Consider the following 131,426-nt stretch of genomic DNA (forward strand, 5'->3'; position numbering starts at 1 on the left):
GGGATTTTAGTTCTCCAGCCAGGGATTGAACCTGGCCCTCAGCAGTGAGAGTATGGAGTCCTAACCATTGGACCACCAGGGAATTCCTGCATATATTGACACCTTAAAAAAATGTATCAATAGGATCTAAATACCATGGCAGTTTGATGCCCACCATTATTCATTAAAAAAAAGAAAACAAGGTAAACAAGGTCTTCTTTAAAGTTGGAATTGTATCTTGCATCTTCTCCTTAGACTTTTCCATTGAAAGTGCAAAATCCATTGCACTTCTCCCCATGGAATTTTATCCTGATATAACATATTTTTATCCTTAGAAGTTTTTTAATGATTACTTTATTATTCTTTTCTGCAACAAAAAACCATATGAATTGAAATTAAAAAAAATATATTTCCTGGGCTTCCCTGGTGGCGCAGTGGTTGAGAGTCCGCCTGCCGATGCGTGTCCTGGTCCGGGAGGATTCCACGTGCCGCGGAGTGGATGGGCCCGTGAGCCATGGCCGGTGAGCCTGCGCGTCCGGAACCTGTGCTCCGCAACGGGAGAGGCCACAGCAGTGAGAGGCCCGCGTACCACACACACACACACACACACACACACACACTCTCTCTCTATATATATATTTCCTATGATTATCAGATTATGGATGTTAAATTTCTTCTGGACTCAATTAGCATCATAATTATTATTAGTACATAATTGGTCAGAACAATATAGATGTTATAAATTATGATAAATAATTATTAAACATGAAAAAAGTTCAGTAAAAATGTTTTGCTCAATGAGATGATAGGCCTATGTTTTTATTTGGCCTATGTTTTATTTGGTGGTTAAATATTACATTGTTCACAAAAATAAGTAAATGAGAATGGAAGTTTTCTTTTTCTTTTATTTTATTGAAGTATCATTGATTTAAAAAGTTGTGTTAATTTCTACTGTACAGCAAAGTGATTCAGTTATTTTATATATATATATATATATATATATATATCCGTTTTCATATTCTTTTCCATTATGGTTTATCACAGGATATTGAATATAGTTCCCTGTGCTATACAGTAGGACCTTGTTGTTTATCCATTCTAAATGTAATAGTTTGCATCTACTAATCCCCAACTCCCAAACCATCCCTCCCCTCCCCTCCCTCCTTGGCAACCACAAGTCTGTTCTCTATGTCTGTGAGTCTGTTTCTGTTTCGTAGATAAGTTCATTTGTGTCATATTTTAGATTCCACATATAAGTGATATCATATGGTATTTGTCTTTCTCTTTCTGACTTACTTCACTTAGTATGATAATATCTAGGTCCATCCATGTTGCTGCAAATGACATTGTTTCATTCTTTTTTATGGCTGAGTAGTATTCCATTGTATACATGTACCACATCTTCTTTATCCATTCATTTGTCGATGGACATTTAGGTTGTTTCCATGTCTTAGCTATTGTAAATAGTGCTGCTATGAACATAGGGCTGTGTGTATCTTTTCGAATTATAGTTTTCTCCAGATAAATGCCCAGGACTGGGATTGCTGGATTATATGGCAACTCTATCTCTAGTTTTTTGAGGAGTCTCCATACTGTTTTCCATAGTGGCTGTACCAATTTACATCCCCACCAGCAGTGTAGGAGAGTTCTCTTTTCTCTACGCCTCTCCGGCATTTGTTATTTGGAGGCGTTTTAATGATGGTGGCCATTCTGACTGGTGAAGGTGGTATATCATTGTGGTTTTTTTTTTTTCTTTTTTTTTTTTTGCAGTACGCGGGCCTCTCACTGCTATGGCCTCTCCCGTCGTGGAGCACAGGCTCCGGACGCGCAGGCTCAGCAGCCATGGCTCACGGGCCCAGCCGCTCTGCAGCATGTGGGATCCTCCTGGACCGGGGCATGAACCTGTGTCCCCTGCATCGGCAGGCAGACTCTCAAGTACTGCGCCACCAGGGAAGCCCTGATTGTGGTTTTGATTTGCATTTCTCTAATAATTAGCGATGTTGAGTATCTTTTCATGTGCCTGTTGGCCATCTGTATGTCTTTTTTGGAAAATGTCTATTTAGGACTTCTGCCCATTTTTTGATTGGGTTATTTTTTTGTTATTGAGTTGTATGAGCTGTTTGTATATTTTGGAGATTAAGCCCTTGTTTGTCGCATCATTTGCAAATATATTCTCCTATTCCATAGGTTTTCATTTTGTTTATGGTTAACTTTGCTGTGCAAAAGCTTGTAAGTTTGATTAGGTCCCATTTGTTTATTTTTGTTTTTATTCCTATTGCCTTGGGGGACTGACCTAAGAAAACATTGGTCCGATTTATGTCAGAGAAAGTTTTGCCTATGTTCTGAGAGTTTTATGGTGTCATGTCTTATATTTAAGTCTTTAAGCCATTTTGAGCTTATTTTTGTGTATGGTGTGAGGGTGTGTTATAATTTCATTGATGTGACTGTCCAACTTTCCCAACACCACTTGCTGAAGAGACTGTCTTTTCTCTATTGTATATCCTTGCCTCCTTTGTTGAAGACTAATTGACCATAGGTGTGTGGGGTAAGGAGTTTTGATATTGTAGACTTTCTCAATTATTTGAGCCCCTTCTGAATTAAATGCCAAAAATCACATAGCAATCTTTTAACAAAAATTATTTTTAATAATCTATCGGTTGACACCTCAATTTTCAGTTTTGTTGAAAGCAAAAGAGTTGGAAACTACCTAACTTTCAAAAGGACTGTTACCCGGTTAGAATCACTCACTTTTCAATTTCTGGGAAGCATACCAGAAAGGCTTTACCAAGACTTAACAAATTAATATTACGTATATATTTTATTCTTTCAGATGGAAAGAATTCTTATTTAACCCAATACACTCAGAAAGAACTGGGAACATAAAAAATGAATTTTAATGTGCCTTGCCCATTCAGCTCACCCTTAAACATCATGACTTTGTGTGGGTCCACTTATATGCAGGTTTTTTCAATAAATATATTGGAAAAATTTTTTGAGATCTGTGAAATTTGAAAAAATTCTCAGACAAACCACATGGCCTAGAAATATTGAAACATTTTTTTAAAAGTTAGGTATGTCATGAATGCATAAAATATATGTACATACTAGTCTATTTTACCATTTACTACCATAAAATTTATACAGATCTATTATAAAAAATTAAAATTTATCAAAACTTAGGTACACAAACACTTACAGATCATACATGGTGCCATTCGCAGGCCAGAGAAGTGTAAACAAACATAAAGATGCAGTATTAAATCATAGTTGCATAAAATTGACTGTAGTACTAACTGTACGACTCTAATAATTTTGTAGCCACATCCTGTTGCTGTTGCAGTAAGGTCAAGTGTTGTGAGTATCTGCTTAAAAGGCTTTGTGAGGCTAATCATCTCCACATGAGCAGCTACTAACTGCTCTCTCCAGTAAGAAACATATCACAGTAAAATGTGATCTCTCATGGTTCTCACGGATTTTCCATTGTGTTTAAGGCAATATACACCTTGAGTAACATCCTAGGACCCATACGAAGTTCTATCAGTGATGCCGGAAGTACTCCCAAGAAGCAGAGAAAAGTCATGACATTACAAGAAAAAGTTGAATTGCTTGATACTTACCGTAAATTGAGGTCTGCAGATGTGGTTGTCCACCATTTCAAGACAAATGAATCCAGCGTACGGACCACTGCAAAAAAAGAAAAAGGAATTCTTGAAGCCCATTGCTGCAGCTACTCTAGCAGGAGTGAAAACCTTGCACTTTTTGCGAAATGCCTTTTTATCTCGTATTGAAAATGCAGCTTTTATGTGGGGGCAGGATTGCTATAAGAAAGGCATACCTGTAAACTCAAATGTGATTCAAGAAAAAGTGGTCATTACATGACAACTTAAAGCAAAAGGAAGATGAAGGATCCAAGGCTGGAGAATGTAATGCCAGCAAAGGATTGTTTGATCATTTTAGAAAGAGGTTTCGCTTAAAAAATGTCAAGACAACAGGAGAAACAGCTTCTGCTGACCAGAGGCAGCAGACAGGTTTCCAGAAGCCATTAAGAAAATCATTGAAGAGAAAGGATATCCATGTGAACAAATTTTTAATGCAGCTGAAAGTGCCCTATTCTGAAAAAAAAAAAAAAAAAGCCATAAAGGACATTTATTAGTAAGGAACAGAAGTGAGCAGCAGAATTTAAGGCAGGCAGGGGTAGGTTAACTCTACTGTTTTGCACAAATGCAGTGGGGTTTGTGACCAGGACTGCCCTTACCTACAGAGCTGCTAAACCCTGAGTCTTGAAGAGAAAAGATAAACACCAGCTGCCAGTCTTTTGTTTGTACGACAAGAAAGTCTGGATGAGAACCCTTTTTCTGGATTGGTTCCATGGGTACTCTGTCCCTGAAGTCAGGAAATACCTTGCCAGTAAGAGACTGCCTTTTATATTCTTTCGATATGGGACAATGCCCCTGGCCACCCAGAACCCTATGAGTTCAACACTGAAGGCGTCAGTGTGGTCTACTCACCCCCAAACACAGCGTCTCTAATTCAGCCTCTGGATCAAGGGGTCATAAGGACCTTTAAGGCTCATTACACATGGTACTGTATGGAAAGGATTGTCAACTCTATGGAAGAGGACCCTGCTAGAGAAAACATCATGACAGTCTGGAAATGTTACACCATTGAAGATGCCATTATTGTTATAGAAAAAGCTGGGAAAGCCGTCAGTCCCCAAACAATAAATTCCTGCTGGAGAAAACTGTGTCCAGATGTTGTGCTTGACTTCATGGGATTTACTACAGAGCCTGTCAAGGAAATCACGAAGGACATTGTGGATGTGGCAAAAAAGGTGGACTAATAGACACCACACCGGAGGCGTTCACAGAAGATGACTTGATGGAGGTGAGTGCTTCTGAACCAGTGTCATACGAGGAGGAAGAAGACACAGAAGAAGCAGTGCCAGGAAACAACCTGACGTTAGACAATCTGGCAGAAGCGTTCTGATTAATTAAGACTGCTTTTGACTTCTTTTACAACATAGACCCTTCTGTGATACGGGCACTGAAACTAAAGCAAATGGTGGAAGAAGGATTGGTACCACACATTTTTAGAGAAACGAAAAAGCAAATACGTCAGACAAATTATGTTGTGTTTCCATAAAGTTACACCGAGTGTGCCTGCCTCTCCTGCCTCTGCCACCCCTGAGACAGCAAGACCAACCCCTCTTCTTTCTCCTCCACTCAGCCTGCTCAATGCGAAGATGACAAGGATGAAGACCTTTATGATGATCCACTTCCACCTAATGTACAGTAAATAATCATCATGTGGTACAGTTAATAAACTTATCTGTTGTACATGTTTGTGTCTTTGTATGAAAGTCTAATACCTGCACAGCAAGACCCGTATGAGATATTTTTGTGTCAGCATCAGCATCTCCTAAGTATTCGTCTTGTAGAACATCGTGTGCAAAACTGGTATTGAAGAGGATACCCTATCCTTACGTAGGCATAAGGTGAGTGATACTTAATATAAAATTAATAATGTGTTAGTTTTCTTACTGTTTTATAACTTTGCTTTCAAAGACTTACTTTACTGTACAGTATGCCTCTCTGATAATTGGAGAAACCAGGTATCAGCCTATCATCACAGGTAAGTTGTTTTTAAAAAAATGTAACAGTGTTTCCAATACTATATTATGAATATGACTATAATACTATATGCTATAAAAATTTTATAATGATTCATTAGTGTATGGGCTAGGCTACCGTGAAGCAGTTGTATCAATTATACTAGGCTACCGTAAAGCAATCATATTGCTGCTTCTTCATTATCAATGCATGAATACCTGTAAATAAAAATTTCTTTTTTACATTATCTTTTCATTTTTCATGTCTGTTATTAGTGATACTTATAACACCTACAGTGGTTTGTATCATATAAGACAATACTCATGAAGGTGCTGACAGATGATTCATCCTGTAAACAGAGGATGTAAGTTCATGGTATTGATAAATAAAGTAAAATACTGTAATTGTATTTTCTCTTCCTTATGATATCTTTTTTTAAAAATTAATTAATTAATTTGGCTGCATTGGGTCTTAGTTGCTGCACACAGGATCTTCATTGAGGCATGCGGGATCTTTTATTGCGGCATGCAGCCTCTTCGTTGCAGTATGTGGGCTTCTCTCTAGTTGTGGCACTCAGGCTCCAGACTGCGTGGGCTCAGTAGTTGCGGTGCACTGGTTCTCTAGTTGTGGCATGCGGGCTCTAGAGCGTGCGGGCTCAGTGGTTGCAGTGCACAGGTTTAGTTGCCCCGTGGCATGTGGCATCTTAGTTCCCCGACCAGGGATTGAACCTGCGTCCCCTGCATTGGAAGGTGGATTCTTAACCACTGGACCATCAGGGACGTCCCTTGTGATTTCTTAAATAACATTTTCTTTTCTCTAGCTTACTTTATTGTAAGAATACAGTATATAATACATATAACATATAGAATATGTGTTAATCGACCATTTATATTATAGGTGAGGCTTCCGGCCAACAGTAGGCTATGAGTAGTTAAGTTTTGGGGGAGTCACAAGTATATAATGTGATTTTTGACTCTGCGGCTGGGGCGGGTGCTGGCACACCCAACCCTCACACTGTTCAACTATATAGTTTTTAAAAATAATATGTGTATATAGGGTCAACTATATAATTTTTTAAAAATAAAATGTGTTATTTTTTCTTATTATGGGCTGTACCTATAATTTGTTAAAAGCTTGGAGCTGCAGATTTGGTGCATTCAATTTAAGGGAAATGTCTGTCATATAAAAATATTGGCAACCCCAGATATTATCAAATTAATCATCCCATTAGTCTTCATTTCTCAATTTCAATAAACATGTGTTTCCCTATGGCACACATATCTCATCTGAATTCTAGCTCCAAACGAACGGCTAGATAAGGCGGAGATCCTTGTCCTGAGCGTGCTTCCCTCTACTCCTCCCTACTCTTACGGATTCACCTGAGATCTTACCACCAGAATCTTCACCACTTGTGAAATCTCCACCTTCCAGTTCTCCAGCTCACTTGTTCTAGTCACTTGATGCTGTGGTGGGCAGAACAGAGGTCCCCCAAAGATGTCCACATTCTAAACCCAGGAACCTGTGACTATACTACCTTACATGGCAAAATGGACTTTGCAGATATAAAAAAGCTACAAAGTTTAAGATAGCTAGGTTATCCTGGATTGTCTAGGTGGGCCCAGCCTAATCACATGAAGCCTTAAAAGCAGAGAACTTTCTCTGGCTGGAATCAGAGAAATGCAACAAAGACGTAAAGCAGAAGAGATGTGGCAAAAGGGGCAGAGTCAGAGATATCTGAAGTGTGAGGAGGACTCCATGTGCTGTTGCTGGTTGGAGGATAGAAGAGACAACATAACAAGGAATGCAGGAGCTTCAAGAAGTTATGGAGGACTTCCCTGGTGGTCCAGTGGCTAAGACTCTGTGCTCCCAATGCAGGGGGCTCCGGTTTGATCCCTGGTCAGGGAACTAGATCCCTCATGCTGCAACTAAGAGTTCGCATGCCACAAATAAAGGTCCCACATGCCACAACTAAAAAAAAAAGATCCCTCATGCTGCAACTAAAAAAACAAAGATCCTGCATGCTGCAACAACGATCCTGCGTGCTGTAACTAAGACCTGGTGCAGCCAAATAAATAAATATTTTTAAAAAATAAAGAGCTGATGCTAGAAATTAAAAAGAAAAAAAGAAGTTATAGAGACTCCTGGTTGACAGCCAGAAAGGAAATGGGGACCTGAGCCCTACAACCACAAGGAACTGAGTTCTTTTTTTTTAAAGTGAAGTATAATTGACTTACAATATAATTGACTTACAATACTATATCAGCTTCAGGTGTACAACATAGTGATTCGATATTTTTATACATTACAAAATGATCACCAAGATAAGTCTAGTTACCATCTGTCAGTATACAAAGTTATTAAAATATTATTGACTATATTCATGCTGAGCATTACATCCCAATGACTTATGTATCTTATAACTGGAAATCTGTGCCTCTTAATCTTCCTCACCTATTTCACACATCTACCCCTCCCCCACCCCACCACTGGCAACCACCAATTTCTTCTCTTGTATCTATGAGTCTGATTCATGTTTATTCCTTTGTTTCATCGTTTGGATTCCACATATAACTGAAATCATATGGTATTTGTCTTTCTCTATCTGAGATTTCACTTAGCACAATACCCTCTACGTCCCAAATGGGAAGGTTTAATTCTTTTTTATGTTTTATTTAAAAAACTAATTAATTAATTATTTATTTTTGTCTGCGTTGGGTCTTCGTCGCTGCCCATGGGCTTTCTCTAGTTGCATTTAGCGGGGGCTACTCTTCGTTGCGGTGCACGGGCTTCTCTTGTTGCGGAGCACAAGTTCTAGGCACGCGGGCTTCAGTAGTTGTGGTATGCGGGCTCAGTAGTTGTGGCGCATGGGCTTAGTTGCTCCACGGCATGTGGGATCTTTGCGGACCAGGGATTGAACCCGTGTCCCCTGCATTGGCAGGTGGATTCTTAACCACTGCGCCACCAGGGAAGTCCCTCATTCTTTTTTATGGTTGGGTGTATATATATATATATTTTTTACATCTTATCTATCCATTTATCTATCAATTGGCACTTAAGTTGCTTCCATTATGTTGGCTATTGCAAATAATGCTGCAGTGAACATAGGGGTGCATATGTCTTTTCAAATTAGTGTTTTTGGTTTCTTTGAAAAAATACCCAGAAATGGAATTGCTGTATTGTATGGTAGTTCCATTTTTAATTTTTTGAGGTAATGTCATACTGTTTTTCATAGGGCTGCACCAATTTATATTCCTACCAACAGTGTACAAGTGTTCCCTTTCCTCAATATCCTCAACAGCACTTATTATTTGTTGTCTTTTTTTTTTTTTTTTTTTTTTTGCTATACGCGGGCCTCTCACTGTTGTGGTCTCTCCTGTCGCGGAGCAACAGGCTCCGGACGCGCAGGCTCAGCGGCCATGGCTCACGGGCGCAGCCGCTCCGCGGCATGTGGAATCCTCCCGGACCGGGGCACGAACCCATGTCCCCTGCATCGGCAGGCGGACTCTCAACCACTGCGCCACCAGGGAAGCCCTATTTGTTGTCTTTTTGACAACAGCCATTCTGACAGGTGTGAAGTGATATCTCATGGTTTTGGTTTTGATTTCCCTGATGATTAGAGATATTTAGCATCTTTACATGTGTCTGTTACCCATCTGTATGTCTTCTCTGGGGAAATGTTCAGGCCCTCTGCCTATTTTTTTAAAAATTAAATTAAATTAATTAATTAATTAATTATTTTCTGCGTTGGGTCTTCGTTGCTGTGCGCGGGCTTTCTCTAGTTGCGGCGAGCGGGGGCTACTCTTTGTTGCGGTGCACAGGCTTCTCATTGCAGTGGCTTCTCTTGTTGCAGAGCACGGGCTCTAGGCATGTGGGCTTCAGTAACTGTGGCACATGGGCTCAGTAGTTGTGGCTCATGGGCTCTAGAGCACAGTCTCAGTAGTTGTGGCTCACGGTCATAGTTGCTCCACGGCATGTGGGATCTTCTCGGACCAGGGCTTAAACCCGTGTCCCCTGCATTGGCAGGCATATTGTTAACCACTGCACCACCAGGGAAGTCCCTCTGACCATTAAAAAAATTTTTTTTTAATATATTGAGCTGCAGGAGTTCTTTGTATATTTTGGATATTAACCCCTTATAGGATATATCATTTGCAAGTATCTTTTCCCATTCAAGAGTCTGTCTTTTTATTTTTAAAATTTATTTATTTTTTGGCTGTGCCACGTGGTTTTTGGGATATTAGTTCTCTGACCAGGGATTGAACCCAGGCCCACAGCTGTGAAAGCACGGAGTCCTAACCACTGGACTGCCAGGGAATTCTCTCTGTCTTTTCATTTTGTTGGTAGTTTCTGTCACTGTGCACAAGCTTTTTAGTTTGATGTAGTCTCATTTGTTTATTTTTGCTCTTGTTTCCCTTGCCAGAGGAGATATATCCAAAAAAATATTGCTATGGTTTATATCAAACAATTTATTGGCTATGTTTTCTTCTCAGAGTTTTATAAAAGTTTCAGTTCTTACATTTAAGTCTTTAGTTCATTTTGAATTTATATTTGTGCATTGTGTGAGAGAATAGTCCAGTTTGAAACTATTCTTTTCTTTTTTAACATTTATTTATTTACTTTTGGCTGGGTATTAGTTGCAGCATGCATGTGGGATATAGTTCCCCAACCAGGGATCAAACCTGGGGCCCCTGCATTGGGAGTGCTGAGTCTTACCCACTGGACCACCAGGGAAGTCCCTAGTTTGATACTTTTGCATGTAGCTGTCCAGTTTTCCCAGCACCACTTATTGAAGAGACTGTCTTTCCCCCATTGTATATTCTTGCCTCCTTTGTTGTAGATTAATTGCCCATATAAGTGTGGGTTTATCTCTGGGCTGTCTATTCTGTTCCATTGATCTATGTGTCTGTTTTTGTGCCAGTACCATACTGCTTTGATGACTGTAGCTTTGCAGTATAGCTTGAAACCAGGGAGAGTGATACCTCCAGCTTTGTTCTTCTTTCTCAAGATTGTTTTGGCTCTTTGGAATCTTTTGTGTTTCCATGCAAATTTTGGAATTATTTGTTCTAGTTCTGTGAAAAATGCCATTGGTATTTTGATTGGGATTGCATTAAATCTGTAGATTGCCTTAGGGAGTATGGTCATTTTAATAATATTAATTCTTCCAATCCATGAGCATGGTATATCTTTCTATTTGTTTGTGTCATCTTTGATTTCTTTCATCAATGTCTTATAGTTTTCCAAGTATAGATCTTTCACCTCCATGGTTAGATTTATTTCTAGGTATTTTATTCTTTTTGATGCAATTGTAAATGGGATTATTTTATTAATTTCTCTTTCTTGTATTTTGTTGTTAGTGTAAAGAAATGTAACAGATTTCTGTATATTAATTTTGTATCCTGCTATTTTACTGAATTCACTTATTAGTTCTAATAGTTTTTTGGTGGTGTCTAGCATTTTCTATATATAGTATTATGTCATCTGCAAATGGTGACAGTTTCCTTATTGATTTTCTGTCTAGATAATCTGTCCATTGATGTAAGTGGTGTGTTTGTCTCCTACTGTTATTGTGTTAGTGTCAAAATTTCCCTTTATTCTTGTTGATATTTGCTCTATGTATATGTGGCTCCTATGTTGGGCACATACATATTTACAATGGTTATGTCTTCTTCCTGAATCTATCCCTTTATCATAATGTAATGTCCTTCTTTGTCTCTTGTTACAGTCTTTGTTTTTTTTTTTTTTCAATATTTATTTATTTATTTGGTTGCGCCGGGTCTTAGCTGTGGCACGTGGGCTCCTACAGATGCAGCAGGCAGGCTCCTTAGTTGCGACTTGAGAGCTGCTTAGTTGCGGCTCACCAGCTCCTTAGTTGTGGCACCAGTCTTTGTTTTAAAGTCTATTTTGTCTGATAGAAGTATTGCTACCCTAGCTTTTTTTAAAATGAATTTATTTATTTTATTTATATATTTTTGGCTGTGTTGGGTCTGTGTTGCTGCGTGCGGGGTTTCTCTAGTTGCAGTGAGTGGGGGCTACTCTTTGTTGCAGTGCATGGGCTTCTCATTGTAGTGGCTTCTCTTGTTGCGGAACATGGGCTCTAGGCATGTGGGCTTCAGTAGTTGTGGCATGCAGGCTTAGTAGTTGTGGCTCATGGGCTCTAGAGTGCAGGCTCAGTAGTTGTGGCGCGTGGGCTTAGTTGCTCTGTGGCATGTGGGATCTTCCCAGACCAGGGCTCGAACCCGTGTCCCCTGCATTGGCAGGCAGGGAAGCCCCAACCCTAGCTTTTGTTTGTTTTTTTGTTTGCATTTTCATGGAATACCTTTAAGCAATCATCTCACTTTCTGTCTGTGTCTTTTTTTTTTTGCGGTACGCGGGCCTCTCACTGTTGTGGCCTCTCCCGTTGCAGAGCACAGGCTCCGGATGCACAGGCTCAGCGACCATGGCTCACGGGCCCAGCCGCTCCACGGCATGTGGGATCTTCCCGGTCTGGGGCACGAACCCATGTCCCCTGCATCGGCAGGCGGACTCTCAACCACTGCGCCACCAGGGAAGCCCTGTCTGTGTCTTTAGATCCAAAGTGAGTTTCTTGTAGGCAGTATGTTTATGGGTCTTGTGTTTTTATCCAATTAGCCACTCTATATCTTTTGATTGGAGCATATAGTCTATTTACATTTAAAGTAATTATTGATAGGTATGTACTTATTGACATTTTGTTAATTGTTTTCTGATTGTTTTTGTAGTTCTTTTTTTTTTTTTTTTCCTTTCTTCTTGCTTTGCTTTCTTCCCTTCTGATTTGATGACTATCTTTAGTGTTATGTTTGGATTCCGGTCTCCTTTTTGTGTGTGTATCTATTATAGGTTCTTGATTTGTGGTTACCATGAGGTTCATATATAACAACCTATAAATATAGGTGATTATTTTAAGTTGTTAATCTAAGTTTGAACACATTCTAACAACTCTACATTTTTACACCCCCCCCATGTTTAATGTTTTTGACATCATATTTTACATCATTTTGTTTTTTGTATCCTTTAATTACTTATTGTAGATATAGGTGATTTTACTACTTTTGTCTTTTTTTTTTTTTTTTTTTTTTTGCAGTACACGGGCCTCTCACTGTTGTGGCCTCTCCCATTGTGGAGCACAGGCTCCGGACGTGCAGGCTCAGCAGCCATGGCTCACGGGCCCAGCCGCTCCGCAGCATGTGGGATCCTCCTGGACCGGGGCACGAACCTGTGTCCCCTGCATCGGCAGGCAGACTCTCAACCACTGTGCCACCAGGGAAGCCCCTACTTTTGTCTTTTAACCTTCCTACTAGCCTTGTAAATGGTTGATCTGCTACCTTTACTGTATCATTACCATTACCAATGAGATTTTTCCTTTTGTAATTTTCATAATTCTTGTTGTGATCTATTCTTTTCTGCTTAGAGAAGTCCCTTTTATATTTCTTGTAAAGCCAGTTTAGTGCTGTTTAACTCTTTTAGCTTTTGCTTTTCTGTAAAATTCTTTATCTCTCATGAAAATCTGAATGATGGCCTTGCCAGGTAGTGTATTCTTTGCTGTAGTTTTTATCCTTCATCACTTTGAATAAGTCAGGTAGCTCCCTTCAGACCTACAAAGTTTCTACTGAAAAGTCAGCTGATAGCTTTATGGGAGTTCCTCTGTATTTAACTAGTTGCTTTTCTCTTGCTGCTTTTAAGATTCTTTCTTCATCTTTAATTTTTGCCATTTTAATTATAATGTGTCTTGGTGTGAACCTGTTTGGGTTCATCTTGTTTGGGACTCTCTGTGCTTCCTGGACCTGTTTTCTTCCCTAGGTTAGGAAAAATTTCAACTATTATTTCTTCAAATAAGTTCTCTGCCCTCTGTCTCTTTCTTCTCCTTTTGGGACCCCTAAATGCAAATGTTGGTACACTTGATGTTGTCTCAGAGGTCTTTTTTTTTTTTTTAAAGATTTTTTGATGTGGACCATTTTTTAAAGTCTTTATTTAATTGGTTACAATATTGCTTCTGTTTTATGTTTTGGTTTTTTGGCCTCAAGTCATGTGGGATCTTAGCTCCCTGACCAGGAATCGAACCTGCACCTGCTGCATTGGAAGGCAAAGTCTTAACCACTGGACCACCAGGAAAGTCCCCTCAGAGGTCTCTTAAACTATCCTCATTTTTAAAAAAATTATTTATTTATTTATTTTTGGCTGCGTTGGGTCCTCTTTGCTGCGTGCGGCCTTTCTGTAGTTGTGGCGAGTGGGGGCTACTCTTCGTTGTGGTGCATGGGCTTCTCATTGCAGTGGCTTCTCTTGTCGAGGAGCACAGGCTTCTCATTGCAGTGGCTTCTCTTGTTGAGGAGCATGGGCTCTAGGCATGCGAGCTTCAGTAGTTGTGGCATGCATGCTCAGTAGTTGTGGCACGCAGTCCCAGTTGCTCTGCGGCATGTGGGATCTTTCCAGACCAGGGCTCGAACCTGTGTCCCCTGCATTGGCAGGCAGATTCTTAACCACTGCGCCACCAGGGAAGCCCTATCCTCATCTTTAAAAATTCTTTTTTTGGGACTTCCCTGGTGGTGCAGTGGTTAAGAATCCACCTGTGGGGCTGGTGCCGGCCTGCTGATTGGGGAGCCAGGACCTGGTGGGGCAGACTGTGTGGCCCGGGGGTCCCAGGACTGGTGCTGGTGAGTGGGTAAGTTCACAGGCTAATAAGCTAGAGGCAGTACTCCAAAAAGTCACTTGCCAGAACCAGTGTCCTCATGGTAGAAAAAGCTCCCAAAATTGGTTGTGGCCAGCATCTGTGCCCCAGGGAGTCCCAGTTGCCTCCTGCCTCTCCAGGAGGCTCTCCAAGGTCAGCAAGTGGATCTGACCCAAGATCCTTTAAAATTACTGCCTCTGCTCTGGGACTTGAAGCATATGACATTTTGCATGTGCCCTTTGAGAGCAGAGTCTCTCTTTCCTACAGTCCTCTGGCTCTCTGCACACAAGCCCTGCTGGCCTTCAAGGCCAGATGTTCTGGGGGCTCATCTTCCTGGTGCAGGACCCCTGAGCTGGGAGCCTGATGTGTGGCTCGGACCTTTCACTCCTTAGGGAGAACCTCTGCAATTGTGATGAGCCTCCCGTTTGTAGGTCACCTCCCTGAGGGTGTGGGTCTTGACTATACTGTGTCTCCATTTCTCCTACCCATCTCATTGTAGTTCCTTCTTTCTATCTTTAGTGGTGGAAAATCTTTTCTGCTGATCTTCAGATCGTTCTCATAGATAGTTGCTCAGTAAATGGTCGTGTGCTTGTGGGAGGAGGTGAGTTTAAGGTTTTCCGAGTTCGCCATCCACACCTCCTACCTCAAGGAAATAAAGTTAGTTAGCAACCTATATTATCTCAGGAGATTTCTCCTTAGAATCTCCTGAGAGGAATACAGTCCAACCAACACTTTGATTTCAGCTTTTATGAGACTCTGAGCAGAGAACCCAGTTGAGCCATGTTGTACCTGTACTTCTGACCTACAGAACTATGAGATAATCAGTGGGTATTGTTTCAATCAATTTAGTTTGTAGTAATTTGGCAGTAATATTAATAGAAAGTGAATATGCTGTACTACAATTATTTACATTATAATCTTTTTAAAAATTTATTTCATTTATTTATTTTTGGCTGTGTTGGGTCTTCGTTGCCACGCGGGCTTTCTCTAGTTGCGGTGAGTGGGGGCTACTCTCCATTGTGGTGCGCGGGCTTCTCATTGCGGTGGCTTCTCTTGTTGTGGAGCATAGGCTCTAGGTGTGCGGGCTTCAGTAGTTGTGGCACGTGGGCTCAGTAGTTGTGGCTCGTGGGCTCAGTAGTTGTGGCTCGCGGGCTCTAGAACGCAGGCTCAGTAGTTGTGGCGCGCGGGCTTAGTTGCTCCGCAGCATGTGGGATCTTCCCAGACCAGGGATCAAACCCGTGTCCCCTGCATTGGCAGGCGGATTTTTAACCACTGTACCACCAGGGAAGTCCCAATTCACATTATATTCTAAGCTATTGATCCCCACCACTTTATCACTATTGGTCAGTCCCTCAGGCCTTTATTTCCTTTAGACTCTCTAGTCTGTCATTATAATTATTTCCTTATAAGCACCCTCAGGTCTCTTGTTCTTTCCCTTTATTGCAGTGCTGCTCAAACTTGACTGGGCTTAGCATAAGCCTCACCTGAAGGGCTTGTTAAAACGCAGATTGCTGGGCCCTACCTGCTGAGTTTCTGATTCAGGACATATGGAATGAGGCCTGAGACTTTACATTTCTTACCAGTTTTCAGTGATTCTGATGCTGCTGGTCTGGAGACCACACGGTGAGAACCACTGCTTTGCTACAATCACCCTGATTCAACTCAACTCCGTCTTTTCTGCACGTGCAACCAAGTAGCTGGATGTTGCCCAAGAGAAATCACCAACTGGGCTGACTGCTTTTGTTTAAATTTGTGATTACAGACTCCAAATGGGCCCTCAACAACTGCCTAGCTGTCCTCTCACGTTTCCCTAGTAAGGTTTCTAACTTTTCTCTCTTCTCAAACCTCCAATATCCTGCTCACCCTTAGTTTCAGCAGATAACCTCACCTCCCACGCTTCATTCAGGAAGTCGAAGCCAGGAGATGGGAACTCCCTCATCTTCCCACCTACGTACGAGGCTCTAACTCGGCTGGAGGCTACTCCTTCTTCCCTCCCATCACCAGCCAACCTCTGCTTCTACGCTCTGCATCCCACTGCTCTCACCTCTCCAAGAACTCTGCTTCTTTAATCCCCTCCTTTCTCCTATGCTACTGATTGTGTCAATCTGGTTAGGCCTTGTATCCCCATTTTTAACCCTCCCTTGATTCTATTTACTCTCCCGGCCACCATCCCATCTCTCCACTCCCATTCACAGCAAAAATTCTTGAGAAGGTTGTCGACTTACTGTGTTTCTACCTCCTCACTTCCCATTCCCTCTTTTAAAAGATGCACGGGAGGTGTGTTTGTTTATTGACTAAATATTACATTGAATACTCTGTATCTGTTGAGCATTGTTCTGTGGTCCCCACTATCATGAGTTGGTGGACAAACCCCAAAATATGGTATTTAGAGCGAGTGACAAGTGCTACGCAGAAAACAGAAGAAAGTGGTGGTTTTCATGATTCATAGGGCATTCAAGAAATATATACTGAGCACCTACAATACACCAGGAATAGTTTTAGGCCCTGAGAATGCATCAGTGAAAAAGCAAAGGTTTCTGTCCATATGGAGTTTACATTGTATTGGAGAATATACAAAATAAACAATGATAACAAAAACTTAAAAGTACATGTTCGTGTTATGTGGTATAAGGAAAAATAAAGCAGAGAGAGTTAGGGAGTGTATGCAGGGGGACTGTAATTTTAAATAACGTGGTCAGCTAAGGCCTCACTGAGGTGACTTGAGTAAAGACCTGAGGAAGCTAGAGGAGTTAGCTGGGCAAATACCCGGGGGAAGAAAGTGCAAGAGCAAAGGCCTCAGGGCATGAGCATGCCTGGCTGGTTAGTGTAACTGCAAGAAACTGCAAGGAATGACAGGAGGAGTTGGCCTGGAGCTAGGGGAGCAAAGGGAATGACCAAGAGTCATAGAGGAGCCAGACCGAGAAGGGCAGAGTTTGGTAAACTTCTCTGTAAAGCGCCAGATAGTAAATGTTTTAAGGTTTGCAGGCCACACATGGTCTGTCACATATTCTTCCTTTAAAATTTTTAAACAACTTTAAAAAAGTGTAATAGTCTTCTTTCCTGGGCAGTACAAGGGTCTGGCCCTCTGGCCCTAGCTTGCCACCCTCTGAGACCCTGTAGGCCGTTGTAAAGATTTTGCTTTTACCCTGAGTGAGATGAGAGGCACTGGAGGATTCTGAGCAGAGGAGTGACAGGACCTCGTTTAGATTTGAAAGGATCTCTCCCACCGTTGTGTGGAGAACAGACTGAAGGGGCGGGGAGGGGAGTTGTGTGAAGGAGGAAGCAGGGACACTAGAGTTTATGTTATATGTGGGGCAAAATAAACCACCCCATAACTTAGAGGCTGAAACAACAAACTTTTATTGTTACTCATGGTGCTGTGGGTCAGGAATTCGGACAAAGCACAGCAGGGCTAGCAATTTCAGGGGGCCTGGAATGTCCTATATGGCTCCTTTGCTCACATGTGTTCACACACAGTCGGGGTCTGGCTGCAGCAGCAACACCGGGGTCACAGTTCTGACAGTTTAGTTCTTGCTGTTGGCTGGATTCCTTGGTTCACCTCCAGATGGTCTTATAGCTTCTCCCTCTTCAAGTGGCCTCTCTAACAGGGTAGCCAGACTTTGTTTTTTTTCCCCCCTTGGCCATGCCGTGTGGCTTGCGGGATCTTAGTTCCCCGACCAGGGATCGAACCCGCGTCCCCTGCAGTGGAAGCGTGGAGTCTTAACCACTGGACCGCCAGGGAAGTCCTATAGCCAGACTTCTTACATGACAGTGCAGGGCTTCCAGAGTGTAAAATTAAAAGCTGGCACGCCTTCTAAAGACTTAGGCTCAGCACTGGCAAGCATCAGTTCTGCCACATTCTCTTTTTTTTTTTTTTTTGCGGTACGCGGGCCTCTCACCGTTGTGGCCTCTCCTGTTGCGGAGCACAGGCTCCGGACGCGCAGGCTCAGCGGCCATGGCTCACGGGCCTAGCCGCTCCGCAGCATGTGGGATCTTCCCGGACCGTGGCATGAGCCTGTGTCCCCTGCATCGGCAGGCGGACTCTCAACCACTGCGCCACCAGGGAAGCCCCACATTCTCTTATTTAAAGCGGGTACAGGGCCACCTTGGTTTTGAGGGGAGGAACCATTCAAGGACATGAATACAGGAGCTGTAGTTCACTGGGGGCACCAAAGTGATAGTCCAGCACCACTGAAAGCTATTTTAATAATTGAGGCAAGATGTGATGGTGGTTTGGACCAAGGCGTTAGCAATGGAGATGGTAAGAATTCACAGGTTTCTGGATATGTTTTGAAGGTAGAGTTGAGAGGATTTGCTGATGGCATTGTATGCAGGTGTGAGACAGAGAGTCCAGGGTAACTCTGAGGTTTTCAGGTTGAGCACCTGGAAGAATGCCATTTACTGAGAAGCAAAAGACTGGGGGAGGGGCAGGGTTAGGGGGCTGTCAGGAGTTCCAGCTTGTAATTTTAAGTTTGAGATTTCTATTGTGGATACTCAAGTGAGATATGAAGGAACAGTTGAATATGCAGGTTTGGAGAGGTCTGTTGTAGATATATAATTTTCAAGTTGTCAGTGTATAGATGGTATTTTAAGACCATGAGACAGGATGATATCACCAAGGCAGATTAAAAGCAAGAAAGGGAAATTTCCGGGAGGCAGAAACCAAAAAGGAGCCCAAAGCTAGTATGATGAGCAGAATTAGAAGCTGGGACAAGGTAGGTCTCAGTCACTAAGGATGGGATTTAATGTTGTTACAGCAACAGGAGATGAGGCTTTGGACTTGGTAAGACTTGGAGCTGGAATGAAGGTCCCATCATAAAGTATGAAAGGGTCCATTAAAAGTCTAGCAGGGTGATTAAAAATCCGTACTCCATGGAAAAATTTCAGAACAGTGTGGACAGGAGGTGTTCCTAAAACCTTTCAGAGAGAAAGAACTGTTTTCTACAAAGCCTCAAAGATCAGAAGGCATCTGAATTCTCACCTTTCTTATGGAAAGCTAGGAGGCAATGGAAAAATGCCTTCAAAATACTGATAAAAAATAATTTTCAGCTTAGAATTCAAACCCTACCAAACTATCAAGTATTTTCAGACATGCAAAATCTCAAAAAATGTTACTTCCTATGCACTTTTGGGACACAACAGGAGAATTTGCTCCAGTAAAGCAAGGGGTTAAACCAAAAGGGAGAAAGAATGGGAAATAGAGGACCAGGTCTTCATCATGAGAGAGAGGTGAAGGAAATCCCCAAAATGATGGTGAATGGAGAATCCAAGATGACGATGATGCTGCTAGCTTAGAGAACAACCAGCTTCCACTGGAACAAGTCAGAAGGCTCCAGAAGAGATTTCAAGGAGATGGGATAGATAGCGTGCCTAAAGGGAAGAAGTATACTTGAGAAGAGATATACACAGCTGATGGAACATTTGAAGATACATTAGGATAAGGACATAGAAAACTAAGCAAACAAAAATCTAGACTTAAAAAAATTTTTTTAAATTAGTTAATTTATTTTTGGCTGCACTGGGTCTTCGTTGCTGCACGCAGGCTTTCTCTAGTTGTGGTGAGCGGGGGATACTCTTCATTGTGATGCGCTGGCTTCTCATTGCGGTGGCTTCTCTTTGTTGCAGAGCACGGGCTCTAGGCGCGCGGGCTTCAGTAGTTGCAGCACGTGGGCTTAGTAGTTGTGGCTCGCGGGATCTAGAGAGCAGGCTCAGTAGTTGTGGTGCACGGGCTTAGTTGCTCCACGACATGTAGGATCTTCCCGGGCCTGGGCTCGAACCCATGTCCCCTGCATTGGTAGGTGGATTCTTAACCACTGCGCCACCAGGGAAGCCCTAGACTTATTTTTAAAAAGGGGAAACAAAACTAAAACTAAAAGTTGCCAATTGATTGTAATATGTGTCATGATTTCAGAGATGTTAAGATGTGAACAAATGTACATGTTAGAATCAAAACTCAGTTGTTCATTAGGAAGGGCCTGTGAGTGGTAAGAATTTCTTAATTTTTATATGCTGAGATTCACCTCCTCTAATACTCTTGAATAATAATTTGGCAGAGTATAAATTTCTTTCATTCCTAAGGCTTTTCCTTCAATTCTGGAAAAAAACATTCTCAGTACTTTTCAAATATTTCTTTCTCTGCCATTTCTTTCAATTCTCTGGAACTCCTATTATATAAATATTTAAACCTTTTAATCTGTTCTCCATATTTTAACTACTGTTTCTTTCTGTTTAGCTCATGTTATATTGTGAGTGAGTTCCTGAGTTCTCTCTTCCAATTCTCTAATTCACTCTCCGAGTGTGTTCAACCTACAATTTCTCCCGTTATGGCCTTTTTTTATTTTTTATTTTTGGCTACCCTGTGTGGCTTGCAGGATCTTAGTTCCTTGACCAGGCATTGAACCCGGCCCTCCGCAGTGAAAGCGTGGAGTCCTAACCACTGGACCTCCAGGGAATTCCCCTGTTACGGCCTTTTAGATTTCAATTAGGGTATTTTTCATTTCAAGGATTTCTAATTGGTTATTGTTCATATTGTTTCATTTCAGTCTATTTTTGCTTCATAATTTCCTTTTGAAATGGAAGGTGTGCATTCATCTCTGAACATTTTCAACATCCTATTTTAAAGTCTTTCTATACTCTTTTACAAATTTCCAGTGGAAATTTGAGAAAATTTCTGATCTGATGGTTAATTTCAAAGGCCATCTTTCTCACCAAGTAGCTTCTTTCATATGTTTTGGAATTATGGTTCGAGTGAGAAAAGATTTGTTTTTGTTTGATTTCTCTCTCTTTCTGACTTTCCTCTCATCCCTTCTCAGGATGCCACCATCTGGCCCTCTGGAGCTCAACCTAGAGCCAGGGCTTTGGATTATGATCCGTCAGCCCCAGATATTAGGGAAATGGCATATCTAGTCAAGTCCAGTAGACAACTTGACAATCCCTGGTAGCAAGGTGTCCTCACCTCCCCAGGCTCTAATAAAGCCAGAGTTCCTAGATTGACAGCTGTTTTCTTCAACTTCTTTTCCCAAGCAGTGGAACCCACATCAGCCTCTGCTGTCAAGCCGTGAGTTTCAGTCCTTCACATTGAGGGGAGCACTTTACCCCCACAGGAGCTGAACGCCCACCCAGCTGCCAAAGTCCAGCTTCCAGACTTGGAGCCCACGAGCCTGAGACATGGGCCCCACTGATCTTACTGTGTTTCTATTTCATTTCTGGCTCATGGAGATATGTGAGGGTCCAGCTATATCTTTTTATTTATTTATTTATTTTTGGCTGTGTTGGGTCTTCTAGTTACGTCAAGCGGGGACTACTCTTTGTTGCGGTGCGCGGGCTTCCCATTCGGTGGCTTCTCTTGTTGCAGAGCACGGGCTCTAGGCGCGCGGGCTTCAGTTGTGGCATGCGGGCTCAGTAGTTGTGGCTCGCGGGCTCTAGAGCGCAGGCTCAGTAGTTGTGGCTCCTGGGCTTAGTTGTTCTGCAGCATGTGGGATCTTCCCAGACCAGGGCTCGAACCCTTGTCCCCTGCACTGGCAGGTGGATTCGTAACCACTGTGCCACCAGGGAAGTCCCAGCTCTATCTTTTTTTAAAATCATTTTTATAATTTTAAATGTCATGGCTTGCTATGTGTTTGAAGTAAAGGGGTTTTGGGAGATAAAAACTCACTTCCTTGTGTTGACTTCAATCTCCTCACACCTGCTTTCTGTCCCCCACCCCTCTACTGAAACCACTAAGTCAAAGCCACTGATGCTGTTCAAGTTGCCAAATCCAATGCATGTTTCTCTATCCTTATCGTACTTGACTATTTGGCAGCTTTTGTCATAACTTCGTTCTTAAAACATCACTCTCGGGCTTCCCTGGTGGCGCAGTGGTTGAGAGTCCGCCTGCCGATGCAGGGGACGCGGGTTCGTGCCCCGGTCCGGGAAGATCCCACATGCCGCGGGGCGGCTGGGCCCGTGAGCCATGGCCGCTGAGCCTGCGCGTCTGGAGCCTGTGCTCCGCAACGGGAGAGGCCACAACAGTGAGAGGCCTGCGTACCGCCCCCCCCCCAAAAAAAAAAAAATCACTCTCTGTCTGGCTACCCAACAGTCTCATGATTCTCATTCTCTTTGTCCTTTGCAGCTCAGTAGATCAGCTATTTTAAGATATTCCTTTGTCTTCTGCCATTTATTTTTGCTCACGATGGTCTGCTAAAGCCTGTTCATCTTTTGTAGGTAGTCTGTCTTTTTCCATAGGTTGCTTTTAAGATTTTCGTTTCTTATATTTGATGGTCTCCAGTTTTACCATGATGTCTAGGTAGGCATTTATTTGTATTTTGCTCAATATTTTGTGACCTGCACCTGATGGATAATGTGAATTCCGGTCCCACATTGGTGCAGAACAGGCTTGGGGTTCTAATTTATCATCGATGATTCCTTCTCCGCCTGTCGCCCAGGCCAATGGCAGACTTTATTGCTCCTTCCCCAGGCTGGTAAGCAGAGTTTTTCTATCCTCCTGTGGGGAGTAGATAGGACTTTTATTCTAATTCCAGGCCTTGCCAGGGCTCAAGGCCTCATCTTCTGCTGCCACAGCAACATTAAAATCCCATCCCTAATGCCTAAGACCTATCCCGTCTCAGCTTCGCATCCTGCTTACCATGCTAGCTTTGGGTTCCCTTTTGATTTCTGGCACCTGGAAATTTCCCTTTGTGGTTTTCAGTCTCAGATACATCTTAAGAAAAAATTATCCAGCATTTTCTTTGTGTGAGCAGTGAGTCCTGCTTCAGTTCCGTCAGCTTGTCTTGGTTTCAAGACACCGTTTTGGAACTCGGAGCCAAAAATTTGACTCTTTCTCCTCACTGGGTTCTTTTGAGTCTTCTTTCCTGTGTCAGTAAACCTCATCTACAAGATCTAGTACAACTAAGCTGGCGAAAATTGAGTTTCGGTCAATTGAAACCAGTGTTTAATACAGTGGGGTTTGGGAATTTCTGACCTTCAGCGTAAAGTTCAAGTTCCCCAAACATTCTGATCCTATATATGTTCCTAACTCTATTTCCTGTTATGCTCTCTTATACACCCAACGCTTTTTTTAATATAAGTTTATTTATTTCCTTTATTTATTATTTTTGGCTACGTTGGGTGTTCGTTGCTGCGTGCAGGCTTTCTCTAGTTGCGGCGAGCGGGGGCTACTCTTCCTTGCGGTGTGCGGGCTTCTCATTGCAGTGGCTTCTCTTGTTGTGGAGCATGGGCTTTAGGCACGTGAGCTTCAGTAGTTGTGGCTCGCGGGCTCTAGAGTACAGGCTCTGTAGCTGTGGCGCACGGGCTTAGTTGCTCCGTGCCATGTGGGATCTTCCTGGACCAGGGCTTGAACCTGTGTCCCCTGCATTGGCAGGCGGATTCTTAACCACTGCGACACCAGGGAAGCCCACACCCAATGCTTTTGACACACCCAAGTACCTGTTATTCTCCATATGCCCCTGAGATTTCTCACATCCATGACCTTGCATATTACCCTTTACCCAGAATACTTTTGCCATCACTTCAGGCCAAATCCAACCTGTCTTTCAAAGTCCAGTTCAACTGGTGCTCCTGCAAAGACTGGCTAATCTTATTTGCGTTTCCTCTGGATTTCTGTCACTGAGGGAGGCAGCTATGGTATAAATGACTGAATCTGTGAATTGATATCAGGACCTGGTTCTGCTACTCCTTAGCTATCTCTTATTACCTCTCTGAGCCTCAATTTTCCTTATATAAAATAGAGATAGAAATATCTACCACATGGAGTTAAAATTTCTTTTGGCTCTTTTGATTTTGAGTGACAACAAAACCCAACCCAAACTGGCTTCCGATGAAACAGCATTTATTGATTTATATAGGTGAAAAGTCTAGGGGCAGAGATGGCTTCAGGCATGGGTGAAGTCAAATTTCAAATGATATAATCAAGCCTCTGTATCTTTCCTTCTTTCAGTTCTGCCTTTCACTCTGTCACCTTCAGGCTCAGGTTCAAAGAGTGGCAAGCATTTCCAGAACCCACAGTCTTCATGCTTCAAGTCCAGCAGACAAACTTGAGAATCTCTTTCTCAGAAGTCCCAACTAGGGAATTCCCTGGCAGGCCCAGTGGTTAGGACTCCGCGCTTTCACTTTCACTGCCGAGGGCCCGAGTTGGATCCCTGGTCGAGGGAATTAAGATCCTGCAATCTGTGCAGTGTGGCCAAAAAAAAAAAAAAAAGAAGTACCAACTGTATTTTCATTGCTCTCGGTGGGTCACGTTTCCATCCCTGAGGTGGTCACTATGGCCAGGAGAACTTGACGCTTGGGTTGGCTGTGGCCCAGGAGACGTGTTCTGCCTCAGACCCTGGGTGCAGCCCTGGCAGCAGCACACAGGATCAGAGTGGTTGGGTGGAGATTCTTCACTGAGAAGTTAGGGTACACTTACCAGAGGGGGAAAGGATGCTGAATGAGAATAACGGCAGATGTCCATCACAAGTATGTCGAGGATCAAATGAGATAATATAAGGAAACTGTCCTCAGAAAGTCCCATTCAAATATAAATGATGATTATTCTTTGGTTCTCTCTCTTGTGGCATGAAGCACTCTCTTCCTTTGATTACAGCATCAAGGAAGCATCAAGTTCATGCTGCATCTCCCCTACTGCACCCTGAGCAGTTAGGGAGCAGGATTTGTGTCCTAGTCATCTCTGGGTCATTTCACCACTTCTAACTCAGCACCCAGAAAATAGGAAGTACTCAAAAATTGATTACGGAGTAACTGAAAGAGCCTAAAATCCCAAGCGTTCCCCAGAATGGTGCTAATCCCTAGGCCAAACTCTTGAAGGCCTGGGAGAAGTTTACACTTTCATTGCAGTCATAGGTAAGTCAGCTCTAGCTTTTTTCATAGTGGGTTGGGGTTAGGGTGAGAAATAATTTCAGGAAGGTGTGTCCTTGCATTGATTTGTTGACATGGCCAACCAAAGGCTATTCAGAGAAAAGAAAAGTCCTTCTGGTTTAATTGTTGACTTATTTGATTTCTGGTTTTATTTTTCTCTTCCTGCCCTCACTGTTAGCAGGGTGAGCTTCAGGAAAGTACAGACTGAATGAAAGAATTTCCCAAAGGCACAGACCAGCAGGACAGGTTTGGGGTTCCCTCCTGCTTCTTGAGGCCTGAGCGTCCAGGAAGTTTTGAGTTTAATTAAGGGAACTGGATATCAGATCTAGTTGAGCAGTTGGAAGACCAGCCCAGTGAATCTGTTCTGTGTCTCTGCAGTTGTATTCATTTCCTTAGATTTCCTGTCTGAACACAGAGACTGGAGCTACTGGGGCCATACTGGAGTTTAGGAAATGAACTGTTAAGAGAGAGGATGAAGGACCCAAATCACCTCTTGAAATAGTCTACAGCTGACTGCTGCTCCAAAGTTGGCCTGGACCTGCTTTTTTGGATGATTTTGCAATAAAAACACTAACTCTTCAGCCACAAGTGTTAAGTAGGAAAGGCGATATGGTTTAACATATAAATATATGGAGGCTGTAGGGACCCACTAATTTTCAACCTGCCCTCTCTTTTGTGGTAGCAATAATCCTAATCCAGAAACCTGGGCCCTAACAGGGCAGAAACAACAGGGACAGTCTTTTTTTTTTGCGCGGTACGCGGACCTCTCACTGTTGTGGCCTCTCCCGTTGCCGAGCACAGGATCCGGACGCGCAGGCTCAGCGGCCATGGCTCACTGGGCCCAGCCGCTCTGCGGCATGTGGGATCCTCCCAGTCCGGGACACGAACCCGTGTCCCCTGCATCGGCAGGCGGACTCTCAATCACTGCGCCACCAGGGAAGCCCGGGACAGTTTTTTAGAGAAGGAAAATTACATGATTATAGGTATTGTGAACGTGGACATAAGCACTTGACTAAGTTGCAGAGTCATTGTTGGAAACTGTTTTAGCTCCTGTATATCAAAGAAAATTGCTGATGGGCGGGGGAGTGGGAATGAGAATTGTCCAAGGGCACTGTTAGCAGGTCAGGAGTCGCCAAAGGAAAATCCGATCTGGGCGGGTCAGCAGCACCCAGCCTGCTGCTTGGTGGGCTTGAGAACACAGGCTGGGTGTTGCTTAAAAGGAACTCCCTATTCTCTATCTTCATTTCCTGGACTGTCCAAGTCAGTGCAGATTCATTTCTGGAAGGATATCCCTTGACCTTACCTCCCCTCGTGTCTCTGTCACTTCCCCAGTTGGCATTTTATCTCTCTTCCTGACACTGGCTTCCTCTTCGGGCCTCAGCAGTGTTCTCACAACTTTTTTGCGTAACACTCTCCTTGCCTGAACCTGCTGTTTGGTCTCTCTTCCCCACAGGTAGCCACAGGTGTTCTGCCCAGGCACCTGCAGCAGCACAGCCTTAGAGAAAGGGCCTGGACTTGGAAGCTACACAGAGGTGAGTTCTAATCCTAGTTCTGCCATTTATTAACAGGATGAACTTGAGCAAGTTATTTCATTTCTCTGAGGTTTCAGTGTCCTCATCTATAAAATGGGGATAATCTTTCTTACTGGGTTTCTATGAGGATGTGATAAGATAAAGGACCTAGGACAGTGAGCAGTTTGACCCTTTGTAAATGGCAGCTCTTGTTAAGAGTGAAGAGAGGGCTGGCGAGGACACATTGTACAAATGCCCCCTTCCCACCTCACCAGTGATAGCATCTGACCAACAGAATCAGGCGTTTACCCTGGCGGAAAACTCCTGCATAGATGGGAGCCTCCACTTCCTCATTTGTAATGTGCTGTAATATTTCACAGTCGGTTAGTCAGGAAATTGTTCTTAATATCTAGCCTAAGTTCCTCCTGCTACCATGTGTCACATCACAATTTTTAAAAAATGACACACAAACAGACCCATGAAAATGAGCAGATTTTTCTGTGAGTCAGAGGCACTCACAGGCCTTGGGGTTTACTCTTATCTTCGAGAAACCAGGGAATATTTGTTGTGTGACCCCTGCGGACCAGAAACTTGTGCTGGGCTTTGCTGGGAAGCTCCGGAGAGGTGTGACGAGACTCTCTTGGGACTCATGTCTCGTTTGGACCAGTGGTCTCAGTCTCTCTCCCTCTCTTTTAATTTTTGGGTTACAGATGAATGACTAATCCTAATTTAGAAAGCCTGGGAAGACAGCAAAGCAATTTAGTAGGACTGATCATGCTGGTAGGTAATCACAAATAGCAACTTGGCTCTGACAAGGACTGAAATAAAAATTGTCTTTGTCTTTGAGATTTAAGCAGAAGATACCAACCAGCCCCATGCAGCAGATTATTTTGTTTAACTATGCGTGTGCATTTTGCAGCTAATCCTTCTTACTGAGCTGTTACTATGAATCACGTCTTTTCAGCTATGTAGCCCCAGATCTCAGTGTCTGAGAAGCTCCTGTGGGAAGAAAATGTTTGCAGACTTTCACATGTGTCTACCCTATGGATGTACCCTAAAGCTGTGGGCTGAGCTGCAAACTGGCCGCCTGTGGACCACAGACAGCCCGTAGATGTGTGCTGTTTGGCCCCGCAGTGTTTTGTTTTTGTTCTTTTAGTTGAATTGGTTGCCCTAATCTAAAACTCCACAAGATTCACGTGATCCAGTTTTTTGGCTTCTCTTGAAAAAGGGAAGATCTGGCAACACTGAAGCTGCATTTCCTCACAGTAGCATCACCTGGGCCTGAGCAGAGATGCTCCCTGTAGACGGGATCACCGTTTCCTACTGCTTCATTCCCACTCATTTTCCTTCATGTATAGATCCTGCCTGGGCCTTGAAGGCATTTAAACTGGGGGCTCCTGGCCTGTGAAGTCCCCTTTGGTCACTGATAGCACAGCTGCTAGTGATCTGTTCCTTTGGACACTCTAACCTCTCTTCCTACACCAGAAACCAGTGTTTGTAATTTCTACAGATATCAGCAGAAATCAGTTGTGATCCCAGCATAAGTCAGTGTTTGTAATTCTTGCAGCTATGTCTTCCCTGAGTTTATAATAAATGCCACAGTTGAAGACACGTGTCATGTTACCAGTAGGTTCTCATGTGAGGATCAATGGCAGGAACCCCTGTTTGAAATTTGCCTCACCACACTGTTTCTAGGTTGTTCAAAGTCCAGGGGGCTTCTGTCTGGGCAGAGGAACATTCTCTACAACTTCCGGTATAACTGATGCTCAATTTATCCAATTTATATGCCTAATAAACAAACAAAACTAATAAATTTGGGGGGGAGGGTTTCATTTTACTTTATTTTTTCTTTAACATCTTTATTGGAGTATAATTGCTTTACAATGGTGTGTTAGTTTCTGCTGTATAACAAAGTGAATCAGCTATACATATACATATATCCCCATGTCTCCTCCCTCTTGCATCTCCCTCCCACCCTCCCTATCCCACCCCTCTAGGTGGTCAAAAAGCATCGAGCTGATCTCCCTGTGCTATGCAGCTGCTTCCCACTAGCTGTCTATTTTACATTTGGTAGTGCATATATGTCCATGCCACGCTCTCACTTTGTCCCAGCTTGCCCTTCCCCCTCCCCGTGTCCTCAAGTCCATTCTCTACATCTGCATCTTTATTCCTGTCCTGCCCCTAGGTTCTTCAGAACTGTTTTTTTTTTTTTTTTTTTTAGATTCCATATACATGTGTTAGCCTAAGGTATTTGTTTTTCTCTTTCTGACTTACTTCACTCTGTATGACAGACTCTAGGTCCATCCACCTCACTACAAATAACTCAATTTTGTTTCTTTTTATGGCTGAGTAATATTCCATTGTATATATATGCCACATCTTCTTTACCCATTCATCTGTCGATGGACACTTAGGTTGCTTCCATGTCCTGGCTACTGTAAATAGAGCTTCAGTGAACATTGTGGTACATGACTCTTTTTGAATTATGGTTTTCTCAGGGTATATCCCCAGTAGTGGGATTGCTGGGTCATATGGTAGTTCTATTTTTAGTTTTCTTAAGGAACCTCCATACTGTTCTCCATAGTGGCGGTATCAATTTACATTCCCACCAACAGTGCAAGAGGGTTCCCTTTTCTCCACACCCTCTCCAGAATTTATTGTTTGTAGATTTTTTGATGATGGCCATTCTGACTGGTGTGAGGTGATACCTCATTGTAGTTTTGATTTGCATTTCTCTAATGATTAGTGATGTTGAGCATCCTTTCATGTGTTTGTTGGCAATCTGTATATCTTCTTTGGAGAAATGTCTATTTAGGTCTTCCGTCCATTTTTGGATTGGGTTGTTTGTTTTTTTGATATTGAGCTGCATGAGTTGCTTGTAAATTTTGGAGATTAATCCTTTGTCAGTTGCTTCATTTGCAAATATTTTCTCCTATTCTGAGTGTTGTCTTTTCATCTTGTTTATGGTTTCCTTTGCTGTACAAAAGCTTTTAAGTTTCATTAGGTCCCATTTGTTTATTTTTAAAACTAATACATTTTTAAAAGTTTCTTAAACTACAGTTTTACATTTAAATCCCATTATAAAATGTTTCTTTTGGGTGAAAATAAAAGAAAGCCCTGACTCAAAATGGCTTAAATGATAAGGAATTGTATTATCTCACATGACATGAAGCTCTGAGGTGGGATAGGCTGTGGGCATGGTGTGCCCAGGCTGCAGCTCCACTCTATTATGATTCTCTTGGTTCTGCCCTTCTCTGTGTCCTGGTAGAAGCCTCAGGCTTGTAGCAGTGTGGCTGCAGCAATGACATTATCATATCCAGACACAACAATTCAGAGAAAGTGGAACTTTTATTTCCCTTTTTTGGGACTGTGGAAACCTCTCTCAGAAGCCTCACATGGACTTTAATTCCCATCTCATTGGCCAGAGTTGTATCACATGCCTGTTCCTAAACCAATCACTGGCAAGGAGAATGGGACTGCCCGTTGGCTTTTATTAATTATCTCAGAGTGGAATGAGCGCTGAGAAGTCCATGATAATGATCACCTCATCACTTGCTCAAATTCCCTTAAACAATCCAAGTTATAATCACAAATCCAATAAGACTGATTTCTCAAACACTGAAACATCCCAACACACCAAACAGCAGACAGAATCACGAAAATAAAATAATCACAAAGGCTATAACCACATTTAAGTCTAACTTCAAAATATTAAAATCGTGGATTTAATTTCTTTTTCATTACTTCTATACTTATTTGTAGACGTAATATTTATTTTGATACTTTTCTATGTTACAGTGATTTTACTAGACCCCAAGTTAAAATAATACCATTTTATACTGGCCACGGTTGTAGGTTATTTACGTAGGTTGGGGTTATTTATAATTGATTCTTGGCTGGAGCAGGGGATTTTGTGGCACCTTCTAAACTTGAGCTGGCATGCATCCGGCTGCCCTCCCCCCTTTTATAACAGCTTTATTGTCATAAAATTTACATACCATACCGTTCATCATTTAAAGTATACAGTTCAATAGCTTTTAGTATACTCACAGAGTTATGCCACCATCACCCAATCAATTTTAGAGCATTTCCATCATTCCAATGGGAAACCCATTAGGAGTCACTCCCCGTTTCCCCGCTCCTCTAAGCCCCAGGCAACCATCAGTCTATTTTCTGTCTCTATGGATTTGCCTATCCTGGACATTTCCTACAAACGGAATCATACACCCTGTGGAGGCTGGGTCCCTTTTAATCATTACACTTTACTTGCTCCATCAGTGACATTTGTCATGCCTATACCTTTCATGGGGGATTTCCTGAAATTATGTATTTTATAGTTTTGCTTAGTTAGTACAGGCATACCTCATTTTATTGTGCTTTGCTTATTGCACTTCACAGATGCTGTGCTTTTTATAAATTGAAGGTTTGTGGCGACCTTATGTTGAACAAGTCTATCGGCACCATTTTCCCCACAGCATTTGCTCACTTGACATCTCTGTGTCACATTTCAATAATTCTCCCAATATTTCAAAACTTTTTCATTCTTATTATATTTTTTATGGTAAGCTGTGGACAGTGATCTTTGATATTACTATTGCATAAAAATTATGACTCACTGAAGGTTCAGGTGATGGTTAGCATTTTTTAGCAATAAAATATTTTGTAATGAAGGCAGGTACATTGGTTTTATAGACTATGCTATTATTGCACGCTTAATAGACTACAATATAGTGTGAACATAACTTTTCTATGCACTGGGAAGCCAGAAAATTCATGTGACTCGCTTTATTGCAGTATATGCTTCATTGTGGCTGGAACTGAACCCGCAGTATCTCTGAAGTATGCTTGTATTATATAATTGGTTGTACTGCCTTTGTTATGTATTTACACAGTTGTTTGGAATGATTGCAAATATAAACATGCCTTATATATTAAGCATTCACTCCCTTCTTTTCTTCCTCCATGCCTTCCTTCCTTTCTTTCTTCCTTCCGAAAATAAGTGTTGAGCATCTTCTCTGTATCAGGTATTGTGCCAGGCACTGGGAGTCCAACAATGAACATGCGGGTAGGCCCATCCCTTCATGACTTAGAATTGGGTGGAGGTCCTGTCCTTTCTGCTGATGACGAGGAGGCCATGCCATGTGGGTGCTGCTGAGCACCGTTCCAGAACTGGTCAGCGTCCTCAGAATAGCTTCCTGCTCCTTTTCATATTTCCAGTCTTCCCCTACCTCTCCTACCATCTAACCTTTGACATACTATCTTCAGGTGTATACTTACCACCATTTATGCAAACTTTTCCATACATGCTTCATTATCTTATTTTCACAATAGCAACTCATGAAAATCAGATTTGCTTTGCTACGAAGTTTTATTTGATGACAACACTAAGCTGTTCATTTGTTTCATATTTATATCTAGATCCTTCCCCCAAAAGGATTAAAATTGAAACAGAACACAGGTCATTTATAAATAGCCAAGGTATAGATGTTAACAGCTAAGAAAATCTTTCTTATAGCTGAGCACTAGATTTATCTTGGACCAGAAAAAGAATGCAAACAAATTTGCATCAATGGAGAGACTTCTGAATGGTGATAGATGATCCAAATAAAGATTATAAAAGAGAAGAGATTATAATCGTAGGTTTGGTGTGGGGTTCAAAATTAAGGAAGCAGAAGGTATATTAAATAACTATATTTTTACATTAGAATAAATAAGAGTTGGATAAAAGTGGAAAGATTTAATGCAAACTGATGTGGACTTAGAAAGAAAGATATTCGTCAGGTTTGTCACCTGGAAACAACTTGACTCACTACCAAACTGATTGGCACACCCAACATCCAGATTTTGGATTCTACTATGCTCCTTAAAAAAAGCCAAGACCTTTAAAAGCATAGTCAATTCCATGTCTTGGAACAGGGAAAGACAAGGAGGAGCCTGTAACATCTGAGAAAAGGATGCTTCCAAAAATATTTAAAATAGTGCTGATTGGACATTGAAGCCAATATAACAGGGCTCTCAGCGGTCGTGTTGTGATTCTTTTGAGCATCAAAAAAGAATAATAATTACAGTTAATTATAACATTTCTAAAGTCCATGGTTCAAAGTGAAAAGTTTTAAAGAGGCATATAAAAAGGTAATTATAACACCAAACGGGACTTCCCTGGTGGCGCAGTGGTTAAGAATCCGCCTGCCAATGCAGGGGACCCAGGTTCAATCCCTGGTCTGGGAAGATCCCACATACCGCGGAGCAACTAAGCCCGTGCACCACAACTACTGAGCCTGCGCCCTAGAGCCTGCGAGCCACAACTACTGAAGCCTGCACGACCTAGAGCCTGCGTGCTGCAACTACTGAACCCGCATGCCACAACTACTGAAGCCCTCGCACATAGAACCCGTGCTCTGCAACAAGAGAAGCCACCACAATGAGAAGCCTGCACACCGCAATGACGAGTAGCCCCCGCTCGCCGCAACTAGAGAAAGCCTGTGCTCAGCAACAAAGACCCAACACAGCCAAAAAACAAAAACAAACAAACAAAGAAAAAACACCAAATGAGGCTAAATGTAATAAAATATATTTAAATATTCTTATTAATTTCCAAAGTAGGTGTTACTATTTTTGACCTCTTTGTTTCTTCTGGTAAATACATTTTGTGTATTTCTGGGGCTCAGGGCAGGCCACCTCAAAATGTGCCTCAATGGCATATAGATTATTTTGAATTAAAGTTACTTAAGAAACGGCCAACATAAGAGGGACACTCTGACCCTCCCCTCGGTCTCCCTGAAAGCAGGAAGTCAGTCTCTCACGTGAAAGGTGCCCTCCCTGCATCTGGAGGTAGAAAGGACCCTTATTACTAGAGGTAAGGAAGTCAGGCCACGAAGCCTGTATAGACAAACCTGTTACTTCTTTAATGTACTCCCTCAAGCCCAACTCTGTTTAGATTCTTCACTAACTGAGCAGCCAACACATAAGTTTCTTTGTCCTGTCACTTCTTCACAAACTTATTGTTTTGTTTTGGTTTTTTGTCTAAAAAGTATAAAAGTTGCCTGCTTTGGCCACTACCTAAGTCTCATTTCTATGGCATCTCCAAGTGCATGAATTAAAATTTGTTTCTTTTTGTCCTGTTAATCTGTTTTGTGTCAGTTTTATTATTAGTCCCACAGGAACTCAAGAGGGGTAAAGGGGAAATTTCCACTTCCCCAACAGTATAAAGTATAAGTATATATTTCCCTCAGTGTAAAGAGGGACGAATGTATACAGGGAACAAAAGTAAGCCAAAGAATTATGTAAAAAGCAGAAATTGTACTAAGAACAGGAAAATAGGATTAACCTGATGGTCACATAATAACCAGGTAAACAGGGGGTCCGATAATGTGTTACAAGATGGGGCATCCATCAAATACCATAAGGAAAGAAAGCTGACTCGAAAGTTTCCATCCTTTGTTTCCTGGGAAGTAAAATCTGCCGATGATTCTACTAATGTATCAAAGGTTAGATGATGGGAGAGATGGGGAAAGATTGGAAATATGAGAAGGAGCAGGAAGCTATTCTGAGGACCCTGAACAGTCCAGGAGTGGTAAACTCAGCGGCACCCACATGGCATGGCCTCCTCAAGTCATCAGCAGAAAGGACGGGACCTCCACCCAACTCTAAGTCCATGAGGGGAAGGGCCAACCTGCATGTTCATTGTTGGACTCCCAGTGCCTGGCACAATACCTGATACAGAGAAGATGCTCAACACTAATTTGTGGAAGGAAGAAAGAAAGAAGAAAAGGAAGGAAGGCACTGAGGAAGAAAGGAAGAGAGTGAAGAATGGAAGATTTTTTTTTTCTTTTTGACATTGCTGATTTTCCCTCCATTTTTATTGAGGTATAATTGACAAAGAAAAATAGTATATGTTTAAGGTATATGACTTGAATTTTTTTTTTATAAATTTATTTTATTTTATTTTTGGCTGCGTTGGGTCTTTGTTGCTGCGTGTGGGCTTTTTCTAGTTGCGGTGAGCGGGGGCTACTCTTTGTTGCGGTGCACGGGATTCTCATTGTGGTGGCTTCTCTTGTTGCGGAGCATGGGCTGTAGGTGCAGAGGTTTCAGTAGTTGTGGCTCAAGCGTTCTAGAGCGCAGGCTCAGTAGTTGTGGCGCACGGGCTTAGTTGCTTCGCGGCATGTGGGATCTTCCCGGACCAGGGCTTGAAACCGTGTCTCCTGCATTGGCAGGCGGATTCTTAACCACTGCACCACCAGGGAAGCCATGACTTGATGTTTTGATATATGTATACATTGTGAAATAATTCCTCCAGTCAAGCTAATTAACATAGCCATCACCTCACATAGTTACCAGTTACCATTTTTTTTTTGGTGGTAAGAACACTTAAGATCTACCCTCTTAGCAAATTTCAAGTATACACTACAGTATTGTTAACTATATTCACATTGCTGTACATCAGATCTCCAGAACTTATTCATCTTGTAAAACTGAAACTTTGTGCCCTTGATCAACATTTCCCTACTTCTCCCTCCCGCCAGCCACTGGCAACTATCATTCTATTCTTTTTTTTTCTTTTTTTTTTTTTTTTTGCAGTAGGTGGGCCTCTCACCATTGCGGCCTCTCCCGCTGCGGAGCACAGGCTCAGCGGCCATGGCTCACGGGCCCAGCCGCTCCGCGGCATGTGGGATCTTCCCCGACCGGGGCACGAACCCGTGTCCCCTGCATCGGCAGGCGGACTCTCAACCACTGCGCCACCAGGGAAGCCCCAAATGTATATTTATTATAAATCACGATATCACATAGCCAAAGCACCATTCTTTTTTTTTTTTTTTTTTTTTGCCTTCATACTTCTGTGCATGCAGCTAGCTACCTCTTTCTTTCTGGAATGTCCTTCCTTCTCTTCTACAGCTATCTGTGAACTTTCACTAATTCTCAAGACTCAATCTCCATGTCTAACAAGGGCTTAATCTCTGAAATATACAAACAGCTCATACAACTCAACAACAAAAAACAAACAACCCAACGGAAAAATGGGCAGAAGACCTTAATAGACATTTCTCCAAAGGAGACATACAGACAGCCAGTAGGCACATGAAAAGATGCTCAACATCATTAATTATCAGAGAAATGAAAATCAAAACTACAATGAGGTATCACCTCACACCAGTCAGAATGGCCATCATTAAAAAGTCTACAAATAACAAATGCTGGAGAGGGTGTGGAGAAAAGGGAATCCTCTTACACTGTTGGTGGGAATGTAAGTTGGTACAGCCACTATGGAAAACACTATGGAGGTTCCTCAGAAAACTAAAAATAAAATTACCATATGATCCAGCAATCCCACTCCTGGGAATATACCCAGACAAAACTGTAATTCAAAAGATACATACACCCCTATGTTCACAGCAGGACTATTCACAATAGCCAAAACAAGGAAACAAGCTAAATGTCCATCAACAGATGAATGGATAAAGAAGATGTGGTACATATATACAATGGAATATTACTCAGCCATAAAAAAGAACGAAATAACGCCATTTGCAACAACATGGATACAACTAGAGATTATCATACTAAGTGAAGTAAGTCAGAAAGAGAAAGACAAATACCATATGATATCACTTATATGTGGAATCTAAAATATGGCACAAATGAACCTATCTACAAAACAGAAATAGACTCACAGACATGGAGAACAGACTTGTGGTTGCCAAGGGGGAGGAAGTAGGGGGGAGGGAGAGGGATGGACTGGGAGTTTGGGGCTGGTAGATGCAAACTATTACATTTAGAATGGATAAACAAGGTCCTATCACATAGCACAGGGAACTATATTCAATATCCTGTAATAGACCATAATGGAAAACAATATAAAAATGAATGTATATATGTGTATAACTGAGTCACTTTGCTGTACAGCAAAGATTGGTACAGCATTGTAAATCAACTATACTTCAATAAAATGAAAAAAAAAGACTCAATCTCCACATCTGAGAAGCTTCTCCTAACTCTACCCTCATCCCTATTCTCAGTGGGTCAGGCTGACATGGAGTTTTCATGCATTCCATGGGGCAGTAGATATGGCCTTGGTCTCAGTGACAGATGATTAAATCAGGATTTTCATTGGAACATGAGGTTCAGCCTAAACTCCAGCTAGTGATGTTGGAGGAGGCTTTCAGAGTTAACCCTGTCACACAATTCTTACAGTTACAAGATCAGATTTTGCTGCTTTTGCACCTTGAGCAAACCACCCAACCCTAAGTCCTCAGAGGGTTTTGTCCTTGTTGGCATCAGAATTCCATTATTCTCCTCCTTCCTGTTTTTCACGACTGCCCCTCCCATTTGGATGGGCTTTAGTGACTATGCCACGCTTTCACAGCTGTTATTTTATTTGATCCTCACAATAACCCCATGAGGCGGAGAGAGCTGTTTTCACCAGTTGAGGAGACTGCAATTTGTCCTGGTTCTGAGAACTTGAATCCTGGCATCGGTTTATGAAACTTCCCATGGAACCAGAAGCTTCCTCTCAGGAAAGCTTTGGGGTAATGGCAGTCACAAAGATGCTATCAGCCCCTGAGTGGCCAGGGGCCGGACACCACTCCCACAACTGCCGGCTTCAGGCACAGTTGCTCAGCATTTCTGCTTCTTGTTGCCAGATTGTGCCCACTGATTACAGGGCATTTCAGTGATGGGATAAAATTCATATTTTATTTAAAAATTTTCTCCGCCTGTTTGGGCCTCTTCCTTCCGCTTTAGTGTGTGTTGTGCATCTGCATTACCCAGACCTCCTTAGGAGAATTTTTTTTTTTAATTTATTTTATTTATTTATTTTTGGCTGCGTTGGGTCTTCGTTGCTGTGCACAGGCTTTCTCTAGTTGTGGTGAGCGGGGACTACTCTTCGTTGTGGTGTGCGGGCTTCTCATTGCGGTGGCTTCTCATTGTGGAGTACGGGCTCTAGGTGCGCAGGCTTCAGTAGTTGTGGCACATGGGCTCAGCAGTTGTGGTTCGCGGGCTCTAGAGTGCAGGCTCAGTAGTTGTGGCGCACGGGCTTAGTTGCTCCGCGGCACGTGAGATCTTCTCAGACCAGAGGTGGAACCCATGTCCCCTGCATAGGCAGGCGGATTCTTAACCACTGCACCACCAGGGAAGCCCTAGGAGAATGTTTTCCTTCTTAATCTTATAAGGGGTCATGATGACCCTCTTCGTATGTGCAGATCTGATTGTGTCCACTGTCAGTATGTCTTTTGGTGTAGAACCCTTTGTCTCAAAAACTTATATACCTGTGCTTTGACCTGTAACAGGCAGAACAGTCCTCAGAGCTTTCTGCGAGACTGCTTCCTGCATTATAATCCTCAGGTTGGCTTGAATAAAATCTTCCATTTCTTTCTTAGATTGACTATCAGTTGATTTTTTTCTTCGACACAGACCTTTGGCCAAGATAAGATGAGAGCTCGATAGAGCTCACTGGCAGGCCTAGTGCTCCTTGTTGGTTACCAGGAGAGACTGGGGATTAGGAAGAATTTTATTTTTGAAACCAGCATATCTTGGCTCCTTTACAGTCCCTCTAGATTCTACTTGAAAATTGAACAATTCAAACTTAGTTCAACTCCCTTTTTGTATTGTGTCTTAGAGAAATAGTAGAAGCCAGTTGGCAATTTCAATGTTATGATTGGAAATCTCCTTAGCCAGATCCACAAGATCATTAAGTATCTTTACTAGTTTTTATTAGATACTCTTCCTAGTTTTTACATTATCTCAGGCAACAGTGTTGCCAAACTTTTTACCAGCTATAACTCTATTAGTTTGCTAGGGGTGCCATGATAACATGCCACAAACTGGTGGCTTAAACAACAGAAATTTATTGTCTCACAGTTTGGAAGCTAGAAATACAAGATCAAGCTACCAGCAGGGTTTGTCCCTTCAAAAAGCTATGAGGAAGAATCTTTTCCATGCCTGTCTCCTAGCTTCTGGTGATTTGCTGGCTATCTCTGGTGTTCCTTGGCTTGTAGACCCATCACCCTGATTTCTGTCTTCATGTTCACATGTCATTCTTCCTGTGTGTTTGTGTCCAAATTTCCTCTTTTTATAAGGATACCAGTCATATTGGATTAGGGCCCACCCTAATGACCTCATTTTAACTGGATTACCTCTGTAAAACTTCATCTGAGACACTGGAGATTAAGACTTAAACATGTGAATTTTGGGGAGAGACAATTCAACTCAAAGCAGCAACTTTCAACAACAATTCCCTCACTGTCTTTCAAACCTTCCCTTGAGATCCTTTTAGCTTCTGCCACCCCCCTGCCCAAAGCCAGTAACACATGCTTTTTGTTAACAGTATCAAACTTCACAAATTTCAGTATCAGTTAGGGGCTGGTCAGGGAAGCAGCACCACTAAGGAATACAGGATTCATCACAGGGATTAAATACAGCACAATTGTAGGAAAAGCTGAGGGAGAAAAAGTCTGGAAGGAGATGGCTGGAGGATCAAAGGAAACTAACCAGGGATCACAAAGGAAAACTGCTGAAGAATTCTGTGGAAGGCTGTAGCCTCTGCATCCAGAAATGGCCTGAAACTGATAGGTCATCAGGGCTAGCAGTCAGGAAGACAGCTTGGATTGAACTGGGGGAGAGTGAGGGCACACTAGGATCCACAAGGACAAACTGGAAGCTATGAGGACAAAACGGAACCCATAGCTGTCTCTCATGCTGCTGATGCAGGTGGTCTGTAGGAGAAGTTGATGCATTTACCATAGAACTACATGTGTGCCTTGCCCCAGGGGCTTGGAGAAGCTGAAATAGGAGATGTGGTGGGAGCTGGAGGAGCTGGGGACCAGTTGCTGCTCTGCACCAACAGTGTGCCAGCAGGTCAGTAACAAGTTTACAATCCGCAGCTGGTACCTGGCATCTTCAGAGCACAAGGGCTGCTGCTTCACTTGCTCCTTTCAAATCTTACACAAATTTCTCTTGTGACCAATCCTATCTTGGAACCAGACTGGGAAGGGAAATTTGGGGAACTGAATTTCAGTTTAGTTAAATTGACACCGCACAGAACTACCACATGAGCCAAATATCAACAGTTGCCTGGTACCAGGATGCTGTGTCTCATATGTGTACTAGTGTCTCATTTAAGCCTCGTCACAGTTTTGCAAGATAAATATTAGCATTTCCACTTTACATATGAAGAAATGAAGCCTCATATTTGCTCATAGGTAAGCAAATGGTGGAGTCTGGATTCTGCCCTACATCCGTGTGGTAGCCAGCTTCCAAGATGGGTCCCAGTGGTTCTTGCCTTCTGATACTCACGCTCTTTTGTATTTCCCCTCCCACCTTAAATAGGTCTGACCTGAGTAATCAGTAGAATATTACAGAAATGATGATAAGTGACTTTTGAGGCAGGATCATAAAAGACATTGCAGCTTCCACCTTTCTCTTTTTTAGACCACCTGCTCTGGGAAAAGCCAGCTGACATGTTGTAAGGACACTCAAGTAGCCTGTAGGTGGACCCATACAGGGAGGAACTGAGGCCTTTTGTGAACAAGTCCATGTGGGTGAGCCATGGTACAAGTAATTTCTACAGCAACAGCCTCCCCTTCAGATGACTACAGTCCCATATCCTGACTGAAACCTCTCAGGAGACCTCAAGCCAGAACTATATGGCCTTTAAATTCTGGACCCACAGAAAATATGAGATAATGTTTATTATTATTTTAAGCTGCTAAATTTTGGGTTAGTTGGTTACACAGCAGTAGATAATTAATATAATGTGTTAGGTTCCAAAGCACAGCTCCTTCCATGACATCATTTTGCTTTAAAATTTGTTCAGATTATGAGAGTGGGGATTGTGGAAGAAGTAGGAATTTTTTTTTTTAATATACATTTATTTATTTATTTATTTATTTATGGCTGCGTTGGGTCTTTGTTGCTGTGCGCGGGCTTTTCTCTAGTTGCGGCGAGCAAGGGCTACTCTTCAATGCGGTGCACAGGTTTCTCATTGTGGTGGCTTCTCTTGTTGCAGAGCACAGGCTCTAGGCACGCGGGCTTCAGTAGTTGTGGCACATGGGCTCAGTAGCTGTGGCTTGCAGGCTCTAGAGTGCAGGCTCTGTAGTTGTGGCACACGGGCTTAGTTGCTCTATGGCATGTGGAATCTTCCCGGACCAGGGCTCGAACCCTTGTCCCCTGCATTGGCAGGCAGATTCTTAACCACTGCTCCACCAGGGAAGTTCAAGAAGTAGGAATTTGAAAGTTCAGAATGTACTGGTCATGTGACCCCCACCCCCCACCACAAAGCTTTGAAATATCTTTTTGGTGCTTCCAGATACAGAGAGAGAAGGAGTGTCATCTAGTGGTTAATCTGAACCTTGAGAATTAGGAGGGTTTCTTTTTTGTCACTACCTAGGGAAAGCTGAGTTGGCATGAAGAAATTAGAGGTTAAATCATGTGTTTCTGTTGACTGGCAGACTTGAGCTGGAGTTGGGGAAGATCATTGATAGAGACTGGATTCTGGCAGAGCAAGAAAAGCCCTGACAAATGGAGAAGTGGGGTCTCTAGGGCCCTCACAGTGAGAGACTGACAGTCCCTCTGCTTTTGCCCCTTCCCTTCAACTGGGCCATCCTTTCCTCTGCCCCACCAAGTTCCGTTTGGCCTGAAGCTCACTGAAGCTGCTCCTTCCTTTTCTGCTCTTTTCCAAATCCCCCTTCCTTTTAATGATGCCCTTTTCCTTTTAATAAAGTTCATATATGTGCATTTAGGAACATAAAAGAGGAAAACAAAACCAAACTTCATCTGAGAACCGTTTCCCTTTGAAAACTCTTGGTATTTGTTTTTCTATCCATTTTGTCCAGATTTGGTCTTGGATTGGAGATGCAAGGCACTGTGCCTGGTGACTTAATCAGACTGGAGTCAGCCAGCAATATTTATTATCTTAGGAGGTGAGCACTAGGAGAACCCTTCCAGAACATCTGGAGCAACCACGCTCATTTCATACGTGGAACATTTGAAGCCCAAAGAGGTCAAGTGATCATTGTTAACAGATATCAAATGAACATCTGCAATGAGGAGGACCCTCTTCCGGGCACAGATAGGTTCTTTTGAATGGTCCAACCATTCTGATTAGTAAGATGGGTGGAGTGATTTGCTGGGGTCCTTCCAGATCTCCTATTATGCAAGCACAGAAATATCAGGAAACAGCAGCATTACCCACATCAAACCCTTCCTAAATTGTGAACTGTCCCTCAACAGCTGAGAGTTAGAAAAGGTTGTCTGACCCTCTGATTTCTAAACCCACCTTAAACCTCAACTCTTTGCCCCCGGAGACCACTACACAGTAGGCATCAAGAGACGTTTGCGAAATGCATGAACCGACTTCCCTCGAGGCCCTTCCCTGCTTCCCCTTCCCCTCCTCTCCCACTAGGTACTGTGCCAGCATTTGAGCCCCTGATCGGGGACTTTTGGGAATCTTGTCTGGCCTCCTCAGACAGTGACCCCGTCCCCGGGTCAGGAGCAGGGCTCCATTTTTCACTGTGGGACGCTGGACTCTCAGGGAGAGGCAGACCACCGGACCCAGAGCTCCAGCTGCACAGCGCGGTTCGCCGCGGGCGCCGAGTGGGCGGGGCCTGGCGGGGGCGGGGTCTGCCGCTGTCAGGTGACAGCGCGGCGGGCGGTGGCGGCAGAGGCCAAGGGGCGTCGGACGCGCCGAGTGGCTGGCGGGACAGTCGCGGCAGCCGGGGTAGCAGGGCCGCGGCCATGGGGGGCTTGAAGGACGAGCTGCTCAAGGCCATCTGGCATGCTTTCACCGCGCTCGACCTGGACCACAGCGGCAAGGTCTCGAAGTCCCAGCTCAAGGTGGGCGCACCCGCCTACCGCGGGCCCGCACTCGCCCCTACCCGGCGCGTGCTCTACTACCACCGGGTGGAAGCGGGCAGGCGGGCGGTGACCATAGGGGATGGCGGACCGGAATGCGGCCGAGCGGCCTGCTCGGGGTGGAGGGAGCCGAGACCGGGATTTGGCATTTTTCGCCTCCCTCTTGCTTTCGGGCCTCGCGGTCGGACCGGTGCGTTAGTTCCCTCAGGGCTCCTGGTGCTCGGGGTGGGGGGAGCCGAGACCGGGATTTGGCATTTTTCGCCTCCCTCTTGCTTTCGGGCCTCGCGCTCGGACCGGTGCGTTAGTTCCCTCAGGGCTCCTGGTGAGCAAGGGACGGCGCGGGTGGGGGGCTCTGAGGGGCGAGCCGGTCTCCCTGTTGGCGCGGGAGGCCCAGAAAGTTTGACTCGGAGAGGGCGGTGGGAAGCTCCCTTAGGAAACCTATCCAAAGTTTCCTCCCTGCTCTGGGAGAGGAAGGGACTTGCCCAAGGTGACTGGTCAGAGCCCTCTAAGGGGCACGCTCTGCACCGGGGCAGTTCTCAAAACGGCCAAATGCCCTCCAGGCAACCAGGCAGTTCCGAGAAGAGAGAAGTGCCCCAGAGCCTGGCCCGCAGCGGCCTCCAATTTTGGGGCGCTTTGGCGGTGGGGTACCCTTTCCGACTAGGGAGGAAGACCTAGCGTCCTCAGGTCTGGAACGAATCGAGGGTGTGCCGTGTGCCGCAGGGACCTTAGTTTCCGGGTGAGAAGCTCTGATCTGGCACTTTGCAAAAGCAAGTGCTTTTGCAGAGTCTTTATTGTGACTGCCAAAGACCCCATCATTAAATGAGCGTATAAGGTATAAATAAAGGAATGCTTGTAAATTGAGTAACCCCAAGCAGGGTAAGTGGCATTTAGCCAGGAGAAATTGGCAGCTTCTTGAAAGTGTAAAATATGGAAACAGACAAGAAGAGCCATTCATAGACATTTAAAAATATACACATTTTGGATCTGAATGTCTGGTTTTCTTAGCCTCTTCTGGGAGTGAATTTCTGAAGATTGAGTTTGCTTTGTATATTTTGTGCAGTAATCAGGAGGTTCTCATGACTAGTGGCTTTTATGCCAGTAGGACTTAGCATTCTGCCTGTTTTCCTTTTACCCTTCTCTTTTTTTTCTCATTCATAAAAACATAGTCTGGAAGGTTTCATAGAGATCATCCATTTAATCTTTATTTGACTTTATTTTTAAAATTTACATAGAGTAAAATTGACTATTTTGGTGGATGGTTCTGAGTTTTAACATATATAGATTTGTATAACTACTACCAAAATCAGGGTTCCATCATCCCCAAAAGTTCCCTCATGCTGCCCCCCTCTTCCTCAACTGCTGGCAATCAATGATCTGTTCTTAATTGCTATAGTTTTGTCTCTTCTACAGTGTCATAAAAATGGAGTCATACAGTATGTAACCTTTTGACAGTGACTTCTTTTGCTCAGCATAATGCCTTAGAGATTCACCTATGTTGTTGTGTATCAATAATTCATTTTATTGCTAAGTAATATTCCATTGTATGGTTGTACCATAGTTAATCCATTCACCCTTGAAGAACATTTGTGTTATTTCCATTTTTTGGTGATTATGAATAGAGTTGCATTTTACTCTTCACTGTTTTTACTTTTAATTTACCTATACCACTATGTTTAAAGTGAGTTTCTTGTAGATGGCATGTAGTTGGGTCTTGTTTTTTTTTTTTAATCCATTCTAACAATCTTTTAATTGGTGTGTTTAGACCAATTACATTTAATTATGATGTTCGATTTAGGGTTACCATTTGACTATTTGGTTTCTGTTTGTTTTCACTATTTTTTCATTTTTTTCTCTTCCAATTGATGGCATTAACGAAATATTTTCTATTACTTTTCTTGTACACCATTCAAAATTGTCTTTGTGGCTGCTTATGGAAAAAGTGTCCAGAGGATTCTTGACTGTGGGCTTGGCAGGAAGTATTAAATCCTAGTGCATAGCTTTTACCCACAGGATGTTGATAATGCAAATGTGTCGTTGTATTTTGTCTCTTTGTCTGCTTAACTGAGAGATTTCGGGATTGATTCAGTTCTGTTCATCTTGCCAGTGTTTCTGGAATTGGAAATATTAAAAAGTTTCTATTTAGTTCTCTCCTTTTTGGAGTTTTGACTCTGAAGTTCGACGTTCATTGATCCATTGGCTAGGAATAGAGTTTTTGCCTTAATTTGCTCATTCATTCATTTGTTCATAAATAACCTTTTGCATATACTTTGTGTAAATTACCATACTAATTTTATAAAAAGATCAGTATTTTTAGGCTCTTAAGAGTTAATATCTCCTTGGAGAAAATATCATACAATTGATTTATTAAATAGCAGACTAAAAATTACATACCCAAAATGAGGTTAAAATTTATTGCTTTGGAAAACTGTATGGGCATTTTAAAATACTTTGGACACTTGTCTTTTTGAATTACCTTCACAGTTTTTGACGTGAGTGGTGACACTTCATGTGTTAGATACTGTGCCTAATTCTAAGGGTGATATGATAGTGAAGGTGGGGGAAAAAGAAACATGAATTTTTGCATTCAAAGAGTTTAAATGTTGGTAGGCAAACTAAAAGAATAGGCAACCGTTAGAGAAGTCTCTCTCTGCCTTTCTGTGTATATATATAGATTATATTACTTAGACAATTACCCTATCCTTAAAAAATGTAAGATCTCGTGGTAGAGATAAGAAGTACAGGAATACTATGGAGAGGAAGATGTTGAATGTGATAGAAGATAAGAGCCCATGATGAATGTGATAGAAGATAAGAGCCCATGAGATTTTAGAGGAAGAGACCAGTACTTTTTTTTTTTTTTTTTTTTTTTGCGGTACGCGGGCCTCTCACTGTTGTGGCCTCTCCCGTCGTGGAGCACAGGCTCCGGACGCGCAGGCTCAGCGGCCGTGGCTCATGGACCCAGCCGCTCCGCGGCATGTGGGATCTTCCCGGACCGGGGCAGGAACCCGTGTCCCCTGCGTCAGCAGGCGGACTCTCAACCACTGCGCCACCAGGGAAGCCCAAGACCAGTACTTTTTACTGGTGGAATTACTTCATGAAAAAGCTTTGAAATTGCCTCTGAAGAAAGCTAGAATGTGATTATGTGGAAATGGGAGGAGGATTAAGCCCATCCTATTCATTCATTCATTCATTCTTTCTTTCTTTCTTTCAATGGGTATTTATTGACTACTTTTAGCTCTAAGGGATCCCTGTGAACAACTGCAGGCCACAGGAATTAATCAGGCATTTATAGGGACTTCTGTGTAACTGATTTTGATTGGAGTGTAGGATATGAGTGTGTTTGTGTGTATGTATAAGAAAGAGTTTTTTTTTTTTTTTCTTTTTTGCGGTATGCGGGCCTCTCACTGTTGTGGCCTCTCCCGTTGCGGAGCACAGGCTCCGGACGCGCAGGCTCAGCGGCCATGGCTCACGGGCCCAGCCGCTCTGCGGCATGTGGAATCTTCCCGGACCAGGGTACGAACCCACGTCCCCTGCATCAGCAGGCAGACCCTCAACCACTGCGCCACCAGGGAAGCCCAAGAAAGAGTTTTTGATGGATGGATATTTACCTGGAGATGATGTCCTTGGGTAAGTGTGGGGCTGTTGGTACAGGATCTTGGTAGTTGAAGCTTGGAAAAAGGAGAGAAGAGGTTCAACAGTGGCCTTGGGGAATGGCTACAGTAGGTGGTGAGAGGAAGAATGGAAGCCAGGGGACCAGAAATGGGATATAAGAACCACTTTGGGGCAACACTGGTGCTGAGGAAGAAGAGATTTTCAAGGAAAACATCGTCTGTTATCTTTGAGAGTTAATTTATTATTATTATGTACATATATTTTGGAGATTGTAAAGTAATGATATTGATTCTTCCCTGCCGTAGCTCATAAACTACAGTATTTCTTCTTTTGTGAAGAGAAGTTGTGAAAAGTTTGGAGTATTGGCATCATCTTGGGAATAAATTTATTTTTGACTTTTAAGGAGATTTCTTTGCAGTACAGTACTCATTTAGATAAATGTGTTTGGGTCACTGCTATAATTAGTAAATATTTTCCTTGAGGGCCCCCAGTTTAGTACAAAAATCTTACTGTTTTTCTTTTGGCTGTGTTGGGTTTTCCTTGCAGTGCGAGGGCTTCTCATTACAGTGGCTTCTCTCGTTGCGGAGCACGGGCTCTAGGTGCACGGGCTTCAGCAGTTGTGGCTTGCGGGCTCTAGAGCGCAGGCTCAGTAGTTTTGGCGCCTGGGCTTAGTTGTTCCAGGGCATGTAGGGTCTTCACGGACCAGGGCTCGAACCCGTGTCCCCTGCATTGGCAGGCGGATTCTTAACCATTGTGCCACCAGGGAAGTCCCCAAAAAGCTTATTTAAAAAAATTTTTTTTTTAATTTTAAAAATTTACTTTATTGAAGTATAGTTGATTTAGAGTGTTGTGTTAATTTCTGCTGTATAGCAGAGTGATTCAGTTATACATATATACATTCTTTTTCATATTTTCTATTATGGTTTATCACAGGATATTAAATATAGTTCCCTGTGCTGTACAGTAGGACCTCGTTGTTTATCCATTCTATATATAATAGTTTGCATCTGCTAATCCCAAACTCCCAAACCATCCCTCTCTCACCTCGCCTTCTGCTTGGCAACCACAAGTCAAAAAGCTTATTTTTTATACCTAAATTTTATTATTAACTAATAGCATTTTTAAAACATCTTTATTGGAGTATAATTGCTTTACAATGGTGTGTTAGTTTCTGCTGTATAACAAAGTGAATCAGCTATACGTATACATATATCCCCATATCTCCTCCCTCTTGCATCTCCCTCCCACCCTCCCTATCCCACCCCTCTAGGTGGTCACAAAGCACCAAGCTGATCTCCCTGTGCTATGCGGCTGCTTCCTACTAGCTATCTGTTTTACATTTGGTAGTGTATATATGTCCATGCCGCTCTCTCACTTCGTCCCAGCTTACCCTTCCCCCTCCCCGTGTCCTCAAGTCCATTCTCTACGTCTGCGTCTTTATTCCTGTCCTGCCCCTAGGTTCTTCAGAACCATTTTTTTTTTTAGATTCCATATATATGTGTTAGCCTAAGGTATTTGTTTTTCTCTTTCTGACTTACTTCACTCTGTATGACAGTCTCTAGGTCCATCCACCTCACTACAAATAACTCAATATCGTTCCTTTTTATGGCTGAGTAATATTCCATTGTATATATGAGCCACATCTTCTTTATCCATTCATCTGTCAATGGACACTTAGGTTGCTTCCATGACCTGGCTATTGTAAATAGAGCTGCAGTGAACACTGTGGTACATGACTCTTTTTGAATTATGGTTTTCTCAGGGTATATCCCCAGTACTGGGATTGCTGGGTCATATGGTAGTTCTATTTTTAGTTTAAGGAACCTCCATACTGTTCTCCATAGTGGCTGTATCAATTTACATTCCCATCAACAGTGCAAGAGGATTTCCTTTTCTCCACACCCTCTCCAGCATTTATTGTTTGTAGATTTTTTGATGATGGCCATTCTGACTGGTATGAGGTGATACCTCATTGTAGTTTTTTTTCTTTTTTTTTTTTCTGTACACGGGCCTCTCCCTGTTGTGGTCTCTCCCATTGCGGAGCACAGGCTCAGCGGCCATGGCTCACGGGCCCAGCCGCTCCGCGGCATGTGGGATTTTCCTGGACCGGGGCACAAACCCGTGTCCCCTGCATCGGCAGGCAGACTCTCAACCACTGCGCCACCAGGGAAGCCCCTCATTGTAGTTTTGATTTGCATTTCTCTAGTGATTAGTGATGTTGAGCATCCTTTCATGTGTTTGTTGGCAATCTGTATATCTTCTTTGGAGAAATGTCTGTTTATGTCTTCCATCCATTTTTGGATTGGGTTGCTTGTTTTTTTGATATTGAGCAGCTCATATTAAAGGAGATTAAGCCTTCATCAGTTGCTTAATTTACAAATATTTTCTCCCATTCTGAGGGTTGTCTTTTCGTCTTGTTTATGGTTTCCTTTACTTTGCAAAAGCTTTTAAGTTTCATTAGGTCCCATTTGTTTATTTTTGTTTTTATTTCCATTTCTCTAGGAGGTGGGTCAAAAAGGATCTTGCTGTGATTTATGTCATAGAGTGTTCTGCCTATGTTTTCCTCTAAGAGTTTTATAGTATCTGGCCTTACATTTAGGTCTTTAATCATTTTGAGTTTATTTTTGTGTATGGTGTTAGGGAGTGTTCTAATTTCATTCTTTTATATGTAGCTGTCCAGTTTTCCCAGGACCACTTATTGAAGAGTAATAGCATATTTTTGAGTAAAACAAAAATTACCATCTGTATAAATTTTGAAACTTAAAATACAAAGAAAAAATTAACATAAGAAAGATATTTGTTGGGACTTCCCTGGTGGTGCAGTGGTTAAGAATCCGCCTGCCAATGCAGGGGACACAGGTTCGATCCCTGGGAAGATCCCGCATGCCATGGAGCAACTAAGCCCGAGAGCCACAACTTCTGAGCCTGTGCTCTAGAGCCCGTGAGCCACAACTACTGAGCCCACGTGCCACAAATACTGAAGCCCGTGCACCTAGAGCCCATGCTCTGCAACAAGAGAAGCCACTGCAATGAGAAGCCTGCACACTGCAACAAAGAGTAGCCCCCGCTTGCCGCAACTAGAGAAAGCCCGTGTGCAGCAATGAAGACCCAACACAGACAAAAAAATTTATTAAAAATAAAAGATATTTGTTGAGGCAAACATAGATTTTCATTAAACTTAACAATAAGATAAAAATACAGAACACAGAATTTAAAAACTACTTGTGACTTACATAAGCTACTATAGAAGCAGATGTTGGGCTGTCCTCTAGTCCAGCAGTCCTCAACCTTTTTGGCAGTAGGGACTGGTTTTGTGGAAGACAGTATTTCCACAGGGCGGCGGCGGGGGATGGTTCAGGTGGTAATGCGAACAGTGGGGAGCGATGGGAATGGCAGATGAAGCTTTGCTTGCGTGCCACTCACTTCCTGCTGTGCGGCCAGTTCCTAACAGGCTGCGGACCGGTACTGGTCTGCAGCCTGGGGGTTGGGGACCCCTGCTCTAGCCACAGTGGCGTTTCTTGTTAAAACAGCTGGGCATGAGATCATTGCAGGTCAATATCTTGATCTTCATTAAAGAACACCCCTTATCACCTCCATGCCCTCCAACAAATAGGGAACCAACTCTGCCTCACTTTCCTTACCTTGATTCTTTCTTCCACATTCCCTGTGATTTCCTTGAGCTTCCTCCTGGCAATTTGTGCACCCTCTCCAGGGGACCTCTGTCTCTTTGGCTCCAGTTGTGGCATTTCTGGCTCCCTACCTGAGTTGTAGCTGTATAGGTCTCCACCCGCACAGTCAGCCTGTGCACCCCCATAGCAGTCATCAGCTATATTAGCTTAATCTGTAATTGGATTTTTAAAAGGCAACTCATTTTTTTTAAATGAATTTATTTATTTTTATTTTTGGCTGTGTTGGGTCTTCATTGCTGCACGTGGGCTTTTCTCTGGTTTCGGCGAGCAGGGGTTACTCTTTGTTGAGGTGCACGGGCTTCTCATTGCGGCGGCCTCTATTATTGTGGAGCACGGGCTCTAGGCGCGTGTGCTTCAGTAGTTGTGGCATGTGGGTTCTAGAGCACAGGCTCAGTAGTTGTGGCACACGGGCTTAGTTGCTTCGTGGCATGTGGGATCTTCCCGGGCCAGGGCTCGAACCCGTGTCCCCTGAATTGGCAGGGGGATTCTTAACCACTGTGCCACCAGGGAAGCCCGCAACTCATTTTTTAAACTGTCATTGATTTGCTGTCACTATTTTTCAGGCTGGAACACAGAGGGATACTAAACTAAGTTATTGTTTCTTCTTGTTTTTTTTTTTTTTTGCGGTACGCGGGCCTCTCACCGTTGTGGCCTCTCCCGTTGCAGAGTACAGGCTCCGGACGTGCAGTCTCAGCGGCCATGGCTCATGGGCCCAGCCGCTCTGCGGCATGTGGGATCTTCCCGGACCGGGGCCCGAACCCGTGTCGCCTGCATTGGCAGGCGGACTCTCAACCACTGCGCCACCAGGGAAGCCCTAAGTTATTGTTTTAAGTTAAGCTTGTTCTAATTGTGTGGAGATCTACTTTTCAGCTGCTGAAGTAGATAGCAATAGGCTTATGGTGGGAGAGAAATCTTCAGAAACACATTCTTTACTTGCTTTTATACTTGTATTCATTAATAGCCCTTCCTTAGAAAAAACTGTAGTTTAAGTCTATGTTCATCTTGAATTCAGTTAAAAACTACTGGGAGAGATTTTGATGGAAACTTTTCTTTATATCTATAGGAAGGTGCTACATATATGTAGGTGGCTGAGTAAACATTATTGAACTTTTTTTCCACCAGTTTTTCCCTTGGTTTTGATGTTTGTGCCCTTCTTTTGTCTTTTTTTTTTTTTAATGAGGGACATTTGTGTGTGGATTCCATATTTTAGTAAACTTTATTAATATGCCATCTGAAACAGACATTGTTACTTTTAGGTATGTAAGTTTACAAAAGTCATAAGGGAAATAGGTATTGGACATATTGTTTGAAGGAGAAGCAACAATTATTTTCTTCTCCATTGGTGTTTATAAATTATCTTCAGATTATTTAGAATTTTGATGGTCTTGCAGAAAGATACTAAATCTCCAGTGTTACTTAGAAATACATGCAATTCCAAGAAGTTGAAGAGATGAAGCCTATCATTTAAACAAATGTACATCAAAAAGAAACTTTTTGAATAGTTCATATATACATATGGTATAAAATTCATAATGTACTAAAGGGCATTTACAAAAGTGAAAAGTAAGTTTCCTCCAACCCCTGGCCCACACTAGTTACCTGCCCCTGAGGTAACCATTGTTACTAGTTTTTTTTTGTATTCCTTCCAGAAATCAAAATGTACCTTAAAATTGAACTCTCCTACACTGTTGATGGGAATGTAAGTTGGTGCAGCCACTTGGAGAACAGTATGGAGGTTCCTTAAAATAAAATTGCCATATGATCCAGCAATCTCACTCCTGGGCACATATCTGGAGAAAACTGTAATTCAAAGAGGTACATGCATCCCAGTGTTCGTTGCAGCACTGTTTACAATGCCTATTGATTGATGAATGAATAAAGAAGATGTAGTATACACACACACACACACACACACACACACACACACACACACACACACACAATGGAATATTACTCAGCCATAAAAAAGAATGAAATAGTGCCATTTGCAGCAACATGGATGGACCTAGAGATTATCATACTAAATGAAGTAAGCCAGACAGAGAAAGACAAATATCCTATATCACTTATATGTGGAATCTTAAAAAAAATACAAATGAACTTATTTACAAAACAGAAACAGACCCACAGACATAGAAAACAAACTTGTGGCTACCGAAAGGGAAAGGAGGAGGGAAGGATAAATTAGGAGGTTGGGATTAACATATGCACACTACTATACATAATATGTATAGTATATTCAATATTTTGTAATAACTTATAAGGGAAAAGAACCTGAAAAAGAATATATATCTGTATATATATAACTGAATTACTTTGTTGTACACCTGAAACTAACAGATCATTGTAAATCAACTATACTTCAATAAAAAAGTACCTTAAAATTAGTACTCTTACTGTTATAGTTAGTGTTGTCTTCTTAAATATAGCAAAATCTAGTGATAGTTTTCCAACGTCTGTTATAATTTTACTTTACAATTATGGTTGCAGTGTGAATTACATGTCAGTGCTGGAAATGTCTTGAATAAGATTATTGGCTCTGCACTCTTATCCTGTTGTTTTTAGAAACGCAGGGTTTTGTTTTGTTTTAAATTGTGCCCTTTTGAAGTAAGAGAGCTCACAACTAGTGAGGATGTAAATGAAAAAAAATTGAGGAACAACATGAGTAGTTTGAATCTTTATTCATTTCTCAATGATAGATTTTCAACTAAATGTTCTTTAATTTTTGCCCTGCGGTTGATTTTCGTATCTTGTGAATAATGTCATGTGTTCTGTTCCCATGTAGGCATTTAGCTTCAAAAATTTTTAATCTTGCTAGTTACAAAAGTAATTGAGCCAGGCCAGTGGTCTGTTGAAAATATAAAGGAAGCAAGTTACAGTAAAGGGCTTTTATTGTGTGAAACACAATGTAAAAGATTTGGTTAATTCTTGTGAATTTGGCATGTATAGTATTCCTTCCCTAATCTTTAGTGTTATGTTTCTGTTAACCCCTGTGGTTAAAGTTGTTTCTGTTCTAAAAATCTAATTAAAAAAAAACCCCATTTAGAGAACCAGAGCATGACTTAGGAGCGAGCCTGTGAAAGTCTTTGTAAATATTTTTTGCATCTCACCAAAATGAAACAGTAAAGACAGCTCTCCAAATAAAGAGCATGTAAGAGACATTCAAACATCTTAAAATGGTAATAATGGATTCTGGATTATTTCCTTTTTCCGTTTCTTACTTGCTAGAAACTTTTCAGTAAGATAGACTGGAAGTTTTTGTTTTTTTGAAACATATGTAAACTTTTGCTTTATTGAGGATAATACGCAATCCACGAGGCACTTTTGTGTGTGTGGCCTTCCATCTTAATAGCCAGTGCATTTCTAATCTTATGACTCAGAGGCTCTTAACCTTCCTGGTCCCCATTTTGTATTTCCTTTGGGGTCTTACTGCAGTCCCAGAGGTACATAGTAACTGGAAGCTAGAGACGGAAGAGGCTTTGAATAACCTTTTCTCACTTATTCAGTTTGCCCTCTCATTCCCCGACCCCCCCACCGCCCCACCCCCCAGGAGGGTTATTGTAATCCCCTCAATGATTATTAACACATTGGAATCCGAATCCTGCAACATAAGTCTAAGTTAGTCTTTGCCTCAGCTTCCTTTGTGTTTCCCAAGGCTTCATTTCATAAATCTATTTTTCTCCTCTTCTGCTTTATTTCCTTCTTCTCATTCTACCTTCAGATTCCTTTTTTTTTTTTAACCCAAAATCTGTGTCTACTTGAAACTGCAGTTTTCAGAAATTAATTTTTAATTGTAGAAAGGTATTTGGGAGTAAATCTGCATATAGCCAAATTTCATATAAGGAGATCTTACAGTTAGGAAGAGATTTCTACAATGTCAGAAAAATTAGTTTTTTCATCTCAAGGTTCTTCTATGCCTTCTTTACCCTTTGCTTCCTTAGGAATATTTAGCTTTACAGCCACAATGGCTTACCAACCAGAAGTGACAGCAGTTAGGATAAAAGTTGTTCTGTCAGATGGACAATGTCGAAGGTATTCTATTTCACTGGGTAGGCACCTCTGGGAGGATGGAGCACCTGCATTACCAGGCAGCACATTTCCATCAGTTCTTTTTTTAATTGAAGTATAGTTGATTTACAGTGTTTTGCCAATCTCTGCTCTACAGCAAAGTGACTCAGTTATACACATACATATATTCTTTTTTTACATTCTTTTCCATTATGGTTTATCACAGGATATTGCTATACATCTGGTATACATTAGGACCTTGTTTATTCATTCTAAATGTAATAGTTTGCATCTACCAACCACAAACCCCCAGTCCATCCCTCATCAGTGCTTTTTGTTCATAGGGTGTTGTATGTCTCAGGCAGATGCTGTTACCTTGGAGTTGAGAGCAGGAGCTGGTAGGCAGCTGACTTAACTCTCAGTGACTTCCTTCAGTGATGATTTGAGAAAATGCTGTTAGATAATGGGACACCAGGCTGTTAGATCGAACTAGGTTGGAATTCTGAAGTTCTTCACCGGGGTGACTTTGGGGAATTTGCTTTGCTTGTTGTATTTAGGACTCTCTGTTAAATGGGAATTATAAGACATTTTAACAATATACTTGCTTGAATAGATGGAGCTCACAACCTCTATGTGTTACAACAGAACATTTACCAGCCAACTGTTTCTTACCAAACACTGATGTTGAAGAAAATTGATCTACAAAACAGTATACAAATTTGAAGGCTTTAATCTATACCTTTTGCTAGGGACTCTGGGGAAGTGAAAAATATACAGCATTGTCCCTTACCTTGAGGAGTGTGCAGTTTAGTAAAGAAGATAATACATGAAATGACTACAACAAGATAAAGTATAAGCAAGTTCTAAAAAGTGTGGGAAATGAGGGCTGTAGGCCGTGCTGTCCAGTACATTAGCCATTAACCACATCTGGCTATTGAGCATTGAAAAGTAGCTAGTCCACGGGACTTCCCTGGTGGCGCGGTGGATAAGACTTTGTGCTCCCAATGCAGGGGGCTTGGGTTCCATCCCTGGTCAGGAAACTAGATCCCACATGCATGCTGCAACTAAGAGTTCGCATGCCGCAACGCCCGCCTGCTGCAACTAAGACCTGGAGCAACCAAATAAATAAATATTTAAAAACAAAAAATGAAAAAGTAGCTAGTCTGAATTGAGATGTGCTGTAAATATAAAATATACACAGGATTTCAGAGACTTAGTACAAGAAAATAACATAAGATATCTCTTTTAAAAATATTGATTACATGTTGTAGTTATAATATTTTGGATACATTAGTAAAATTAATTTTACCTGTTTCTTTTTTTTTTTTTTTTTCTGTATGCAGGCCTCTCACTGTTGTGGCCTCTCTCGTTGCGGAGCACAGGCTCTGGACGCACAGACTCAGCGGCCATGGCTCACGGGCCCAGCCGCTCCACGGCATGTGGGATCTTCCCGGACCAGGGCATGACCTGTGTCCCCTGCATCGGCAGGCGGACTCTCAAACACTGCGCCACCAGGGAAGCCCTCCCTGTTTCTTTTTATGTTTTAAAAATGTGGCTATTAAAATTTTTTAATTCCATATGTAGTTTGCATATTTCTGTCAGATGGAGCTGCTGTAGAAGTTTAAAGGAAATAGAGAAAAAGATGCAGACAGTTTTAGGGGCTTCCCTGGTGGCACAGTGGTTAAGAATCTGCCTGCCAACGCAAGGGACATGGGTTCGAGCCCTGGTCCGGGAAGATCCCCCATGGAGCAACTAAGCCCGTGTGCCACAACTACTGAGCCCACGTGTCACAACTACTGAAGCCCGCGCGCCTAGAGCCTGTGCTCCGCAACAAGAGAAGCCACCACAATGAGAAGCCCGCACACCACAATGAAGAGTAGCCCCCACTTGAGCACCTAGAGAAAGCCCACGCACAGCAACGAAGACGCAACTCAGCCAATAAATAAATAAATAAATAAATAAATAAAATAAATCTGTAAAAAAAAAAGATGCAGACAGTTGTAGACGAGAAACGTTTCATGGAGGCGATGGAATGTCAGCTGCTTCTGGAGGGAATGGGGCAAATCTTGTCCAGTATAGTCACAGAAAGATGACAGGTATGATGGTGGCATTGTGGATAAGAGCAGGAGCTAAAACTTGGAGTATTTGTGAGCAGTAAGGAAATACTCTGGGTGGAGTAGTGTTTGATTTGAGGCATGGTGGAAAATTAGGATTTAAAGGGAGATGGGGTTACATTTTAGATGGTTTCGTTCTTGTACAGAATACATGATTAATATGTATTTGTGGACTATGTTAGAATGAGTAGTTTAGAACTGATCCTGTAAAGAGAGGAAGTTATTAATACTTTTTGGGTAGATATATGACAAAGGTAGAGTTTTGAGATTATTCTAACAATGTGGGTGTGTTGACATGAGGGGAGAGGCTGGAGATGGGGAGACCAAGTGGGGGACTTCTGTGAAAGTTGATGTGTGCTAGACTGGGATGGTGGCAGTGGGAATCAAAACCGATATGCTCCCTACCCTCATGGAGCTTGAAGTCTTGTGAGTGATATAGATCAGCAAACCGACAATTCAAATATGATATAAAGTACACAGCGCTGGGAAACACAGAGGAAGGGAACCTACCTAACCTGTGGTGAGAATTGGAGGAGTTAGGTCAGAGAATGCTTCTAGAGGAACAGTTGTCACTGACCTTAAGAAATGTGTGAAGCTCCTCTATAAGAACAACTGTGATGAAAGATTTGGAAAGTAAATCCCTTGGAGGCACAGCAAAAAGTGTCAGGAGAGAGAACACTGGTTAGGGAGTCAGGAGACTTGTCTCTGCTCTGTTATTTGTGTGACCCTGGAAGGTTTCTTCTCCTTACTGGGCTTCATTTTCCTCATTTGCGAAATGTGGGACAGCAGACAAGATCTTCAAGGCTTAGCCTTCTAATTGAACTTTGTCAGCTTGATATGTTTACCACGGTCTTATCCTGGTGAGTGGTCTTTGTTAGGGCCTCAGAAGGGAGAATGGGAGCTGCTGCTGGGGGCAGGGAGCCCTTGTTTCCCCAGCCCCACATTCTCTGGTTAGCCAACAGGGGAGCTCACTCAGTGGAGAGAGGAATGGCATCTGAATTGGATCCAGAAATAGGACAAACTATAAATTAAAAAAGTACAAGAGTAGGAGAGTCCATAGTTTTGTTGTTAAGGGAATGGTGGTACCAAAGTTAGAATCGGGGTGGGAAACCTGTTTTGGGGAGAAAGGTAATGAACTCTCCTTTGGATGTTTTGGATGTGAGGCAAATTTAGCATAGAAATCTTTCATCTTAGTGATATAAACCAGAGCTCAGTTGATAGGTCAAGACCAGAAAGGGATCTGAGAGTCATTCAGGTGACTTAATGTTTTCAGAATTAAAGCACTTTTTTAAGAACTTGGGGCTCAAAATTGGGCTTTGGGAAATGTCCAGATTGGGAGAATGAAGGGTAAGGGAGGTGACCCCATAAAGGTAGACCAAGGTAGAGTAAGTTCTTTGAGAAATTTAGAAAATAGTATATCATGGGACCAAAAAAAGTCTTGAGAGGATGATCCAGACTGCTCAGTGCCAGAGACTTGGGAGAGTGAATTGTTTAGAAGGTATCTATCCCAGGTTGGGTTCTTCAGGAAACAGATGCTGAGACAGAGTTGGGAGTGCAAAAGGGTTATTGGGAAGAAACGCTTATGGGAAAAAAGAGAGGAAACAGGATTGGGAAAAGGAGCTGTCAAATCATGATACAGACTTAACAAAACCAGGAGCTCTGGAGCAAAGATGGCCTGTTAGAGAATGTCCATCCTGGGGAGAAATGGTGTCACCAGCTTGCTCAGTCATTGGCTGAGGTGGACCCCGAAAGTACTAATAACTAGAGGCTCTCAGCTAACCACAGTCCTTGTAGCAGGGCAGCAGTTCCTTTTTTGAGTGGTGCAGCTCTGTGTCTACCACAGACTCTTTTTGAAAAAGCAATTTCATGCCATTGATAGGGATAGAAAGAAGCCATATTATAGTGACTAGAAGGGGACAGAGTGGTCAGAGGGTGGGGCAGCAGAGAGGTGAACCTCAGATTTGTGATCTTTATCATCACCTTGGGTGTACACTGTGGCTTCAGATTTCCTCTTGGAGAAGAGTGTACTAAATTGAACTACCTAATTTCTCTGTCTTCTGCCATAGACTTCTCTCTCATACACTGTTAATTCCTCTTGAGTCCTTTCCTCAAAAATCTTTAGTGGAATTTTTAGAAACTGGACTGCTTTACTAGATCTCAGGTCAGATGAGTAATGCCTTCTAGTTCTGGTAGTGCTAATAACTAATGGAGGTTTTTTTTACTTCAAAAATGACCTGAATTAGAGATTCCAATTAAACAAAAATTCTTCCTGGAAAGAATATACTGGTAGTATAGTGAAATACATTAAAAGACCCACATCTAGGGCTTCCCTGGTAGCGCAGTGGTTGAGAGTCCGCCTGCCGATGCAGGGGACGCGGGTTCGTGCCCCGGTCTGGGAAGATCCCACATGCCGCAGAGCGGCTGGGCCCGTGAGCCATGGCCGCTGAGCCTGCGCATCCGGAGCCTGTGCTCCGCAATGGGAGAGGCCACAACAGTGAGAGGCCCGCGTACCGCAAAAAAAAAAAAAAAAAAAAAGACCCACATCTAAATAAAGGTGATAGAGAAGCAAACTAAATGAAACTAAACAACAACAACAAAAAAAAACCAAAAAAAGAAAATTCTTAAATGGGACTCATTTAGTAAACATTTGTTGACATCAGGCACTCTCCCTTCGGCACTTTATTAGGTTTTTTTTTTTTTTTTTTTCCGGTATGTGGGCCTCTCACTGCTGTGGCCTCTCCCGTTGCGGAGCACAGGCTCCGGATGCGCAGGCTCAGCGGCCATGGCTCATGGGCCCAGCCGCTCCGCGACATGTGGGATATTCCCAGACCGGGGCACGAACCCGTGTCCCCTGCATCGGCAGGCGGACTCTCAACCACTGCGCCACCAGGGAAGCCCGTTATTAGGTTTTGATATTGCAGGATAGATACAATAAAGATCTTCTCTTTAAGGAGCTTACAGAGTAGTGGGAGAAATAGAAACAGAAGCTTATTGGAGTTAAATCTTCTTACACATGATTTATCTTCCTTTTAAAAAAATGTTTATTTATTTAGGCTGTTCTAGGTCTTTGTTGTGGCATGCAGGATCCTTTTTCTTTTTAATATTTATTTATTTATTTGGTTGCTCTGGGTCTTAGTTGAGGCAGGCAGGCTCCTTAGTTGTGGCATGCATGTGGGATCTAGTTCCCTGGCCAGGGATCGAACCCGGGTCCCCTGCATTGGGAGTGTGGGGTCTTACCCACTGGACCACCAGGAAGTCCCAGACTTATCTTCTTAAAGACATTTGTTTATGCTGTGATCCAGTGGGAGGCTGGAATCTAAGGAGGCTGCCCAGATCAGGAGACTTTGTTGCCCATAGTGTGGCTTCTTCAAGAGGCATGGCAAAGCATAGTTCTTTGTGAATGACTCAAGTGAGTTAATTTCATCAACTTTATAGTCCTACAATGATCTCTTCATATTTTTTAATTTTATTGGTGCTCTCTAGCTGAAACCCCAGATAGAGAGCACTAATACAGTTAATTTTAAAAATTAATTAAAAAATTTTACATAAATATAAAAGCTTCACTTTTTCTGATTATAAAGGTAGAACATAGAATATTCAAACAATACTTTAAGCCAGAGGTCCGCAACCTTTTTGGCACCAGGGACCGGTTTCATGGAAGACAATTTTTCCACGGAATGGCGGCGTTGAGGGGGTATGGTTCAGGCAGTAATGTGAGCGATGGGAAGCTATGGGGAGCAACAGATGAAGCTTTGCTAGCTCCCCTGCTGCTTACCTCCTGCTGTGCAGCCTGGTTTCTAACAGGCTGCGGACTGGTACTGGTCCATGGCCTGGGGGTTAGGGACCCCTGCTTTAAAGTATAGAGACAGGAACTTCCCTGGTGGTCCAGTGGTAAAGAATCCGCCTTACAATGCAGGGGATGTGGGTTTGATCCCTGGTCAGGGAACTATGATCCCACATGCCACAGGGCAACTAAGCCTGTGTGCTACAACTGCTGAGCTCATGTGCCTAAACTAGAGAACCTACGTGCCGCAAACTACAGAGCCCAGGTGCCTTGGAGCCTGCGTGCCACAACTAGAGAAGAGAAAACCCACCGCCACAGCTAGAGAGAAGCCTGGGCACCACAACAAAAGATCCCGCATGCCTCAATGAAGATCCCATGTGCCACAGCTAAGACCCGATGAAGCCAAAAATAAATAAAATAAATAAATATTAAACAAATCTTTAAAAAAAAAATAAAGTATAGAGACAAAGGTAAAAGCACCCGAAATTCTACCACCAAAGGCAGACAGATGCAGTTAACTTTGCAATGATTTTCTAACATCTTGCGCTCACCATCCTTCCTCCCTCTCTCTCCCTCTATCTCCCTTGCCTCCTACATGTATACACATGCATGCACATGTGTGCATATACTCATACATATATATCCTTTTATATAAATAGGATCCTATTTCATATGCTTTTGTAGCCTATTTTCTTAAACAGTGTGTTAGGGTCATGTTTCCATGTCAGTGCACATAGATACAGACACCATCATCCTTTATGACTATGAGCTATTTCATTGTGTTGATGAGTTATGCTTTGTTTAACTACTTTACTATTCAGAGATATTTGAGGTGTTTTGATGTTTTCAGCCAGGGATGCTGCTAAACTTCCTACAATGCATAGGACACCTCCCCCTGCTCCCCAGCAAAGACTTATCTGGCCTAAAATGTCAGCAGTGACAGAGAAAACCTGCTCTATACCTTCTCCAGTGTTGGGTGTTGGCAATTTTTACTCCCCTGTGTCTGCTCAAACACCAGGTGTTGTTTTTCAGGCAAAAAGTAGTAGCTCTTTTAGTTTGCATTATGTTGATCACTAGCGAAGTTAAGCATCTTTTCCTATACTTATTAGTCATTAGCTTCTTTTGTGAATTTTCTATTCGTGTCTGTGGTCCATTTCTGAAATTAGGTGTTCACCTTTCACTTAATAATTTCTAGGAGTAATTTGAATATTGGAGCTATTAGCCTTTTTTGTTTGTTTATGGTGTCTCTTTTTAAAGGGAAATTTAAGAAGTTTTATGTGGTCAAATTTACCAATATTTTCTTTCTGATTTCTGAAGAGGGCTAAGTTAGTGAATTATCCAAAATAACTTATTAAAGGTAGTCTATGTAGAATGTAATCCAGTGGCATATATTGTAGTTCAATGGTATACGTTCTGTGGACACATCACAACAGACGGTTTTGAGTTAGATATCCTTCCTTAATGTGTCCATAAGTGTTATGCTGCCACTGAGTCCTCCCTTAACCCTCTGCTAGCCACCGTAAAGGATATGGAAGAACAACATTAGGCAGGGTTTCCTCCCTTACTGAGCTGCAGTTAGGTATTTGAGATATTACTGGTATGTGAAACAGAATTCACGTTAAGTGCTGAATAGGAGTTCAGTGGACAGAGGGGGCGGTGAAGGTTTCCTAGAGTTTATGAAGAATAACCCAGTCTTGAAGGATGTGACTAGGCAAAAGAGAATGTTTCCAGTACAGGGCATGATTGTGGGACAGGCAGTTAGGAGACCTGCGTTCTTGTTTCTGATTTGTTTCTAATCAGTTTGTGACTTAGGCAAGTCTCAGGCCTCAGTCTTTTTTTTTTTTTTTTTTGAGGTATGTGGGCCTCTCACTGTTGTGGCCTCTCCCGTTGCGGAGCACAGGCTCCGGACGCGCAGGCTCAATGGCTATGGCTCACGGGCCCAGCCTCTCCGCGGCACGTGGGATCTTCCCTGACCGGGGCACGAACCCGTGTCCCCTGCACCGGCAGGTGCACTCTCAACCACTGCGCCACCAGGGAAGCCCAGGCCTCAGTCTTTTTATCAATGAAATAAGGAGATAGCAGTAGGCTATTTCCTAAGAGCATTTTCATTGTTAAAGTATTGTGGTTTTACTGTGAAAAGAGAATTTTTAGAATGAATTTGTTCAGCATTTATTGAAAGCCTTCTTCATTCTGAGTAGCACGTTAAGTGCTGTGGGGATGCAAGGGGAGGTAAGACATGGGCCTTTCAGAAATTTACAGTCTTATGGGAGAGAGAAAATCATGTGTGGTAGTGTAAGATAAGAAATACAGAGTGCTTGGGAAATGCAGAGTGAGGAAGGCCATCTTGATTTTGGGAGGTGGAGGCTTCAGAAAGGGATGGCAGTTATGTTAGGTAGAAATGGAGGTGTAGGGGTGATTAGAGCAGAGGCCTGGATGGGGCAGGGGAGTGATACAGGGTTTGTTTGGGATGCTGTGAGTAAGCTTGTTTGACTAGATTTGTACAGTTGGTGCAGAGGGGTGGGAAAAAATAAGGCTACAAATGTAAAGAGGGGCTGGCTTGCCAAGTGACTTAAATACGGAGCTCGGATACCTCTTTGGTTTTTACTTCTGTAGGCTTTTGATGACTTTCAGACAAGGTGATAATGTGAGGTCAGCAGCCCTTGAAGATTAATTTGGTAAAAGTGTCTAGGATGGTGATTGATGGCATTCAGGGACTGAGTCAGAGATGACTGAGATTTCTGAGGCTGAGTGTGATAAAGATAATTTAAGAGAAAGCAAGCAGGCCTTAAGCAGTGACAAGCAGGATGAAAAGATATTGTCGGGAAAGGGAAAATGAGTCCTTGTGGTAAGGGGCGGGACTTCTATTAAGACAATGCTCTTAAGGCAGGGCATAGCTCTGGTAGGAAGTTGGTCATTCTGTTAGGAAGAGTTTTCTGGTAATTCGCCCTGAGCTTGAAATTTTATAAATCAGACAGGAATTTTCACATTTAAAAAAAAAGGTTGCCCATTATGAATTATAGTTCTGTAATTGTGTCGGTTAAGATAAGCTTGTCGGAATAGAGATCCCTACCCCCCTTTTTTTCAGTGTTGAATTTTGCCCATTACGCACATCCTGTAAAGGGAAACAGTCTGTGACCAGGGGGCTCATTTCAGAGAACCTTTGTAATCTCTCCATCTTTGGGAGGGAGGAGGGTAAGCATTAGGCACTCATGTGTTAAAATACTGTTTAGTCATTCATCATCCCTGATGTCTTTTCAGGATAGTTGGAGCAAAATGCTTAAAAAGGGTAAATGGCAGACCGCTGCAAAGGAACAGACCACACGAGCAGTTAATTAGTCATCTCTCGTCAGCGGAGGCCCTGCAGAGGCATTAGCAGACAGCTAGGAAGGAACTGGAGAGATGAGGGTCTGGCATGGATGTGGATCTTTTATTGTAGTAACAATAGTTTATTCTTCAAATCGGGGCCTGAGAGCAAAGTTGCTTAGCAATTATGTGGGCGTTGAAAGAATGGCCTTTGGAGGAGCAGGCATTTGAAGTAGGATAAATTCAACTTTCTCAAGAAACTTGCAAACACTGATTAGAGTGATTGAGGGGCAGTGCTTTTACAAATCAAGAACTTGTAGTGCTATTTCCTCTTGATTGCTTTTGTCCTCATCTGTTTTCCAGCTTCCGCATCGGCAGAGGAGGCTAGTACCTCTTGGAACAGTTTCCCCCAAAGGCGAGTGCTGAGAGATGAGGGCTTCCAGAGAGAGAGTGGTCCCAGATTTCTAGACGGATGTGTTCTTCACCACTGGATTTAAGTTGGCTCCACTGAATAGCTCCAGCCATGTTGCTGGGTGCTGGAGAACTGACCGGGTGGGCACCAGTCCATCACTGCACCTTAGCAATAACATGCATGCATGGCCACAGCATTCATGTCGCTTTTGTATAGGCAGGGCTCTCTTTTTTTCCAGGAGGAGAGGGAATGTGGCCGGGCAGGGAAAGGGCACCAAAGTATAAGGTTTGGGTTCTAGACCTAGTTTCACAGCACATAAAACTCTGTCATCTGGGGGACATCTCCTTATCTCTCACTCAGCCTCTTCATCTGTAAAGTAGCAATACCATCTACTTTCCAGGGGTGAGACTAAAACCAACTAATGGATGATGTGAGTCTACTCTAAAAAGCATAAACTGCTGTTTAAGCTTCTGGAGATTTTACTTCTTATTATTAGTTTATATTCTGGCCGTCAAGAATTTTTTTTTTAAAATACATTTTACTTTTTACTTTAAAAAAAAACTTGAGATACTGTCTAGGCTTTAAAAAAATTACTGATAAAATTTTTTTAAAGTTTAAAAGATGGCACATTTTTTTTTCTTTTAGTTACAAAACTTTTCCAGTTATCTATTATTCAGTTTGTTATTTTGTTTGAAGAAGACTTCCCAGTTCTAGGCCTTACTAACAATGAAAAAAGCCGAATTTCTGATCTAAATTATAGTTCTTTCTGTTGAGTTCATGAAATGAGTTTGGGTTGATAGTTAAGGATTGAGCTTTTAAAAACATTATTTTTAGAGACAAGTCACCAACTCTTCCTTTTGCAGTGAGGATACTGAGACTAAGCGAGTAAGTAGCAAAATATTCTAATATTTAAAAAGGGTAAATGGCAAACCACTGTACAGGAACAGACCACATGAATAGGGCTGGTACTCAGGTCTCCTCCTCCAGGGTTCTTTAATATAATCTGCCTCCCTCACAGTTTGCTTAACTAAATGAAGGTGGTTGAGAAAGTTATCACTGGATTTAGTTATCCCTGTATTTAATTGTCCAAGGCTGAAGTCTAGAGTTTAAATCTAAATCTTCAATGGGATCACTGGTTGAACTAAAGCAGCTCTGCAAAGATGTTGTTGACTTTAGAAAACTGGAAACATAATGTTCCTTGTTCCTGGAGAGTGTTGGACCAGCAATTACAAAACCTGACTTCTAGTCTCAGTTCTCCTAAGTAACCTAGTCAAGAAAAACAAATTTAATCTCTTTGAGCCAGTACTCACCATCTATAAGATGAGAAGGATGACAATATGGTATCTAAGGCCCCTGCCAGGGCTTTAGTTGGAGGATCTGTGAAACCCAAAGGCAAAGAAAGGGATGGGTGTGAGAGAGATTGGTGTCTGCTTTTTGTACCCTGAGGATTTTGCATTAATCAGTTACTTTTCTCATGTTATTTCTCTGTTGGAAAGCTTTCCAATTGCCCTTTTCCTATCCAAAAGCTCTTTTTATTTTAAGGCCTAGGTTACATTTCACTTAGTCTGTGAAGTCATTGTAGCACACACTATTCTTTCTGAGCTCATTTATTGCCCTTACATCTTATTCATCCATTAGTCATGGTACATTGCTGTGGAATATGTCTTCCTTTTATACCTAATCTCTAGGGAGTAAGTTAACGTAGAAGAAAAAGTGTAGAGTTCGAAGATAAGTAGATTTAGCTGTATGGGCTTAAGCTGGCCATTAAGAAAAGTGCACGCGCGCGCGCATGTGTGTATGTGTGTGTGTGTGTATGTGCGTGTGTGTATATATATATGTGTGTATATATGTGTGTGTGTATGTGTATTGTGTGTGTGTACGTGTATGTGTGTATATATACGTGTGTGTGTGTGTGTTTAATTTTTAAAATAGTTTTTATGTTTTTTGAATAGGGAAAATTTTTTCCTAAACTTAATGAAAAGGGAGATACAGTAAGAAATCTTCTTTTGCTCCTGGTCTGCAGTCATACTAGTTTTCTCCCCATGGTTACTCGTTTCTTATATATCCTTCTAGAGTATCTTATTTTTTCTTCCTTTTCCTTTTACACAAAAGATAACACAGTATATGTAGTCTTAGGTACATTGCTTTTTTCACTTAAGTTATCTTGTAGATCTTTACGTATCACTACTCAGTGAGTTCCTCACTGTTCTTAACCTTCTATGAACGTACCATAGGTTAACCTGTGGTTGGGAATTTTAACTTGAGTAAAGTCCCAAATAATTTAAAAATTTGAATGACCGTTGAGCCTTATATGAGGAGTATGCTCTTTATTTCTCTATATTTCCATGGTATGTTGCAGTTTTTAAGCTCCTTACATTCCTGAAGTTGATCCTCACAACACTTTTTTGGAGGTAGATAATTACTCTGTAGGTTTTACTAGGTAAATAGAGAAAGGAAATGTCTATTTAGGATTTTGCTGACTGTGGTGCAAGATTCAGTAAAAGCTCTACCGTGCCCTTTTCATGTGCTCTACTACTGGCAAATAGAAGTTTTACTTGAGAAAAACAGCCTGCTTTGTAGGGGCTGATAGAAGTCTTCATTACTTCATTTATAACCATTTGTGAGTTTACTTCCTTTACTTTACTTACTTCCTTAAAACCAGTAGAGCATGTAGAAAAGGATCTCCACATAAATGAAGCTTTGAGAAACAAAACAAATGTAGAAAGAAGATATGCAAATGTTTTTTTATAGGTTAATTTTTTTAATCTTAAAAAATTCTAACGAAATATGTGTGTGCAGAAAAAAGTAACTTGCTTTATGGAATTGAAAGTATTCATTGAGATGAATTTGGCTCCTTAAGCGATTAAATGGGTAGGGCTGAGACAAATAGGGAAGATTTTAACCTGGGATTTAACATCTAATAAGATTCTGTGTTAGAGGCAGCATGGCCTTAGCTCTGTAATTTGACCTGTTTAGAATGCACAAATGGAATGGAAGGGATTTAAGTTTTATATTTAGATTTTCATTTAATAAGAAAAAAGAGTAGTACTGAAAGAGCCCAGACTGCTAACTCAGCTACCTGAATGTTAAAGTGTGCACTTCGATTATTGCAAGACCAGGATGCAGATTTTTTTTTTTTTTTTTTTTTTTTTTTGCGGTACGCGGGCTTCTCACTGTTGTGGCCTCTCCCGTTGTGGAGCACAGGCTCCGGATGTGCAGCTCAGCGGCCATGGCTCACGGGCCTAGCCGCTCCGCGGCATGTGGTATCCGCCCGGACTGGGTCATGAACCCGTGTCCCCTGCATCGGCGGGCGGACTCTCAACCACTGCGCCACCAGGGAAGCCCCAGGATGCAGATTTTTGACAGAATATTTTCAACCATTTTGGTGACTCCTGAGATTTTTTTGCTATTGATTTTTCATGTATTTCTAAATCGGGCCCTTGATTTCTTTCTCTTTTTATATTTATACTCTTTTATACTCATCCTGAAAACTTAGCCTAGCATCACAGAATTTTAGAGATGTTTGGATGCCTAGAGTTACTAATTAATAACTAATTAATAACTAATTACTAATTAGTTATTATATTAATAATATATATTATTATTATATTTATTATTATATATATTATTAATATATATTATATATATAATATATTAATTAATAACGAATTAATAACTAATTACTAATTAATAACTGGTATATTTGTATATTAACTTGGCCCTTTATATTGAACAAAGGAGAGAACTGAAGCCCAGAGAGGTTGTGGCTGGGCCCAGGTCAGCCACCTTGTCCAGAACCCCCAGCTGCAGCTGTTCAGAGCCAGGTTCTTTCTCTTACAGCTCTACTTGACGGACTGCTCTACTTAGGAGAAGTTTAATTTTAAACACATTCTCTTGCTCTTTCCCCCCTTTTTCTTTCTAATGTCGGCCAATTAATAAAAGACTACAAGGAGTCTGGTAGTCACAGATCTTGCATGGAGCCTGGCTCATTGTAGGGCATGTAAGAGAGACTTGTTTGAAGTGGACCAGAACTGGGGAGGCAATGAGACACTATGGGTAACAGGTGGGGAGCTGGCAGCCGGCAATTTATTCTTCATCTTTCTCTCCCCAGGACAGGGAGCAGCCAGTTGTGTTCGGACAGTGAAGGTGCCGTGTGCTGGTTAGTGGACGCCTCTAAACTACCCTTTTTCTCCCTTAGGTCCTTTCCCATAACCTGTGCACAGTGCTGAAGGTTCCACATGACCCTGTTGCCCTTGAAGAGCACTTCCGGGATGATGATGAGGGGCCTGTCTCCAATCAGGGCTACATGCCGTATTTAAACAAGTTCATTTTGGAAAAGGTATGACTCTAATCTCTTCCTTCTTACAGCATTGTTCAGATTGTACATTTCAAGTGGGCCCTATAGCCCCTTGTTGGTGAGTTCACTAAGGAGTTTCGGTGTGAAGCATCACGAGATAAATCAGAAAGGAAAGAAAGAATGAGACTGACAGTACTCCTATTTCTCTCTCTTCTCCAGTGTCTTCTAAAACTTTGATATTTTTATGACTTGGCTCTTTTTGGAAATTAAGTATTCTGTATTAATCTGTACCTGTCTTCTCTTAGGGAGCTTTTTTTCTTTTAAATTCTGGTTCCACATGTACTGGCAATGATTGTTAAAGCATGGATATGATGGGGTAAAATGTGATGTCAATTATCTTTATAGATATCATACAGCAAAACTTTCATCCTAGACTTTTTCGGTGCCACTTGGATGTTTCCTCTGGGATATGTTATGAGTAAAGATGCTGTAAAAAATGATTATGCAGGCTCCCCTGGTGGCGCAGTGGTTGAGAGTCCGCCTGCTGATGCAGGGGACACGGGTTCCTGCCCCGGTCCAGGAAGATCCCACATGCCGCGGAGCGGCTGGGCCCGTGAGCCATGGCTGCTGAGCCTGCACGTCCGGAGCCTGTGCTCCGCGACGGGAGAGGCCACAACAGTGAGAGGCCCACGTACCGCAAAAAAAAAAAAAAAAAAAAAAAAAAAAGATTATGTGTTTGGAAGCCATATTGGTATTTTCTGCTGGGTTTGGTTTCTCCCTTGGTTTGGATAATTAAAAATTGACACATTAAAGTTTTGACTTTAATGTTCTTTTATTTTTTTTTAAAGAAAATAATCTAAATTGATGGCACATTTAATTAAAAACATTGGTGATTAAAAAATTACAAAAAGTAGCTTTGTTATTAAATAGTCAATTAATACAAATATATGAAATAAAAAGTAAAACCTCTTTACCCTTTTTAGTCTGACTCCATGGGAGTAACCTCTTTTAACTGTTTGATGAATATCTTTGCTGACCTTTTTATAGACATGCAAATACACACTTATGCAATACATAGTGTTTTGTTTCTATACCAATAGGATTATGCTACATATAGTTCAACTTACTTTTTTAACTGAACAATATATTAGTGTCATCTTTCCATATCATGTACATTTAGTTTAGTATGAAAGTAATCATATATGCACACGAAGGGTTGGGAATTACTGCTTTTGCTTATTTATAACACCAAGCCTGAAATTTTTGGATATATGTCAAAAATGTCTTTCAAAAAGTGACAGTGATAATACTTTTAAATTAAAAATAAAACACATTAAAAAGCCTGTTTTCCAATCACCTAAATACCATAACTATTGACATATATTTTTCTGTTGACTTTTTTGGGATTTTTATAGCTACTTATATGTATAAATTCTTTTTATAGTTAAGTGTCTTTTTTATAAAAGCAAAGTACAGTAATTAAAATTTATAATAATAATTTAAGTTACTGGTATGGAGAATGCCAAAATGTTGGTCAGCATTCTTTTTAAAAATCACGTTATATGTTTTAGAAATTTTGCAGCAAAGATTGTCCAAATTACAGTGTATTCATCTAGGTAGTATTCTTTGTACCTATATCTATTATTCCATATCAGCCTCATAATACAATTTTTTGCTCTTTATTTGTGTGTGTATGTTTTATACATATACTTGGTCATGCTTTAATTAGAAACAACTGCAGAGGGAGAAACCACACCATAATGAAATGAAAGACGATCAGACTCACAAAAGCCGCATATTGTGTGATCCAATTTATGTGAAATGTCCAAAATAGGCAAACACATAGAGATATAGAATAGATTAGTGGTTGCCAGAGGCTGAGGGGAAGTGGGAATGGTGAGTGACTACTGATGGGTTTGGGATTTCTTTTTGGGGTGATGAGAATGTTCTAGAGTTACATAGTGATGATGGTTGCAAAACCTTGTGAATATACTAAAAACTACTAAAATGCACACTTTAAGGGTGAATTTTATGGAATGTGAATTATATCATGATAAAAAAGATTCAAACAAATTATACAGAAACTGATGTGTGAGGTTTCAAAACTTCACAGTATGATGCTGTACTATTTTCTAAAGCTTTTTTGGGCTGTCTTTCTGTTTATTTATCAGGTAGCTCATTTGTGTTTATAGTTGTATTATAAGTAAATATGTCTTTTTTGGTGAAGAAATTCTTTTTATTTAGAAAAAATTCCCCCAGCTTTATTGAGATATTATTGATACCTAATATATATGTATATTGTATGTAATATATGTAAATTGAAGGTGTACAATGTGATGATTTTTTTTAATCTAACTTTTTAAAAAATTTTATTTATTTTTGTCTGTGTTGGGTCTTTGTTGTGGTGCATGGGCTTCTCTTGGCAGTGGCTTCTCTTGTTGCGGAGCACGGGTTCTAAGTGTGCGGGCTTCAGTAGTTGTGGCTCTCGGGCTCTAGAGCGCAGGCTCGGTAGTTTTGGTGCATGGACTTAGTTGCTTCGTGGCATGTGGGATCTTCCTGGACCAGGGCTCGAACCCGTGTCCCCTGCATTGGCAGGCGGAGTCTTAACCACTGCACCACTAGGGAAGTCCCCCAACGTGATGATTTGATACATATATATATTGCGAAATGATTACCACGGTAAGGTTAGTTGTGTTATCATTGCCTCCCATAGTTACCTTTTTTTTTTCCCTGTGGTTATAGCTTTTAAGATCTACTCTCTTAACAACATTCAAGTATATAATCCTGTATTGTTAATTATTGTCACAATGCTGTGCACTAGATCCCAGATCTTATTCATCTTAAAGCTGAAAGTTTGTACCCTTTGACCAGCATCTCGCCATTTCCCCTACCCCCCAGCTCCTGACAACCACCATTCTACTCTCTTATTTCTTTGAGTTCATTGTTTTAAATAGTCTGCAGTATAACTGAGAACATATAGTATTTGTTTTTCTGTATCTTAAAGAAATTCTCTTAACCATGATTAGTTACAACAGCTTCAGAATCCTTGAGTTTACCGTTTGATATTTCTGCACTAATTTAAATAAAAGGCAAGAGGTTTTGAATACAACCATAGTGGTGAGAACATTTACACTCCATTAACAACCCCTAAGACAAGTGGTTAGGATATGGTACATGCCCAGATCCCACAGAAGGGGTTAAAATTAGGTATATCCCTCTTTTATTCTCCCAATATCTATTTTAATCAAGTTTAGGCCCTATGAACTAGAAACAAGACAGTCAATCTGCAGTGGACCATCAAACCCAAAGGACTCCCTTTCTCTGTGCGTCTAGGACAAACAACGGCTAGTCCCCTAATTTTTTCCCCTAAAGTATGTGTTAGCACTCTGGCATCATGGACTTTAAATAAATAAAAAATAAAGACTTATTGTCTTCCCTACTTTTAAAATACAAAAATGTGTTTTAAATAGATACTATAACCTCATCATATTTTTACTTTTCAAAAATTTCAATTTATTTAAACAAAATCAAACCAAGTTCACATAGTAAATATGTCTTATGTTCAGCAAATGTTTGATTACCTGCTGTGTGCATGTGTTTAATCTTAAAAACTAAAGAGAATAAGCAGAATTATGTCTGTTATTAAAATATATAGAACAGGGGCTTCCCTGCTGGCACAGTAGTTAAGAATCTGCCTGCCAATGCAGGGGACACGGGTTTGAGCCCTGGTCCGGGAAGATCCCACATGCCATGGATCAACTAAGCCCGTGCACCACAACTACTGAGCCTGCGCTCTAGAGCCCAGCAGGCATGACTACTGAAGGCCGCGCACCTAGATCCTGTGCTCCACAGCAAGAGAAGCCACCACAATGAGAAGCCTGCGCACCGCAATGAAGAGTGGCCCCCGCTCACCACAGCTAGAGAAAGCCTGCGCGCAGCAACGAAGACCCAACGCAGCCAAAAATAAATAAAACAAAATAAATAAATTTATATATATTAAAAAATATATATATATATACACATATATATAAATGAAACATACTGGGGGATTCTCAGAAATCTGGAAATTGCTTTGTTTTTCAGTGCTAGAATTTGTGTCGGCTGGACTAGTAGATAGAGAAACATGGTTGAATATCTTGAAGTGCTGTACCCTGATACCACATTTTGTTCTCCTTGATGTAACTCTCTTTAAACATCTTGAATTTTAAAGTTTTAAAATGTTCTTTGTTTTAGTATTTAGGTATTTAAAAGTTTTGTAACTGGGGGAGAAAATACAGCAGTATTTAAAAAGTCCAAAATTAGCCACAAAATTTGGAGAAAAACTTTATTCACAGAGCAAGTGAGGATGTGATGAAACAGTGAGCCCTTGTTTATTATTGCTTAGCCACCTGGAGTGGAATTTTGCCTGGCCTTCAATCCAAATAAAGCAGGCAAGGTTTTTGTGGTGTGGGTTTAAATTGAGCAAAGATTAGTGCCTTGTTTTGAAACTTGGTTGAAAAAAATGCCAATAGTGACTGAAGAATGTTAACATAAAAACTTAGAGATCGTAATCAGTTATGCAATGAAAATATGAAATGATTAAACATTGCAAGATGTGCTTTCCTATATATGTGTGTGTGTGTGTGTGTGTGTGTGTGTGTGTAAAGTCTCATTTGATCCTCATGGTAATCCTGTGATGATGCACAACTGGAATTCTTATCCCCATTTAACTCGGGAGGAAATAGAGTGCATAAGGTTGCCTAGCTAAAAAGGGGTAGATAGATTTTGAACCTAAGCCATTTCACTTCTAGACCAGTGTCCTTTTAACTATATGTACTCTTGAGGGATTAATTACTCCCTTCCAGAATTAATGTTTTCCAGTTACTGGATATGTAAGGGCAGGGGTAGAATGGTTTAAAAGCCATTCTGATCATCTCAGACTATCTCAGCCTCCTTCTAGTTCTCTTAGGTTCTTTCTCAAGTGTTTTAAGGTGATTTTTTCTTCTTAATTAGTATCTGGTGTTCCTCAGTGTTCATTTTGGTCATTTTCCTCCCAGGTTATTTGAGAGGTTTTCTGCCTTTGCCTAAGAGAATTACTCAGAAGGGGTTGAGACCAAGAGATAAATTATAATGAAACTTGCTTTGCGAAAAGTAATTTTTCTATTTGGTTTCTATATTTGCTTCTTCAGAGAGAATAATTCCTGTTGTTCTTCACATTGATAGAATTTATTTTCAGCTTTCCTGAGGCTTCAGATGATTAACATGTGTGTTCTTGTAGCAAATATTTTGCCTCCGCTGATTGTTAACTTTTTCTTTGCTTATTTGTTAAATTTCTTCTTTAGAAGAAATAGGATTAGAAGAATAGGATTCTGGGGACTTCCTGGGTGGTGCAGTGGTTAAGAATCCACCTGCCAATGCAGGGGACACGGGTTTGAGCCCTGGTCCGGGAAGATCCCACATGCCGCGGAGCAGCTAAGCCTGTGTGCCGCAGCTACTGAGCCTGCGCTCTAGAGCCCGCGAGCCACAACTACTGAGCCTGCGCGCTTAGAACCCATGCTCCGCAGCAAGAGAAGCCACCACAATGAGAAGCCCGCACACCACAACAAAGAGTAGCCCCCGCTCGCCACAACTAGAGAAAGCCTGCGCAGAGCAATAAGACCTGACGCAGCCATACTAACATACATAAATAAATAAAAGAATAGGATTCTGTGAACACCTAGGAAGAATTTTTTGTGAGCTTCCCCCCCACCCCTCTTTTTTTTGGGCAAAAAAACCACTGCGCCTGGCTTATCTGATAGTGAGTAATTGAAGAAAGTGTTATATTGTTAACTTTTTACTATTGAGCCCTAGTAGACTACATAAAAAACTAGTTCTGCCTCAGCATGTTTATGAGGCAAGCTAAGCCTTTCATGAGATTTAGTAGCCTAATTGGCTTTTTGGTCCAAATCATGGTCAGTTATTTTCCCTGATTCTACACATTAAAGGTTGGTCTGGGCTATTTGATGATTAAAAACCAGTAATCCATTGGCAATAAGCCAGTCCTAATTGGGGAATTTGCTGCTTTCTAACATAATCCTTTTTTTTGTTTGTTTTTTTGGGAAACATACACACACACACACACAAAAGAAAAACACACAAAGAGAAAAATTTTTGTTCAATATAATGTCCCTTTTCTAGAGTCTAGCAGTCTCTGCTTTCTGTTTTCCTAGGCTGGACATTTTTACTTTCTTACCGGATGCTTGCTCTTCCTGTGTTATAGTTCTATAAAATGAGTTTTCAAATTTCTTTTAGTGGAATGAATATGCCTTCGCATTCAAAATGTTGTCAAATGTATGCCTAACAAGTATCATTTAATAGGAAGGGGTACTGCTCTTAAGTTTCCCAAACCATGCTTTTGTACAGTTCTTTCTTATTGTCCTATAGCCTATGTTATTTTTTTCTTTCATTGTTGTTTGAAAGTTATATAGTATTAACTTGGTACAGTGGTCAAGTTGGACTCTACATTTTGATCAGATTTGTAAAGTTACACAGGACTAAAAACTTCGGAGTGATTAAAGAGGTTCCCTGCTGAGAATATGGATGACTTTATGTCATTGAATACTTTGGCCAGCAATATAAGAGTGATGTAGTTTAAAGAAATATTGTTTTCAAAAATAGCAGCTTTACTGAGATGTAATTCATGTACCATACAGTTTAACTATTTAAAGGGTGCCATTTGGTGGTTTTTAGTATAGTCACATTTTTGTGCAACCATCACTAAAATCAGTTTTAGAAGATTTCATTACTCTCCCTCAAAAAGACTGTACCCATTAACCCTTACTCTCCTCTCGCAGCCCTAGGCAACCACTAATCTACTTTCTACCTCTATGGATTTACCTATTCTGAACTCATACAATATGACTGGAATCATAATATGTGGCCTTTTGTGTATGTCTTCTTTCACTTAGCATCATGTTTTCAAAATTCATCCATGTTGTAGTACATAACAGTACTTCATTTCTTTTTATGGCTGAATAATATTTCATTACGGATATACCATATTTTGTTTGCACATTGGGTGATGGACATTTGAGTTTTTCCCGCTTTTTGGTTATTATGAATTTACTGCTGTTAGCATGCATGTTCAAGTTTTTGTGGGGATGTATATTTTCAGTTTTCTGGTATATACCTAGGAATGGAATTGCTGGGTCATGTGGCAACTCTGTGTTTAACCTTTTGAGAAACTGCCAAGCTGTTTTCCAAAGCAGCTGGGCATTTTACTTTTCTACCAGCAATGGCTGAGCGGTCCAATTTCTTCATATCCTCACCAACATTTTTTTTTTTTTGCTGTACGTGGGCCTCTCACCGCTGTGGCCTCTCCCGTTGCGGAGCACAGGCTCCGGACGCGCAGGCTCAGCGGCCATGGCTCACGGGCCCAGCCACTCCGTGGCATGTGGGATCCTCCCGGACCGGGGCACGAACCCGTGCGTGTCCCCTGCATCGGCAGGTGGACTCTCAACCACTGTGCCACCAGGAAAGCCCAACATTTTTTTTTATTCTAGGCATTCCAGTGGGTATGAATCTTACTGTGTTTTGATTTGCATCTCCATGATAATTAATGTAAAATACTGTTTTTAAAGTTTTTTTAATTGTAAAGGCAATAACAGGATATTGTTGAAATTAAGAAAAAAAAGGAACTTATTAAGAAAATATGTATCACCCATAACTTTAACATATATAGGCAGTTACTGTTAACATTTTATATGTGTGCTTTGAGTTTTTATTTTATTTATTCTTTTGGCTGCACTGCACGGCTTGTGGGATCTTGGTTCCCCAACCAGGGATCGAACCCAGGCCCTTGGCAGTGAGAGCACAGAGTCCTAACCACTGGACTGCCAGGGAATTCCCAAGTTTTTGTTTTTTAAAATATGTTTTTATATATTATTTTTCAAGTTGGGATCATATTGAACACTTAACATTAATATTGTCCCATATCATTAAATTTTTTAAAAAAGACGTTGAGTATACATATGCTAACATTTATTTAGAGTCTATTGTGTATCAGGTACTAAATGTTTTAAACAGGTTTCTAATTAAGTCTTTATGTCAACTCTGTAGGTCAAGTACCATCATTACCACCATTTTAAAGATGAGACGGACCCTGGGTTAAATTGCTTGCCCAAGGTCACCCAGGTACTAAGTGGTATTCAGTGACTGTATAATAGTTTTGTACTGTGACTTTATACCCATTCCCTTTTTGGTGGACTTTTTTTTTTCCCACTCTTATAAATAATAGTGACTATCCTAGATAAATCTTTATCTGACTCGGATTCACTTGTTAGGATAGATTATTTGAAGTAGAATCACTGATCAAAGAGTGTGAATGCTTTCTGAGAAAAAAAATGTCTACAATCAATTTCTAAAGCGTCAGATTGGCCAGTTTCCCTGTCTTCTGAGAACTGTCTCTGTTCCACAGCCACTTTAGTCTCGAGCTGGTTTGTATGAAATTTCTAGTTTAGAGAACATGTGAGTTTAGTTTTGCTTTGAGTCAGGATTGAGGTCATACCTTATTCTTCATATGTATGAATTTTGGTGTGAAGTAATTATATGTTAAAAATAAGAAGGACTCTACACTTTCTTCCTGGGAAATTATCCTCCATTTGGACACCTTGAAACCACTAGCAGCCATTATTATTAAATGTGAGACTATTGATTTAATATGTGTGATACAAACTGGAATTTTGGAGCACAGTTTGTAATTGTAGATGAAATGGAGTATGGAATCATAGATTTCTAGACCTTTTGTAGTTAGAACAGACCTAGAGACCATTTCAATTTATGGATTTATTTTCATTGAGGTAATATTGAATATTGAATCCATACCTTTCAATGCCTTGCTGTTGTTTTAAGCATCTTTATCATGGCACACAGGGCCACGTTCAATTTGGCCTCTGCAACCTCTCTAGCCTCCTCTTCTTCCTCTCTCCTCCCTTCTTGTTCACTTCGGTCCAGCCACCTTGACCTTCCTCAGATTACTAAGACCCTTCCTGCCACAGAGTCTTCAGACATGCTGCTTCCTCTGCTGTAAAGTTTCCTCCACCCGTAATGTGGAGGTCTTGTCTTGATTGTCACTTCCTCAGGGAGGTTTCTCCAGGTAGCACCCCACCCATTCTAGACCTAACCAGCTTTCCTGTAATGTATGCTTGCAACGTTTTGTGCTTTTCCTTTTTGCCACAGTTTTCACCACATAAGTGGTTGTGTTATTGCTGTACAGTTTGATATCTTATTACCCCCCTGGAGTGTAAGTTCTGGGATGGCAAGGACTGGTTCACCCATGTCCCACACTGTTGATTGTTTCCTTTGTGTGCAGGAGTTTTTAAGTTTGATGTAGTTTTGTCTGTTTTGCTTTTGTTGCCTGTGCTTTTAGAATCATACCCAAGAAATCATTGCCCATTCCAATGTCATGAAGCTTTTCCCCTATATTTTCTTCTTGGAGTTTTATCCTTTTAGGTCTTACACTTAGATCTTTACTCTGTTTTGGACTTAATTTCTGAACATGGTGTAAGATAAGGGTCCATCTTCATTCTATTGCATGTGGATATTCAGTTTTACCAATACCACTTGTTGAAGAGATGGTCCTTTCCTCATTGTGTGGTCTTGGCACCCTTCTTAAAGCTCACTTGACAGTATACATTAGGGTTTATTTCTGGGCTCTCTATTCTGTTCTATTGGTCTATATGTCTGTTTTTATGCCAGTACCATACTGTTTTTTGTTTTGTTTTTTTGGCTGTGCCGCATGGCTTGTGGGATCTTAGTTCCCCGACCAGGGATCAAACCCATGCCTCCTGCAGTGGAAGCGTGGAGTCCTAACCACTGGACTACCAGGGAATTCCCCAGTACCATACTGTTTTGATTACCTATTAGCTTTGTAATAGGTTTTGAAATCAAGAAGTGTAAGGCCTCCAACTTTGTTCTTCTCAAGATTTTTTTTTCTTTTTTTTTTTTTTTTTGTGGTACGTGGGCCTCTTACTGTTGTGGCCTCTCCTGTTGCGAAGCACAGGCTCCGGATGCGCAGGCTCAGCGGCCATGGCTCACAGGCCTAGCCTCTCCGCAGCATGTGGGATCTTCCCGGACCAGGGCACGAACCCGTGTCCCCTGCGTCGGCAGGCGGACTCTCAACCACTGCGCCACCAGGGAAGCCCATGTTTTTTGTTTTTTAAATTTTTTGGCTGTGCCGCAGGGCATATGGAATCATAGTTCCCCAACCAGGGATCGATCCCACATACCCTGCATTGGAAGCACGGAGTCTTAACTGCTGGACTGCCAGGGAAGTCCCATCTCAAGATTGTTTTGACTATCATGGACCTTTGAGATTCCACATGAATTTTAGGAGGATGTTTTTTGTTTCTGCAAAAAAAAAAAAATGCCTTTGAGATTTTGACAGGGATTGTGTTGAATCTGTAAATTGCCTTGGATAGTATAGACATTTTAATAATTTAAGTCTTCCAGTCCATGAGCATAGAGTGTTTTTCTATTTATTTGTGTCGTCTTTAATTTCTTTGAGTAATGTTTTGTAGTTTTCAATGTACAAGTCTTTTGCCTCCTTGGTTAAGTTTATTCCTGAGTATTTTATTCATTTTGATGCTATTGCAAATGGGATTGTTTTCTTAATTTTCTTTTCTGATTGTCATTGTTAGTGTATAGAAACACAACTGATTTTTGAGGGTTGATTTTGTATCCTGGAAGTTTGCTGAATTGGTTTATTAGTTTTAATAAACCAGTTGTTGGGTGGAATCTCGAGTTTTCTACATAAGAAAAAGCATTTGGGGCTTCCCTGGTGGCGCAGTGGTTGAGAGTCCGCCTGCCGATGCAGGGGGCGCGGGTTCGTGCCCTGGTCTGGGAAGACCCAACATGCCGCGGAACGGCTGGGCCTGTGAGCCATGGCCGCTGAGCCTGCGCGTCTGGAGCCTGTGCTCCGCAACGGGAGAGGCCACAACAGTGAGAGGCCCACGTACCGCAAAAAAAAAAAAAAAAAAGAAAAGAAAAAAAGAAAAAGCATTTTATCTGCAAACAGAGATAATTTTGCTTTTTTCTTTCCAATTTGGATGCCTTTTATTTCTTTTTCTTGCCTAATCTCTCTGGCTGAGTCTTTCTGAACTGTGTTGAATAGAAGTGGTCAGAGTGGGCATCCTTGTCTTGTTCCTCATCTCTTCTCTAAGAGAAGAGAAAAGCTTTCAGTTTTTCATCTTTGAGCTTGATGTTAGTTGTGGACTTTTCATATATGATCTGATGTTTTCTTTTCTTAAAGGTGTAAATGCCATCGTTTGATATACTTCTACCTTTGATCATGATTAAACTAAAGAATAGTAGATTAGAATATAGAGAAGTAATAAGCCAAACAGACAATTTATTAAAATTAAATAAGACACAGAGAACTTGCACCGAAAAGCCACTATTTATTTCCTGGGAAAACTAATTTATGGAGAATCTGCTTGGTTTCTGATCCCACTGCAGTCTGACTTATATCCAGACTTCTCGCCTATCTTGAAGGTAACTAACTAGTGACCACTGAATTGCAAAACCAGTAGTCTTTTCTTAAACGACTCCTCCTTAATTTCTCTGTAGCATTTGGCACTGCAGTAGCCCCTTCTTATCCTTAGTTTCTCTTTCCATGGTTTCAGTTACCTGTCAAGCGTGGTCTGACAATATTAAATAGAAAATTCCAGAAATAAAGAATTCATAAATTTTAAATTGTACGCTGTCCTGAGTATCGTGATGAAACTTTGTGCCTTTCTGCCCTGTCCTGCCTAGGACACCAGGACATGAATTGTCCCTTTGTCCAGTGTATCCCACCCATTAGTCACTTAATAGCTATCTGAGTTATAAGATCAACTGTTGGGGTATTGCAGTCCTTGTGTTCAAGTAACTCTTTTTTTTTTTGGTTGCGCTGCGAGCCTTGCAGGATTTTAGTTCCCCAACCAGGGATTGAATCGGGGCCACAGCAGTGAAAGCGCCAAGTCCTAACCACTGGACTGCCAGGGAATTCCCAAGTAACTCTTATTTTACTTAAAAATGGCCCCAAAGCACAAGAGTGGTGATGCTGGCAATTCAGATAGCCAAAGAGAAGCTTTAAAGTGCTTCCTTTAAGTGAAAAGGTGAAACTTCTATACTTAATAAGGAAAAAAAAAAAACTGTATGCTGAGTTGGCTAATATCTGTGGTAAGACCGAATCTTCTATCCGTGAAATTGTGAGGAAGGAAAAAGAAATTCTGCTAGTTTTCTTGTTGCACCTCAAACTGCAAAAGTTATGGCCAAGTACATGATAAGTGCTTAAAGATGGAAAAGGCATTAAATTTGTACAGTAAGAGACTTCCCTGTTGGTACAGTGGTTAAGAATCCGCCTGCCAGTGCAGGGGACGTGGGTTCGATCCCTGGTCCGGGAAGCTCCCACGTGCCGTGGAGCAACTAAGCCCTTGTGCCACAACTACTGAGCCCACGTGCCACAACTACTGAAGCCCACGCGCCTAGAGTCCATGCTCCACAACAAGAGAAGCCACCACAATGAGAAGCCCGAGCACCGCAACGAAGAGTAGCCCCCGCTTGCTGCAACTAGAGAAAGCCTGCGCGCAGCAATGAAGAACCAACACAGCCAAAAATAAATAAATAAATTTATTAAAAAAAAATTTTTTTACAGTAAGATATTTTGAGAGGGAGAGAGACCACATTCACATAACTTTTATTACAATATATTGTTTGTAATTGTTCTATTTTATTATTAATTATTGTTGTCAATCTCTTATTGTACCTAATTTATAAATTAAACTTTATCATAGATTTATATGTATAGGAAAAAACACGTGTATATAGGGTTCAGTACTACCTGTGGTTTCAGGCATCTACTGGGGTCCTGGAATTTATCCCTTGTGGATAAGGGGAGACTCCTGGCTTGATCAAACCTTCCTCTTACTCTTTCCTCACTCAGTTTTCATGTCTTTGTGGTTCTCCTACCACTTTGACTGTTCCTCTAGTCATCATAATTCCTCTTCCTCCTCCCGCTTGTAAATGTGCGAGTCTCTTGAGGTTCTGTTTTTGATTCCATCTATTTTCTCACTTTATGTTTTCTCTCAGTGATCTCACTGACCATTGTGGCTTCAGTCATTGTCGACATGCAGTTGATTCACAAATCTGCCTCTTCTGTTAGGTTACAGTTCCTTCCTCGATTGTCTTTGGACACCTCCATCTAAATGTCTTCCCAGAACTGCAGGTTGAAGATTCACATAATTGAACACCTGTCTTTCTTTCTCCCTTGTGTCCTCTTCATGCTGTGACCATCCCCAAACATGGTTGGTGTGCTGCTCCTGCCATGCCTTTGCTCATGGCATTTCCTTTCCTATCCTTTGGAGTACTTTTCCTTGTACTCTTCAATATACTTCAAGGTCTGCCTCAAATACCATCTTTTCTGCAAAGTACTAATGTGGGCTGCAGATGACCTGCTCGTTCTTTGCTCTAAACTTGGGAGTTTCCTACAGGCTATCTCTTAAAACTATAAAGCTCTTTGTGATTTTTGTCTGTGTTTGCTTTTCTAGCCATAAATCTAGCCACTCCCCCTCAGGAACTCAATAATTCACCTCATGATACACATAGAATCACTTCTTGTTCCTCAGGGCAAGACTGTATGCTTTCATGCACATGTCATTTTCCCTGGTGGCATATCTTCCACTTAGTGCTTTTTGGGGGTGTGGGTGGATAGAGTTGATAGTAGTGGTCTTTCAAACTAGTCCTGTAGAGATGTCTTCCATCACATAGATAGATGTCCTCCATCTACTGAATTCTACAAGCAGTTTGGCATAGAGAAGAGACAGAATTTGAGCTTTGATTTTAAACCCTGGTTTTGATATTTACTAGCCGTGTAAACTTGGTACTCAACTTTTCTGAACCTCTATTTCCTGATCTGTAAAATTGGGAGAGTGTTTAACCTTATGGGGCCAATACAAAGTTTAAATAAGAAACTGCATATAAAATGCCAAGCATATGCTAAGTCCTCAATAAATGGTGTTAAAGAAAAAGAAAGAAATGAAAAGAGAAGAGAAGAAAAAGAGAAGCAGCAGTTATTATTCCCTTCATGGGGTCATTTGTGTACCATGGGGGCATGGGAAATGGTGTCAGACTGAGACAGGGTGCTCAAGGCAGAGCACAAAGGATATATCTTCTTACTCGTGGGGAACTGGTTTACTAATGACAAATTCTAGCCAGAGAATGAGAGAAACTTCCTCCTGCAGCCAACTAGTGACTTCTTCCTTACATTACACACAGCACTTCATTCATCTTTCTCTAGAAAGAAATGCTTTGCTCATGTTGTCCTGTCACCCGCTCTGCCTCCTCCCGTACATTTTCCATATTGTCCCCAATACGGCTTTTAAAATGCAGGTTGTATATGTTGCCCCTCCCTCTCTTTCAGTACAGATAAATCCTAACTCCTTGCTGTGAATTATAAGGCTCTTCATGATCTGGTCTTCACCTACTTCTCTAGCCTAGTCTTTCACTGTGCCCCATGCAGTGGACATTTGTCATTTTTTCATCTGACCAGTATCAACTCTTTTCTTATGTCTGGGAAATTCCACAGTGTCTTGGTGGAGGACAGGACCTATCTCACATCTCAGATATTGAAAAGTTTGGATCCTCATTTTCCCAGCTCCCTGGCAGCTAGGGCTTAGGAATGTGACCTGGTGGGACTTTGAATCTGCATTGAGGTGGGGACTTTGAATCTGCATTGAGGGACACGGAGGATCAAGGACTGGGTCAGCGGCAACAGTGATGGCCTCATGTTATATTGGCAGTCGTGTCTCCACCCGCTGGTACCATGAGTAGTTTCAATTGCAGTTATGACTGCTTAGCCTAGATTGGTAACGGCTTAGTTTCAGAGTCTAGGTTTTTCAGCCCTTGTGTTGGATCTTTGAGGTTACCCATTGCTTTTCCAATAAATTCCTTATCTGTTTAAAGGAACTCAAGATCATTTCTCTTATTTGCATTTATAAAGAGCCTTGACTCATACCGCCCTCTAGTACCAAGTGCCCCATTCACATTAACCTTCCTGCAGTTCTTCCAGACTAACCATGGTTGTTTCTGCCTCTGGGCTTTCTCACATTCTGTTCTACCTGGAACACTCTTTACCTCATTCTCAAATTGTTTTGACTCTTGGCGGTCCTTTAGGACTCAGCTCTGTTATGTCACTTTTTCTGCAAATCTTCCCCCAATTCTTAAGATTGGGTTAGCTCCTCAGTGTTCCCACAGAATCCTCTGCTTACCTCTATATAATACTTATCACACTATATTGTAATTGCCTTGACATCCCTTGGAGACATGGGCTAGTAGTATATTCAGTATCTTTGCATTGTCCCCGGCAGATAATAATTACTATCTAAATTTTATCTGTTGAATGAGTGAAAAACTATTGAATTATACTCTGTGTTATGTTAAAATTTGTCTATTTGCATGTCTGTTTTTCCTAATAAACTGTGACTATTCTAAGAGCAGCGTCCAAGTTCTTCTTCACCTTTATATCCTTAATTTGTAGCATAGTATTTGGCTCATAGTAGACCCTGAGAGAATGTTGAATGCATAACTGAATGACTGAGTGGCAGGACTGTCTTTTTAGAATTTCAGTTCAACAGTTTTTCCCAAGAGAAAGTATCTTCTTTGACCATATAGGTAAAGATGAGATATCTGCATGTAGCTCATATTGAGTAATTGACATTCTCAACTTCTCTGTATCAGGATTGGTAATCTGTTTAGAAGATAATGTTTATACATGAAAAAAAAACTATTTGACAAGCCAGTATTTTATGTGCCGACTGAGTGATACGGGCAGATGTTGCTTCAGTGTCAGGCTCAATATAACATTCTTTTTTTTTCCTTAATATTTATTTATTTTGGCTGTGCCGGGTCTTAGTTGTGGCTCATGGGATCTTCGTTGTGGCACGTTTAGTTGCGGCCTGCGTGTGGGATCTAGTTCCCTGACCAGGGATCGAACCCGGGCCCCCTGCATTGGGAGCACAGAGTGTTACCCACTGGACCACGAGGGAAGTCCCTCAATATAACATTCTTTTTTTTTTTTTTTGCGGTACGCGGGCCTCTCACTGTTGTGGCCTCTCCCGTTGCGGAGCACAGGCTCCGGACGCGCAGGCTCAGCGGCCATGGCTCATGGGCCCAGGTGCTCCGCGGCATGTGGGATCTTCCCGGACCGGGGCACGAACCCGCGTACCCTGCATCAGCAGACGGCCTCTCAACCACTGCGCCACTAGGGAAGCCCTCAATATAATATTCTTAATCGAGTCTTTGAAAGTGTGGTACCTAAGCAACTACTTAGGAAATGGTTATTGGTTAATTGGATTGATTAAAATAGAAGCCTGTAGTAGGCTTTGTCTTTCTGTTTTATTTGGTTTACATGCTGCTTATTTTGGACTGGTTCATTGGAATTTTTCCTCGTTCCTTTTTAGGTCCAAGACAACTTTGACAAGATTGAATTCAATAGGATGTGTTGGACCCTCTGTGTCAAAAAAAACCTCGCAAAGAGTCTCCTGCTCATTACAGAAGACGATGCATTTAAAGTATGGGTTATTTTCAACTTTTTATCTGAGGACAAGTACCCACTAATTATTGTACCAGAAGAGGTAAGTGTGGCTCTGGGAAGTTTTACAGGGCCATCTTAGCATTTAATAGATCTAACTTGGAAGTAGATATGGAAGGAGATCCTATACTAGTGTTTTTGGATCAGAGGCAAAAAAGCTTAGATCCAAAAAAGTCCAAAAGTTAGTGATTTAGGGTTATGCAGTAACCATGGAGATTTGCACACAGGGTGGGACTCTTCCTCTCTAAACTGCTATAATTATAGACAAATCCATCCTCATGTTCAAAGAGTCTTTATTCAGTACAAGTCACAACATAATTTTCTGTCTACTTACATATTGGCAAAACCATAAGAAATGGCTGAGTGATGCTAGGGAAACACATAGGATCCAGAATGTTGTTCCCAAGGCTGATTTATGTGAGGAAATAACTATTCTTGTTTCAAAGCCAAGGATGGAGACTTTTTTAAGACCATACTTTCTAAAGTAAATGAAAAAGGACATTTGCTTGTTTTGTTCTGGGTTATTTTCCCTGAGCTTCCAAGGGGTGGGGGGACGGCGGGGGACAGGGGGAATGCAGGAGTAAGGATTCTGTGCTCTCTTACTGCCCTAAAAAATGATCCACGTAATACATGCTTATTACAGTAGTAAATTTAGAAAAGACTAATAATATGCAGATTAATCAACTGTAGTCCTCCCCTTAAAAGAAGTCATTTGTAATCCCCTAACCTTGGACAAATGATGTAACCTCTTGAGTTTTAATTTCCTCATCTATAAAATGGGGCTCATAAAAATGTTTATTCTAAGGGTTGTGAGGCTCTGTATTTAAAGGACTTAGTTCAGTAAGTGAAATAAGTCAGAGAAAGAGGAATACTGTATGATTTTATGCATATATGGAATATGAACAAACAAACAAAATAATCGAACAAACCAAACCAAACAAAAACATATAGATACAGGGAACAGAACAGTGGCTACCAGAGGGGAAGTAGGGGTGGGAAGGGTGAAAGGGATAAAGAGGGTCAACTTTTTGGAAACTAAGTTTTCGGTGGTGAGCACACTATAGTGCATGTAGAATTAGAAATACAGTGTTGTATACATGAAACTTATATAATGTTACGAACCAATGTTACCTCAATAAAAAATCTAAAATTAAAAAAAATAATTAAATCGCGACTGGGGGAAAAAATAAATGACTTAGCTCAGTGCCTGGCACATGTTATGTACTCAGTAAATGTTAGCTCCTATGACTAATATTATTGCATACATTTTTGCACACTAGTCTGCTTATTTCTGTAGGATAAATTTCCAGCAGTGGAATGCTAAGTCCTAAGAAATGCACACTTTCAGGGTATGAGATGAACGAAGCAGAATTGCCCTTCAGAAAGGCTGTACCATTTATATACCTACCAGTAGTGATTGAGGGTGCCCATTATTACCCATCCTGCCAGCATGAGTCTAGTCTGTGATTTATTTGTATGATTCATGTTTATGTTAGGAAAATCTGTTTAAAAGTTCACACTGCAATATTTTATTTCAAGTCAGCAAGGATTTATCGACTGGCAACAGTAAATGAGGCAATAAGAGGAATACAAAGTGAAAAAGATGACTTCCTGCCTTCAAGGAATATGCAGTCTGCTCAAGGAAAAGAAAAAAATCAAGTGTAATTCAAAGCAAAATAAACTACCTGTTATAAGAGAGGTGCAAATGCCATGCAAATACAGAGAAGGGAAAGATTTATTCCAGTTTGAGGGAGGTCAGGGATCAGGGAAGGCTTTTTAAGAGAGGCAGTATAATGTAGTGGTTAAGAGCAGGGTCTTAAACTTTTTCAGTAAAGGGCCAGACAGAAAATATTTGAGGTTTTGTGGGCTTCCTGGGCCATATTGTCTCTGTTATAGCTACTCAACTCTGCTGTTAATAGCGTGAAAGCAGCCACAAGACAATATGTTCCTGTGCTTTAATAAAACTTTTACTTATGGATGTTGAAATTTGAGTTTCATATAATTTTAATGGACCATGAAATATTATTACTCTTTTGATTTTACCCCTTCTAACCGCTGAAAAATGTAAAAACCGTTCTTGGAGCAAGTGTGTATAAAAACAGGCTGAGAGCCAGATTTGGCAGCTGGGGTAGTTTGACTCATGGGCTGTAATTTGGTGTTCCTTGGTTACGAGCAGGAGTCTGGAGTCAGATTTCTTGGATTTGAATTCTGGCTTCCACACTGCTCACTAGCTGTGTGACCTTGGGAAATTTACTTCATTAGTTTTTGCTGCAGTTTCCTCAACTGTAAAATAAGGCTAATGCTAGTATCTGCCTCCTAACTGCTCTTGTGAATATCAGATGAGAAGACTGCCTGGCCCTTAGAAAGTGCTCATTGTGTTACCTATTATATTTAGTGGGAAGGTAGCATTTATGCTGGGCCTTAAAAGACGGAAGAATTTTGACTAATGGAGAAGGCAGAGGAGAAGACTTACGGTTGGAGGGAACAGTGGGCAAGGTTATATGAGGCAGGAAAGGAAAGGCAGGGCATGTCGGAGATGAGTGAGGTATCCAGCTTGACTGGATTGCCAGTCTTTGAAACAGCTGGATTGACTGATTTAAGCCAAAAAGGGAATTTTAAAAAGGATGTTGGGTAGCTGACAGAATGGCTATGATGGCTGAAAAACCAGGTGTGGAGGCTGTGCAGTGAGGAACCACAGGGAAAATGTGTGTTGTACTTGTACCACGGAACACCTCTGGCCCTGCACACTGGGTGCTGTCCAGGAACTCAAATCTTCCTGCAAGTAACTGTTCTTGCTACCATGGAGAGTTTTCTGTGCCTATTTCTCAATCACAGTCAGGGCGTGATGCATCTAATTGTTATAACCTAGGTCACATGCCATGAGCTAGCTGCAAAGGAGGCCTGGAAAGTGTCCAATTGTGTTTTTAACTTCCATATTGGGAATTCCCCAGACATAAGAAGCGGGTTAGGTGCTGGGCAGTCAAAAAGAATGACACATGCCCTTTCTAACTAGAATGTGATGGCTGTACAGAGATAGAGACAAGTTTCAGGTCTGGGCGACTGGGAGGTAATATTGTATAGTTGTTTAAAGCATGGTCTTTCAAATCAGACTGCCCGGTTTAAATCCCTACTTGACCACTTTTTAGCTCTGTGACTGTGAACAGATTACTTAATCTCCCTGTTTGGATTTCCCCATCTGGAAAATGGGGATCACTACTTCCTTCACTGGACTCTTGTGAGGACTGATAGTTGATGTATGTGAAGCATTTAACTTAATGTCTGGCTCCATGATAAACGCTCACTAAATTGTGTGTGTGTGTGTGTGTGTGTGTGTGTGTGTGTGTGTGTGTATGAATGAATGACAGGGTGATGAACAAATTGGGGATATGATGTATGATGATGCGTGTGGTACATTTGGCATTTTGAGTGGATCATCCTTGTGGAGCTGTCCTGTTTGAACTGAAAGAGTACATTTAGAGCTGTGAGAGGTCAGGGCTGGAGACAGAGACAGGGAAGCCATGGGAGTAGGTTAGATCAGGGAGGAAGAGACAATAGTGGGAGAAGCGAGGGCTGAAGACAGAATTTTGAGCCCATTTCTGTAGCAGGGGGAGGAAGTAGATTTGGTAAAGGAAGCAGAATTGGATAGTCTGTGAGGTTGGTGGAGAACTGGGAGAGTGTTGAGTCATGGGTGCCAAAGAAAGAAGAAGTTCTAAGAAGCAGAAAAGTAGTTCCTAGCATTAGATTCTATAGAAAAATTAGAGGGTAATGAGTGAGAAGTTGCCCTTGGATTTAACAATTAGGTGGTCATTGGTAAGCAAGGAGAAGGCAGTTTCACTGTAGCGGTGGGGACAGTTTCTTAGTGCTTAATAATAATAATAATGTAATTGTGCACGTTTGTGAAAGGGGAAGTAAAAAATAAAACATGCTGAGCTTCCCTGGTGGCGCAGTGGTTGAGAGACCGCCTGCTGATGCAGGGGACACGGGTTCGTGCCCCGGTCCGGGAAGATCCCACATGCCGCGGAGCGGCTAGGCCCGTGAGCCATGGCTGCTGAGCCTGCGTGTCCGGAGCCTGTGCTCTGCAACGGGAGAGGCCACAACAGTGAGAGGCCCACGTACCGCCAAAAAAAAATAAAAATAAAAATAAAAAAATAAAACATGCTATGGAATTTTTGTCCACAAAAATTCTTTTAATACAGAAACATATAGAAGGGAATAGAATGTTGATAGATGTAGAAAAAGATATGCTAATGGTATTTTTAAAACCTAGCTGCTGCTTAGGGAGAGTGGGAGGGAGACGCAAGAGGGAGGGAATATGGGATTATATGTATACATATAGCTGATTCCCTTTGTTATACAGCAGAAACTAGCACAACATTGTAAAGCAATTATATTCCAATAAAGATGTTAAAAAAAACTATATTACAACAGTGACTATAAGGAAATCTTTCAAAAAAAACCTAGCTGCTGCTTGGAAGAATTGTGCTAATAAATCTCCAGTATTGTCTTTTAAGACATTTTGTAGTTATACATAGTGTTGTAAATTTATTTGCGTTTTCTTTAGAACTGGAGATGGGGTGGGTCTCTTACCCGTGATCTTTTGATCTCTAAAATATCCACAGTGGACTTGAAAGTGGCTTTGTCCTGATTTCAGAATTAGAAATTAGTTTGTAAGGAGACTTAACCATATTCCTCAAAGCAGCTCTTACTTGATGTGGAGGACTTGTCATTAGTAGATTATCACTGAGTCACAGGCTGTGGAGGGAGCCAGTCAGCATCAGCTTCCTGACTACTCTGCCTATGACACTCAAAAGATTTATGCTCGGGGGCTTCCCTGGTGGCACAGTGGTTGAGAGTCCGCCTGATGATGCAGGGGACACGGGTTCGTGCCCCGGTCCAGGAGGATGGGCCCGTGAGCCATGGCCGCTGAGCCTGCGCATCCGGAGCCTGTGCTCCGCAGCGGGAGAGGCCACAACAGTGAGAGGCCTGCGTACCGGAAAAAAAAAAAAAAGATTTATGCTCGGGACTTCCCTGGTGGCTCAGTGGTTAAGAATCCGCCTACCAAGGCAGGGGACACGGGTTCGAGCCCTGGTGTGGGAAGATCCCACATGCCGCGGAGCAACCAAGCCCATGCGCCACGGCTACTGAGCCTGCGCTCTAGAGCCCACATGCCACAACTACTGAAGCCCGCGCACCTAGAGCCCGTGCGCCACAACAAGAGAAGCCACTGCAATGAGAAGTCCGTGCACCGCAACGAAGAGTAGCCCCCGCTTGCCGCAACTAAAGAAAGCCTGCACACAGCAACGAAAACCCAACGCAGCCAAAAATAAATAAATTTATTTAAAAAAAAAAAAGATTTCTGCCCTAGGTGGCCCGAAAAACTGGGACCTACATAAGACTTGATGTGGGCCATGACTTTATTTTTATGCACCCAGAGCCCAGCCAAGACTTCACTGCTTGCTTGCCTTCCTCTTTGCAGGCTGACAGGAATGTCTTCGTCCTCTCCTAAACAAGTTAATCTTATTCGAGAAGGGAATGGCCTCTTTTTGACTTGTCAGGATAGTCAAGTGGCATACCTTGTCATGTCATTGTTTGGACTTAACTCTGTTGTTTTGATGTCCTTAGCTCCCTCAGCATTCTTCTGATTAGAAGTAGAAATAGAGTTAGTTTTACAGATTATTCCTCTGTGGCCAGGAGTACTTGTTGGGGGAAAGAAGGGATCATTAAAACAGATTTACGTGGAACTGCTTTGTCTGGCTGCTGAACCGGCCTCCTAAGGTTTAAAATATGGCCTTGTATTTATTGAGCTCCTAGCACATCTCCTGGCCTTTGCCAAGCACTGCAAATTCAAGGTTGCACAGTTTATGAGAAACAGTAGAGTCATTTCTTAAGGTGCCCACTCTCTGTTAGATTTTGTTTTCTTCCTAAGTACTTTAATAGTGTTAAAAAAACTATATTTTGAATGAGTTTTAGACTTACAGATTTTAATAAAATTAAGTATGAAAATGTACATTTAAGAATAAATTTTGAAGTATAATGTCTTAATTTGTCATGAATGAGTTTGATTTGTATTATTACAAACAGTTTTTAGGCTTTATAAATTTAAAGTAATTTTTATGTTTCCAATAAGTCATTTACCATAATGATGGTTTGCATTTTAAGTCCAAAATATTTTTAAGTTAAGATTTAATTCTCCAGCTTCGATTAATACTATATGAGATATAAGTAACAGTGGTAGTGACATGAATAACATAAGTGGGGTAAGTTTGCTTTTGACTCAGTTTCCCATCACCCAGAATATCAATCAATATCAAGAATATTGAATAAATTAAGTGAAAGTGACTTAGTACCAAAAGTCAAGAAATTGCATGTCCCCATTTGAGATGGTTCTATAATTTTTGTCAAATGATATTCCTGGAAATGTGTGTCTGTAAAGTATAGTTTTTACATTAGTATTCATTTCCCACAGAGCCAAGAACAAAACAGGATGTTTGTCTGTTGCTTATTTGGAAGAATTGCCTTCTTGCAATTAAATATTAAACCTGAAATAGTTTTAAGAGATCCTTTATTAAGAAATAAAATCTGAATTGTTATTAAGTTAATAAAGACCCACTTCAGTGGGATTACAGTGAAACAACTTCTAACAAATAAACTTTGGAGCCAGAGGCCTCAAAAATCACATGCAGCTTGAAAGTTTATTCTTTGTTATTTTTGGTGCAACTTGCCTTGGGAGGAGGAAGTAAGCTGCTTCCTGAAACTGAATGAGCTCTTAGAATTGGTGCAGTCCACTCAGACTAACACAGCAGCACATGATTTATTACTTAGTATCATCGAATAGTTACTGAGAATGGGAATGTTTGTCTCTCCTTGGCCCAATATAATGAACTAAGAGGTCCTTAAGTTATTTGGTTATAAGTATATGACTGTGTTGAAAGCCAACAGGAAATGAATCTAGATTAGTTGCCTGGAACAGTCACTGGGAATGCAGAGCAGATGCTGAGTGCTGATGACGAACTCTGGAGGGTTGGGGGAGGGCAACTTCAGAAAGGTTCAGGATGAATCTGGGAAGCTGTTTCTAGAGCTGAGTTTGCTGCTAACAGGAAACAATGTTAAAGACATTCCAATATACATGAGGAATTGAAGCTCAGAGTGTGAGGGGCACCAGTTCATTCACAGTGGTAGGTGAGGAAAAGCTAAGGCTGTTTCTTGACTTGTCATGCCCACTTTTTGTTATCCTGTCCATGCATGTGGCCACACCCATGGCCTCACTACTAAAACTTCTAGCAGTGCCTGTACAACCTTTATCCCAAGTTGTGATCAGGCAGCATGGGCCCTCTTTTTGCTGCCTTAGGGAGATTGAATTTCTGTGCATGATAACACCTCTAAGTTATTTTACTTTGGTCAATTATTTATATAATTGACTTTTTCTCTCTTGTGTCTTATTGCCTTTAAGCTTTTTTCCTTCTACTCTTTTCTGTCCTGTTCTCTCCTTCCCTTTTCCCTTTCTTTTCTTCTTAATAATTTTCTTTTTCTCTTTTCCACTGCCTATCCCTATTACTTCTGTTTAAAAGCCAAGAAAATAATATCTGATAAGCTAAAGAGCAGATGTTACATCTTCAGCAAGAGAAAGGAAAGATCTAAGTGTGTTTTTCTCCAGCAAGTAAACATTTGTTGAATACCTACTGTATGCTAGATTTAGGGTATTAGATAATCTGCATACAAGAGGAGCTTATAATATCTCATCAAATTACAATAGAACTCTTGATATTTTTTGACCTTGTGATATTTTGCAAATGTATATTTCTTTGCAAACATGTTTTTCCTATTGTTGGCATTCTTTTTCTGTTAAAGTATGTTATTTCACAAACGACATTATAATCAAATTGTTGGAAGTGCAAAGAAGAGAAAGAAAAAATTAATTCACAATCCTATCTGTAACAAATTAGGCTCTAATATTTTGCTCTAGTATTTTTCAAAATATTTATATAAACTTTGTGCAGTGGAGATCATGGGTAAATTTAATTTTGCATTCTTCCTCACTTAATATTATTTCATAAATGCTTTCTTAAATGTAATTTTATTTTTTCTGTTTTTTAAAAATTTAATTTAATTAATTGATTTTTTATACAACAGGTTCTTATTAGTTATCTATTTTATACATATTAGTGTATACATGTCAATCCCAATCTCCCAGTTGATCCCCCACCCCCACCCCCCGCACTTTCCCCCCTTGGTGTCCATACGTTTGTTCTCTACATCTGTGTTTCTGCTTCTGCCTTGCAAACTGGTTCATCTGTACCATTTTTCTAGATTCCACATATATGCGTTAATATACGATATTTGTTTTTCTCTTTCTGACTTATTTCTCTCTGTAGGACAGTCTCTAGGTCCATCCATGTCTCTACAAATGACCCAATTTCGTTCCTTTTTATGGCTAAGTAATATTCCATTGTATATATGTACCACATCTTCTTTACCCATTTGTCTGTCAGTGGGCATTTAGGATGCTTCCATGACCTGGCTATTGTAAATAGTGCTGCAATGAACATTGGGGTGCATGTGTCTTTTTTGTTTGTTTATTGAAACAGAAAGTCACAAAAATTATAATCATCCTCATCAGTTCACTCAGCCCCATGTAATTAATTTTTTTTTCATCTTGATCTTTTGTTAGCACTTTTATGAATTCATCAGTTTTCCATTAGAGTTCTGAAAATGCTTATTCATTCAGTTCAGCAGTATAGTCAGTTACCAGAAACCTGTACTTCTTGGAGTCTTTTCAGTGAATTCCTTGAAGATGAAACCCTTTTGTAGGAACATATTTGCAAAAGCATCAGAGTACACCCAGAGCTGTCTGTAAATGACAAAAGATTTAAAAATGACCACGGTTAAAGATTTGATGAAAGTTCATAATGATGCAATTGACAAGGAAATTTAGTTATTTCTGAGATATACATTTTAAAGTAATAACTAGAATTATGACTTATAACATTATACCAGAACATATAAGATTTTTAGAAATTTCATGTAATGTCTGAAACATTTATATTAACATATTTCCATACAAATAACCCAAAGGAAGTTTAGTATTAGTTGTTTTGTTTGTTTGTTTGTTTATACTGCAGGTTCTTATTAGTCATCAACTTTATACACATTTGTGTATACATGTCAATCCCAATCGCCCAATTCAGCACACCACCATTCCCACCCCACCGCGGTTTTCCCCCCTGGGTGTCCATACGTCCGTTCTTTACATCTGTGTCTCAACTTCTGCCCTGCAAACTGGCTCATCTGTACCATTTTTCTAGGTTTCACATACATGCGTTAATATACGATATTTGTTTTTCTCTTTCTGACTTACTTCACTCTGTATGACAGTCTCTAGATCGTCCACGTCTCAACAAATGACTCAATTTCGTTCCTTTTTATGGCTGAGTAATATTCCATTGTATATATGTGCCACATCTTCTTTATCCATTTGTCTGTTGATAGGCATTTAGGTTGCTTCCATGACCTGGCTATTGTAAATAGTGCTGCAGTGAACATTGGGGTGCATGTGTCTTTTTAAATTTTGGTTTTCTCTGGGTATATACCCAGTAGTGGGATTGCTGGATCATATGGTAATTCTATTTTTAGTTTGTTAAGGAACCTCCATACTGTTCTCCATAGTGGCTGTATCATTTTACATTCCCAAAAACAGTTCAAGAGGGTTCCCTTTTCTCCGCACCCTCTCCAGCATTTGTTGTTTGTAGATTTTCTGATGATGCCTATTCTAAGTGGTGTGAGGTGATACCTCATTGTAGTTTTGATTTGCATTTCTCTAATAATTAGTGATGTTGAGCAGCTTTTCTGCCAATTTTTGTGTTGGGTTGTTTGTTTCTTTAATATTGAGCTGCATGAGCTGTTTATATATTTTGGAGATTAATCCTTTGTCTGTTGATTTGTTTGCAAATATTTTCTCCCATTCTGAGGGTTGTCTTTTCATCTTGTTTATGGTTTCCTTTGCTGTGCAAAAGCTTTTAAGTTTCATTAGGTCCCATTTGTTTATTTTTGTTTTTATTTCCATTACTCTAGGAGGTGGATCAAAAAAGATCTTGCTGTGATTTATGTCAAAGAGTGTTCTTCCTGTGTTATCCTCTAAGAGTTTTATAGTGTCCAGTCTTACATTTAGGTCTTTAATCCATTTTGAGTTTATTTTTGTGTATGGTGTTAGGGAATGTTCTAATTTCATTCTTTTACATATAGCTGTACAGTTTTCCCAGCACCACTTATTGAAGAGACTGTCTTTTCTCCATTGTATATCCTTGTCTCCTTTGTCATAGATTAGTTGACCATAGGTGCATGGGTTTATCTCTGGGCTTTCTATCCTGTTCCATTGATCTATATTTTTGTTTTTGTGCCAGTACCATATTGTCTCAATTACTGTAGGTTTGTAGTATAGTCTGAAGTCAGGGAGTCTGATTCTTCCAGCTCCTTTTTTTTCCCTCAAGATTGCTTTGGGTATTTGGGGTCTTTTGTGTCTCCATAAAAATTTTAAGATTTTTTTTGTTCTAGTTCTGTAAAAAATGCCATTGGTAATTTGATAGGGATTGCACTGAATCTGTAGATTGCTTTGGGTAGTATAGTCATTTTCACAATATTGATTCTTCCAGTCCAAGAACATGGTATATCTCTCCATCTGTTTGTGTTATCTTTGATTTCTTTCATCAATGTCTTATAGTTCTGAGTACAGATCTTTTACCTCCTTAGGTAGGTTTATTCCTAGGTATTTTATTCTTTTTGTTGCAATGGTGAATGGGATTGTTTTCTTAATTTCTATTTCTGATCTTTCCTTGTAAGTGTATAGGAATGCAAGAGATATCTGTGCATTAATTTTGTATCCTGCAACTTTACCAAATTCATTGATTAGCTCTAGAAGTTTTCTGGTGGCATTTTTAGGATTCTCTATGTATAGTATCATGTCATCTGCACACAGTGACAGTTTTACTTCTTCTTTTCCAATTTGTATTCCTTTATTTCTTTTTCTTCTCTGATTGCTGTGGCTAGGACTTCCAACACTATGTTGAATAATAGTGGTGGGAGTGGACATCCTTGTCTTGTTCCTGATCTTAGAGGAAATGCTTTCAGTTTTTCACCATTGAGAATGATGTTTGCTGTGGGTTTGTCATATATGGCCTTTATTATGTTGAGGTAGGTTCTCTCTATGCCCACTTTCTGCAGAGTTTTTATCATAAATGGGTGTTGAATTTTGTCAAAAGCTTTTTCTGCATCTATTGAGATGATCATATGGTTTTTATTCTGCAATTTGTTAATATGGTGTATCACATTGATTGACTTGCGTATATTGAAGAATCCTTGCATCCCTGAGGTAAATCCCACTTGATCGTGGTGTATTATCCTTTTAATGTGCTGTTGGATTCTGTTTGCTAGTATTTTGTTGAGGATTTTTGCATCGATATTCATCAGTGATATTGGTCTGTAATTTTCTTTTTTGGTAGTATCTCTGTCTGGTTTTGGTATCAGGGTGATGGTCGCCTCATAGAATGAGTTTGGGAGTATTCCTTCCTCTGCAATTTTTTGGAAGAGTTTGAGAAGGATGGGTGTTAGCTCTTCTCTAAATGTCTGATAGAATTCACCTGTGAAGCCATCTTGTCCTGGATTTTTGTTTGTTGGAAGATTTTTAATCACAGTTTCGATTTCATTACTTGTGATTGGTCTGTTCATATATTCTGTTTTTTCCTGGTTCAGTCTTGGAAGGTTATACCTTTCTAAGAATTTGTCCATTTCTTCCAGGTTGTCCATTTTATTGGCATAGAGTTGCTTGTAGTAGTCTCTTAGGATGCTTTGTATTTCTGCGGTGTCTGTTGTAACTTCTCTTTTTTCATTTCTAATTTTATTGATTTGTGTCTTCTCCCTCTTTTTCTTGATGAGTCTAATGGTTTATCAATTTTGTTTATCTTCTCAAAGAACCAACTTTTAGTTTTTTTTTTTTTCAGCTTTTAGTTTTATTGATCTTTGCTATTGTTTCTTTGTTTCTATTTCATTTATTTCTGCTCTGTTCTTTATGGTTTCTTTCCTTCTACTAACTTCGGGTTTTGTTTGTTCTTCTTTCTCTAGTTCCTTTAGGTGTAAGGTTAGGTTGTTTATTTGAGATTTTTCTTGTTTCTTGCGGTAGAATTGTATTGCTGTAAACTACCCTCTTTGAACTGCTTTTGCTGCATCCCATAGGTTTTGGATCATCGTGTTTTTGTTGTCATTTGTCTCTAGGTATTTTTTGATTTCCTCTTTGATTTCTTCAGTGATCTCTTGGTTATTTAGTAACTTATTGTTTAGCCTCCATGTGTTTGTATTTTTTACGTTTTTTTCCCCTGTAATTGATTTCTCATTGTTGTCAGAGAAGATGCTTGATATGATTTCAGTTTTCTTAAATTTACCGAGGCTTGATTTGTGACCCAAGATGTGATCTATCCTGGAGAATGTTCCATGTGCAGTTGAGAAGAAAGTGTAATATGCTGTTTTTGGATGGAATGTCCTATAAATATCAATGAAATCTATCTGGTCTCTTGTGTCATTTAAAGCTTGTGTTTCCTTGTTAATTTTCTGTCTGGATGATCTGCCCATTAGTGTAAGTGTGGTGTTAAAGTCCCCTAGTATTATTGTGTTACTGTCGATTTCCTCTTTTATAGCTGTTAGCATTTGCCTTATGTATTGAGGTCCTCCTATCTTGGGTGCATTTATATTTATAGTTGTTATATTTTCTTCTTGGATTGATCCCTTGATCATTATGTGTGTCCTTCCTTGTCTCTTGTCCATTCTTTACTTTAAAGTCTATTTTATCTGATGTGAGTATTGCTACTCCAGCTTTCTTTTGATTTCCATTTGCATGGAATATCTTTTTCCATCACCTCACTTTCAGTCTGTATGTGTCCCTAGGTCTGAAGTGGGTCTCTTGTAGACAGCATATATATGGGTCTTCTTTTTGTATCCATTCAGCGAGCCTGTGTCTTTTGGGTGGAGCATTTAATCCATTCACATTTAAGGTAATTATTGATATGTATGTTTCTGTTACCATTTTCTTAATTGTTTTGGGGTGTTTCTTTGTAGGTACTTTTCTTCTCTTGTGTTTCTCACTTAGAGAAGTTCCTTTAGCATTTGCTGTAGAGCTGGTTTGGTGGTGCCGAATTCTCTTAGCTTTTTCTTGTCTGTAAAGCTTTTGATTTCTCCATCAAATCTGAATGAGATCCTTGCTAGGTAGAGTAATCTTGGTTGTAGCGTCTTCCTTTTCATCACTTTAAATATATTGTGCCCCCCCCACTTCTGGCCTGTAGAGTTTCTGCGGGAAATCAGCTGTTACCCTTATGGGAGTTCCCTTGTATTTTATTTGTTGTTTTTCCCTTGTTGCTTTTAATAATTTTTCTGTGTCTTTTAATTTTTCTCAGTTTGATTACTATGTGTCTTGGCATCTTTCTCCTTGGGTTTATCCTGCCTGGGACTCTCTGTGCTTCCTGGACTTGGGTGGCTATTTCCTGTCCCATGTTAGGGAAATTTTCGACTATAATCTCTTCAGATATTTTCTCGGGTCCTTTCTCTCTTTTTTCTCCTTCTGGGGCCCCTATAACGCGAATGTTTGTGCATTTAATGTTGTCCCGGAGGTCTCTTAGATTGTCTTCATTTATTTTTTTCTTTTTTCTGTTTCACGGCAGTGAATTCCACCATTCTGTCTTCCAAGTCACTTATCCGTTCTTCTGCCTTAGTTATTCTGCTATTGATTCCTTCTAGTGTATTTTTCTTTTCAGTTCTTGTATTGTTCATCTCTGTGTGTTTGTTCTTTAATTCTTCTAGGTCTTCGTTAAACATTTCTTGCACCTTCTCGGTCTTTGCCTCCATTCTTTTTCCGATGTCCTGGATCATCTTCACTATCATTATTCTAAATTCTTTTTCTGGAAGGTTGCCTATCTCCACTTCGTTTAGTTGTTTTTCTGGGATTTTGTCTTGTTCCTTCATCTGGTGCATAGTCCTCTGCCTTTTCATTTTGTCTTTCTGTGAATGTGGTTTTCACTGCACGGGCTGCAGGACTGTAGTTCTTCTTGCTTCTGCTGTCTGCCCCCTGGTGGATGAGGCTATCTAAGAGGCTTGTGCAAGCTTCCTGATGGGAGGGACTGGTGGTGGGTAGAGCTGGGAGTTGCTCTGGTGGGCAGAACTCTGTAAAACTTTAATGTGCTTGTCTGCTGATGGGTAGGGCTGGGTTCCCTCCCTGTTGGTTGTTTGGTCTGAGGTGACCCAGCACTGGAGGTTACAGGTTCTTTGGTGGGGCTAATGGCGGACTCTGGGAGGGCTCACGCCAAGGAGTACTTCCCAGAATTTCTGCTGCCAGTGTCCTTGTCCTCACAGTGAGACACAGCAACCTCCTGCCTCTGCAGGAGACCCTCCAACACTAGCAGGTAGGTCTGGCTCCATCTCCTGTGCGGTCACTGCTCCTTCCCTTGGGTCCTGATGTGCACACTACTTTGTGTGTGCCCTCCAAGAGTGGAGTCTCTGTTTCCCCCAGTCCTGTCAAAGTCCTTCAGTCAAATCCCACTAGCCTTCAAAGTCTGATTATCTGCGAATTCCTCCTCCTGTTGCCAAACCCCCAGGTTGGGAAGCCTGACATGGGGCTCAGGACCTTCAATCCAGTGTGTGGACTTCTGTGGTGTAATTGTTCTCCAGTTTGTGAGTCACCCACCCAGCTGTTGTGGGGTTTGATTTTACTGTGATTGTCCCTCCTACCATCTCATTGCAGCTTCTCCTTTGTCTTTGGATGTGGGTTATCTTTGTTGGTGAGTTCCGGTGTCTTCCTGTCAATGATTGTTCAGCAGTTAGTTGTGATTCCAGTGTGCTCGCAACAAGGAGTGAGTGCACATCCTTTTATTCTGCCATCTTGAACCAGTCTGCCTTAAATGTAATGTTAAATGGTTGAATAATATTCTACTGAGTGCAGAAGGAAGAAACATTGATGGAGTACATACTGTGCCAGACATTGTGCACAGTGTTCTATTTTTGTCCCATTTTATCCCCATAGTAGTTCTGTATGATGGGTGTTATTATACCCATTTCATAGATGAGAAAAATTGAGACCTAGCTTAGTTTATTTCCACTTCATTAATTGACTTCTACTACATTCTATGTATGATTCTGAGTTCTGGAGATTCAAAGATGAGTGGGACATTGTCCCTCCTGTAAGGATTTCAGAAAATCTACAGGGGGCAGCGTATGAATATAGAGATAGTTTCAATACAGTATGCTGAGTGCAGTGACACAGAAGAGGAACACCTGACCTGGGTCAGAGCAGTTTTACCAGAGCAGTGCTTCTCAAACTTTCATGTGCATATGGAAGTACTGGGGGTTCTTGTTAAAATGCAGATTCTGATTTTGGGGTCTTCGGTGCGGTATGAGATTCTTCATTTCCAACAGGCTTCCAGGTGATGCTGATGCTGCTGGTCCACATTTTGGACTATTCTGAGTGGGAATATTATAGACAATGTAGGATTTGAACAGATACCAGTTAGCTGGGTAGAGAAATGGGGAAAGGTAATCTAGATAGGACAGCATGGGGCAAGGCATAGAAGCATAAAAAAATGTGTTAAATGGGTAGACTACTTATAATCTATAGCAGGTGTTGGCAAACTACAGCTTGCTGGGTGAATTCAGCCCACATAGCCTGTTTTTATATAGCCCATGTGCTAAGATAATTTTCACGTTTTTAAAGGGTTGTTAAAAAATACCAAAAAAACAAAAAAAAAACCCAAACAAAGAAGAACATATACCAGAGATGTAGAAAGTCTTAAATGTTTACAAGCTAGCCCTTTACAGAACATGCTTGCGATCTGTGTTGATGGTGGTTATTGGTGGAGTGTAAAATCTGCAGTAGGGCATGGCAGGAAATATGTTAGAGACAGTAGGCAGGGGTGATCACAGGGGACACAGAGGAGCTTGGCCTTTATCTTTGAGGTGATAGGGAGCTAGGCAGAGTTTAAAGAAGGGAGGTGAAAACAGTAGGATTTTGTCACTGATTTGATGTAAGGGAGTGGGGAAAAGGGTCCTGACATGGGTGAATGGTGTTGTTCCCAACTGAAATCCATAATTGGAGGAGAAGCCATTTGAAAGGTAGAGATGGTTCATTCATTTTTGCACATGTTGAGTTTGAGAGAGCACTGTAGGATACCCAGGCTTTCCAGAAGATAAGAGAGATCAATTCTCATTCAGTATTACTGCATCACTGTTTTGTTTAACTGTTACTATTTCATTTACACTTTTAAAGTACTTTCATGTAACGTGTACCTCCATACTCATTCATCTGAAAAAAACAGGTTGTTGAACAGCAGGTGTCTTGTAATCCCTTTCATGCAATGTGATGTGTGTGTGTGTAGAGCTGTCTGGAAAGATGCGTGCAGTATTTTCTACTGTTTTTCTATACAAAGCTATGTGTTTCGGGATTTAATAGACTTTTCTGGCCCAGGCTAGGAATTCACCGTTGTTTACAACATTGTCAGCATTCTAATGAGAAGCAGCAGCATTAATTTCAAATAATTGGCTTATGTGGAAAATTAATAAATTGGTGACTAAGTTGTACGTACTTTGAGATGCTTATTGTTCTGTAAAATTAATATTCTGATATATTGAAATCCAAGAGTAATCAGATCACATCAATTAGTTTGTGTATGATAGTATGTGTGCAGTTTGCTTTAGTTCTGTATGCAAATATACTATACTCTTAAAGATTCCAGTTTTTGATTACTTATTCTAGTTTCATATAGAATAAATGGCATTTTATCCATACCCTTCTCCCTGGTAGTATCATGATTCTTGAAAGATACACTTTTGGCACTATAAAAGAATATCTCCGAAATTGACCTTTCAGTGTAAGTAACACAGGTACATACCTGAGTTTAAAAGTTATTTTTTTGCTATGAAATAATGTTTTAAAAATTCTTTATATAGATTGAATACCTGCTTAAGAAACTTACAGAAGCTATGGGAGGAGGTTGGCAACAAGAACAATTTGAAAATTATAAAATCAACTTTGATGACAGTAAAGATGGCCTTTCCGTGTGGGAACTGATTGAGCTTATTGGAAATGGACAGTTTAGCAAAGGCATGGATCGGCAGACAGTGTCCATGGCAATTAACGAGGTCTTTAATGAGCTTATATTAGATGTGCTGAAACAGGTAAGAGTCCTATAACACTATTTCTCCTTACCTTTAGAATTTGACATGTTTGAAATAAAACAAATTTGCATTACAAAGATGAGTCTAAGTCACTTATACTTTTACACTGATTGAGAACAGTCTTGTGTTTTCCCAGTCTTGTGTTAGGCTTTCATTGTAAAGAATTATAGTTAAGCATTGGGAAATTACTATTTTGAAATAACTGTTTAAATGATCACATTTCTAAACATTTTTAAAGTACTTTTATGTCACGTGTACATCCATACTTATTCATCTGAAAGATCCCATGGCATATTGTTCAGTGAAAAAAAGTTTGTTGAACAGTAGGTGTCTTGTCATCCCTTTCATGCAATGTGATTTGTGTTTGTAGAGCTGTCTGGAAGGATGAGTGCCAAGATGTTGATTGCCGCTGGATTGTGGGATTTCTGTGAATTTTATTTTATTCTTTGTTCTTTTCTTATTATTGGACTTACTATTATATATGTTTACACATGTTGATCTCTCTTTATATATATGATATATATTATTTTTATAAAATCTTAAAAATATTCTTTCTTTTGGGAAAAAATACCTTTATATAGTAAAGTTGTGTTTATCATATTAGATGATAAAGTTTGTTTTCTCAGCACCTGCATAGCATCTGATATACGTATGGAGGCTTAATGCTTATTAAGTAGAATTTATATATTTTTAGTGGATTAGATTAGATTTCCTACCTTATTACATTGAATAATAGCTCTGATTTGGGATTTCCTTACTTTGGTCCTTTCTTTGCTCTGTTAGGTGATATTGCTTTTGCTCTTTTCTCCAAATGGAGCCCATCAAAAAAATTAATTGAGGCTTAATTTGTGTAAGTTTTTGGTGCTGCAAAGAGTTATGAGACATGGTCTCTGTCTGAAGAGGATTTCCAGACAGATTAGGATGGCAGAATATAGAACTACAGATGAATTGCAGTATGAGATAGCTTTGGCTTAAATGTTCAAGGATTAGCAAACTGAACAAGTAATATGATTAGAACTTAGTGTAATAATCGAATGATACAGCCAAGATATTATCATATATTTAACAATGTGTATAGTCTACCATAAGCTATCAGCACCTATAGATTTACTATTTAAAATGTGAGTTAGGACTTCCCTGGTGGCGCAGTGGTTGAGAGTCCGCCTCCTGATGCAGGGGACACGGGTTCATGCCCCGGTCCGGGAAGATCCCACATGCCGCGGAGCGGCTGGGCCCGTGAGCTATGGCCGCTGAGCCTGCGCGTCCGGAGCCTGTGCTCCACAACGGGAGAGGCTACAACAGTGAGAGGCCCGCGTACCACAAAAAAAAAAAAAAAAAAAAGTGTTATTCTTGAATAGTACTGAAGGGTTTTGGCCTATAATAAATGTGTACTTTTGCTGAAGTAAAAGTTTTAATCATACACCTTTGATGCTGATGTATGGGAAGGAAGCACAGGGCTAGTAAGTGTGAGCATAGAAGCTATACTTAGCAGCCAGTAGCCTAACTACTGGTCCAGTTCTTTTTCTGCTCCTTTGGAGCAGAGTCATCCTCCAGAATTGTGAGGTCAGGCAGAGAGGTACTTTGGTGCCAGAGGGGGACTGGCTGAGAAGATATGCTTGGCCAAGTTGACTGATAGGTTTTAGCATTTTCATTGATGGAGGTCTAGATTTACTGAGAATCACTGTGAGGTCTAGGTCTAGATTTACTGAGAATCTCAGATCACTGTGTGTGTGCATGTGTTTGTTTTCTATTTTAAAGGGAACAGATAGAATAGTATAATGAACTCTCCTATACCCATCACCTAGCCCCAGGAACCACTGATACCTGGTTAATCCTCCCCGCCTACTTTGACCTCTCCTGTCTTATCTTGACACAAATCCAGACATTTCATTTTATCTATAAATATTTCAGTAGGCATCCCTAAAAGATAAGGTATTAAAAAAAGAAACCCCACAATGCTGTTAACATCAGGGGGTCTTGCAGTCTCTTATCTGCATATAGCTTTTGGCGAGGTTGGGGGGTTTGGGTGGGGGGAGGAGATGTCTCTGAGTGTCTAAAATTCTATGTAAACTTTTATCTGCACATGCTTGCATGAATTTGACTGGGTATAGTGCCCTGCCTTTGTAGCTCTTCAAAGGGTTCATGATCCACAAAGGGCAAGAACCTTTGATATTCATGTATTCAAGGCCACACATCAGATAATGGAGCAGGCAAGAATGTCAAGGAAGAGGTATCAGCTCTTATAAATAAAAGGACAGGAGTTTATATCAGATTTAATCTTTCATAGGGTTACATGATGAAAAAAGGCCATAGACGGAAAAACTGGACTGAACGCTGGTTTGTACTAAAACCCAACATAATTTCTTACTATGTGAGTGAGGATCTGAAAGATAAGAAAGGAGACATTCTCTTGGATGAGAACTGCTGTGTGGAGGTAAGAGTCAACGGTTACCTCTTTCCAGTGCTGCCCCCTGCTGTTCAAGTAGTGTATCTTCCTTCTTCTAGACTCCAGAGCCTTAAAAATAATCTTAAAATTTACATTTCCAAAATAATACAGGCATACAGTAGCCATAGTTTCTGAACCAAAAAATTAGATACCTGACAAAATTTTTTTCTAATGTGAGTTTATTTTCTTATACTCGAGAATAAAATATAGGGATTAAATCTCATTTGTACATTGAAGGGATCATTTCTTGAATAAAATGGAGTCATAAATAAGAAAATAAAGCAAAAAAAAATTCAGTAAGAAAGTGTTTGAAGTCATGAATATATCAGAAAACCTGGGCCATTTTGAGTGTAATAGATAAACCAAAAGAAGATGTGAGCATTGCCTTGGAATACTTAGGGTGACTTTCAGAATACTTTAGTCACAGCTGCTAATTCGGTTAAAGAAGTGAAGTCCTCAAGAACATAAAGTTTTGAGTTTTTAATTTATAGCTGAACTATTGCCACATCTGTATTTGTTGAAGAACATTTAAAATACCTAAGATCTCACTCATAAATGATAATGTGTTTTGATGTTTGAAATGGTATGTATTAATGTCTTAGCGTGTGCAGTGCCCAGTAAGGGGTCTTCTTAGATTCAAGTAAACATGGAGACTCACAAGATTACCATAGGCCATACCAGTCTACTTATAAGGATATAGGACAAGAACCACAGCTTGCCAGCAACAATACCCCTGGTGCAAGGAAGGGAGAGACGCATCTGGAGGGTGTGGGAATCACCATGGGTTAGAAGCCTCATATCCTATAGGAGTCAAGACCTATTGGAACAGTCCATGGGTATATCTTCCAGGGTTCCCTTAAGAGATGTGCTAAGGTACAAGGGTTGCTGTGCTCAGGAAAGCCCAAAGCATGGCCCATCAGGTGGTGTTGGTTCTCCCAGTCTAGGTGTAGTACACTAATCCAGGGTCATTTTTACCATAAGTACTGTTGCCTAGGGGGCAGCATTAGAAAATCAGTAATATTCATTTATAGGTACCTCTTATATAAATAATTAAGATTGAACTTAATCTAAATATTTTAAAATAAAATTTTAAAGACTAATTTTGCTTTCTGTCTTAGTCCTTGCCTGACAAAGATGGAAAGAAATGCCTTTTTCTCATAAAATGTTTTGATAAGACCTTTGAAATCAGTGCGTCAGATAAGAAGAAGAAACAAGAGTGGATTCAGGGTAAGGTAATTTTTATTACTTGTCATGATATAACTTGAGAGCTCTTTCAGCTTTGGATCTCATTAAAGATACTCGGCATTGTTTCCTCATTGTCTATAGTTATTTCTATGTGAAACAGTAGCTAGAAGAATAACAAAGTGAGAGGAGTTCCCAAAATTTTCATCAATTTCATTTGCCTGATGAATGTGTGGGAAAATTATAAACTGGACATTTTAGGTTTTTTTACTCTTACTATTTAAAGAACATGGAATTTCCCCTTTTAAGGACTATAAAGAATTTTAAAGTAGCCATTTTGAGTATTTAGTAACATGTAAAACGAAAGAGGAATTGTGCAATAGCTTTTGAATACTTCAAGTAATTTTCAAGATCTGTTACTTTCACAAGAAATCACTAGTTTCAAATAATTATCTCAAGAATGCAAACTTCTGATTTAATAACTTTCAAACTAAAGTATTACTCCAAAATTAGTAAAGAATGAAACACTTTATGAGATTTTATTTTTAATCATGAAAGAGGATTCTGAATGTTATATTCTTGAACATAGGTAAAATTGTTTTATTGAAAATTATGGTCACTTTGATGTAGTTTAAGAGTTTGAGGCAAGTGTACCTGGGTCTGAATCCTCTCTCCTGGGCTTCTGGGGTTGAGTTAGGAATTCTCTAGCAGCTTTCTTCTTCTGTGGAATGGGGCAAATAACAGTATCAACCTCTCAGGTTGTTGTGAGGGTTCATAATTAGAAAATGAAGATATAGTTGCATATTTAAAAAATGACACATCATTGCAGAAATGTTTGTGACAGATTGCAAACAACTTAAACGTCCATTAATTGGGGAGTGGTTAACAGATTATGGTACAGCTACACAGTGGAGAATTGTGCAGTACTGTGCAGTATGTACTGATATGGAAAGCTCTCCAAGGCTCTGAAGAGTGTGTTATGCCAAGATTTGTGTCAACAGAAGATGGAGAACGTATATACATGTTTATTTGTATATGCTTAAAGTATCTCAGGAAAGATGCACAGAAACTGTTAGCATTAGTTGCTAGTGGAGTGGAGAACTCAGTACTGGGGGATAGGAGTAGGAGCGAGACTTCATCTATGTCCTTTCATGCTTTTGAGTTTGAACAATGTGAAAGTATTAGCTCTTTAAGTAATTGAAACAATCAGGAAAGAAATCAGATTTCACGTAGAAATTATATAATGCATGTAAAGGGTGTATATATAGCAAATATTCAAAAAATGGTAGCTGCTGTTATCTCCTCGGGAAGGGAGTATAGAGGGAGATGGTTTCATAAGGTATGGATGAGGGGCAGACTAAATACAGCAGGCAGCAAATCAGATACCAGGAACTTTATATCTCAGCCCTTGCTATGTCTTGTTCTTACCTGGCCTTTTGGGAAGTATAGGAAAGGGAGTTGGAAGTGTTGGGATTTCCTCAAATGTGTGTGATATTCCCAAATCAAGATCTGTTTAAGCACAGATAGGCAGTTACGGAACTTTGGAGCTGGAAGGGACTCCAGAGATCATCTCTCTCATGTTAGAGATGAGAAACCCGTGCTGTAAGAGGTTCTGTGACTTGCTCACGGTCACACCACTGCTCAGTGGCAGGATCAGAATTATCCTGGGTCTCTGGTTTTATTCCCACTATGCCATTTACATGTTAGGCTTACAAAGAATAAAGGTTATTCCCTGTTTTTTCTCCCATGCCTTTCACAGCCATCCATTCTACCATCCATCTGCTGAAGCTGGGCAGCCCCCCACCACACAAAGAAGCCCGCCAGCGTCGGAGAGAACTCCGGAAGAAGGTGCTGGCTGAGCAGGAGGAGCTGGAGCGACAGATGAAGGAGCTCCAGGTGGCAAATGAAAACAAGCAGCAGGAGCTGGAGACCGTGAGGAAGGTGGGCGTGGACGCTGGGCTAGGGGCGGGCTCTCATTTCACTGCAGAGGCCACAGCGACCTCACTTACTTGGTAGAGCTTTGGTTCTACCAAGACTAGATTAATGCAACCGTAGAGAGATTTTTTTTTGTGAACTGTGCTTGCAGGAAGTACATCTAGACCACTGAGTGAGACGCCCTGGTTTACCCAGCCCTTGAAAGTTATGAGGGTCTCAGGGTAGCAGGGACATTTCATTGACCAGAAAAGAACATTTATAAGAACAATGAGCACAGTTGAATTTTGTCAGAGAAAGATGAGACATTGTATTCCCCTAAGGATGTCAAGGTCACTTTTGGTGAACTGGACAGGATCTGTTGCTTTTTTAGATTTTCCCCCTTAGCTCCCATCTTCACTCATGAGGATCTTGGAAGACCCTTAGTGTTAGAATTGTGGGGTTTTACTTATTGTTTGGAGCCAAAGATACAGTCTGGGTCAGCTTCCCTTTCCATCTCAGGGCTAGGAGGTCAAGTACCACAGGCTGTATGAGATAGTTGACATTCATTGGGAAACTTTCTTCCTCAGTTGTGTATATCACAATTCTGGGTGTGGTGCTGAGTCCTCAGTGTGTGGTCATGGTCTTTATTTGGGGCGCCTTTGGGTTGATCCTTTCTGCCTTGAATCACTGAGCACCTGCTAACCACAAGCTCAAGCATCCTTTTGTGTCCTCCTATGCAGCACCTGTGCCCTGGGATGTGGCATACTTTAAGGCCCCAAATTCCTGGTGGGGTTCTCCCTTTGCAACCCCTAGAAGTGCCACACTCTGTGCTGACTTCCTCTGTTTCTGAAGTTGGTTGTCTGTCTTACTGGTGTTTCCTGGTGTGTGATGAATCATTTTTCTCTTGTTGCTTTCAAGATTTTCTTTTTGTCTTTGGTTTTCCACCGTTTTACTATGATGTGTATGTCTGTATGATATGAAGTATGTGTTAAACTCTTTGTATTATCTTAGAGTTCATTGAACTTATTGGATGTGTAGGTTAGTATTTTCCATCAGATTGGGAAAGTTTTCAGTCACTATTTCTTCCAGTATTTTTCCTTCTCCTTTCTCTCTTTCCTATCCTTCAGATACTCCTGTTATGTGAATGTTGGTGTACTTAATGGGTGTCTCACATTTCTCTGATGCTGTTTTCTTCTCTGTTCTTCAGATTGCATAATTTCTATGAATCTTTTTTTGTTTTGTTTTGTTTTGCTTTGCTTTTTGCGGTACGCGGGCCTCTCACTGTTGCAGCCTCTCCCGTTGTGGAGCACAGGCTCCGGACACGCAGGCCCAGCAGCCATGGCTCATGGGCCCAGCCGCTCCGCGGCTTGCGGGATCCTCCCGGACTGAGTCATGAACTTGTATCCCCTGCATCGGCAGGCGGACTCTCAACCAGTGTGCCACCGGGGAAGCCCTATCAATCTATCTTTGATAGATTCTTCCTACAGCCCAAATGTATGTATGAGAACCTCTAGTGAATTTTTCATTTCAGTTATTGTACTTTTCAACTCCAGAATTTCCATTTGGTTCTTTTTTATAATTTCTGTCTCTTTATTGATGTTGTCTGTTTGATGGGATATCATCATATCATCTATGACTTCCTTAAGCATGGTTTTCTTAGTTCTTTGAACATATAATAACTTCTTTGAAGTCTTTGCTAAATCCGGTGTCTGGGCCCCTTCAAAGGCAGTTTCTATTGCCTGCTTTTTTCCCTGCGTATGAATCACACTTTTCTCTTTCTTTGCACATCTCATAATTTTTTGTTGAAAACTGGATGTTTTAGATAATACGTTGTAGCAACTCTAGATATGGCTTTCACCCCTCCCCCAAAAGCTTGTTATTGTTGTTTGCTCATTTATTTGTTTCATGATTTGGCTGGATTATTTCAGTGGAGTCTGTTTGCCTCATGGTGTGCAGCCTCTGACTGTCCTCCTCCCAAGCAGAACCTTGGGCATGCACACAGTGCCTTGGGGTGACCGAGGTGTCAGCAGGGCTTTTTTGGCATTCTTTTGTTTTATACAGTTTTTAAAGTTTACACTCCATTTACAGTTATTACAAAATATTGGCTATATTCCCCGTGTTGTAGAATACATCCTTAAGCCTATCTTACACCCAACAGTTTGTACCTCCCACTTTCCCTACCCCTATCTTGCCCTCCCCCCTGTAACCGCTAGTTTATTCTCTATATCTGTGAGCCTGCTTCTTTCTTGTTATATTCACTAGTTTGTTGTATGTTTTAGATTCCACATATAAGTGATATCATACCGTATTTGTCTTTCTCTGTCTGACTTATTTCACTTAGCGTAATGCCTTCCAAGTCCATCCATGTTGCTGCAAATGGCAGAATTTAATTATTTTTTATGGCTAAGTAGTATTCCATTGTAGATATGTATTCACCACATCTATTTTTTATTCATTCATCTGTTGATAGACACTTAGATTGCTTACATATCTTGACAATTGTAAATAATGCTGCTGTGAACATTGGGATGCCTGTATCTTTTCAGATCAGTGCTTTTGTTTTTCTTGGATATAAACCCAGGAGTGGGGACTTCCCTGGTGGTCCAGTGGTTAAGAATCCACCTTCCAATGCACGGGTTTGATCCTTGGTCAGGGAACTAAGCTCCCACATGCTGCAGGGCAACTAAGCCCATGCGCCACAACTAGAGAGCCCGTGCACTGCAGCTACTGAGCTTGCGTGCTCTGCAGCCCACATACCACAACTAGAGAGAAGCTCGCGTGCCACAACGAAAAGACCCTGCATGCCGCAACAAGGATCTTGTGTGCCGCAACTAAGACCTGACACAGCCAAATAAATAAATAAATAAATAAATATTCAAACCCAAAAAACCCAGGAGTAGAATTGCTGGGTCATATGGTAATTCTGCTTTTTAGTTTTTTGAGGAACCTCCGTACAATTTTCCACAGTGGCTGTACCAGTTTACATTCCCACCAACAGTGTACAAGGTTTTGGGTTGTTTGTTTTTTTGATGTTGAGTTGTACGAGCTGTTTATATATGTTAGATATTAATCCCTTATTGGTCATATCATTTGCAAATATTTTCTCCCATTTGGTAAGTTGGCTTCTCGCTTTGTCAATGGCTTCCTTTGTTGTGCAAAAGCTTTAAAGTTTAATTAGGTCCCATTTGTTTATTTTTGCTTTTATTTCTTTTACTTTAGGAGATACATTAAAAAAAATTGCTCTGATTTATGTCAAAGAGTATTCTGCCTGTGTTTTCCTCTAGGAGTTTTATAGTATCTGGTCTTACATTTAGGTCTTTAATCTATTTTGAGCTTATTTTTTTGTATGTGGCAGCAGAGCTCTTTGTCTCCATTTCTGATCTCTGTCAGTCTCTCAGCTCTCTGTTAAGCCGGATGCCTCTGTTGGTATCACCTCCAGTTGTTCATCTCACAGTGGCTCTGTTGTTTTCAACAATGCCCTGGAACCTACCTGGCCCCACAGTCTGATATTTAAATTCTGGCCCACATGTAGTTTTTGAGGCCTGTCTTTGAGACTTGTTCCTACTACACGGGGGCTCTTTGCTGGCCTCGCCTGTCAGACTTCTAGCTGGCCTGTGGTTTAGTTTGTTGGTCTTGTCGACCGAAAAAAAGCACAGCTAAAATCTGAGAGTTATGTTTTATTCGGGGACTTTACTGAGGACTCTAGCCAGCCCGGGAGAAAGCTTCTCAGCTCTGAGGAACTGTTCCAAAGAGGTAAGCGGGGAGCCAGGATACAAAGGAGTTTTTGTTGAAAAAAGCAAAACAAAACAAAACATGTAGTTACTGCTAATCACAAAAAACAGATATTTCAAGTTAATGATTTTAGTGCTTTTCAATGTATGGGAAGATGCAAATCTGAGCTCATTAAAATTATTTCTTAGATATGCATCTTAACTATCTAGGGCCAGGATCCTGTTTTCCTCCATCCTGAATTCCTCCCAGGGTGCACTGTTGGGACAGCTGCAGTGGCTGATGGCTTGATGGTGGGCAATGTTCTTTGTTTATTGGAACGGCAAGCAACATTTTTTTGTCTGCACCCTCCTGTGAGATACCTTAGCCCTAGATTGGAAACTGAGGAGAGAGGGAGGCTTATGTTCTTGGTTCCACGGCCATGGGGTAGAGCCTCCTTCCACTGCCATGTCGGGGGAGCAGTAGGCAGAGAGGGGGCTGCACCGTGGCTCACATGCCATAGGTTTTCACTATTCTTGCTGAGATTCAGTTGATTTTCTTGTTAAGTGTTCTCCGTTTGCTGTATGCTTTTAGGATAATTCTCAGAGACTTTAAATGGTTGTTTTTGCTTTTCTTCTAAATGTTGTTTTGCCAGGGAAAGGGTCTGTGGAGTTCCTCATGCACCCTTTGGGAAGTTGAGCTCTGATAAAGTTTTAAGGAATAATGTTAAGATGACAAAACTGTATAGGACAAGCTCAAGAAATAGATTCCTACCTCATGAATGCATTTGCAAGTGAATTTAACTTAATGACTGTACTAAAATTTTCTTGGCAAAATGTTGTTCAGAGTTATGAGGAATCATTCATTTACCTAATTTGTTTTGTATGTTGACTGGGAAAATTGTTGGAATGGAATTCCAGTGGATCTACAAGTTTTATTCGGTCTTTATTGAACACTGAGAATGTTTGACTTCCTCCATAATGTTTAAGTGTGACCGTTTCTCTCCAAATACACTTCCATTGTAATATTCCCTGCTTTTCTGTGGATGGGTTTTTGGGTAGAAACTAGAAGAAGCAGCATCTCGGGCAGCAGAAGAAGAAAAGAAGCGCCTTCAGACTCAAGTGGAACTACAGGCCAGGTTCAGCACGGAGCTGGAGCGGGAGAAGCTTGTGAGTATCGCATGCCCAGAGGTGCTGCTGCGGCCTTAACTCACAGAGCCAGCCCCGGTCGGCAGAGGGGCAAAAGCCTGCCTGGGTTGGTGGAGGGTGAAGAGCTGGGAGGCTAGAGTGAGATCATCTTGCCAGCTTGGCTCTGTTGCTGACTTGCAGTGGGCTCCTGGGGAAGTTATTCATTCATTATCGGTTTATTGAGCACCTTCTATATGCCAGGTACCATGCCAAGGATATAAAGGTAAACCTTGCATTCAAGACCCCCAAGTAGAAATTTATGGAATGGGATGGTAAGTACTGTGGGTAGGAGGACTAAAGTTCCTGGTTTGCTTGGGACAGTCCCTGCCATCCTGGTACAATTATTAATAGCATCCCTTTCAGCCTTCAGAGTCTTGCCTTGGAAAATAAATAGCTACGGAAAAAGTAAGCATAAGTTCCATGACGTTGCACCTCTGTCATGAGCAGAGTGAGGGTTCTGAAGTCAGGAGAACACGTGAACGCTGGCCTGCCGCTCTTGGCAGCTCTGACTCATCATCTGATTAGAGGTTCTCATCCCCAAGAGACCCAAGGTCCAGGTTGCTTCAGGCAGCGAGCTGGTTAGTTGGAACACAGGTCTCCTCACATGAGTTGCAGTGTGTGGGAGAGGGCTGGGCCCAGGGCCTATTAAATAGGTGCTGTGACGTTCCCTTTAGCACCTTTTTGTTGCTCAGACTTGAAGTGGACGTGTTTGTGTCGCGAGAAGAAGGCATGTATGACATGGGGGGTGCTGCCCTCGTGGCCAGAAGATCTGGGTTTGTGTCCTCTGCTCCTGCTGATGAATAACTTGTTTCTCTTCTTCAAATTAGGGGGATAGTCGTATGATCCTTCATGACCCTTATGAGGGTGAACTAAGCTAATGCAAGTAAAAGTGTCTTATAAACTGCAGAGACGTATGCTAATGTGTATGTTATTGCATTTAGGATGTCCTTGTCTTTTAACTTATAAGGCAGAGATTCAAAGCTCTTTTAGCTAGAATGGAGAAACCATAAATGTGTTAGAACACTAATTAAGTGCTTGAGGTCCCCCTGGGGCCAGAGGTGCCCTAGAGAGGGAGAAAGGACGGGGTGCTGGGCAGCCAGGTAAGTGCAGAAGGGCTCACTGCAGGCCAGTCTTTCCTTTCCCCCTTATTTTAACCCTTCGGCTGTTCTGACTGGGAAAAGGTTCATTCTCTTTAGAGGAGACTCTTGGTAGAAAGATGGTGGTTTTAAGACAGAAAGGAGTTTAAAGAGAAATTATACAGGGAAATATTTTTTTCTTGAGTCTGAAATGTGGAGTGAAAGGGATGAGAAATATACCAGGGCAGGAGAACAGCGTTTCGGGTGTAGTTTGTGGACCCAGACTCTTTGGTTGTGGTCTTGGGTCTTGGCATTGGGTTTGGTGCTCTTGCTTCCTCGGTCTTCGGGGAGTGAAGGACGGGCCCTGTCCACCCTGATGGGCTGCGGCTGTGGGCTGTGCTGCGGCTTCACTCAGGGTGGTGGTGGAGCGGGAGGCTTTCCCTGAGGGCGAAGTCAACCTGAGTTTAAACATGACTCTTTTATACCGTCAGATCAGGCAGCAGATGGAAGAACAGGTTGCCCAGAAATCCTCTGAACTGGAACAGTATTTGCAGCGGGTCCGGGAGCTGGAAGACATGTACCTAAAGCTGCAGGAGGCTCTCGAGGATGAGAGGCAGGCCCGGCAAGATGAAGAGACTGTGCGGAAGCTTCAGGCCAGGTGCCGATCGCCTCATCCTCTGTGCTTTATGTGCTTTGCCTGGACTCCTCATACACTTTCTAGGAATGACTAACTCTGCTGGAGAGGGAGGGGTCTCTGACAGATTGGAGAGACCCTGGGGGCTTGGCTGGCTGGGCTCTTTATTCCCAGTCTGGGCCGCTGGGAGACCCTTGCTTATAGGGCTAAAGACAGGGCTCAGCTACCCTCTCCCAGTTTCTAACTTGCTTCCGCATTTGCTTTCTTTAAGATGTCATGTCAGGGGATGCAGCGCTAAAAACTGTTTCCCCAGCTGGTCAGTGCAGGCATATCTTGTGCTTTAAGCTACGCCCCCTGTTTTAGGAGCACTTGTGGGATGAGCTGGGGTACATTTTCCATAGCTGCCATGCCACACGTGGAGCAGCAACAGATGTTCTTTTAATCTTCAGGAGGAAAGAAAGAAGGAGGTTTCTTTGTTATGTATGTTGCCAAAAATGACTTAAAAATAAATGAATTAGGTTTTGAAAAGGTTGATTCTATTAAGGAAAAAATTATCTTCTAAATAGAAAATTAAATGCCTAGCACATTGCCTGGCATTTATGGGTCCCACAAGTGTGTGTTCACCATGGTGTTAACCAGAGGATGGGAACCACCACCCTGTTGTTATTGGGCAGTGATGTTAGCACACCATCCACTGCATGGGAAGGTTTGGTCCCATGTGACTTGCAAAGAGAGACATTCTAAGGGACATTAGACGTTTTTGAACCTCCTTATCATTTGTGATGTGTCAAGAGTTTATAGATCACCTTGTGCAGAGAATTCACAGGTGAGATATGTTATATATATTTACTTCTCTGAAGCTGTGAGGGAGGTTAATTATGACACGGCAGAGATTAGATCATAAAGGAAACCAGAGAACTCCAGAAATTTATTAAAGTATTAGTTATTTCATGTTTATAGAATGAGTGATGTTTTGAATAAGACAGTTTTGGATAATTGATGCCAGTAGTTTTTAACCAGTGGTAAATATCATCATCCCCTATAAACCTTTTAAAAAATACTCATGTAGGGCCTGTCACAAATTTAGTAAATCAAAATATCTGTGGATAGGAGCCCAGGCATGAATATTGTTATTTAAAAAGCTCTCGCTAGGGAATTCCCTGGCGATCTAGTGGTTAGGACTCTGTGCTTCCACTGCAGGGGACACGGGTTCTATCCCTGGTCGGTGAACTAAGATCTCTGCATGCTGTGCAATGCGGCCAAAAAAAAAAAAAAAAAAAAAAAAAAAAATGCTCTGGCTAATTATTTTGTACACTCTGATTTAAGTAAATGGTTCCAACCTTTTAAATGCAAATATAACTACTACATACAGCTCTGCTCCAATAAGCTGATATTACTGCACAAAAACTAACTAGTTTTTCTTGGGGTATATAAGGCCATTTTATGAATTTTACTACTCTAAATTGTTCTTTTACCTTGGTTTTTGGAACTTGACTTTAGTTTTTGGAACTTGAAGTGGACAGGTTCGCGCCCTCTAGTGGTCATTTTTAAGTGAGGCGAGTCCATCTCTTTCCCGAAGTCACAGGAGGCTGGGCCTGATTCAGAGGGACATTTTTTTTTTTTTTTTTTTGCGGTACGCGGGCCTCTCACTGTTGTGGCCTCTCCCGTTGCGGAGCACAGGCTCCGGACGCGCAGGCTCAGCAGCCATGGCTCACGGGCCCAGCCGCTCCGTGGCATGTGGGATCTTCCCGGACCCGGGCACGAACCCGTGTGCCCTGCATCGGCAAGCAGACTCTCAACCACTGCGCCACCAGGGAAGCCCCAGAGGGACATTTTGTCAGATTGGCAACGGGGGCTTTCTCCTTGCTCCCACTCAGGGTAGGCCTTTCTGGGTAGGAAATCAAGGGAAGTCATCGTGGAGTTGAGATAGAAACGTTTAAGTCTGGTACTAATGAACTGTAATATAATCTTAGGCTGAGGGTGTATATACAGGGCTTTTATTATTTTTTTAATTTATTTTTATTTTTGGCTGTGTGCGGGCTTTCTCTAGTTGCGGTGAGCGGGGGCTACTCTTTGTTGCGGTATGTGGGCTTCTCATTGCGGTGGCTTCTCTTGTTGCGGAGCACGGGCTCTAGGCGCGTGGGCTTCAGTAGTTGTGGCACGTGGGCTCAGTAGTTGTGGCTCGTGAACTCTAGAGCGCAGGCTCAGTAGTTGTGGAGCATGGACTTAGTTGCTCCGCGGCATGTGGGATCTTCTGGACCAGGGCTGGAACCCGTGTCCCTGCATTGGCAGGCAGATTCTCAACCACTGCACCACCAGGGAAGCCCTAGAGGGCTTTTTAGTTAGCCTCTGTCCTTTCTTTAAGCAATAGCAAGTCATTCTTCGAACGTTTGGCATCTCATTGTTCTTCCAATGGATGGTGCCTTCTCTGTCAGTGTCTTAAATTTTCCCAGAGATATTTTTTATAGTAAATTGTTTAAATACAAGAACTTTGACTTGAGCCATCTGGATCTTGTTGGGGTTTTTTTTCCCCACTAAAATTGAAGTTTTTTTTAAAAAATGTGTAATCCTGAAGGTTATCTATCCTCTCCTGAATGGGAACTCAGAAGGAAACTGTTCATTTAACATTTGGACAACTCAATCATTGGAAAGTTCTTGAGACGGAGCCATAGTCTGTCCGGTTATAACTTCCACCCACTAAATTTTTGTGTCTGTGAGGCCTAGGAGCGTACCTTAGGTCTGTATTCCCAGCAACTAGTACAGTGCATGGCACACAGTAAGTGCCCAAGGAGTCTTTTTTGAACGAATGGAGCCAGGTTCTACGCATGGGGCCATGTGGAAGAACAGTCTCTTCCATGCGATAATACTCTTCATGTATTTGAAGGCAGGTTGGCGCTGAGCCCTGGCGTGAGGTCTGGGTTTGATTCCCAGCCCTGGTACTTCCTAGCTGTGTAATTTTAGAAAAGTTAGTTCATTTCTTGCAGCCTTCATTTCCTTATCTATACGATAAGCTCGTAGGGTTGTTGTGAAGGGTAAGGGAGGGGATGCTTGCAAAGAGTTTCGTGTAACGTCTGGATTTGGTGGTCACTCGGAGTATGTTGGTTTCTGTTCCTTTAGCTCATCTGCAGAGGGGGAAGATATGCAACGTATAGAATGTCAAATAAGCATTCAGAAAAGGTGCTGACAGGCTGGAATGGTGGTTTTAGAGCAAGAAGATTATTTAAAATATCAGCAGAACAAGTACAGGATCCAGGGTACTTGGCTTAATATCAGCTCATTTGAAAAGATTCAGGGTTTTACTTCCCTGATATGATTGATTGCCAAGAGCCTCATATACTCTCAGGCAGCCTTCATGAAGTGTTTGGAGCAAGTGAGGTAATAGTCCCACCATAATAATATGAACTGATATTTATTCAGCACTTACGACATGGTAGGCACTGCTCTAAGTACCTTACTTGCATTATCACGTTTAATGGATCAGCAAACCTTTGGTGGTAGGTATAGTTCCTATTCCTTTTTTATAAATGAAGAAACTGAGGCACAGAGAGGTTCAAGTCTTTAGTCAGGAGTCTTGTTTGTAAACCACAGAAACCAACTTGGGTTAGCTAAAGCAATAAAAGCATTTGTTGGAAGGTTCTTGAGAAACTCACCAATTCCACAGAAAGGCAGGTGGCCAGGCCTTGAACACAGGCAGGAACCAAGGGAGGCTGAGCAGCCCTGACCAGGCCACGGCAAGAGCCCAGCGAGGGTGCTGCTGATGTCGACATTGGCACCGTGGGTCGGTCAGTCAGTTGTCCCCATTGCTCCTGCCATCACTTGACACTAGATGTTGCTGCCACCAAAAGATAAATTCTTCACTGTCTCTGCTCCTTTGTGTCAGTGGCTTCCATCAAGACATCCCTAGACACGTGAATGGGATTCAGGCTGGGCAGCCTAACCTCCTGCAAATGTCCCTTCCCCTCCAGACTTTCACCACTAGGATGAAGAATCCTTCCGGTCTCATTCACTGTTGTATCCCCTGTGCCTAGAAAAGCACATGGACAGTGTGGAATATATACACACTGAGTAAGTGAGTCCACTCTGCACTGGTCAGCCCACATTGGCAGTGATGTGTTCACTGTGGATGTCACACTCCGAGGGACGTCTCAGAGGGTGCAGACTGGCCCTTGGTGGAACCCGGGGTAGGGGATGGGAGAGCTCATCTTACTTGAGGAAGAACTTTCTAAGAATCAAGGCTGCCAGAAATAAACTGACCCGGTTTGTGAAGCGTGGCCCATCACACAGAACTGGAGAACAACCCTGTAGGATGTTGTAGAGGGAATTCTTACAACGGTGTGGGACTGGGGATGGGGATTGGAGTAGTCAGATAGGGGCTGTGGAGTCTGTTACGTTACTTCTGCTGTTGTCGGTTTTAGAAGCGCAAACGCTCTTGGGTAGTAGTTACTGGCCTGCCGTGTGGCTTGTTACCATAATTCTGATGGTCAAGCCAGTAGAGATGCGTCCCGTCCTGGGCTGGCATCTAACCACATTGTCTACACTTTGGGTACAGGTGGGGCTGCACGTTAATTTATTTATTAAATACTGGCATAGCTGGATATTCTCAGATAGGTAGCCTGTTATTAAAAGATAACATTTTGAAGTCACACAGGCCTGGGTTGAAATCCATTACTTACCTGTGCGTCATACTTTTAAACCCTTTGACTTCATCTGCAGGGATAATAACACCTTGCAGAATTGTGGAGGGTTAGCAGCAAGGAAGGTGAAGAGCCTGACAGGCAGCGCGTCGTTAGGAAATGGTGTCTGCTCACTCTACCTTTTGTCAGCTCCTTCTTCTCTTGCTTTCATTAGTCAGCTTTTTCCTTGGTGATAGGTCTTCACTAGATAAAAAATGTTTTAATGTTGTAGCAACCCGGCAAATTTCAAAACACGGCCCTGCAGGTCACTTAGCCTTTGTGCCTCACTTTTTTCATCTCTGAACGGAATAATAATAGTACTTAAGTTTATTGTGAGGATTAATTGAGAAAACACACTTCCTTCTTGGCCCGTTAAGCCTTCAACGCATGTTATATTTACTGTCATTTTTTTTCATAAAAGGGTGAAACAGAGCTTGGAGCAGGACTCATGAGTCACCTTAGCCACTTTGTGAATCTAGTTTCCCTCTTGTGAAATGAGCGGTGGGTTAGATGACCCCCAGGCTTCTCTGCGGCTCTGGCGTGCTCCGACATCTGCTGGGTCAGGGGCGGTGACCGGGCGGGTCTGACGCCGAGCTCGCATCGCAGGTTGCTGGAGGAAGAGTCGTCCAAGAGGGCCGAGCTGGAGAAGTGGCACTTGGAGCAGCAGCAGGCCATTCGCACCACGGAGGCGGAGAAGCAGGAGCTGGAGAACCAGCGCGCCGTCAAAGAGCAGGCCCTGCAGGAAGCCGTGGAGCAGCTGCAACAGCTGGAGCTTGAGCGGAAGCAAGCACTTGAGCAGTACGAGGTCATTAAACCCAGCCCTGCAAACACGTGCATTTAAATATTCTTAAACATTTAAAGCAACAGGATATTTGCTTTACTGTAAGAAGCGGTGTAAGAATTGTGTTTAGCTGTAGGTAGGAATTTTTTTACAGGCGATGGGGCGTAACAGTTGGAGTCCAATCAAGAGACTGAAACTACACCGGCAATATGAACAGGGAAGGTTTAATATAAACGACTATTAACTCTAACAGGGGATTACCTCCTGAGCAGCAAAGAAAACTCTGAGCTGCAGGAAGGGCAGACACAGGAAGCAGCCACTGCCTCTAGGGCTGAGGCAGAGCGCCCAGGGGAGGAACACATCCACTTTGCTCCCTTAGCCCAGTGCTGTGAGCCAGTCCTTCTTGGAGAGGGCATGGCCTTCGCCCACTGGGTGGCAGAAAAGCTCAGTGAGGTGCTGAGACTGGGAAGCCACCCTCTGGGGCACTGGTGGAAGCTGCCCACAGCGGAGGTGCCGCTAAAACCCACTGGTGTGAGCACCATGGGTGTCCCACTAGCCGCAGGAGCTGCTGCGCAGAGCACAGTGGAGCCTCCTGCAGTGTCCCGCCAGCCCTTCCACTAACGAAGCTTAAGTGGTGCCAGCTGTCGAGGGAACGTTAGCCTAACGGCACAGGCAGGACAGCAAAGGGTGGGTTTGGAGCCGAGCGGCAGTAAGCCGGAACTGGCACACAAGGGTCTTATATATTCATCTGTAATTAGTGCGAATTACGTCCTCTGTGTGACCTCGGGCAGGTTACTTAACTGCTCTGAATCCTAGTTTCCACATCTGTAAAACGGGATAATAATATTTCGTGCTTCTTATGGCTGTGATGATTTAATGAGATAATCCACTAGTGTATAGTAAGTGCCTAATCATTGTCATTTGACTCTTAAACTACCTGTGTGTTTGCATAGTCTAAAATCTGCTTTTGTTCTAGGGAGTTAAAAAGAAGCTGGAGATGGCAACTAACAAGACCAAGAGCTGGAAGGACAGAGTGGCCCAGCATGAAGGGTTAATTCGATTGATAGAACCAGGTAACACATTCTTTGAAGTAATCAGATATTTAGTCAATTTATTTTTCTGTTTTATTTGTGTACTTGAATTGTGCTAAAAATAAAACCCCAAAAAACAAACTTCCTCAGCCCAAATATACAGAAACCCAGCTGTTTACAGTAAATTTCTCTTGAATAATCACTTGCCCTCTGATAGATAAGAAGGCCTGGTTAATCCCCTTTGTATACATCTTCTAGTTGTTTTGGCTGGTATAACCTTTATGGATGTTCCTCAGAGAAGAAATAACGTAGAAAAGTTACTCCTTTGTCTGTGGAAAAATGATAATGTTAATTGAAGAATATAAGACTTCCTATGTTTAATGCATGTTTGTCTCTTAGGTTCAAAAAACCCTCACCTGATCACTAACTGGGGCCCTGCAGCTTTCACCCAGGCAGAACTTGAAGAGAGAGAGAAGAGCTGGAAAGGAAAGAAGGCCACGGAGTGAGCAGAAGTCATGTCAGTTATGTAGGTTCTGAGTATAACTGGAAAGCTTTATGCTAAAGACAAAAGGACCTGGCTTTGCTGCTTCTAACTCTTCTTCTTTCAGTGCCTCCTGGTCAGTATACTAAGGAAGCCTTCTTACTTATCTGCCTGTAAAGAAAGGCTTACCTGAAAAGAAAAAAAACGTCAGCATCGTCAAGCTCTTTATTTACCCTTTCTCTGAAAACTTCAGCTTCTGAAAGTTCCCGTTAGCTCCCTCAGATTGCCGGTGGGGCCAGCGCTCGGACAGCGCAGTGGCGTCCTCATCGACCTGCGGCGTGTGGCTGGCAGCGAGCGGCGCTCAGCTCACCGGCTACCAGAACCTCTGCGGGCCGGGCCGTTGTTCTTCCTCCTCCGAGTGCTTGTTCCTAAACTAGATGGGCCAGCCTGCTCGCCGTGGCCCGCAGTTGACGTGGACTGCCTGTGACCACGGATGCTCTACTGGAGAAGGCGTTTCTCTCACACGTGGCCGTCGTTCTGACTAAGCGGTTGCCGTCTGTGTCTCTGGTTGTGCAGGTTCATGCAGTGTGACCGGTTGGCATCCTGGCCCCAGCGGCGCTATCTCAAGGAGGCAGAAGTCTTTCAAACAGTGCTTTGGCTGAGATAGATACTTACGAGTCAAGGACAGCACAGAGATGAACTAAGTAAATCCCATTTGGAATGATGTCTTGATACTAACTGAATTCCTCCTAATATTTAAAATGGTTTCAACTGTCCAAGTGCCGGCAGACCCCTTGGTTTTACTTTTGTAGTTACTGTACAGAACATTTCAGGTGTCTGTGAATGCTTGTCCTAATCAGACCTTTTCCTTGATAAATAGGGATATGATCATTTCTAGGAATCATTCATGAAAAAAGTTTTAAAATGTATTTTTGTGACGTGCTATGTTGAGAAGGAACAAAATATTTATAATTTTCAAACATTCTTACCTAAATGTTGTACAATGTAATATGCTGAACTTAATTTTTTTGCTAATTTTCTAAGGTATATTAAAAGTGTTTTGTATGGTTTTTGTTTGTTTTAGTAAAATGGAATCAGTAAGAAAATAAAAAAATACCAGAAGAGCATACATTTTCAACTGTCTGATTTGACAGGACAGGAGAGTAAGGTTGTGTGTATGTGTGCATGTTTTCATATAATGAGATGAACTTGGATTTAGGGACACTTCCTGAAAACACTGGGTTTGCAGTTTGGAGCCCCCAAACCAGTGCTATCATGAAGTTAGCTATGGCCTCCAATTTGGCGTTTGAGTCACTCATGTGGGAAACCGTGGTGGATGTGTCAGCTCACAAACGGGAATTTACAAAGATGATTTCTCCCTCATTGTTGCTGTGCCCTCCAAATCCTCTTACCTCTGCTTTCCCGAATTTTCTTTTTATGCCTCTTAGTTTTTCTTTCAGTTTTACCAGAGTAAACAGTGTGGTTTTTTTTGTTTTGGTTTTACACAGTTGCCAAGATTAAAACGCCTCTTGTGGATTAAGCAGGCCCACTCAGTCCAGCGTGATTGTCTTGGAAAACTGATCATTTCCTTCTAGAGGAGAGAACACACTGGCTGGTGTTTTTTTAACTTTTTTTTTTTTCTGCGTCGGGTCTTAGTTGCAGCACGCGGGACCTTCGTTGTGATGCTCGGGCTCCTTGCTAGATGCGGCTCGCGGGCTTCTCTCTAGCTGTAGCGTGCGGGTTTTTTCTCTTCTCTAGTTGTGGTGCGCAGGCTCCAGGGTGCGTGGGCCCTGTAGTTTGCAGCACACAGGCTCTCTAGTTGAGGCGCACGAGCTCAGTAGTTGTGGCACACGGGCTTAGTTGCCCTGCAGTATGTGGGATCACAGTTCCCTGACCAGGGGTCAAACCCGTGTCCCCTGCATTGGAAGGCAGATTCTTTACCACTGGACCACCAGGGAAGTCCCTAACTTCTTTCTCTACTGCAGTGGTTCTCAACCAGGGATGATACTCCCTGAACCCCCCAAGCAGAAATCTGGAGGGGCAGTGTCTGGAGACATTTTAATTGTCACTCCTGGGTTTGTTACTGGCATCTACAGGGTAGAGGCCAGAGATGCTACTAAACGTCCTAGGATTCACGGGACGGTCCCTGTAACAAAGACTTAACATGGCCTAACATGTGACTAGTGCTGAGGTGGAGAAAACCTTCTCTGCAGAAAGGCAAGATCGAGGTTCGGAGCACAACAGTCTCTTAGAGTCAGGGTTTCCCCAGGAGGAGCAGCAGGAGTGACCTCTTTGGTGTAACTGGGGCGCATGTGGGGGGAGAGTGGCCGCGTGCTCTGTGAGCAGGCAGAGAGCAGAGGGCGGGAGCCTTGGCTCACCCCGTGCGGGGCGTCGTGCTTCAGGAACGTTGTAAATGCCTTTTCAGCATAGGTGCAAAGGGAATTGCTTTGGATATGCTTTAAAGTCTCCCTGGGATGCAGGTTGCTGGGGCGTGAAATGTAAAGCTGCCGTGACCTTGATCTCTTCATGTGAGTGGCTGAGCACGGGGAGGGGCTGTCGGAACCATTCGGCAGCTGGTGGGGGATGAGTGTTCAGATTTACGGCCTGGCTGGTGATGTACCTCACGGAGCACTGGTGCCTGTTACACTTGGCAGAGCCTCCGTTGTGCCTTCAGGGTCGTGCCAGCAAGGCATCGCTGCCCTAGTGGAGCAGGGATCAGGTGACGCCAGGCCACGGGAAGTGGGGAAGAGGCGCGGCCCAGCTGTTACCAGTTCCTAGTAGGGGCTCAACATTTACTGAAAGAATCAGTCTTGGGAATACTTTAAGGTCTATCTGTTTCTTTCCTCTTGCTCTCCCTCTACTTCCTGCCTTATTTTGATATTCATTTTGAGACCTGTAAAAGTCACCCCTCAACTTTAGGAAGCCGTATGGTGATATCTACTCAAGCTAAAGACAACACCTACCCTATGGGCCAGCGGCTCCCCCAAGGGAAATGAGGCAGGTGTCCACAGGAAGGCCCTGCAAGGAGGTTCACAGCAGCTTCATTCAGGATGACCCAAACCAGCAACAACCAAAGTGCTCATCAGCAGAGAACAGATCAATGAATATGGTATATTCAGACCAAGGAGACCATACTTTATTTAAAAAGAGTGTCACTGAGAGATGCAGCAACTTGGATGAATCTCACAGACATTATGTTGAGCAAAGAAGCCAAACACAGAGAAAATACTGTTTGATTCCATTTATATTAATTTCCAGAACCGGCAGAGCTAATCTGTGGATTTCGAAGTCAGAATTGTGGTTAGCTGGGGGTGGGAAGGGTGGTTATTGACTGGAAACAAGTGAACCTTCTGGGACGCTGGAAATGGGCAGCGGTTACCTAAGTAAAATATATCAGCTTTACACTCAAGATTTGTAGTTTGCTCTTTGTAACTAGTGCCTCTAGAATGCTGGACTGGCTAGTCCCTAGGGGTCAGCTGGTCCAAAGCCCTCAACTTTGCACAGAAGGACCTGGAAGGGGATGGGCCAAATCTACCCAGGAACAGCTGCCCCTCTTCCAGGATGTGGTTCATGACAGCACCTGCCCCCTGCTGGGTCCTTTAAATACAGTTGATGTCATACGTTTTTAATCTCAGTTTTTTCTATCTCCCATCACGCAGCTGGTTGCGTGTCCCTGCTTCACCACTCAGGAGTGGCCCTGACCCCTCCTAGTCGTGTGCTCAGCTTCCATTGACCTTTCTGAGGTTGCTGAGTCTTTGGCCTTGGGTAGTGGGTGAATCTGTGGTGGACACTAAATTCCATCCAGGGTTAGCCTGAGATTCCTTTTCCACCTCTACCACGTAGATGCAGCACACTGACTCTCAGGGCTGTGCACCCACAGGAATGAAGGCCTTCCTCACTGTTTACGTCCACCTCCTCAACAGCAGTCCTCAGGGCCCGGTTGAGGGCCAGCGGGACGTGATGAGTGGGAGAGGGAAGCTTTGTCTAGCAACCCCCATTCTGTTCAGCCCTGAGCCCCGCAGCCTGCCCTTCTTCCCCATCTGAATCTCTCATTTCCTGTCCCGTATCACCCAGCCTCTTCCCCTTAACCAGCACTCTCTGCTTTGACCAGCAGCCCACAATGGGTCTCTAAATTACAATGTGTCTTGGTGTGTTCCTCTTTGGGTTCATCCTGTATGGGACTCTCTGCGCCTCCTGGACTTGGGTGATTGTTTCCTTTCCCAGGTTAGGGAAGTTTTCAGCTATTATCTCTTCAAATATTTTCTCAGGCCCTTTCTCTCCTCTTCTCCTTCTTGGACCGCTATCATGTGAATATTAGTGCATTTGATGTTTTCCTAGAGATCTCCTACACTGTCCTCATTTCTTTTCATTCTTCTTTGGTTCTGTAGCAGTGATTTCCACTACTCTTGTCTTCCAGCTCACTGATCTGTTCCTCTGTATCACTGAGTCTACTATTGATTCCTTCTAGTGTATTTTTCATTTCAGTTATTGTATTCTTCATCTCTGGTTGTTCTTTATATTTTCTAACGCTTTATTAAAAGCTTCTAATTTCCCGCTCTGTGCATCCATTCTCCACCGAGTTCTTTGATCATCTTTACGATCATTACTCTGAACTCTTTGTTTCGGGTAAATTGCCTACCCCCACTTAGTTCTTCTGGGGTTTTGTCTTGTTCCTTCATCCCTAGGGGGCCCCGGGGCTAGGGCTGGCTCACTGGTGGGCAGAGTCAGGGTCCCGAAGACTCTGCGTCTGCTGCCCACCCACTGGCAGGTGAAGCCAGGGCCTGGGGTTAGTGCCGGACTACTGGCAGGCAGAGCTGGTTCCTGGAGTCTAGCTGCAGGGCCCAGGGATCCTGGAGTTTGCTTTAGATCAGTTGCTGGGCAGAGGGTGGTTCCTGACACACCTGGGTATGAGGTTCAGGGTGTCCCGAAGGTTGCGTTCGTCTGCAACGGGACGAACAGACAAGTGGACAAGTGGACAGGGCCAGCCAGGCCCCCGTTGGGGAATTGTAGTTTTCTTCCCCCTGGTGGGTAGAGCTGGGGTTTGGCCCTCTGGTGGGCAGGGCGTTGTCTAGGGCTGCGTCTAAAGGCAGCTGTGGGCTCTTTAGTCTTTAGGCAGCCTGTCTGCAGAAGGCTGGGGCTGTGTCCTCGCCCAGTTAGCTGCTTGGCCTGAGGCGTCCCAGCGCCGGCACCTGCAGGCTGTTGGGCTAATGAGCTGGAGGAAGACTTTAAAAATGGCGCCCGCCAGCAGCGGCGTCCACGCAGCAGAAGTAGCTCCTGAGGAAGGCTGCTGCCAGTGACTTTGTCCCCAGGGCGAGCCGCAGCCATGCCCCCTGCCTCTCCGGGAGACGCTCCAAGACCGGCAGGTAGGTCTGGCCCAGGCGCCTATCAAATTATTGCTTTTGCCCAGGTGTGCGTGAGACTTTGTGTGCGCCCTCTAAGAGTGGAGTGTCTATTTCCCCCGGTCCTGAGGGGCTCCTGCAGTTAAGCCCCACTGGTCTTCCATGCCAAATGCTCTGGGGGTCGTCTTCATGGTGCTGAACCCCCGCCTGGGCTGGGGGCCTGACGTGGGGCTCAGAACTCTCGCTCCTGTGGGAGGACCTCTGCACTATAATTATTCTCCAGTCTGAGGGTCGCCCACCCGGGGGTCATAGGGTTTGATTATATCGCGAGTCTGTCCCTCCAACCTGTCTCGTTTTGGTTCCTTCTGTTACCGAATTAAGTCGTATGGACCCTACTTGGGCCCTTTAGCCCAGCTGAGGCTCTCTGTCTTGGTGCGGTAGAGTTCTTTTTCGTTTTGGGTTCAAGCAGCCGATAATAAAACCAAAGCTGAAATTGACATAGCATAGGCTCACCCGGTGGCCAGAGAACGGAGAAGCCGGAACTAAGATCAACTTCTCCCACCTGGCGGGAGGGACTTAATTTTAAAGAGTAAAGACAAAGGGAGGAGGAGCAAGGCCTGCTATGTGGCGGCATATGCAGTAGTCTGCGGGGGAAGGGGCAGGGCTTTTTCTGAGGGAGGGGGGGGTCCCATCCCCCTTTTATCCTTTTTTGGTCCTTAATAGCTGGTCTTGGCTGCTGGTAGGTGTGTTATTTAATATGCTAATGTAGTAAAATCAATGTATAATGAGACTTGGGGTCTGTTGGAGGTCAGATTCATCGCCATCTTGGCCCCGGCTGGTTCTATCTGGGTTTTTTTTTCTTCTTTTTTAAGCCATTAAAAATCTGCTTTTCTTATTCAGTAATGTAGATTTTACCAGAAGGCTGATTAAAAACTAATCTTTTGAAATGTCACCAAAATAAAATCCTCGACAGATACAACACAACTAAGTATATCATTAAAATATATTCTTAACAGAATAAAAGCCTAGAATGAGAACATTGGTTGAAAACATAGAAGCTCTACAGAAGCGGTAAATTAGGAGCTAGTCACATTTTAAATTTGCCGTCAGTGTTTCTTTGTTGAAGCCCAGAAGATAGAGCAAATTGAACGTATGGTATAAGTTAACACCGTGGTTTGTTTTTTTTTTAACCAGATTCTGGAAAAGTAGGATTAAATAAGGAGAGCTTTTAGATTATAAACTTAAATATCCACTTTTGCTGGTTTTTCTTTTTTGTGTGAGTAGTTTCATTTCTCATCTCTGGACCCTTTAAAGATTTATGTTCACTCCTGCTAAAGGGTATGGGGGGCGTTGGTAGGCTGTGAGCAGGGACACTCCTGCTAAAGGTGGGTGTTGATGGGTTTTGAGCAAAGACTTGGAGCAGCTCTGGCAACATTTTTTTAATGTCTTTAGTTGTAGAAGATCTTTTCTGGTAGGTTCTGGTCTTTTTCACCGATGGTTATCCTGCAGATAGTTGTAATTTTGGTGTGCTTGTGAGAGGAGGTGAGCTCTGGGTTTTTCTCCTGCAACGTCTTGGCCGCTCTCTCACATGGTGGGTCTCTGAAAGCAGCCTCCCTGGGGTCCTATCTTCCATGTCTTCTCTCCTCTGCTCTCAAAGTCTCTACCCCTCCTATGGGTCAACCAGGACCATCCTGGGCTGGTTCCCCTGGGAAGATGCACTGTAAGCCCACAGGCTGGTTTCAGGGGTGCCGAGACTGCAGTCACCTCCATGCTCACCTGTCCCGCAGCCCCTCCGGAGCCCAGGCCCCATCCCCCCATGCACTGCCCCACGCCGCTGACGGGGCTTTCTGTTCCCATGTGGAGGCCATTCGCGCCTGAAATATTGTTCACAAGGGACATGCAGGGAATCCAAAAAACGTAGATTTCATCCCCAAGTCCCAAGGCCCTGTTCTCCTAACAGCACAATTAGCTGTAAGATAAAGGGACAGTGTGAATGGCTTCTTTCTACAGTGGCTGCCCTCACAGCCTGAGATTCTAACTGGTCAGTGCTTGGCTTTCAAAAGTACTGAGTTGGAAAGAACCTGGATTCCAGAGTGACGCAGACCTGGGTCCTACTCATGGTTCTACCTTGCGGAGTTACCTTGGGTGAGCTGGGTTCAGAGTCTGCGTTCTCAGAGGGAATGTGTCCTTCTAAGGGTGTCACACGTGGAGGCACATCTGTCCCTTATCGGTGAGGGAATACATAACCGGCTCAGGTTTCTCCACTTCGCAGAGACATACTCCCTGCTGATGTGTTGTCTCAGTGCATTTCCTTAGAGTCTTGTGGTGAGGGGTTTCCATCTTGGCTGGGGCAGGTCCCCTAATGGGGATTTTGCCAGCAGGCTGGTAAGCGCTGAGGAAATCCCACAGGTGACTGAGGTAGGTCAGTCATGGGGGCTACACTTCCACGGGCAGGTGTCACTTGTGAGTGAATAAGCGAGGGCCTAGAGTGAAGGCTCCTCCCAGCCAGGCTCCCACTTGCCCAGTCACACCAGCTGCTTGGAGGACCCCAGCAGGCTGCAAAGTGGATCTCAAGGGTCTGGGATGGCCGCCTCCCAGGAGACCCCCAAGGACCCCAGGCTCTGCTTTCCCCTCAGAGATCTTGTGTCTTCCTTGTGGCCACTTCAGCTTTTCTCTGTGGTGGCCAGAGCTGTTCTCCACAGTACCTTCTGGGGCCTCACCCAGCGTTCTTGCTGATTCCCCCTCAGCACCAGTGGGGTACGGCTCCCACCGGTGCTTCAGCTCTGATGAATTCTCCCAAAGGCAAGCCCAGTGCTTGGGAAAGGCAGGCAGCCTCCTCGTAAATGTTGGCTTGTTAATAGCCCCTTTCTGAAATAAATCCTTGGTCTCAAATATGTCCCCAATACAGTCCCCCTGGGCACCATCAGCGCTTGATTGACCCACCCTACAACTCTCCTCTCATCGGTGGCTTTTACCCCACCCTATCCTGAGGTTGGGGACACGTTTCCCTTTCTTCTTAAAGAAAGTTAATCCCAGCATACTCGGAGGGTGGACCATCAACTCCAATGACGCAAGTCCTAGTTTCCTTTCTTCCAGCCAACCCTGGGAGACTTCATGCCAATGGAGACGCTAGAAAACCCAGAATTCCCTTGGCTGGACAGGCTCCATGTGATTTTAAAAAAGCAGTAATGTTGTAAGATTTTTTCTTATCACAAGGTAACACCCACACAGTGTGGAAAATGGACAGGGATGCAAAGAGAACAGAATCCTGCGCTCTAACCCGCCCCGCAAAGACAATCCCACACCCAGAGACACCGGACCAGGTCCTCGAGCAGCCCAGGTTCTCGAGCGGCCCCGGCCCGGAGGCAGGGAAAGGTCCCCGCTTTGTGGGGAAAAGCCCTCGTGCGGGGCGCGGGGACCCGCGGAGCCGCCAGGGGGCAGGCGTGTGCCGCGGACCTGGGTCCCGCCTGGACCAGGCGCTCTGCTCCGCGGCTCCCGCGGGCTCGGGCCAGGCGTCTGGCGGGGGCGGGGGGGTGGGGGCGCCCAGGGTGGAGGAAGCCCCGCGCGGGCCCCACCGGGAGCGAGCACTGCCGTCAGCTCATTTTATCCTCAACAACCCGGAAACTTGGCGCTGCTTTCCTGTTTTACCGATGAGGAAGGTGAGGTTCTGAGAGTTAGACAGTTGCCCAAGGGGACACAGGTCACGAGGGATCTGGGGCAAAACCCAGGTGTCCGGACTCCAGGGCCGCTCCCAGCCATTCCCAGCACGTGCGTATGTGGGCAGGTTCAGGCCGGCCAGGGGGCCACATGGGGCGAGGGTGGGAGCCCCCCGTTCCCGCTCAGCCCCTGGGGATTTTCTCTTGGGGGCCTAAGGAGGGTCCTGCTGGCGCCCGGAGGCATGTTGATCATGCCTCGCCCCTCCCCCGACCCCCGAGGCACACAGCCCGGGGCCCTGTTACTGAAGGCGCCTCGGAAAGGGGGCAGCCCTCGGCCCTGTGCGGGGCGCTTGGCTGGAGGCTGCCGTTAGGGGTGAGAGTGGGTGAGGAGGGAGGCGGAGCAGCCAACAGGCAGGGGCCTGTTTCCTGCCTGGCCTGACCCCGGCAGTCCCCGGGGAGGCCCCAGCAAACTGAGCAAGGTCATCCAGGGCGAAATTCCAGCCTGCGCCCTGAGCAGCAACTTCGCTTTTCCCAATAAGGCTCAAGAAAGGACACGGAGTGTCCTCCCCACACCCCCTCCCTGTCAGCACCTCTGCTTTTGTGAAGCCTCCGCTGCAGACAGTCTGCCTGGAGAAGAGACAAAGATAGACCCTGGGACAGATACGGAGAGACAGCGGGCATAGATAGGGCGAGGGACACAGATGAGGAGATGGGGGTGCAGGGCAGCAGCCCATGCAGTGGGTCTGGAGCCCCAGAGGTCAGAAAAGCTTCCCGATCGCGCTTGCTAAGCCACGACTGGGCTCTGGTGTTGGAGAAAGATGCAATCGTGGTGGAAACAGAAGGGTTTTTGTGTGGTGGGAAAGTGGATTGGGCTGGCAGCCCCGCCCCTCTGGGCCACTGGTACGCGATGTGCGCCAACCTGGGACCGGTGGGTGAGGGTGCTGGAGAGTCAGTGGGGGGCATGGCCTCCGAGCCTCCAGATGGGGGGCCCTGTACCTGCGGTGGAGGGGCAGGTGGGGCACCCTGGGGCAAATGGGGTTGCGTCCAGGCTGCTCAGTCTCTCCTGCTCAGGACCTTCTCTTCCTCTGTATAGAATATTTGCACCCAGCACTGGCTGTTTGGCTTGGCAAGTGAGCAAGGCCACAAAGTCGTAGCTGGCCTGCGGGCGCTCAGTCAACGTATGCAGCTGAGTCAGTCACCACTACTTCCCTCACCCCCTGGGGGCAGGAGCCTCAGCTCCGCCCCGCACACACAGACACATCCACACAGGTATGCGCAGACGCCATGCGGCTGAGTAATAGCCGCCTCTCCGAGAGCAGAGAGCACGTGCCTGCGCACATGCACACAGGTGAATGACGCGCATGCACCTGATTCTGAGTCACCAGAGCTGTTGAACCCTGAGGGAGGGCACCGAGAGTACGTTCTGCCTTCCCTATTTAGACGCAGGTACCCATATGTATGCGTGTACGTGCCGCCATGCATCCTGCTGCATCGTGCCAGGGGATCAATAAATATTTGTGGAATGGATAAATGAGTGAACAAATGAGTAAATGAACAAACACGTGAAGATGTGAGTGACACCCACACTGCTTGGAAACTCCTGTAAACTCGGTAAAATCGGTTGGGGCAGTGCTGCAGGGTGGGTCCCGAGTCTGTGTCTGCAGGGAGTTGTCTTGCTCCAAATATAGCCTCCGTGGGCCGGCAGGGAGCCAGGGCTGCCTCCCAGACCGTGACTTCACTGGGCCTGAGGCCCAGCCTCGGAGGAGTTGGAGAAAATTAACAGAGAAGAGGCCCCAGCTTTCCACAACCAGGACTGAAGTGTGAGACTAGAGCTGGTGGGTG

The 131,426-nt window shown here is 42.3% G+C and overlaps 1 protein-coding gene across 2 annotated transcripts; it reads left to right on the forward strand.

Annotated features, from left to right (window-relative positions):
- Window positions 1–42,296: 42,296 nt before the first annotated feature.
- SWAP70 (switching B cell complex subunit SWAP70) lies at window positions 42,297–121,650 on the forward strand. 2 transcript variants are annotated; one of them, XM_082659947.1, is made up of 12 exons: window positions 42,297–42,455; window positions 67,594–67,734; window positions 84,147–84,320; window positions 101,249–101,476; window positions 103,764–103,910; window positions 105,041–105,149; window positions 106,864–107,045; window positions 111,788–111,895; window positions 113,481–113,647; window positions 118,903–119,101; window positions 120,054–120,150; window positions 120,508–121,650. In XM_082659947.1, the coding sequence occupies exons 1-12, from the start codon at window positions 42,357–42,359 to the stop codon at window positions 120,612–120,614; spliced, it is 1,758 nt and encodes a 585-aa protein (XP_082516073.1). In that variant the 5' UTR covers window positions 42,297–42,356; the 3' UTR covers window positions 120,615–121,650. The 2 variants fall into 2 exon arrangements, with proteins under 2 accessions (XP_082516073.1, XP_082516074.1); XM_082659948.1 differs by lacking the exons at window positions 113,481–113,647; window positions 118,903–119,101; window positions 120,054–120,150; window positions 120,508–121,650 and adding an exon at window positions 112,115–113,463.
- The last annotated feature ends 9,776 nt before the right edge of the window (window positions 121,651–131,426 follow it).

The sequence above is a fragment of the Grampus griseus genome (assembly GCF_964374135.1).
Source record: "Grampus griseus genome assembly, chromosome: 8".
Taxonomy (NCBI): domain Eukaryota; kingdom Metazoa; phylum Chordata; class Mammalia; order Artiodactyla; family Delphinidae; genus Grampus; species Grampus griseus.

Coding starts and splice junctions, on each gene's coding strand:
- SWAP70 (XM_082659947.1), top strand. CDS start 42,357: ATGGGGGGCTTGAAGGACGAGCTGCTCAAGGCCATCTGGCATGCTTTC. Junction 84,321..101,248: donor TAATTATTGTACCAGAAGAG/GTAAGTGTGGCT, acceptor TTCTTTATATAG/ATTGAATACCTGCTTAAGAA. Junction 103,911..105,040: donor ATGAGAACTGCTGTGTGGAG/GTAAGAGTCAAC, acceptor TTTCTGTCTTAG/TCCTTGCCTGACAAAGATGG.